The sequence below is a fragment of the Zophobas morio genome, unplaced genomic scaffold (genome assembly GCF_036711695.1).
Source record: "Zophobas morio isolate AGI-343-1 ecotype UQ-CSIRO unplaced genomic scaffold, CSIRO_AGI_Zmor_V1 ptg000023l, whole genome shotgun sequence".
Lineage (NCBI taxonomy): Eukaryota > Metazoa > Arthropoda > Insecta > Coleoptera > Tenebrionidae > Zophobas > Zophobas morio.
Genome location: NW_026972128.1, coordinates 4766810 through 4881517, shown reverse-complemented (window position 1 = coordinate 4881517; position 114708 = coordinate 4766810). Strand labels below are relative to the sequence as shown.

Sequence of the window (114708 nt, the reverse complement as noted above, 5' to 3'; positions counted from 1 at the left end):
CGTTCTTGCTCCTCATCTTTTATGGAGGTGCATCAGGTAGGTCTATATTTGAATTTAAAGATTCTTTAAATTTCGAATAAAATTGCTTCTGTTTTAATTGTTTATAAGATTTTTTTTAATCAAAATTAAAATGTAGATTGGCGATTGTGGTTTATCTGCTTTTTGATTTTTCGAAAATTTCGTTGATATTTAAAAAATGCATTTTAAATTCGTAACTCCGTAGTACATGAAAACAGTATAAGTCTTCTAAATGTTAATAGACATAAAATGTATCTTACTAAATTGTGTCATTAATGCCAACTTTTTGTTTAGTTCTTTTCGTGGAAATTTTTCAGAGATACCTACGCCTTGCACCTGAAAGTTGTTTCAACCGAAGCCACTGAAATCGGTAATTTCGCTGAAACTAATACAGCAAGATTTTTTTTATTAAATTCAGTTCAATTAATTTCAGTATGGAGTGAATTTTTAAAATACTAGCATCATTTTTAAAACATTGACCAAAAAGTATTTGAGATGATATGAAATATTTTAAAAGTCATTGTCAAAAGCATTATTTAAAACTTGTGGACAGAAAACATGAAAAGTTTGGTAAATCTGATTGAAAGATCCAGAACTTTGGTCATTTAACTTCTTTAAATAATTCCTCATCTGAATGTATTTGAAAATGATTATTATGAATCTCATCAACATCAAAAAATAACATCAAGTATCACGTCTGCACTAATATATGTCGTCATAAATTATTTAAACTGTCAGATATTTTTATCTCAACGTAACTTAACTTTAGTAGCAGTATCTTGATCTTTTTTAAGCCACCTTAAATCCTTTAAGGATGATCATCCTGTCATAATATGATTAATTTAACTAAAAAGATATCCCACTTTAAACTGTTTGAAATTCAAAAATGTTACCTCAAATGGTGTAAGGAATTCTATAAATAATACGAAGAATACCACAGCCAAAGGCATAAATACTGATGTAGCACTAAGTATCTATAATAAATTCAAATATTACTTGTTCAGCGCAAAACAGTTATTTTTTTTTGTACTATGAAGTTCTTTTTCTCGGTTTGACTAAGCTTGACACAGTCTTTAAGACCTGCTTATTTTGTGTTGTTCTAATCTGATATACAATGGTGGATCGCTTTGTGGGATAACTTTGCTGCAACCTCCCGGATTTTTAAATTGCAACAACGAATGGATGGCAGGGAAGATTGCGAACATATTTTTCAAAAGTTCCAATTGATTTACCTTAAAATTTTTAGAATATTTATTGAATAATATAGAAAACCATACCTAAAACTAGTCGTTTCATCGCCATAATATATGAAAAATTGATCTAGGTTTACAATTTTTAAGATTATCAAAGTCACGCCACGGTAGAAATTATTTTTCTATTAAATTTTATAATGTTTGTACCTTGTAACCTTGTGTATAAGACGTTAGTAGATTATTTATTAAATAAAGCATTTTATTGTGTATTGATGATATTGTTTCTTTTAATAATGAAAATGTGTTGCAAGAGTAGTTTAAGTAAAACTTTCAAAGTTTTTTAAGAATATCTGTTAATTGACACGAATGCAAAAATATGTTTGCCTTTATAGACATTTACAAAACTGTATCTAGCTGTGATAAAAAGTCTACATTCATGTCTCGTATCGTTTGAGAATCAAAGATCATAACAATCAGTCCAGTAGTTGCGGAGTCTCTTTCTCTTTGTCTGATAAAAAGACCAATAGATGACAGACAACATACATGCAGAGAGGCGACATAGAGATAGAAGCTGGGACATACTTTTCCAAATTCTACGAGTTATGAAAAGTTGAGAAAAGATGAAATTAGTTATTGTCAGAGAACCCTACTACCACACCTCGCTGACGCTAGGGAAATCCTAATTCTCCTACCACCATCAACGAAGAAAATTTACTGTTTCCAGTTTCGCGCCGGCGTTAGTTGTCGACGCAACTACGAGGTGGCTAAAGCAAGAACGAGATAAAACATTGAACGTGAGCGTCCTTTTTTGTTATGTTGATGTGTATCACGTGTATCACTGGTGCGTACATCCCCATTCCTTTACGTGTGTTATGATTGTCTTTTCCATGCCGAACTTAAGTGCTTCTGGACTTTGATTTTTTGTTAAATTAATTAATTGTCTGTGGTAGTGTTTTTTTGTTTTGCTAATTCTTTCGTTTTTGAATTACGGCTTCAGCAAATTTCGGAAATTCCTTGTGGTATTTCCCCTCCTTGAAATTGTTGCGGGCCAAGGTTACACACCTGTTGGGATTACCAATTTGTGTGCATAGCAGTAAGTCACTCGGGTCACTTCTTTAAGTTTATCGCACATTTGGCTGAGTCATCCGTGTCAGAATTTATCGAGCGGTTGTGGTGTTGGGTTTTTTATTTGCAGTTTGGAACAATACTGCGTAATCACTGTCATTTTGCTCCCGGCCGATGTTATTTTGACATTTGAATGCCGTATTTTTGTTGGAGAGATTTGTATGAAACACTTTCGGGAATGATTTTGTGGCGCAACTTGTAGCGATTCACATCTGTTTAAGGCGAGCCCTCGCCTTTAGCTCTTATGGGGTTTTCAATGCAATTTCAGAAAGTGGTATCTCCATTAACTTATTGTTATGAAAATTTAAATATAACCTATCCACAACGTTCTCTATAAAAACTAGGGAAAGTTTTTACCAAAAAGTTTACCATTAGCTTAGAACAGAAGCCGTCTTTTTGTCAACGAAGCTATTTTTACCGTATCTCATTTCAGACGAAAAAGTCGACAATGTGTCTCCAAGGTTTTACAAAGTTTTGTAAGCTGAATATAAAGGTACAAATACCGTTCTATGATTTACATAAATAAATTGAGATATTGATTTTTAAACATACGTCCTGAAGAATTCAACCAGCAGATAATGATTTACAACCTAAATTTCTGCTTCACCATAAACTTATCCGTCGGAGATTTATGATGACAAGCTCACAGTGTAAGGGATGAATAATATTATTAAGCGTAACTTACTATTATTACTACTATTACTATTACTACTACTGTCACCATCTTCTACTATTTGATAATATTGAATGCCATATATCTCACTACTAGATCGAAAATCTTGTACCAAAATAATTGATTGCATACTAGTTAAACTGAAAAATAGAGAAATATGCATGTAGGGCAAAGTATGTAACTGATCAAACATGTGATATGCACGACGTATGGGCAAGAACTTTAATGCATTCTAATAGGTTCTATGAAATTTTTCAATTTTTTGAAAAAAACCGTCTGTTTCTCGAAGTCCGACATTTTTGATTTTTTATTTTTTTCCTAAAAAAAACTTTGATTTTTTTCTAGACATAGCCCCGTATAAACGGAAATGGACCGAATTTGCGTTTTTTTTTTCAATTAAAGAGAAAAATTTTTAACTCGATTTTGACCTTTTTTATTTTAAAAACTCTATTTATAAAGTAAAATGATTTCAAATCTATAATTTTCCAATATTTCATATTTGATTTATTTAGGTTTTCACCAGAAGAGAATTACAATAAAGCTGTAAATGATTTAAGTGAGCGATTTTCAAAAACAAAATCAGTTACTGGAACTCAGCAATTGTACAGTGTAATTCCAGACAGAGATGGGTGTGTTCATGTAAATTTTCAAATTCAGATCAATATAGAATATTATGTAAATTATTTAAGCGCCAATAAAAAACGAAATAAATTGTTCAAGAAGCATTTAAAAAATCAAAAATCAAAAATGTCGAACTTCGAGAAATTGACGCTTTTTCTCAAAAAATTTAAAAATCTTATAGAACCTCACATCAAAAATTTTCAAATTTTTTTCTGGAAAGTACATTTAAACACAAAAATTTTGAAAAAGAAAACGTCCCGATAAACAATTTTTTAACAAATTACGGTTTTTTGAAAAAAGAGCCATTTTTTTGAACAATTCATAACTTATTTTTGGTTGGGTAAAAAAAATTTGAAAACATTCTCAGAAACGTCTTTAGTGGGGTAAAGAAAAAATATAAAAATTTCAGCAAATTTGAAAGGGGTCGGGTTCGAAAGTGGTTGATTAGGCATAGTACAGTTGCGGCCCCCCAAAAGTGCACGATAATTTTCTCTATTGTAAATGTATCTTCAAATCATGGGCGCTCGAATAACAAAATTTGTCAAATTTGACATTTTGTTTATTCAAAAATGCCACGCCACTGGTAATAGCCAGATTTACATTAATTTAAAAATTAAAAAACGAAAAATCGCGCACTTTTCGGGGGCCGCAACTCTATATATACTTTTTAATTATGTTTATTATTGTTAAAGTTTTAAATTTTAAAATAAAATTCTATTTGTTCGCCCTTTTGTATATGTTTGTATTTATTTTATTTATTCATTGATTATTCTAGGACGTCATTTGTTCTTTCTTATAATAAGCGAGTAACCTGATTTCCGACAGTATGATCATTTTGGCTGGAAAAGTCCTACTGCTACAGAAACAAGTGTAAAGTAACCTCATTTGACATACACCTGTTAAAACTTTTATGACTTAAGCGGCTTAAGGCAAACCACCCTTATAAGTCAAACTAGCTATTGTATGACTTAACTCAGTTCACAGCTACATTATGCCAACAATGGACAGTAATAATCTTGCGGTTCGGGTCCACAAAGCATATGTATTTAATCAATGATCAGTAGTATAAATAAAAGTGATATTTGTGTTCAAAAAAATTAACTAAAAAGTGTAGTTACAAAAAAAAATGACCAACAGTCATACATTTTTAAGGATCAATATTACAGCAATTTATATAGAAAATATATATGGTAACACACAATTTTAAAAAAGTTTGGCCAAATGTAAATTTCTTTTCAACCAAAAAGTTGATTTTTGATAAAAAAAATATATCTAAATGTAAAAATATAAACGGTGTTCCATTTAGCACAAGACAACTTTTTTTATGTAAGTACTTTAATTATTAAATGGAACATAATTGTGACTTCAACGAGTTTTATTAATTGGTGGTAGGATTTTTTTTCGTTAGTCCACAATACGCGTTGGGACATCCCCCGTATAAAAATATTATAACAGACAGGAGTATACACTTAGTACAACGTGATTTTAGTACGTACAGAAATCAAAGTTAATACCTGTATTTTCATGTGTATCAATTGTAAAACGATATTCGTATAAATAAAATCGAATGGTACATATTTTAACATTCATTACTCATTTGTCTTTAGATGCCCGCCACACAGTTTGAAATCCAGTAACAACATATGTGGATGATACGGATGATTACATCTATCAAAAAATCGGGACCCAACATTTTTTGCGTAACGAGTTAGACTGAAGAATAAGATGTCGACTAATGGTAAAAACGCAGTTCTTAATGTGCAGAATTTTTTATTTTCATTTTTAGAATTTAGTCGCTCTGGACTATATCGAGATACTCCTCCTCCTCCTTATGAATCTCTACAACCGGTTTTGAACCAGCCATCGCCTCATAGAGGCACATCAAGTAAGTAGATTTCTTTATTAAAAAAATCTTTAAATTTTAAATTAAACTCTAAGCTATAAAAAAATTTTAAATCTTATAGGTACTGTTTTTATGAAATATTTAGTGTTGTTAATATTATTTTTGTCTTTTAGAATTTGAATACATAGATATAAGACTCTAACATATTTTTAGGTTTAGTTTTTTAATTTTTAATTATTTCTATTTATTTTTTTTGAAAATTTTTTGAGATACATCTTGCATTTGAACATTGTTTCCTAAATTTTTGATTAAAACATTTTTTTATTTTCTTTACATTTTCACAACCCTCCAAAAAGCCCGTAACTCAAACAAGCTCTTCAACCAATTACACATGCAGTAAAGTAGTAATTGAAAAAAATCAAACTTTTAATTTCATGTGGTAAGTAACACAAGAACGTAAAAATTAAACGAAGTTTGGAAGAATAACATCTTATTGGGTACGTGGGTTAGGTGGAAATTCTTTTTTTTTTGAAGATTTTTTTGTAAACTTTGGTCCCTTATGGGTTATATGGATAAGCAAGTGTTTTAATTCTATTTCATACCTATAATAAAATCAAATAATATTCTGAACCATTTTTTTTGTTGACCTACGTTTAGGCGTTACAAATACAGCTAGTCCCACGTTCCCTGTTACCTGCCTACCAGGACTTGAAAGCCTTCGTGGAGTCGACCAACTAACTATAGAAAAGGAGCCAGTCGACTGTAAGTATCTAGATCAACTTTGAGCAAAATCATTATAACGTGGACCCAACCCTAATTGTTTTAAAAGTATCGTTCTTTAATCTATGATGTATGGAATAATTTTAGAGGTTTTATTTTCTTAAGACAGGTGCCCAAATTTAAATTACTTTTTTAACTAGGCAATACACAGTTTCAAAATTTAATTATGTAAATCACATACAGCTAATAGTCTTGAAAAACTTCAAGTCATTGGACAAAAACAAAAATGTGCATGCAGCTGTTAAATAAACTACCTAAATGGTCTTGGAGAAATTTCAAACCAAAGTAAGCGTACAAAAATTTTCCGCAATTCAACTTCAGACTTGAAGAGAATAATCTCAATTTTTAAAAATTGCATTCTGTCTCTATACAAATAAATCCATTATAGCGTTAAACCTAACAAGGCGTCTTTTTCCGTATATTAACAATTTTTTGCATTTTAGTTTGTTCTTGTTCGTGTGAACCCTTCTACACATACAACGTGAAAAACAACTTGAATCAACAGCTTTTTTCGATTTCACCAGTGAACGTCGGCTGTGCGTCATACGATATGCAACTTTTCGACAGTTTTGGAAACCCAATAGTCCTCTTCCAACGATGCCTAGAATGTTGCTCTAGCTTAGTATGTATCCAATAACCATAATATTTTTCATAAATTTCATGTTCTAATATTTTATTTTAGAGAATTGAAATCATTCACACGCTTGGTACGATCATAGGTTGCGTCCAGAGGGAAGCCGGATTTTTCAACACCGCTTTCGTTGTTGGAGACGCCCATAACCAAGCTATTTTCAAAGTGAAGAGAACATCATTTGAATTTTTTTCAGGTAATGTTGACTTCGGTATCAAGTCGGCTGGTGGGTCTGTAGAAGTTGGAAAAATTACTAGGGTGTGGACTGGTTGGATGAGTGCGCAACACTTGTACAACATTACTTTTCCAAGGGATTTAGTGGCGGAAATGAAGGTCGCTTTATTGGGCGCTTGGTATATGATTGTGAGTAATTTTTTCGGTTGGGATTGAAGACATAATCATTGATTTACAGGAAGCATCATATCAGGCTAGCCGTCGCAATCATGATAGCTGAACCCAAGTTCCTGGAGCAAACTGATAATGTGATAAATGTGTTTCCGTGCTTCCGTAAACGTAGCTTTGCTTTTAAATTTACTGTGACGAATATATATTTTGATGTAATTAAAATACTCATTTAAACATTTAAAAAAATATTGTGTATATATTTTTAATAAATACTTACGATATCTTAAAACAAAGTTTTTTTATAGTCCACGGTAAGTGCCTACCACAACAAAGATGTTGGGGCGTTTTAATTAAAAATCTAACAAAAATAAAATTTATAACAAAAATTAAGTATATCGTCATGTTTATTAACTGTAAGATGAGATTTTGTTCATACAGATAAAACAGGATTCTACACATTTTATCATTCTTATCTTTTATGATTCATATTTTGAAGTAAGTAACGTATCAGTTGTAGATGATACAGCTGTCGAAAAATTTGAAAGCAACTTTCTTGTTTAACGAGTTGAAAGAATAAAATGTCAACTAATGGTAAAAATAATTTGTTTCCAAGGTGCGGATTTCTATATATTCGTTTTTAGAATTTAGTCGATCTGGAGTATATGAAGACCCTCCTCCTCCTTATGAAACCCTACAACCGGTTTTAAAACAACCAGTGTCTTATGGAGCTACACCAGGTAAGTTGATTTTTGAATTTAAAAATGTTTAAATTTTGTATCAGATTATATTTTGTTTTAATATTTTTTTGTTAAAAATTAAAACATATTATTAGATCAGCAGATTTAAAATGCATAAAAACAATTAGTCTTTTAAATCTTATGGTTACAAAGTGTTCTTCCTAAATTGTATTATTCACTACTAACGTTTGTGTACTTTATGATCATAAGTACTTACATAGATTAAGATTAGATGACGCTCTAGAAATATTGACTAATATTTAAGTTTACAACTGTTTATCTTTTAAAATATTTTGATGTCGGTATCTATCTTCTTTCCTGTCTCTTCAACATTTAGTTGGTACATATACATAGATCTGCACTAAATTTGAATTCTACAAATTAAAAAAAAAATGTTTGGAACTTTCAAAATGTCTTTCTAGATCTGGATGTTTTGAATCCTCCTTTTTTTTGTTTTCTGAATAACAAAAAGTAGAATTATTAAATGTACGAGTGGTGAGTTATGTGAAAATTGACATTTTAGTTACAGTATTTTCTTTGTAAAATTTGGTTATCTATAGTTCCACAAGTGTTTGGTTCTACCTTGATATATATGATAGAAACAGATCACTTTCTGATTTTTTTTTTTTTTTTTGGATGACGCATATTTAGATTTTACAAATGTGGCTACGACCGCGTTCCCTCTTGCCTGTCTGTCAGGACTCGAAAGCCTTCGTGAACTCGACCAACTAAATATAGAAATGGAACCAATCGAATGTAAGTATGCAAGTCCAAACCTAGTTGTTTTTAGAAATATTGTGCACTTTTATGGTAGGTATGTGATCGGTAGAATAATGTTTGAGCTCCCTTTATTCTTAAGACATGTACATACGTCTAAAAGTGTTGTTTAACTAAATAGTATTTAAAAGACAATTTCAATATTTTAATTATTCAAACCATATATTATAGCTATGCGAAGAGTTAAAAATTTTTAAGTGGTTGGGCAACAACAAACCTATGAATAAAGCTGCTATAAATCTCTTTATTTGTAGCTAAAAAGTGTTAGTAAAAATGTCACTGTTCAGGTCGTTGCAAATAGACTACTATGAAGCCATGAGGGTACTTCAGATGCAACAAATCTTGTTTTCCGTTTTGTAAAAGCATTCTATAATTCTTTTATTTTAGATTGTTCGTGTTCGTGTGAATCCTTTTACTCATACAACGTCAAAAACACCTTCGACCAAAACCTTTTCACGATTTCACCAGTGAACTCAACCTGTACGTCATACGACATGCAACTCTTCGATAGTTTTGGAAATCCAGTAGTCCTCTTCCAAAGATGCAGAGAGTGTTGTTCTGGCTTGGTATGTATCCAACAAAAACAGTTTTTCCAAATTTAATTTTCTGTAACGAAAACTTAGAGAATTGAGGTCACTCACATGCATGGCGCGCTGCTAGGCACCGTTCAGCTAGAAGCTGGATTTTTGAAATCTGCTTACATCGTTGAAGACGGCAATGGCCAAACTGTTTTCAAAGTGAAGAGAAGTCGTTTTCAATTTTTTCCAAAGGATGTTGACTTCAGTATTATGTCGGCTGATGGATCGCAAGAAGTTGGAAAAATTACTTGGTTATGGAGCGGATGGATGAGCGCGAGACACCTGTACAAAATTGTTTTTCCAAAAGATTTATTGGTGGAAATGAAGATGGCTTTGTTAGCCGCTTGGTACATGATGGTGAGTATATTTTTCGTTTTGGACTGAAGACATAATCCTTTGTTTATAGGAGGAGGATTATCAAGATAGTCATCGCAATCGTAGTACTTGAAAGTGAGTTCCTGGGACCAAACGACGAGTGATTATGTGTTACCGCTCTTTCTTGAGCCTACTTTTTACATATACTGTTAAGATCTCTTTTACTCAGGAAATTTAAAAAATTATATATATTTATATATTTGTAAAAAATAAAGATATTTTAAATATTTTAAACATTTTTTTAACAGCCTCTACTAGTTATAAATGTCTAATGTTGTCCACCAAGTGCGGAACATTATGAATAAAAATTGGTCTAAAGAGTTTAGACAGTACTTCCCTCGCTGTCGGAAACTTGACGACTGCATGGCTATTGTGTTTTTTTCTCATTACATTTTTGTAGTGGGAATTTAAAAAAAATTGCGATGACGTCATCAACATTTTTGCAAGGACACGTATATCAGTTGGGATAGATGTAGTGTAATACTAAGAATTAAATTATTGTATTCCCAAATTTTCGGGAAAATGAATTGGGTCGTTTTGAATATTGATTTTTTATAATCAATAAAATAACGAAACAATTTACTCACGTATACGGCAAATGAAAATCGTTTATGTATAAACATTCTTAATTTAAGATGACAAACGTAACAGCATACGTGAGAGTCAAACAGAGAAACTGTAAACAAAACGACCATCGGTTTTATTGCTTCGACTTCCGCTTATTATATAAAACATTGGGTTTTATTTTAATTCTTGACGGTGAAATTCACAATTGGTTGATTATAAACATGTCTATTTCACATTCGCGGAACCAAGTGAGCGCATAAAACAAATGCAGGTCTGTAATGTTAAAGTCGATGTAAATAAGCGTGCTACCCTTGTTTCAACCGAGTTTATCCTTTAACAAATTTTGTGTCTACCAAATTGGGTTGCTTGGGGTGTAATACTAATAATAAGTGTTGCCTTTAATTTAATCAATAAAATAAATTGACTTCATTAATTTTTTTGAACCACCTCTTAAGAAAACCTAAAAAATATGAATGGAATGATAAATCACAAGTACAAACTCATCATATTTTTTGCATTTTAGATAGGATTTATTCAGCAAAATTTAAGGGTGACGTCATCAATTTTTTTAGGAGGGATGAACAAATACATTTTGAACAAAAGTTTACCATGCTTATAATAACTTTAAAATATTCCCAAGATTTCAAAGCATTCGGTTTTGTAATTCCTGATTAAATCGATAAAATAAATTCACGCCTTCATTAATTTTTTTGAGTCACCCTGCATATGCAAATCCAAAAATATGAACGGAATGATAAATCACAAGTACAGACTCATCATATTTTGTACATTTTAGATACGATTTATTCGGCAAACTTTTGAACTGACGTCATCAGTTTTTTGTAGAAGATAACCAAATATATTTTGACTAAAAATTTATTATGCTCTTTATAACCTTAAAACATCTGCAAGATTTCAAAGCATTCGGTTTTGTAGTTCCTGATTAAATCAATAAAATAAATGTACGCATTCATTAATTTTTTTGAGTCACCCTGTATATGCAAATCGAAAAAATTTGAATGGAATGATAAATCACAAGAAGAGACTCACCATATTTTGTACATTTTAGATAGGATTTATTCAGCAAAATTTTGTGGTGACGTCATAAATTTTTTAGGGGGGACGACCAAATACGTTTTGATCAAAAATTTACCATGCTTATGATAATTTTAAAATATCTTCAAGATTTCGAAGCATTCGGTTTTGTAGTTCCTGAGTAAATCAGTAAAATAAATTTACGCTTTCATTTATTTTCTTGAATCACCCTGTATATGCAAATCCAAAAAATATGAATGGAGTGATAGATCACAAGTACAGACTGATCATATTTTGTACATTTTAGATATGATTTATTCGGCAAATTTTCGAGCTGACGTCATCAAGTTTTTGGAGGGGATAAGCAAATATATTTTGACTAAACATTTATTATGCTCTTTATAACCTTAAAACATCTGCAAGATTTCAAAGCATTCGGTTTTGTAGTTTCTGAGTAAATCAGTAAAATAAATTTACGCATTCATTAATTTTTTTGAGTCACCCTGTATATGCAAATCCAAAAAATATGAATGGAGTGATAGATCACAAGTACAGACTCATCATATTTTGTACATTTTAGATATGATTTATTCCACAAACTTTTGAGCTGACGTCATCAAGTTTTTGGAGGGGATAAGCAAATATTTTTTGACTAAAGATTTATGATGCTCTTTATAGCTTTAAAACATCTGCAACATTTCAAAGCATTCTGGTTAGCAGATTAAAAATTAAATTTCAAAATGTTGTTTTATAATTTTGATTTTTTTTCCAAAAATCTGGACGTTTCGGGTGTAAAGTCGATTCAGAGTTGTTAACTACATGTGTAGGACTATGTTATTTTATACAATTGAAAACCCATTTACTATGTACAATTTTGAAGTGACGTCATCGCATTAGTGGTGGGGATGATTAGACAAGTTTTGGTTAGCGTTTTACCATCTACATGATATTCTTAATATAAGTACAAAATTTCACAACAATCGGTCGAGTACTTTCGGAGATTATCTGTCTAATAAAAATCCGGGACGGCAGACGGACAGACGGACGGACAGACGGACAGACGGACAGACGGACAGACAGACGGAAATGGGAGACCTATTTCTTCGTCTTCTAGGGGTCATGAAAGCTCGAGAAAACGTAAAAGTAGAGAGTCGGCCGACGGACTCGATTACAATACTTCCTTTGCTTACGCTCGGGAAGTAAAAATCCAACGAATATAAAATTAATATCCGATTTATAAATTTACATATGTATTATAAAACAAAAATAAATATTTATACAAAAAATAAATACCTCTAAAGAATTTCTAATCTGAATGGTTAGACCCCATATGAAAAACTGTAGGCTGCAGTTTCCACCTTGTTTGGTATCGTCACTACAGCAGTGATTATCTAGCACTCCAAAGTATTTGCTGTAAGTAGGGTAATATTGAGATATAAAAAATTTTGGTGGTGAGTCAGTGGGTTAGATTTTTGTTGCAAACCTTTGTATACTTAAGGCCAGTCGCTACGTTTTCGTAAATATCTCCATTATTAACAGACTTATGGTTTTGAAATTTTAAATATATGTTGTCCATAACTTTATACATATAACGTAAGGGCAATTTTGTTAAAAACAATTTGTGATCATACTTTTCTTTCAATTTTAGTGAAATTTTTGGATAACATATATAACATAAATTCAATATCTCAATTATTAAAGAAAATTTCAGAACACAGTTTTCAACAATGTTTTCAGTTTACCAAACTCCAGAAATCGATTTTTTTTGTTAGAAACAATCCACATAAAAAAAGCTTGTGTCGTAAAAGTTGCTAACTTTGATTGTTACTATATCTCAGGCCCAACAAATAAAATAAAAAATATACATAGTACGATTTCTAATGTTTTGCAAGCTGAAAATGCCGTTTCCGTTTCCCCGTTTCCGTCCCGCCCCTCGTCCCGTTATAGAATTGCGACAAACATCCCACCCAGTGAGTCAATACCGAAATCTGTTATACCTCACTAAAAAAAAACGTTGGACCGCTTCGTAACAACTCCACTGTCATGTTTATTTTCTATAAAATGATATACATACAGCAGGATATTATATATTTTATAACCCTTATCTTTTATGACTCATTTCTCTTTTAGATACGTATCAAATAGTTTGAATGTCAGATGTGGATAATATCGATCATCACAATTGTCTAAAAATTCGAACCAAACACTTCTTGTTTAATGAGCTCAATTGAAGATAATAAAATAAATAAATAAAATGTCAATTACTAGTAAAACAAAATAGTTTTTAGTGTGTGCATTTTTATTATACCTACTTTATTTTTTAGAGGTTAGTCATTCTGGAGTATATGAAGATCCTCCTCCTCCTTATGAATCTTTACAAGCAGTTTTAAATCAACCAATGCCTTATGGAAGTGCACCAGGTCAGTCGATTTCCTCATTAAAATTCTTTAGATTTTCTACTTTCATTTTTTTTGATACCTCGAAAATTTTTTTGTTCAAATTTAAAATGTAGATCAACAGTTTTTTTGTCCGAAATTTGCTTTTTCGAAAATTTTGTCGAAATATCAAAAATGCATTTTTAACTTATCAGCTCCACACTATATAAAAATAGAAATAAGAAAATCGTCTAAATCCTATGGACATAGCTTATCTTATTAAATTGTTAATCCTAAAAGTATTAATCCTAATTCCTTTGTTCGTTAGGTTCTTAAATACATAAATTAAGATAAGATATCGCTTTAAAAATTTTTATATACTTATTTTTAGGTATACAATTGCATTTAAGTATTTATTATTTAGTTTCTTTTTTCATGGGAAATTTTCTTATATACGCCTTGCATCTCAAAATTGTTAATTAAATTTTGGATTAAACAATTTTTTTGATGTTGATATCTCCTTTCTTTCATTTTTTTTCATTCCTTTTTGTTGAACATTTTTCGTAGTTATTAAATTGTTTTCATTTCATGTATGAAATTACACAAGAGTGTAAAAATTTGGTGAATAATTTTATTAAGATTTTTGTGCGTATTTTCTTCATTTTGAATGTTTGGAATTCCGAAAATATATTTCTCAAAGTTGATGTAAAATTTTATGATAAGTTTTAAAATGTTGATCTAAAGTTGTTTCTCACGAAATTAAATTCCTAACAGTTTTCGATATTTTGTAGCGTCCATCTGTTTTGTTATTTTAACATGCTTCTTAATTAATACTTTCAATATTTTCGAAATTGCATAAAGTAGAATTATTGGCCACTTTATTGTTATAGAAGTAGATAACATTTTTATTTTTGTTTACGCATATTTAGATTTTACAAATCTGGCGACTCCCTCTTTTGTCGTTGCCTGTCCACCAGGACTCGAAAATCTTCGTGAACTCGACCAACTCACTATCGAAAATGAACCAACCGATTGTAAGTATCAGGTCCATTTTAAAGAAAAACGTTATTATATCAACCAAGCCTTAATTATTTTAACAATATCGTGCCTTTTATTATTTGATATATATGTAAGTATATAAAAAAAATTAACGTACTTTTTTCTTAAGGCAGGAAAGTAAACTATTATTAATCTCATAGCCGGTGTGATCAGGCGAAATTTGAAACCACAGTTCATTAAAATAAATGTTCTTTTTAACATAAAAGTTGCTTTCATAGTATATTTTTTACGCTTTAGATATGTGAACAAATGTTAGTAAAAATGTCATTGCTGAGATGTTTAAATACAAGTAAACCTACTATGGAGCCTTGCTTGAAATGCAACAAAAACTCATTTTTCCGTTCTGCCAAAAAAGCATATTATTTATCTTTCTTCTTTATATTTTAGTTTTTTGTTGTTGTTCGGATGAACCCTTCTTCACATACAGCGTAATAAACAACTTCGACCAAATCCTTTTTTCGATCTCACCAGTGAACAGAACTTGTACGTCTTACGACATACAACTCTTCGATAGTTTTGGAAACCCAGTAGTCCTCTTCCAAAGATGCAGAGAGTGTTGTTCTGGCTTAGTACGTATCCAACAGGAACAATTTTCCCAAATTTAATTTTCTAAACTGAAAACTTAGAGATTTGAAGTCATCCATACGCTTGGTACGCTAATAGGTACCGTAGAGCTGGGAGGCGGAATTTTTAGCAGTGTTTACATCGTTGGAGATGCCAATGACCAAACTGTTTTCAAGGTGAAAAGAATCACGACGGCCGAATTTTCTCCAAATGGCATTGAATTCAGAATTAAATCGGCTGCTGAATCTGTAGAAGTTGGAAAAATTATTAGGGTGTGGACTGGTCGGTGGAGTGCTCACCATCTGTACAAAATTATTTTTCCACGGGATTTAGCAGCGGAAATGAAGGTGGCTTTGTTGGCCGCTTGGTACATGATTGTGGGTATGTTTGTCGTTTTAAATTGGAGATGTAATTATTTGTTTATAGGAAGAAATATACCAGCAGTATCAGGAGAGGGAGCACCGACGACGCCGATACCGACGTCACTAAGACAGAGTTCCCAGGACTAAAGGATGTGTGATATTAATGTGTTACCGTGCTTCTTTGAATGTATTTTTTTATATTCACTGAATTTTATATATAGATAAATAACTCAAAAATTAAATAATATATTCTGTATAGTACATACATGTATTTTTAATAAAGGTATCTTAAATCAAATAATTTTTACAAATTGTTCACCATGTGTAGAAACATTTGAATCTTGTTTAATATTTTGTATTTTCTGTCAAAATAAAATAAAAATAAAGTTTGTGCAAAATTCCAAAAATTATGGAGCTATGAATGACAATTTTTTTCAACAAAAACAAAAATATCTTGAACATTGTTCCTTTAAAAAATGCAAGCGTTGAACCACCAACTGAGTTCTATCATACTGCGTAACAGACTTTTTTAAATAGTCCATGATAAATGCATAATCTTCGGCAAGAAGAAATATAACAAATATAAAATAAATATCACGTACGAGTATTTTACAGTCAATAGCAAAATACATAGGAATTTACACTAGTTCGGGAAAGTATGCTTCCCGCATGAACGCTTGATTATAGGGAGTGCCGCATTTACGTGAATGCGGGAAGTACGCTTCGTATTGTGAACAATATTTTTTGCAAAGAATACATTTGTAAAATAAAAGATTAATTCTGAGTCACAACGCTTCCAAGCTACTTTAAGGTTACCATGGCAATAGAAATTAAAAGCACGCGTGCGGGAAATTTAACCTTCCGCACTCTGGTAAGTGCGCGAAACTCATGAAAAAGGTCATGAGCGCAAAAAAACACATTTTACTTGTATGCGTAGAATAGGTACATATTTTTACCACTCTTATCTTTTATGACTCAAATGTTTTTAAATATGTGTCAGATATCCTGAAAGCTTATAACAACAGATGTGGATGATAATCACTAATCAGTAATCACATTTACCGAAAAATCCGTACCAAACATTTATTGTTTAACGAGCTCAATTAAAGAACAAAATGTCAACAGATGGTAAAAAAGAAAAAGTTTTTAAGCTGCGCAAGTTTATATTTTCAGTTTTAGGATTTAGTCGATCTGGATTTATTGGAGATGCTCCGCCTGCGTATGAAACCGTACAACCGGTTTTGAATCAGCCACGTAAGTAGGTAATTTAAAAAATTAAGCTACTTTTGTTTGAATAGCTTGTAGGATTTTTTATACAAAATTAAAATGTAGAGTGTAGAGCAACACATTTTTTGTGAGATTTTTGGAAATTTCTAAAATGCATTTTTAACTCATTAATCCAAACCATAAAAAATGCAAATTAGCCTTTTAAATCGTATAGGCATAGAGTATATCTTGTTATAATTATTATTAATTCAAACTTTTTTTGTTTTAGAATTATAAATACATATATTAAGATAAAATAACCCTCTAAATATAGACATATTTTTAAGCAAAAATTATTATTTTTTTTTATTATTAAAACATTGAACTCAATAAAAACTTTGTAGTTTATTCTACCGGTACCTAGTGGATTTTTTTGACGATTTCGTACCTACTTACTCAGTTTCATGCAAGAACGGCAAAATTTGGTGAATTATTTTATTAAGACTGTTCACATTTTTGTTAATTTTGAATGTTTAGAATTCTTAAAAAAGAACGTGTAAAGTTTTCTGCAAAGTATTGACTGATACGAATGTTTCTTACAAAATTAAAGGGATTTGTTGGATTTAGAAGTATAAAATCTATTCTAATCTGTTTCGCATGGATTTTTTCCTATATTTTGTAGCTTCCATCTTCTAATATATGTTCTATATTTTCGAAATTACACAAACCATAATTAGGTAGGAGGGGTGAGAGGATTCGCCAAAATGAAATTTTCTTGCATATTTTATTATTATTTTTTTTAGTTAGAAGATTTTGTTTGTAAAGTTTGATCCCTTTATCATTAAACAAGTGTTTTAGTTCGACTTCATATTATATGTATATATATAAAAGGAACAAATAACATTTTGGACATTTTTTTGATGACGTACATTTAGGTTTTCAAAATTTGGCTACTTCCACATTCCTGTGACCTGTTTATCAGGACTTGAAAGTCTTCGTGAAGTTGGTCAACTAAGTATAGAAAAGGAGCCAGTGGACTGTAAGTATCTAAATTCATTTTAAACAAAATCATAATTATGCAAACCAAAACCTATAGTTGTTTTAAAATCTTAAAAATTATGTAACCAAGCAAGAGTTTCAAAATTTAGATATTTAAGGCATATATTTTTAAGTAAAGGTTTGAAAAGTCCTTAGGCAAAAACAATACTTTGATCAGGGATGCTACGTGTGAGTAATAAATACTTCTATATTGCATAAAAATGGACAGATTATGGATTCTTGGACCATCTGTGAGGAATACAGTTGCTTGTGACATTTCTAGTCTATTTAAAGTAAAATTTGTAACTAACGTATACGTGTAAACTCTAAAATAACTAAAGTTACAAAAAAATAAAAGATGTTTTTGATGCATAAAGTTGCTTTTATGAGTGCAATTTGACTGTTTTTAGATACAGCTTGGCCAATATTTTTTCCTTTGTACCAATAAATGTTGGTATACCTAAAGAACAAGTCGTTAAACAGATCCAGTATGAAACTTTGATTTTTGTCAAATATTTATTTTGTTTTATAATTTTTTGCATTTTAGGTTGTTCTTGTTCATGTGAATTCTCCTCCACATACAACGTAAAAAACAATTACGACCAAAAGCTTTTTTCGATTTCACCAGTGAACGTCAGCTGTATGTCATACGATATGCAACTCTTCGACAATTTTGGAAATCCAGTAGTCCTCTTCCAACGATGCAGAGAATGTTGCTCTGGCTTGGTATGAATCCAGTCAACAACATTTATCCGAAATTTCATTTTCAAATATTAAATTGTAGAAAATCGAAGCCATTCACTCGCAAGGTACGCTCATAGGCACCGTCCAGAGGGAAGTTGGATTTTTGAACTCTGCCTACATCGTTGGAGACGCCAACGGCCAAACTGTTTTCGAAGTGAAAAGAAGTGCGATTAAATTTTTTCCAAAGAATGTTGACTTCAGTATTAAGTTGGCTGCTGGGTCTATAGAAATCGGAAAAATTACTTGGATACGGACGGGTTTGATGAGTGGACGACGCCTTTACAAAATTATATTTCCGAAAGATTTAGCACCAGAAATGAAGGTGGCTTAATGGCCGCTTGGTACAAGATTCTGAGTATATTTTTCGTTTTGGATTTAAGACATAATCAATGGTTTACAGGAAATATTATATAAGACTAAACGCCGACGCCGCAATCAAATTAGCTAAGAAAAAATTGGTCTAAAGAGTTTAGACAGTACTTCCCTCACTGTCGGAAACGGGACGACGGCATACCTATTCCTATTACGTTTTTTAACATAATACATTACATCGGAAGAATGTCACGTAGACATTTGTTTGATTTGAATGAGTTTATCGCCCCAAAACAAATGACTAAAATTATTCATAGACCTCCACTAAACAAAATATTCTGAATGTTGTTATTCTTACCTTATCATTATTTTATTGTGATAAAGACGAGCGTATTCTCACATTTTCCAGAAAATGCGGTGGCTCGTTCTTAATTTGATCAATAATAAATTGACTAATTCATTAATTTTTTTGAGTCACCCGTTTCAGCAAACCTAAAAATATGAATGCAATGATTAAAAGTCTGTTCATATTTTGCACATTTGCGACAGAATTTATTCGATAAAATTTTGAGATGCCGTAATCAATTTTTTGGGCATACAGATACATTTTCATTAAAAATTATTACAAAAATCACAATTATAGAGTCATCATACTTCACACAATGCACATTTAAGATAGCATTTTTTTCGGAAAAATTTTACGGTGACGTGATCAATTTTTTAAGGGGGGATGAGCAAATATATTTTGATCAAAAATTTACCATGCCTATGATAAATGTAAAACATCTCCAAGATTTCAAAACATTCGGTTTTGTAGTTCCTGATTAAATAAATAAAATATATCCACGCATTCATTAATTTTACATACTAGAAAACCCATAGGCGTCGTACTAGAGCAGCGTATGGGTTTATTTCGTAATAATACTTCAGTTGACAGAACGCTCTAAATATTAAAGCATTCGTAGATTTACTATTGCTTTTTTTTTACTTAAAATTAATATTCTTTGCAAAATTCTCGTTTTGGATCATTTTCGTTTATTGCAACTTTTAGTTTTTGTAAATCTGAATTGCGTTTGAATTGTGCATATTCCAGAAAGGATTTTTTTCCGAAAAACCAGTTAAAAAAATATGCAACCTGTTCCACTGCCAGTAAACATTTTTATGAAGGACTTTTTCAAATTTCGTGTGTCTAAAGAATTACACAAGAGCGTAACAATTAAATTCCTAGAGATTTGTTACATTAATTAAGCACAAATATTTAATATTTTCAAAATTGCACAAAACATAATTACTGTATGTAAAAGTGGTGACAGAATTCGCCGAAATTAAATTTTGTTCGTTTTTTTATTGCAATTTTTAAATAGTAGCATTTTACGTGGGTTACGTGGAATTATTATTTTTTTAAGTTAGAACAGTTTTTGTTCAGTTTGGTTCCGTTTGGTTCCTTTATTATTAAACAAGTGTTTTAGTTCGACTTCATACGTTTATATAACACAATCAGATGACATTCTGAACCAATTTTTTTTATTGACCTATATTTAGGTTTTGCAAATGTGGCTACGTCCAGGTTCCCTATTATCTGTCTACCAGGATTCGAAAGTCTTCGTGAAGTCGACCAACTAAGTATAGAAAGGAACCATTCAACTGTAAGTATCTACACCCACTTACTTACTTGTTTTAAATAAGTATTTCTTTTTTGAATATATGCTGAATGAGCAGACACTTTTTGAGTTACTTTTTTTCTTAAGGTAGGCACCTAGATCTAAAAGAGTTGTTTAGCTAAGCAATAGACAATTTCGAAATTTAATTATTCAAGTCATATATTTAGTTAAAAGAGAAAGATTGAAAAACTTCTTTTATAAATGTCACTTATAAACATGTTATATAACTTGGGACGCATTATGGAGCCTTGGGCCTTCTATGAGTAGTACAATTATTTCGCCAGGCTATTTATAATGTATAAAAAAAGATGTTCTTTGCGCACACAATTTGCTTTGATAAGTAAAATGCGATTTTTTAAATACTACTTGGCCAATATTTTATCCTTTAGATAAATCAATGTTGAAAAATGTCACCGCCCACGTCTTTAATTACAATAAACCCAGTATGGAATCATGAGGTACATACATCAAATGCAACAAAAATTTATTTTCTCGTTTTGCAACAAGCGTGTTATAATTCTTTACATTTTAGACTGTTCTTGTTCGGGTGAACCCTTCTACACATACAACGTAAAAAACAACTTGAATCAAAACCTTTTTTCGATTTCACCCATGAACGTTGCCTGGGCTTAGTACGACATGCAACTCTTCGATAATTCTGGAAGTCCTGTAGTCCTTTTCCAACGGCACCAAGAGTGTTGCTATGGCTTAGTATGTATCTCCAAGAGACAAAATTTTCTCAAACTTTATTATTATGTTACCCAAACTTAGAGAATTGAAGTCTTTCACACCTGCGGTACTCTCATAGGTACCGTAGAACTGGACGGCGCATCTTTTCAGTATGCTTACAGCGTTGGAATGGCCAAACTGTTTTCAATGTGAAGAGAAGTACTTTTGAACTTTTTCCAAAGGATGTTGACTTCACTATTAATTCGACTGATGAATCTCGAGAGGCTGGAAAAATTACTAGGGTGTGGACAGGTTGGATGAGTGAGCAACATTTGTACAAAATTATTTTTCCGAGAGATTTAGTGGCCGAAATGAAGGTAACTTTGTTGGCCGCTTGGTACATGATTGTAAAAATATTCTTCTTTTTCGATTGAAGATGTCACCATTTGTTTACAGGAAGAAGTATATCAGCGTAACCGGCGCAAATGAGTGAACTGACACAGTGTTGCTAGGATTATGTTTCCGTTCACTCTTGAACCTACACTGAGTTGTATTTTTATATTTTACATAAATAAAGAATTCAGTGGTCGTCTACTTTTTTGTCAAAAATTTATAGTTAGTTACATTTTAAAAAGTGTTTTAAAAAAGAAGACCTTATTTTGATTGTTCCAGGTAATTCTAAATCAGAGTATTATCCTATCTTATCTTTAGTAAATACTGTGGTCTATTAATACATTTACCACATATATCAAAAACCATATTTTAGGAAATGAATTCTTTGATCAGTAAGGTTTATCGTTCACGCGAGAAGGTTACTACCAATGGAAAATCTAGAATTCGGTATGTAACTAATCGAATATCAAACAGTGAACAGATATATTTAAAAATGTATTGAGTGGTTAGCACTTCAAACATATACTTTATTAAAATCATTCTAAAACACTATTTTAAAAAACACAGCGATTTACAAGAAATATCAAACTACATTTTCTTGTCTTTGAATGCGAAATTGATGCAATTGTTGAAATAATAAGCATCTATGTTTCAGGTCATTTCATTTTCAGTCGAACTAATAAACAGACAGTGAAGATAATTTGTGTTCGCCATTTTGTTCCTTGAAAATTCTGTAGGTAATTGTTTTTAATTTCAAAACGATTTTTTCGTCGAAGTTACCGAAACAGGTAATTTTGCTGCAATCACTGCTGGAAGATTTTTTATTAGCAAAATATTCCGTTAAGTCAATTATCGAATGAATTTTTAAAATATCATAAACTAGGGACAGAGGTGATCTGAAAATAGCAAAAATTTTAACAATACTAGAGACTATACTTCAGGTTTGAACTATATATAACAAAAAGAAGTTTTAACACTAAATTATCATTTATATTCTGGTTAGATTAAACCTGAGAGTATCTTTCGGTTGTACAGAAAGAAGTCTTTCCAACCATGGTAAGATGATAAGAGATTTTTTCTTAATGGATATACCAGGACAATTTTAATCTAAGTATTATGAAATACCAACAGCGCAACACAAACCCTCGACTAAAGAACCTCTCGAAGGGACTTTATTTCGCAAACATGAATGGCAAAGCGAATACGTAAAAGCTGCAGTCAGAAAATGGAATAAAGTGTACACAGTATTACGAAACTCTCAAATTTTCTTCTACCCTGATTCTAAAACAGCGCACTCCAAACCAGAAAAAACTTTCCAAGGGGAGGATCCTTTAAGCCTGAACGACGCCACTGCATCTGAAGATAAATTCTACAAGAAGAAAAAGCATGTTTTCAGGCTTGTGTATGTTTACATTTGGTACTAACAAGCAAAAATTTGGAAATAATTTACAGGTTGAAAAACAAGATGGAATATTTGTTTCAAGCGAAAGATGAAGAAGAAATGAACACGTGGATTTCGAGGATTAATTCACTTGAAAAAAGCTGTTCTCACTTTGATCAAGTTTCGAAGAATGCGTCGACAACCAGGCGTTGCAGTTTTTAAGAAGTAATGATCAAATTTAATAAACTGGTATCCAATTTTATGTTTAATAGAATTATCTATTTTTCAAGAGTTGTTTGATGTTAGATCATCATCATCATTAACTTTTTTTATCTGAAGTGAGTCTGTTATCTCACTCCTATGATGACCAGTCACTGTGGAAAAATAAAAAAAATAAGTCTAAAACCCCGAAATATGATTTTTATGATTATTTTCATAACCGTTAAAAATATTGTTGTTTGTTATTATCAAAAGACACGGTAAGTAGAGTTTACGGTTGCAATAATTGACCCTAAGTAAAAAATATTATTCTGTCTTTTGTTGTCATGTACATCTTAATACACTTTAAATTAACATTTAAAAACAAAAAGATTAGAAGACCAAAATTTAGGTTCAAAAATGATTTTACAAATACAGGGGTCTCGGTGGACCAAGAGCTTAAATTATTTTAAAGTTGTTAAAAATGCTATCAAAAACAATAAAAAATGATGAATATTTTTTACGATTAGTCCAAACTTCATTTTGGTACCACCTGACGCAAACACTACTCTTGACGTTATCACCATCGAGTGTATCATGAAATCAGTATTTTATCATTTCATTATCTTTCATAACGCATTCAATGCGTCAAATATATTAACACTTGATGAAGATGAAATGATTAACAAGTCTATTTAAACGTTAAAGTGCAATAAAAAGTTAGCAACAAGAAATACCAAGAGTGAAGATGAATAAAGAAGGTAAAAACTTAAAAAGAAAAGAAAAAAAGTTTAATAATAAATTTTGGATTTTAGTTCAGAACCAATCTGGGAATCTGGAAGGGTATTCAGCATCGGTGCCTCCAGGACTTCCACAACCGCCCCCTCCTTACACAGTTTCAACAATTGATCCAGTTGTTGCTCAGCCTCGTGCAGCTGATCAAAATGCAGGTAGGAGAAAATAATATTTTGATGTTGTTGCTAAAAGCGGAAACATCGAAGTTTGGCTAGGGTTCAAGGTGTGATATTTTTAGTTTCCACAGATTTTTTTTTCCACAATTCGACTGTACTTAATAGAAATATTATCACAAAATCACTTGACTTGACAGTGTGTTTTATTGCAACATTGCAGTTCGTAGAAGTCGAAAATACAGATTTTTCGTTTCAGTTCTTTTGTGTGTTTATTTGTTATTATAAGTTATAACATACATAAAGGGGACTTAGAAATTGACTAACAAATCTGGTGTCTTAAAAATAAATATGGACTGTCTTAGTAAAAATGAAAAAATAATAATAAATTACTATTTTATATGGTAAATATATAATTCAGATATTTCAAGTTTTCTTAGCCGAGCTGTGATGATAGTGTTTTGCAAAATCAGTTTCAGATAATACCTTACTCCCTTTTAAACTTTCAGTATTGATTCCAGCATGCGTTTGTTTGTTACCTACCACGCATGAAAATGGACACAACCATATACCTACGCAAGCGCACCCTCACATAATGTACACTGGAAAACACATAAGGCTATTTAAGAGTAATAATTAACGCTCAAATAAAGTACATATTATATTCACCGAATATAAAAAATAATAAAAAAAAACATGTGTAAGTATGTTAAAAAATAATACTAATAAAAGTTTCTATTGTGAGGCGTAGCCGAGATGAAAACCCTTCGCGAGTTTCAAAAACCTTTTTTGTATCTACGTTTTGATAATAAGATAATCAGCAACGTAAAAACGTGAATTTTGACGAACTCATATGAAAGATCGACGCTGCCTGGATGTTTAATATCTAAATCTAAATAATTCATTACTGAAAAATTCTATGACGCAGATTGATACAATTATAATTTCAAATTATTTTCAAATATATAGGATGTTTTGCTTAGAAAATCACACACCATAGATACATTTTTTCTAAACATAACACTTGTGTAATATTTTGAACTGATACAAAATGATATCAGACACAAAGTTTTATACATAATGTTAAAATTTGTTTATAGTTTTACCAGGAAGTTGGGGACCTGTGCCTCCAACTGTGCCAACATCTGCCTCTATACCCATACCTCTAGTACCAGTACCTCCTACAAACAGCCCCCAAGGCCTACAGTACCTCTCTTTAGTCGACCAGCTGCTAGTCCACCAACAAGTCGAACTTCTCGAAGGTACTAAAAACCTTCCCAAAAACAACCCTAATTTCGCCATTTTCTAGTCATCACGGGCTTTGAAACCGAAAACAAATACCAAATCAAAAACAGTTTAGGCCAACAGGTATATTTCGCCGCCGAAGATTCCGATTTCTGCACCAGAAACTGTTGCGGCCCTTTGCGTCCCTTCGACATGAAAATTTTCGACAATTACAAAAACGAAGTGATCCATTTCTACCGACCTCTAGCTTGTCAGGCCTGTTGTTACCCGTGCTGTTTACAGGTACACTGACTGTCGCAAAAAAGTTACTTTTCTAGCTTGCCACAATTTTAGACCATTGAAGTCTCTGCGCCTCCAGGGAACCCAATCGGGTCGGTTGAGCAAGAATGGAGTATTTTTTATCCAACTTTTGCTGTCAAAAACGCGAATGGGGATACAGTGTTGAGAATCGAAGGACCCTTTTTCACTTGTAGCTGTGGCAATGATGTTAATTTTAGAATTACGTCTGGTGATGGTAGTGAAGAAATTGGGAAAATTACGAAGCAGTGGTCTGGATGGGTGAGGGAAGCGTTTACTGACGCTGATTTTTTTGGAATTACTTTTCCCATGGATTTGGATGTGAAGATGAAGACCGTGCTTCTGGGCGGTTTGTTTTTAATTGTAAGTGGGTTGTGGTTTGTGATGAGCTTTGTTTTATTTATGGTGCGATTTCAGGATATGATGTTTTATGAGACGAAACAGAATAATAATCGCAGAAGATAAAATTACTGTGTTTAACTGTATACCAACCATCATGTGTTTAATAAAATGTTCTTGTATTTTTATTTTTTCATGTCTTTTGTTTAATTTAGTTGCATTCAGATGATGTCAAAAAGAACAGTGAACTCTGAAACCGAAAATGTTTATCTCACTTTTCCATCGGAGAACTAAAAAAAAAACGAAACAATGGTTCTATTTTTTTGTAATTTCTGATGCAAAGATCGTTCCTGACATTATCATCATGGAGTACCTATATTACAGTGGCGGCTCGTGAACTTTTCTTCAGAGGAGGCTCAAATTTGAAAAGCACTACTTTTTATATCTTTTATTATCTGAATAATTTTTTTCGTCATGCCCACGAAAAGAACACTCTTGCGTTGACAGATAAATTATATTGCATCGATTAGTCTTTTCAAAATTGCCCAATTTTCACCAACTTTCTCGTAATAGTTCTCCCTTTTATGAGCCGAATCTAAATTATTGGCAATGTTTTGCTTACCAAGCATTTCTAATTTAATCTAAGAAAATATGTGTTCCTGTGATTTTTCATGTCTTTCTATAGCTCGTGACAAATTTTGTAAATTATTATAGCCTGTTTTACCCCAAGCGGAAGATTTATCACTAGTACACAATTCCAACAGTATAATTTGTTTCTTAAAACTGAAGCCGTTAACTATTTAGTTTTATTATAATTATTTTCATGAAATGCTCTGTTTTGTTTCTAATTGTAACTGTCAATACCATTAATGGGAGTGATGGTGTTGGTCTTCCCTTTTATACCCTTACCTACGTAAAGCCTAAACACCACCACCACTGAACAGGGAGCTCGCGAAACCACCTCAATGTTTTTCCTACTTACACCCGATTGCTGCAACTAATAAGAAAGAGATAAAGTTATCTGTACGACTTGATCTGAAAAGAGATGAACTAGCCGGAGGCTAGCGGCTTGGAGCGGCGGTGCGATGAACGTTTTAGCCAATGCAATACACACTGACGATGCGTCAAGGTCACGGTCTCATTGTTCAGATGCATCGTCGTTCGGAGGCTAGCGGCTAGCAAGCCTCTGCCGCTGAAACCAAACGCGGAGTGGTGTGAATGTGAATTATGATTGTGAGGGCACAAATATAAATTTTTCCGACATTTTAACCTGATATATGATGAAAGTAAATGAAATCCAAGAAAATATTCTGAAAAATGACAAATGTCTACAAAAATATAAATTCTTTCATCGAAAAAAATTAGAGGAAGCTCAGCTCCAAAAATAGAGGAGGCTCAGCCTCCCCTGCCTCCTCTGAGGAGCCGCCACTGCTATATTACAAAGTCGACACTATTTTATCTCGTTATCTCTTAACATGTCTATCATCTGTTGTCAAATGCTATGTACTTCAGAGAATTTAAAATGAACAGCGTTAATCATACTCACGTAAAGATGGACAATAAAGAAAAATAAACAGTGAGAAATTTCGTGATACGCTTGCATTGCAAAATTTAGAAACTAGTGAAACATAAATTTTCATACAGGTATAGCGTCGGAGTTATCATGAAGACCCAACCGCACCCCCATGCCGTCAGTTTTTACAGAGACCTCCACTTCCATACACAGCGTTTACTGATGCTGATTTTTTTGAGATTGCTTTGTCGATGGATGTGGATGTGAAGACGAAAGTTTTAATTTATCTATCGCTAGCTGTCTGATGTAATTTTTTCGAAATTTTGATGGTGTAATTATGCCTGGTGGAAAAATGCCTCTTTCTGTCTGTCGTTTCTAAGACATGGTTTTTTATCTGTAACTTGATAGTAGACCCCATCCGCTTTATCGTTAAAAAATATGTCATAATAATAATTCATAAAATTTGTAAAAAGAAAGCTCACTTCAAAAAATGTGCCACGGGTATTTTAATATATAATATATTTGTTTTAAACATCTATTTTCCTTTATTTATTATGCTCATTCAGCTGTATACATAAAATCCTGCAATAACAATATAAAATACAGGAAACAAAAAACTTACTGAGCAGATTTTATTGTCATCTCAGTATACACAAGTGTTATCTAATTTTATCAGATGCTCGATAACATAAATAAATATATACCTACTTAACAAATTACCTAATTTACAATAAAAAATGTTTTGAATATGCTAGTATATTACATTTTGGAACGAGTTGAGAGACACAAATTTCAGATTAAATAAATTCAACATGTATCTGGAAAAAATCTGCTTTTAGAACAAGCCTACATTTAACCATCTTAAAATAGACAGTACAGGCACGTTTAGCAGACTGTTTATACCATTAAACGTGGTGTCTGGGGTTTTATTAATTGATTAAAGCTTGTTTATTCAAGTTAATTTAAAATGTTTTCATTACCTAAAAATTCTGAAACGTCCTGTACCAAACAAGATGACGTACGTTAAAAACTATCTTCACAAAACGTTTAAAAGTTACCATCAAAATGTGGGGAGAAAATTTGGAACTGTTATCACTTGTGTTACAAACATACGACCAAAGAGAAAATAATGCAGGTTAGTACAAGATAAAAATCACAATTAAGTTTATTTTTTTTCCTCAATGAGTTGACCTATGGTACAACATAAACAAGACAGAGAAAGTTTAACAGAATCCGTCGTTCATTTGCCCCCTAGGTCTGGAAATTTTAACAAGATGTGATGAGCTGCTGGTCCACAGAAAAAAAGGTAAAAAATCGCTCATATTGTTTCAGCCAATTGCTTTTCTTCTGTTTTAGACTTCATGCAGTGTCGGATTGAGGACCAACTAGGCCGCAAATTATACTACGTAGACGAAAATGAAAGCCTCAAGAGAATCTGCTGCGAATCCACATTTCCTTACGATACTTACATTTTTGATAATTTTGACAACCAAGTTATATATCTATATCATCCACCGGCATGTAATTTCTGTTGTTGGTCCTTTTGTTCGCAAGTAACACAGTGATGATTTTACGAAAACGGGACCAGCGTAAATATGATTTTTAGACCATGGAAGTGTCGTCACCTCCTGGAACTCCCGTAGCAACTGTTGAAAAAGTATGGGAAATTTTTGGGGCAACTTTTACGATTAAAAATCCAAGTGGACAGATTGTCTTATTTATTAAAGGTCCGCGCTGTCCTAGTGGATACAGTTCTAGAAATGTCGAATTTTTAATTTTGTTGTCTGATGGCATTACTCAGCTGGGAAATGTTACGAAATTGTGGGTTGGAGTTGAAGAAATGGATGATCATTATAGAATTACATTTCCGGTGTTGTTGGACGTGAAATTAAAAGCTGCTTTGTTGGGCGCTTGCTTTTTGATTGTAAGTATGTATAATTTACGTAGAAATTTTAAAATTTGCTTTGTAAATTTTCGAGAAATTTTGGTTTTTTAACTTGTTGTCGATGTTACTCTATATTAATAAATAATGAGAATGTAAAATATACTTTGTTCCATTTTGTTTTATTTTTTAGGACAGTTTATACTACGAACACTCCAGGGCCGAAAGATGATAAAGTACTTGTTGTTTTTTTTTTGTAAAATAATCCAAAAATAAATGTTATTGTGAAGTACTAACTTTTCTTTATAATATTTTTAAAAGAACTAGACATAGTGATAACGCAGCGGTCGACTATGAGCAAGTTTATGACTATACACTAAAATCTTTTTTTTTTCTAAATTTTCCCAAGAACAAATTTGATGTCCTCAGAATATCCCATTTTATACTGTCAAATAAAAGAGAAACCTAGAATACAAATAGTCACTTGCCTTATCCATTACAGTAACACCACTATGTTGTAATTTTCCTAAACTTAGATTTACTTCTGGAGCTTTCTTTTACACATCTAAAATTTTCAGCAGTTTTTATATGCTCAAACTAGTATAACATTCAATATCAAATAGGGGTAGTACGTAAGTAAGCTATAAAGACCAAGTCCTCGTGTACCTAATAAAAACAAAGAATTGTATATTTTTTAGAAAAATTAATATCTAATTATAATAAATATTGAATTTATTAAGGTTTCGTTAAACCTGAAAGGTAATTTTTTTAACTTGTCACACGATCAATTAGTCCCATGATCATGTTAAAAATAGATTCAATGAAATATGTATTGCAGAAGCTTCCTTTAATGCGTTCTTATCTAACAGACTATAAGTGATTTTTGTCTAAAACAATTCATAATACAAAAGCATTTTTTCGTCATAATTCACAACAGACGCATGTTCATGTTTAATCCCTAAACTTGGTAGCATTAAGTATTTTAAAATAGACAATATTCGAAATGCGCATTAAATTAAAAGCGAATGGATGAGCCTTTAATGATAAAACAAACCCTTACAAAATAATTAATACTCAAACATTTTTAAAGTACTACGTAGTGAAATTAAAAAAACAGGACTGTCATACAGGACAGACGGACACCGTTGAGAATTAGCATGTATTTAAATAAATACTCTTCCTAATAATTTTTCGTCTTTTTTCTACTTTTCATTGCTGGTTTATTCCTTGTATCTGAGAACACTTTCAGTCACTTAATTTCACAATATAAAGCTCCCTTATAAATTAGGGCCTGTTTTTAGCGTCGTCGTGGTTTTCTTTTTGAATGGTTTTAAACAGAAATTTAATAATTTCTTACGTTTTTAAACAATACATTTTTTAATTTTGCGAACACTTCCTTTTGAATAAACTTCTGACGCAAATATTATTACGCCATAACCGTCAAATGTTCTATTACGTATATCCTTTTTTTTAATTTTATCTTTCAAATTGAATCCTTAACATCATATCTATATATCTCCTTTGGAATGCAGTAATACGTCATTTGTGTTGGAATACTTAAGGAGAGAGAATAGCAGATCTCTGATAAGTACATAAATATGGAAAACAAAGAAGTGTCAACAGCAAAAGATAACAATAATGGCGGTAAGAACACAAAACTACCAGACAAAATTAATTCAATTTTGATTTCTAGATAATCATAGTTCAGAAAGCCACCAAGAAAATCTGCCAGTAGTATCAATTCTTCAACGTCCTCTGGTCTATACTTTGCCAATACCTAGGCCAGTTGATGCTCAACCTCGACATGCAAATCAAAATCTAGGTAAATAATTTGTCATATTTCTTTCTAGTTTATACATCACTACTTTCGTTTATTTCTTTCCAATGTTAGTGTTACGCAAGTTATTACTGAAATAAAATTTTTGATATGTAAATTTTTGGTGACTTCATATTATCTTACAAGCTAATAATGTGGAAGCGGAATTGTGCGTCAAACAGCTTATTCATATTTGCGATAGATAATATTTAAAAAATGTTATCTCATTAATAAATGTTACAATAGTGCTGCGTTCTATATTTGTTACGAAATTTTTTAAAAAGAATTAATAACTTTATCATCTGTATTTTTCTTGATAGTTAACGGTAAATCGTCTAAATTTAGCACATCCGTATATTTACCAAAAAACGTGCTACAGTCTAAATGTAGTTTCAGATAACTGGATGCCCATGACTGGATTCATGCCCCCACCCATGATCTTACCTCCTGGTCAAGCACCGCCCCCAAACTGCCCTCCTGGACTAGAATATATCGCACTAGTCGATCAACTATTAATTCATCAACAAATCGAAATTTTAGAAAGTAATGAACAATCTACGCTCCCAAAAACCATCCCAGTTTAATTTTTATCATCTCTCGTAGTTTTGACTGGATACGAAACCAAAAACAAATACCAAATAAAAAACACTTTAGGCCAAATGGTATTCTACGCCGCAGAAGACTCCGCCTGCTGTGACAGAATGTGTTGTGGCTCCGCGCGTCCATTCGGAATGCAAATTTTTGATAATTTCCAAAACGAAGTGATCCATCTGAACCGATCTATAGCCTGTCAGTCTTGGTGTTGTCCGTGTTGTTTACAGGTACACCAACTACTTATTAAAAAATGATGTCTTATTGACTGTTAAAATTTTAGAGCATAGAAGTGTCCTCACCGCCAGGGAATGTAATTGGATCGGTCCACCAGCAGTGGAATCTTTTCTATCCGACTTTCGCTGTCAAAAATGCTAATGGTTACAACAGTGTTGAGAATCAAAGGGCCGTTTTTCACTTGTAGCTGTGGTAGTGATGTAAATTTCAAAATTACGAAGGCTGATACGAGCGAAGAAGTTGGTAAAATTACAAAACAATAATGGTTTGGCTGGTTTAGAGAAATGTACACTGATGCTGATAATTTTTCCAATGGATTTGGATGTACGGATGAAAGTTGTTCTCCTTGGTGGTTTGTTTTTGATCGTAAGTGGTTTGTATTTTAAGTTGACTTTTTTATACGTTATATAAATTATAGGATATGATGTACTATGAAAACACTAACAATAATCAACGTTGATGATAGTAAAGCCATCGTCGTATTGAATCTTCCCGAATACTTCTAGACCACACAACAGTAAAACATAACTTGAAAAATGTCTGTGTTTTACAGACATTGTTCACTCTCTGCCACAAAAATGAAAGTGTTAAATGCGGTGGCTAGGCCAAGCAGCAGCACTGAGCAAAACCGGACGTAAAACCGTGCAAAGACTTTATAGACTTTCTAACATAAAATTCATCTAAGCACCGAAAAATCGGAAGTCTTTTAGTTCACATTTTTCTAACATAAATTTCATTTTTAATGTTGTAGTCTTATTAAGTATCATGTTGACAATATTATAATGTTCTTTAACAAATAACATACAAGTGTTTTAAATTTTAATTGTTCATTTTAAAACCAAAAAAGTCCAAAGAAAAATAGTGAGTGTTACAGACAAAAACTAAAAAAAGTAAAATGATTCAGAAATTTAAAAAAAAAATTGTAATTTGATTAGAAATGTTTACACTTTTGAAAACAGACTCCTGTGTTTATTTTCGAATATAGAGACTTCTCTATCTCCCAGTAGATCCTTCATTATTTTTTTTTAATTTTTCATCGTTTTCTATTTGGAATTTAAGTTTCTTGTTTAAGAGATACATCATTTTTTTTTCCTTTTCCTTCCTTACATTTTCTAAGAATTTATTGTCATCACCAAGGATACTTTTAATGATTAAAATTACTTGCTACTTATAATTTAGATTTGCAAAAAGTAAACGAAAACAAAATAGTTTTCACTTTTTATTAAAACATGTATGCAGTTTGGCGTTAAAAATTGTAACAATAAATAAATATAAATTAAATTACAACATATGCAGTATTAAACAACTTTCTTCTCTAAATCTCAAATGGTTTTCGACATTGGCGATTTTCCATGTGTTGGCTTTTACTTTTGTCAAAATGTTCACGTGCAATGTCTGATCTTTTGTCTCCGAAAAACCAAGTTTTTAGATTTTCTCTGTGTTGTGGGCCATTAATGTTAAAAGAAGTTTCTGGATCTATTGTAGATGTTTCACGGGAGTCAAGTTTTCACCCAAACGTTAGAATTTTTAAAACGTTTAGCTTCTTTTGAAAATTGCCACCGCTTTTGTGGCCTTTCTTCGAAAGTAAATTTTGGTTCAGTCGGATTTTCTTTGGATGTCTGAGGAGTATCTTCATTTACACCAGACTTAAACTCGATTTTTCTTTTCCTGTTCTAGAACCTTCTTTATTCGCATTCTCTTCCATGGAGGATCTTCTTGGAGTTTGCGATAGATTTTCTGTTCTTCTAGACATACCCCTAGAATCTGAATCAAAGTCGAGAGACCTTTCTCCATTCTTCATATTTTCAATTTCTGGTATTCTTCTCAATTGTGTCGAAAATTCGGCCCACTGAGGAAAACCTCGCCTATTCTCAATTTTTTGTGATTTTTCTTTTAAAACAAATTCTGGTACAGTTCTGGTTTCTACTTTCGGGTTTTGCGATTGATCCGCCGTTGTCCTGTGAAATCTAGGATCAGAGTCAGGGCTAGCAAATTTTTCTACGTTTTCTAAATTTTCACTTGGCAATGTTCTCCCAAAAGATTTCTGAATTCGGATTTCTGTGTTCTTTTTGTCGCCGATCTTCCACATCTCTTCCTCTAATATTGAACATCGAACTTGGATATATTAGTTCGCTTAGATGGAACTTTACAGAAAGTCGTTCATTATTGTCATCTCTTCTACCTACTGTCCTAAAATTGTCATCTTTTCTGAATTTTCCATGAAAATCTTCGTTATTTTGTTGTCTTTGTTTGGACTCCAGGTCTTCTACTTTTTCAGATCTTTCTTTGTCCTGCTCTGACCACGGATACTTTGGCGTTTTGCTATGTTCATTTTGTGTTGTTCTACATCCAAAGTGCGCAGCCCAATCACAAATATTAAATTCAGAAACATGCTGTGACAATTCTGGACAATCTATAATAAATGTAGACCCATCAGAATTAGAGCACATTATTTCTGAAACAAAAAACGAAAATTACATTATAAACTTACAACATAAATAATACAAAATAAATTACTTACCTTCAGAATTTACGCCAAACAAAAACGATAGGCAAAGAAAATAGACCTTCAGAATCTTCATTATTGTCTTCAAATTTTGCCGCGCACCAATATCGATTATTATCTGTATTAATAACAAATCTGAATTGTTATGATACTGTTGTATTATGAGCCTATGAGCAAATCAATCACTTTTATATCAATCGAAGTCAAAATTTCAAGTGCAGATAAAGATATTCGATATATTAGGTATAGCGAATAAAATGCGATTTCGTGGTTTTTGTTTTAGATCTGTCGTCGTGGCTTTTCTGATTTTTATTATTATTTGTAAAGAATAATGATGCAACATTTGCGAAAACGTTTACAATTAATGGTGCAATTGCACGAACATTTTTGAAAATAAATAAATTTGACAACATTTTTTAAAATATCTTTATAATATGATTCAATACACTTTTTTAAGAACAACAATTTTAGGCATATCTCCATATTACAGTCAAAACATTTTGGAAAAAGGGTTACTTAGTGACAAACTTATCCAAGAGAAAAAATCCATTTGGGTTGTAGTGGTAAAAAACGACAGCTATTTTAAATTAAAAATATCACATACACCATAGTAGATCGTTCAAAATTATACAGATTATGCAACCATTTTAACTCCACAACCACCCTTTCCAGATATTTATTTGGTAGCACTGATACACAGTCACGTGGTACTTTACCCAAATTTGTGAAACAACGCAGATGCAGCGTTGGTAGCATTTTTAGTGTAACGAAACATAAATAATTTAAATCAAATCCAACGTGTATTGCCAATTTCTCTTCAGCTTTGAACAACTTGGGGTTGGCAAAGGTGAGATTCAGATTGTATTTAGTGGCAGTGGCTATTATTCGAATACCAAAACAAAATGGCCAGTAAAAGTGCAGAACCGGAAGAAACAAAGAGTAAGAAAAAACGAGTTCATTTGGCATGGACGTTAAGTAGTTGTCTTATAAACAGATGGAGATCAAACTGGTGATCAAATAAGAATGGTACCACTTCAGGGTTATCCTAGTGGCCCACCTGGACCCATTATTCAGAGTCAGCCTAACAGTTTTGTTAGTCCCAGTGTTTACCAAGGTAAGCTAATTGTATTTGATGTAAATATGGATGAAGTGAAGTAAGAATCAAAATGATGGTGATGATAAAAAAGCTGCTATGAATTTTACTAACATTAAGTATTTACATAGATAATGGAAACTGAATTTTGATTTGTTAGTAGCAAATGATCTGCCGTTAACAATGTGTGAACCATAATTTTCTAATACTTATTTGTGGTTTTTAAATTATACTAGTTTTAAGTGGCGCGAGATCTGCCTGTTAACGTCATTGTGATATTCAAATGGTGGGGAATATGAGAACTAGAATTTTATAAAATGGTCTCAAGTAGGTTCCTGTAGTCTCCTTGTCTTCTGAAGCATAATGAATACCCGATCCATGTAAGGAGTATTTTTTTTCACAGACGACATTTTGAAAACTATTATATTAATTTTTTTTGCGTAGCTACTCTGTAAATAATTACAAGAAATTACAAAATATATCAGTTAAATAGAAACAAACATTTTGTAATAAACATCAAATTTCTGAAAGGAATAAATAGATAAATTATTTATAATTATAATGTTATCAGGTTGGACAACTATACCATTACCAGTAAGAGCTTTCAACTATCCCACTGGTTTAGACTACCTCACCACTATCGACCAGCTACTAGTCCAACAACAAGTTTTAATAGAAGGTAATACAAAGCTTGATCACCTGAAAACTAAACCAACTAAACAAAAAAATCACAGGTTGCAAAGATTTCCAATCTACAAACCGATTCCAAATCAAAAATACCTTTAATCAAATAATTTTCTTCGCGAGTGAAGACTCAACCTACCTGTCAAGAATTTGTTGTTACACGACGCATCCCTTCGTCATGAAACTTTCGGACAATTTTGGAAACGAAATTCTTCATTTCCATCGAGTGTGTGCTTGCGATTGCTGCTGCTTTTTCTTTTGCTCACAAGTAACTTCGTTTCCCGCTTGGAGACCATCCACTAATTTCCTGTTTTAGAAACTGGAAGTTCTATCTCCTTCAGGAACATTGCTGGCTGTAGTACAGCAAGAATCTACTTTCCTTTATCCAAAATTTACTATCAAGGACTCCAGTGGACAGATTATTTTGAGGGTAGAAGGTCCTGGTTGTCGAATGCGGTGTGGCCCTGTTCGTTTTAAGATCACCTCACATGTTGGCTTGGTGGAAGTGGGAGCTATTACTAGGCAGTGGTTGGGTTTTTGTAGGGAGTGTACCTCTGACGCGAACAATTTCAAGATTACTTTTCCCCAAAATTTGGATGTGAAAATGAAAGCTGCGGTTCTAGGAGCTTGCTTTTTAATCGTAAGTAGCTGTATATTGCCAGTTGTTATTGTAAACGTGATGTTTTGCAGGATGTGCTGTTTTTTGAATGTTGAATTTTTAGTGGACGATTTTTCGTATTATAATTGGTAACTTTTGTATGTTTATTACTTACTTTTATTTCGTTCTATGCAAGTACGTTTTGTTTTACATTTTTACTTTTTTGTTTATTTTGTTAAATGTTCCAATATATTTTAATTTTGCTGCTTTTATTGTATTTTTTGACAAACCTGATTTTAAAATAGTATTCTGTGTTTGTTCATGACTCATAAAGAATGAAAAAATTGGTGTTCGTTGCCGTCTGTCTCTCTGCTGTTGCTTTTACTAGACATATTGTGCCCATTAACAATTCGATGATATCGTTTCAAAATTTTTCAGAGTAATTTCTACTTAAATTTTATAAAATAACATGCTTCTGTACTTGTGGTTAATCTGCCTTGCGGTTTTTTACCATATAGATGTCTAGATTTTTGGGAAAAAAAATCAAAATTGTATATAAAACAATTTAACTGATTAAACGGTTGTTGTACATAAGGATGGTAAATCGTTAGTCAAAAACTTGATGATGTCATTTCAAAATTTTTCTGGATAAATACTCTCTATCATGGTACCCTGGGATGTAGTAAATAAAGAACTTATTTTTTTTAGAGAAGGAATTTTCGCCGTAACCTATCCTATACTATAGAGGCGCTGCCTGTCCCCAGTATCTAAGCGTGGAACAGTGACTGATTTTTCAACATCGTTATGAATCACAAGCTAATGTATGCTGACCTATCTCGTTTGTGACCGGATCCAACCCAATTGTTGCAAAAATGACAACTCACAGCGCCATAAACATCAAAGTGTCCAAAAATGATAACATTTTAAAAAATATAAACGAAAAAATTCACTTAAATACCAAAAATTGGACAGAGTACATAAAATCGTTGAAAAATGTACAGAAAAATGTTAACACGTACCTAACCGAACTTGTAGAAGAAGAGAAGAATGCAGGAGGTTGAGGTTATGTTCATTTCAATTCCAAATTTAACAAATGCTTTTTTAGAATACGTAAATGTAGACGAAGAAAAAGAAGAAGAATGTGATGAGAGTGATGAAGATGATGAAAATGCAGAAAGGGCCAAAAGAAAATTGGAAATAAACGAGACTGATGGGAGCCACAAAAAAACTAAAGCGTAATAGAAAATTACGACAAACAGTATAATTATGATTGCGTGTTAATAGTGTATTTTTAAGAGTATTCTTGTTTTGTAATAAAGAGCTTCGTTTAAAATTTTACATTTCAAAATGTTCCTTTTAATTTTGAAGCTTAGTGGCGCCCTCTGTACGTTTCAAATTACAACAATGACAATGGTCCGCCATATTGTTTTAATAGTCAAAGGACATTGGATTGGACAAGACATGTAAATAGTGATTGGTTATTTGAGGCGGTTGATTTAGCTTTAAATACAACTCAAAGACCACTCAAAAATCAACTAAAATGTCCGTATATTACATAAATTCGTAAGTAAACCCCCTTGATTCCCTATCATTTCTCACTCTTGTCCCTCAGTTCAGAGACCACCGAAGACAAAACAGAAGCACAATGTGTAGAAGACCAAGTCCAAACGCAAAGCGAAGCGCAGAACGTCTTAAACCAATTCTGGCCCAAAGCCCTTGAAGACATCCGGGCAATCCGAAACGTAACTAAACTCCCCACAAACCCCACGATCTAACAACTCGTTTTTAGATGGACCTCAAACAGCAAGTCCTTCCCCTCGCCCGAATAAAAAAAATCATGAAACTCGATGAAGACGTGAAAATGATTTCCGCCGAAGCTCCCTTACTTTTCGCCAAAGCCGCTGAAATCTTCATTCAGGAACTGACGTTGCGAGCGTGGATACACACCGAGGACAACAAGCGCCGGACGCTCCAGCGCAACGACATCGCCATGGCTATCTCCAAATACGACCAGTTCGATTTTCTGATTGACATAGTGCCTCGAGACGACATGAAGCCAACTAAACCTAGAGATGAAGCGAACAGGACGTCGAGCTCTGATCAGGTGTACTATTTCCAGCTGGCGCAGCAACACCACGCGAACTTGCAGCAGAACACGGCCACGGCGGCGGCGACGTCGCCGACCACCGTGGCACAGACACAGGGGGCGATTCAGATTGTGCAGCCGCAGCAGGTGCAAACGGTACAGGTGAACACGATAGACCAGAATGCGGCTAGTTCGTCGCCCCCGAATACGTCGGCGGCGCAGACGCCGGTGCTGATACAAACGGGACAGGCGATAGCCCAGAATCAGCCAGGGAATGTGCAAATCGTGCAGCAGATTGTTACGCCGAATGGGGAGATACAGCAGATTCCGGTTGGTTGGAAAGGTGGTTGTGTTGTTGGTTTATGTGGTGTTTGGTTTTAGATCAATTTGACGCCGCAGCAGTTGCAGATGATTAAGATGCAGTTGCAAGGGAACACTTCACAGCCGGTGATTATTCAGACGGCGCCGCATTTGATACAGGTATTTTAAAAAATTTTATTTTTATTAATTAGTATAAGGTACAAAAAAATAAGAAATAACAATGGAAAAACAAAGAAAACTACAACAACCCGTGGGACTAACTACACAAAGAAGTGTCACAAAAAAGAATTTCGTGTTAAAGATAAAGCTCTAAATTACGTTGTTTGTTTTCACCTATAATTTTAAAAAGTGGCGACAATGAGTATCTCGTTTTTTATTGGTTGGCAATATACCATCTATCAATAGTGTTACAAAAAAAAATAATACATTCTAATTATTGTCATTGAATATTGAATAATTTATTAGTCACAATATTGTTAAAAAATTTGTTTATATTGCAGTGTTTTCTACACATACATGTTCTATTGAAATACCACTTCTTGATTTTGCATCAAATTTAGCAATTTATAGCAACTTTCGCTTGCTTGAGAACGGATTTAGTCATAAAATTGTCTAATTATGAACGTTATAAAATTTACATGTTTGTTGTTTCAATAGAAATGGCAATGTTTGGGTTTTTTTTTTGTGAGGTTGGTAACATTTTAAAATTTTATGGTGCACACCGGATCTCAAATTGAAATTTTGGGCACCCAGTCAGCAGAGCTGCAATCTTATTAGTTGTTTTTTAGGCACGCACAACTGACATTGGTGCCATTAATTCAGAACTGACAACCAAAAAAATTGCATTAATCATTAATTAACCCGGTCACCCCAGTACTCATATGTGTAAAGGCAGATATGTGAAATTATTAACTGCTAACTGCTTGATACGGCTTTTAAAACTTTTATTGTGCTTTGATTATAATTTTTTAAGCGAAAAAATTATTTATTTTCAATTTTCGATATACCAAGAGAGCAATAAAAAACAGGATCAAAAACAACCATGTATTCAACTCAAACTTTTAAACTGACGGAAATCTGACAAGAATACATATGTAAAATTTTGGTAAAGAGAAATCTTCAAAATTCCATAAGTGTATTTGATCGTGTTTTTTTACTGCGCTCTCGGTAATATTTGTATCACGGATTTGTATGTATAATTTTCAAACACGTTTTCACATTTCTATGGTTGGTGGCTTTTATTAATTGGCATACATGTTTCAAATTTTTGTGACCTCGACACCCTGTTTTTTGCGGAATTTTTGAAATATAAGAAGATTGAAATCCAAATAATTCCTAACACTTAAATTTTGTTCATAATAGCTCAAAATTTTATTTAAACGTTATAATTGATTTTCTACTTTAAATGTCAAATTTTACCATTTTACACTATTCAACTTATAATCTAATTGAGTTTTTACTACATATCAATGTCGCAAATAATAAGACACCTCACAACTTCAGATTTGGATTAAATTCTCTTTTTATTGTTCGATGGCTCGGCTTTTTTTCTTTGCTCATTTTTTCGATGGTTCTATTTTTTTTCTACTTATCTTTCCACTTGCCAAGTGTAAGCTAAGAAAGTATTGTAATAGGGTCCATCGGGCGACTGCCTATTTTCATGTTTTGTCGACATTTCATGATCTCTTAGAGTATGAAAAAGTAAGTCTGTCTAACTGTTGTCTGCCATCTGTGTCGATTTTTATTACACAGGTAATTTTCGAATCTACCGGACCGATTATTGTAAAATTTTATATTTATGTTGTAAAATCGCGGAGAGGGTAAAACGCTAACCAAAATTCGGCTATCATCCTGATCAACAATTTGATCATGGCCCTTGAGATTTTTTTAGTAAACGCCGTTAAATTTTGTAATATACAGAGTCATCAAAATTGATTGAGAGAATTGGTACTCCCTGTTTTTGCCGTGAAGTTTGTCAACCTTATGACAGATTTGTTTAAGGTTATATGGTAATGAATTCAGTGGCGTGACAAGAGAACTGGGGGTTGATTGTCGAACTCCCTGAATCAGTTGTGAATACGAAAGTTACCTTCTTGCAAAGTTGCGAACGGTTTTGAAGTTTGTACGAATCGCTTTGTTCGATGCGACCTTATTGCTCCTCGCATCTTTGCGAACAAATTCCAAAAATGAACGAATCTAAAATTCGAAACTTCAAATCTGACAACTAATATTTTTTACAAAAAAAAAGAGACGCCACTGAGTTTTGAAATTTGAAACTTCAAATCTGACAGCTAATATTTGTATACAACTTAATAAACCAAATTATTCTAGTTCAGGTTTACCAACTCTCTCAATCAATTTTGATGACTCTGTACTCCTATATTTGTGGTTTATGAATCCGCCTTGATTCTCTAACCAAAGCAAATTGTACGACGACGATTCTCTGTCTGGCACAACGGTTGAATCATGGGTTTTTGTTTTTACTTCCCGAACATAAGCTAAGAAAGTATAGTAATCGAGTCCATCGGACGAATGGCCACTTTTATATTTTCTCGACTTTTCATGACATCAAGTACGAAAAAAGTAATCTCGCGTTTCCGTCTGTCTGGCGTATGTGTCGATTTTTATTAGATATGTAATGTCCGAAACTACTGGACCGATTGATGTCAAATTTTGTATGTGTATTAGGAATATCATGTTATAGATGGTAAAACGCTAATCAAAGTTTGGTTAGTCATCCCAACCAATAAGTTGATGACGTCATTTCAAATAATTTTATTTTAACATTATTTAAATGTTATTCATTAGCATACTCCTATACTTGTGGTGTACGAATTCGTTTGGACTTTCTTCCCTCAACGGCCAAATGTTCACAAAACAATTAACATAGTATACTGACATTTCACCAGTAACTTAAGTTATAACCGTTATTGGCCATACGCTTCAGGCGTCGGACTGACGCTTGTTTTTTCTCTTTTTCTCTCACATTGCGTGTTATCAATGTTTATGAGGTTATAACAACTTTTTTATTGGTCAAATTAAGAACGAGTCATCCTATTTTATCGAAAAGGTGAGAATACGCACGCCCTTAAGAATGATAATAATAATATTCAGAGTATTCTATTCGACTGTGGTTTAATTAATAATTTTAGCTCTGTTTTGAGGAGACAAACTCATTCAAATCAAGCAAATTTCTACGTGACATTCTTCCGATGTAAACACCTTGAAGTTAAAGCTTGTTATTAATGCTGGGAGGCCATTTTTTCCAGTTGGTTATCTGATTTAAATATATTTGACATTGTCTGTACTTGTGTAATTTGCACAATCCCTTCCGTTGGCCCTGTTCTTCAGTGGTTCTATTTTTCTGCGATGGCTCTTTTCCATAGTGCTTTTTGTCGATGTTTTAATTTTTTTCGGCGTGCCCTTTTTTGCGACGACCCCCTTTTGATATTTATGATCTTGTAATATTTTTTTCATGAAGATATTTTCATTTTACGTGTGAATTTTGCATTACCTCAATTTATTCCCTGAGAAACTAAATCGGCACATACATACAGGGTGTTATTGAAAGGTACGTACAACAAAATGGACAGTTCTTCGCGAAGTCTAAGAAGTCTGAAACACTTATTTTGTGTTATCAAAATTATAAGGGGAAAATTAACCCTTATCCAACCTTTTTAGACGCTACTGAAGGATAAATAGGTAAAATTAATTTATTTTCAAACGTCATATAACTGACACTTATATGACGTTCTTACCGGGGTTTAAGTGTCATTTCTATGACACCGTGTTTGAGCGGCGCATAAGTACTATTTATACTCCGCCGGCGTATAAATAACACATTTATACTCCACCGGAGTATAAATATGTAAAAATCATAGTGGTTGTCAACCATAGTAACCATGGTAACTGAAATCAAGGCAATTCCTTAATGAAGCAAAAAGATAGGAAATAATCATTTCAAAAGAAGATAATCGTTTGAAAATAAAATATTGTATTTCATTCGGAGTTTAAGTGACTTCATGTGACTCGTATGGACTTAATTCGCCTCGCTATCGCTCGGCGTTTAATCGTCCATACTCGACACATAAAGTATCACTTAAACTCCTAATAAAATAAATCTATCTAATCTAATACTATTAAACGAGCAAAGTTTGTATATATTTATATATATATATAATGGGTTTCTCGAAAACGGCTCTAACGATTTCGATGAAATTTACAGGTTAGGGGTTTTTTGGGTCAAAAAATCGATTCATCATAGTTTTAACTTCTTAAAATTACAGCTTCATACATTTTCAGCAATTTTCAGGCAGTGAATTATTTTTGTTGCTAGGCAACATCAGATGACACTACACGAACACGAGACTGTTTTATAAGAGAAGTTTGGGTGACAGTTTGACAGTACGTTTGACGTACCTTTTTATCTTCAATTGTACGTACCGAAACATACTCCACTGTATAGAGGACGTGAAAATTCACCTTCTGAGGTGAGAAAATTTACGGAAAACTAAACAGTGAGCGGATAAAAGGCACACGAAAGAGCGTTGAATTGAGGTTATTGTCAAGCATTCATTTCAGAGGTTCCACGGTCGGAGTCAAAATGTGATCATTTTCCGGGATGGGACCGTGTTATTTGAGTTTTTGGGCTCAACGTTTCGCACACTTTCGTAAATGGCATCTTCGGGAGCAGGGCTGAGATTGAGAAATTAGGAATAACGCAAAAGAGCACGGTAACTCAGTATGTTAACCACACCAGAGGCGAAACTCTTCTGGCAGTAAGAATGTGGTTGTGACATTTTTCTAGAGTCGATAGAGAGAACTAGGAGAAAGAAAAAAACGACATAGAGAGAACTTAGGTAGAGCAGCTTTCAACACAAAAGGGTACAGGTGGTGGGAGTGCGCAGAACATTGTTTTGGTTTGGCCTTACAAATATCGTGCAAGCAGTGGCAGCGGCGATGAATATTTCGATTTTGAAATATTAAAATATTATTGCGGTTAATAAAAATATCACTTTTCTATTTTATTAGCGTTGACATTATAGAAAAAGAATTTAAACAATTACACTGGTCAACAGCTAAACTCTAACTTTTATTATAACAGCCAATTATTATTTAATTCACAATTTTAAATGATATTATAAACGGCTAAATCCAAACTTAGCTCTCATTTAAAAGTAATCTTCAATATTATCCTTTGAAAAATACAAAAATCGTACTATTAAGTAATAGGAAACTTTCTATAAGGTGTATTTTTTTGTGATCAAATTGCTACAAACTTCTTGGGAAACAATAAGAAAACTACGTTTAGTAAGTAGAAAACATATTATCATCATATAAAAAATTTAAAATTAACATATTCTTAAAAGTGCATTTTATGTATTCGCATCTTGATTTTTTCCCCAAAAATTATGACGACGTGAGTGACGGACGTAGAGAACGCTTCCATCTGGGCATTTTGTGGATACAAAAACGTTACCAAGATCGATGGAACACCTAAATGCTCGCAGAATACTGCGGGACCATCAAGCGAGAGATCTCCAATGAAATCTATAGGAGGCAACCGAAAAAACGTCGATCTTAGCTGTTTCTTTTGTTTTTTTCGTTTTTTAAACTACAATCGTTGTTTTTTTCTTAATTATGGTTGTTCTTTTGTTAATACATCACTTTTTGCCGTTAAATATACAAAAATTAAATTGTTTTACCTGCTTTTTTGTTTTTAACATCAAATATGCATTTTTATTTTTAATTGAGCTAAGTTGTAAGGTTTATGCCCTTTGTTACAAACACAGAGACAAATTAAACGGAAACATTACAATTATGTCAAAGTTACAGAGAAAAAATTGAATTTTGTTGACCAGTGTTATTAGTGCTGTATTTGATGTATGAGTTGAATAAAAAAGTAAGTAAAAGAAGTAAAAAGGTAATTTTTAGTGAGCAATAATTACTGTTAAATTACGGTACAGTCGATACTTCAATGTTAAAGACAGAAAACGTTACGCCTTATTATAATCCGACTTTACGGTATCGATAAATTGTGCCAGAAAATTAAAAACCATATAATTATAGTCATAGGTTGCTTATTCTCAGAGTTTTAAGCCCGCTTTTATCTAAAGATTTAACTGTTGCTTTAAGACTAGTCGACTATAAAATAGTATATGATACTGGTTTATAATGAGGGATTCGTGAAATTTTTTACTCATGCTATAATCCCTCACATTATAAACTCGTTTAATAATTAAAAATACCAAATTTTGTGTGATAGATTATCATAATTTATTGTTACGTAAGTCTATTTTTTTACCAAACAAATAAATTTATTTTTATTAAATGGTTGTCTGTATTCTTTTGTGGAAATTGCTCTATTTTTAATTGTTTTTGAAAGAAATGTAACTCAGCCGAAACTCCCTTCTCAATACATCGATGTTGCGCCACTGCTAGCCCGACTACAAGTCGCGCATTTTAAGCCACGCCCCTGTACCTTTTTGTGTTGAAAGCTGCTCTAACAAATGAGATTTTAATAATTGTCAAACAATAATTCCAGTTTTCTATTCTTTAATCTCTACATGTCACTCATCAGTATTTAAAGCAAAGACTGCTTATGGAATTTCTTTTTTAATGTGTATTTTTAAGTAGCGCGTGTACTTCAAAATGCATACTATACGCATATTTATCTGTCCTAATCTGATCGAATACTACCAAACGAGCCGAGTGAAGCTCGGTTAACCAGATATTATCTATTATTTTAGTAAACCCTAGCAACGGTAACAATAAAACTTTTGTCAAGACTAAATGATGATCTTTTTATCAGAGGCGTACAATGAATTTGGACATAAATTTTAATAATTTTTATCTCTAAAAGGAGAACACTTTTACCTGAACTTTTTTAACTTTTAGCATCCATACTTCGAGATCAATTCCCGATTTTATTTTGTACGTACCTTTCAATAACACGCTGTATATTGATTTTATTCTCATATTCAGATAATTGGTCTTATTTATTACTCTCTTTAAATTATTGTAATTGTAGTTCAATTTCAGATTTCTGTGGAACATTCTGCAAATTCTGATGATTTTCGATTGTAAACTTTTACTGAAATTATTTATATTTTTGTATATATTTTGTGAGAAGTGTAACTTTTTCTTATAATTGCAAAGATTATTATAGTGTTCAAATTTTTATTACGTATAGGTTTTAAAAAATATTCGACGCAGTTTAGAGCGTCTGGGGTGTTTCAAATTTTATTACTTCTTTTAGTATAATTTTTGACGTTTTAAGGGTTACAGTGTTCAGTCTAAGAAGAGTAGCACACCAAAATTTGAGGTGAATTTGAACAAAATCAGAGCTTTCTAGTATTTGTGGTTTTTTGAACTACATATTCCTGAAGATCCATGTATGTCTGACGTCACAACGAGATTCGATCAATTCGCGATGTGACTCAAAATTCGACGAAAAAAAACGCCGGCCGTTAAAAGATTTAGTTACCTGAAATCTGTTTGTCCTAACCCCAACATAAATAAAAAAATTACATTCTTATGTCCTGTTGATATAGTGGAAGATTTAATGAATCCTTTTCTCGTTCTAGGTGCCGCAACAGAGCTCGGCCCCGCAGCAGGTCTTCTTGACACAAAGCAACGGAAACACGGAGAGTGAATGAATACGTTGTACGTTTTTTAATAAAATAAGCCAAACGATTTTGAACTTTTATTAGAAAAAAAAAAACAACACTTATAAATACTTTACAGTCATCTATATTACAATATTTGCAAATATAATACAAAATATATCATAATTTGAAATTGTTCCCTCAAAATAACATCTTAGGCATATAGATATTTTTTCACACATATATCGCAGAGCTTCGAATATCACTCATGACAACAAAACTTGCCCTTTGCTAGTGTAAAAACGGCATCTAACGCGATCAGCAAGTGTACGCAAACTCCGCCCCCCGCATTTTCAACCAAATCATAAGTACACGTGCGAAGACGGCAAGACCCAACAGATTTGAAGGAAAACAACTTTAAACCTCTCGTCAAACAACAATAAAATTTGAAGCGTCAACAGTAATAAATCTTATGTACATTTAAGGCAATATTAGACACCGATTATTACAGTTGAAATTTCTCTTGGCACAGTCGGCAGTTTCAAGGCAAATTCTGCAGCACGTGCCATTGTAATACTTGGAAACGATAATTTCTTCGCAATACTGCTTCGCAACATTACGTACAACCCTCTAGCGAATATCACATTTTTCAATACTGAGCTAGAAAAATAATAGTGAGAGCAACTCTGTTAGTAACTTGTGCAAGTCAAACCGCACACTGTAGGTACAAAAACGAAAGTCCGCGTGTAAGGCAGCCCTTACACGAACGTCACGGATCAGGAGTGCGACCTGACGTCGTACGATTTACTGTAACCCGGCTTGTCGATGTCGAGCATCCCCGGATCTGACGCGTCGGGGATTTTACTGCGATAGGTCCGCGACGGGTGGCAGTACTGGTAGTAGATCAGGAGGAACGCGATGCCGAGGAGGAAGGCCACGAGCTGCGCCCCCGCCGCTCCGTAGTAGAGGAAAGGGTTCTCGGCCGAATTGTTCGTAACACACCTGTAACAAAAGTTCGAATTAGACCGACGAATTGGTTAGTGACATCTTTTTGACTACTATACTTAAGGTGCAGCAGATTCGCGCACAACTAGCTGTGTCTCTGCATCATAAAACTTACCACACGACTAAAGCTGCTGTGTTTTCCATAAAGCACACTAGATAATAGGCCAAATATATGTATCGAGTGGGGCCATCCCTCGGCGATATGAAGGCCAGGACGTACGCTAGGCCTAAGCTTATTGATAGAAACAGTTCTTCGCAACGGCTACTGCAAGCAGACGGGTGGTGTTGACTCAGGGTTAGCCATATTGACATGACTATCCAATGGACGACGCAGACGCAACCCATCCATGCTGGGAATATCGCGGCTAATAAGCTGAGGGCTAATACTCGGGACACTGAAAAAGAAAAATTAGAATTGTGATTTGAAAATTTTCAGGTCATCAAGGCGCGCTTTCTGTGGACGTTATTTCCATTAAGTGGAATTACTCGTTTCAGTGCGGAGTTGAATCGGGGTAATTGAAATAACTTGATTAACCCGCTGGTTAGTGATAATTGAATTTTTGTGATTCTGTGGTGACAGAACAAGAACAGGATTAGCTCTGGAAAGTAGGGTGTTTCAATTAAAATGGTTCAGCGCACCGAAAAAAAAAATATTGAAATTGGAATATTGAATACAAAGCTCAAATTTCAAACATTTTCAAAATATTACACAATTAATGGGAACATTTTTAAAACGTTGCATCACCTGAGATTTTAGAAATAGAAAAGGCCACGACATGTTTCAAATAAAAGCCACGAAATCTGATTCCATTCGTTATAAACAAAGCTGAGATTAGTATCTAGCTTTAAACACTTCACTTCGATTTATATAAAAGTGGTCGATTTGGTTCCACAATATAACAGTATCATAGTAATCATAAAGATTCACTGATATTATCAATCGAGAACCAATCATATTTGAAGAAAATGAAGATTCTGAAGATATCTCTTTGCCTAGCATTTCTGTTAGGGGCAAACTCTGAAAGTAAGTTAAATTCTACTTACACTAACACATTTGTCTTAGTTCTAGTTTCTAATTTTATTTTTTAATTTCAGAAATATCGTGTTCCTATTCTGATGGATCTACAACGAGTCTAGACTGTCCAGACTTACCGAAACATGTTTCTGAATTTGATATTTGTGATGACGCTGCCCGTTTCGGATGTAGACCAAAATCAATTAAACCGGTTACCCTGGGTTCATACTCGGACCAACAAAGACCTCAAACACCAGAAAATCAAGAGTCAAGATATCGTCTTTCTACAGAACGTTCACGGTCGGGACCTCAAGACAGATCAAAAAGCCACCAAGAATTTGATGGAAGAACTAGAAAATCAGCTGAAAACGTTAGACGAGGCAATGGCAAAGAAAGAGAAGACGATATAAAAGGAGAAAGATTTACTCATTTTGGTCCTGATTCTGCATCCTTTAGAAGAGAAGAAATGGAATTGCAAAATCATGAGCGAGCCTTCATGGAAGAAACAGCAAACAATAGAATTAGAACAGAAAAAGAAGAAACATTCCCAAAACTCAAAGAACAAGGTGCTTGTGGTGGTTCCAATTCTAGGGGACCTCTTGGAAAAGAGGAAAATATATCGTCTTTTGCGGAAGAGAGAGAAAATAATCAAGATTCTAGAAGACCCACTGACTCAAGATTTGACTCAAACATACGACTTCCTCACAGGCCTAGAGAACAAACATCGTTCCAAAATTCCCATGACAAAATAGATTTCCCAACAAACGAGAAAAGAACACCACGAAGCCCAGAAATGGAAGCAAAACGGTCACCACGTTCTGGTCCGAATTCTAGACAACCCTCTGAGCGACAGGAAAATGTATCGCAAACCGGACGAAGATCTCCCACGGAAGAGAAAGCAAATAAGGAAGATCGAAAAAGACAAGAAGGATCATCTCAGAGGCTTGGTCGAAGTGAAGATAGTCCTCGAAAATCCAGAGAAGACACGGCACGAAAATTTATTCCTGAAGAACAAACACAACGATTTGGACTTGACGGAAGACGTTTTTCCCGAAAGCACGATACTTCAAGAAAGGAGGAAGACATACGGCGTGGAAAAATATCCACAGATGAGCAGCGATTTGGAACCGTTGAAGATAGAATAGGACATTTGCCACGTAATAAAGGATCACGAAGCAGAGAGGGTATAAGAACAGGGTTGTCAGCGGACAGAAGACCAGAAAATCCACGTGAAAGACTGGGTAGAAATGAACATGAACGATCAGAAAGGAACGACAATCAAGAAAGGGTCCTTGGAGAGCGTCCAGAACGATCCCAAAAACGTAGTAGATTCTCCAGCTTTCAGGATAATGACGGATGACCTGAATTAGATGAATTAATATTAGAGAAGATGTTGAATATATTACTAAATTGTTGACTTTATTTATTATTACTGTTATTCTAATCCAAGCAGCATGTATGTTTAATAAAAAGTGAGAATAATTTGTCGTTTTTTCTTGATGAAAATCAAGTATAAATTGTTAAAAAAATCGCAAAAGCAAATACAACAAACGACGATCTCGAAATCTATTAAAAAAAAAGAATTGGGAACAGTTGTTACCTATTAGTACCATGGGACAATATTGTCAAAACGCAAAAAACAAATTTTACATAACAAAAATCGACCTTGTTCAGTTAGTAAATAAGAAGCTATTAACGTAGCAAAAGTTAAAATAACAATACCTCTCAAAATTTAAAATTCAAATGAAAGATATTCGAAATAGTTACAACTCATACTGTTCACACAAACCTTATTTCTGGCGCTTTTAATTTATGCCAGATGAATAAAACTTACGTAACTTCGTGTAAGACGTTGTGGAACGACATCATCAAGGTTGACACATTTATTTGCGTATTCATTACAAACAGACGAATAAATCCCAGAACAGGAAACTTTCATCTCAATCCCTCGGCTTATTATCAACGCCAACGCCATTTCCAATACAATGATTAAAAAGTTAAAATCAATCCTTAAAATAGCCCGACAAAAATCAGAGCAAGAATTAAGTTACCGCAACCCTCAATTTAATAACTGAGGCGTACGTGCTAAGCAAGATAAAAGAAATCACTTTGATGTAACCGGAGAGCATTACTTTGCCCGCTTTTAGCGTCTAATGTGCACACAAGGTCGGATTACTGCATTCTTTATGGCAAAAAATCATCCATCACATAACCATTTTTAGCTACATACGATTTCTTCTTACTTCTTTAAATAGCTGTTACGCCTGTGTGATCAACAAAATGACAAATATGGAAAAAACACACAACAAAGTTTATTTTCGTAACGAATTTATAATTTTTTTTTTAATATTGCAACAAAGTAGAACGTAATTCAAAGCTGTTTATTTATTATGTTATTACAAAAACAATATTATGTTGGTTTCTAACTAGGAGGCCATCTATATTTCAGAAGGTAAATGACAACAGTCATTTCCCGCGCACCTGATTGGTACCTCACACAATTTAAAATTCAATGAACGTTAGTCGGAATATTTACATAAACTCGCATGTATAATGCAAACTTTATTTTTGGTATTTTTAACTTTCAGCAAAAACAAGACTTGCATAACTCGATGTTGGACACTGCAGAACGACCTCATCAAGGCTGATGCATTTATTTACGTATTCATGAAAAACAAAGAAATTAATCCCAAGGGGAAAAAGCTTTCGTCTTCAGTTCCTGCGCTCATCAACGACATCAATATTTAAAACAAAATCATCAAAACTTCAAATGAATTCTAAAAATAAACTCCGTAAAATTCAGAGCAAGAGCAACTTACCACAATCTACAGCCTTCAATTTAATAACTCAAGCGTACCCGTTAAGTGAGATAAAATAAATCACTTTGAGAGAGCCCGAGAGTATTTTAGCCACCTCCAGGATCTAATGTTCCGGTGCAGTCAGTATTTATAGTAAAAAAAAAACATGCGTCACGTAACGACTTTGACTAAATAATTGATCTACTTATCTGAGTTATAGATCGACAAGTGTGAAAATAAACACTAGAAACGGATACCTTGTTTCATGAGAAACACGAGCTCCACTAAAATGTACAAGTGTCCACGAGATTCTAGATTTTATAATCGAAATAGAATCAAATTAGAATTACTCGTGAACTTTTGCCACTTCAGGCATATTTGTCGAGTTTGTCTCTGTCACAAAAGGAGAGAGAGAGTAAAGCAAATACATCCTACCAAATTAAGCCTTTTAATTTAAAAAAAAAAATTTTTTTTTGAATTAAAACGCTGCAATTTTCATATATGTTCCACTAGTAGAAATATTAAAAATCGGAGATTATCTGTGTTCAAACACTTCGTTCCAATTTATACAAAACCGATCGATTTAGCCCGCCAATAGTGACAGTATCACACAGTCACACACAATATTACATTAACCTGAATAATGACAAGTTCAACGATTGTCTAATTCTTTTCTAATTAGAAGACAATGAAGATGTTAACGACGTAATGTGTAAATTTAGAATATGAGTAAATCTCTACTTACACCGACAATTTTGTTTTAGTCCTACATTTTCACTTGTAAGTTTTATTTCATCAAATAATATGCTCGAATTTTGGGGAGTTGTGTTTTCTATTTATTGTAAAAATTCATTAGTTTCTAAATGCTACAAAATTTAATGCAAGTGAATTAAGATCGCCACGTTCTGAGTTCAATTTTAGAAGAAAACAACCAACAGAATAACCAGAACGAGGAAATCGAGATTTTAACCCTCGAAGATCTTTTGAAGAACAAAAGATATGAGAAATATAATCTGATCCTACTTTGGTCGTATAGAAAATGATCTAGAAGAGCAAAAAATGTATTGTGAAATGAAAAGAATCTTCTATGGACGAGGCAGCAAACGATGATTTTAGAAGGCAAAAATTAGAAGTACTTAAAGCGACCTCTTCGTTTAGCTTGCTTTTACTAGATCCTTTAGACGAAAATAAAACATCGTAATATCTTCGAAGTCAAACAGAATCGTTCCAAAGATTTAGTTTTAATGGCGAAACTAGTTTTAGACGGGTTCAGGATAGAAGAATTTCTCAATTCAGTAAACAGAGAATAACAATTTCTTCTAGATTGACGTTTGAACTAGAAACTTATTTACACGTATAGAACACTGGTGACACAATACAAGGCCAGAACGCATAGAACATTTATGAACTCAGCTTTAAAAAATTAAAGATCAAAACTTACACGTGATAGAGGCATTCATCGATCATAAAATATTAAAAACCAAGAGAGAACGATCAGTATCATACCAACATCATTTTTTGAGATTTGCAGATATAATGAGGGAAAACCGAAATCAGAAATTCCAAAGAGCCAAGACTCAGAACATCATAGTGTTTGTTACGAAGTGAAAGTGCTGTTTTTTCCTTCAAGTCAGTGAATATAAATGGTATCTGGAAAAAGTAGATCTTTTTAGCCACTTTAATTCGTATGCGAAAATTTGTTCCTGCTTGATGGTACATACCTGCAGGGTACTTTTCGAAATTTAAAATTCAAATGATTGCAATTCGCGGCATTTACATAAAAGTCACGCGTGTACTATGCAGACCTTATTTTTGGCACTTAACATTACATATAAGACCAGCGCCTTACGTAACGTTATTGCGCGGCGTGACACAATCGAAGCCGAAACATTCAATAAACAATCAATTATAAACAGATGCACTGATCTTGTATTCATCAACGTTAACATGACTGACTAGCCCACAACCCAACCTCTTAAAATTCAAGTAAACCTAAAAATAACTGCAAAAATTAGGGCAAGAATTAGTTCCCATAACCTTCAATTTAATAACGAAAGATAAAAGAAGCCACTTTGAAGAAAACCGAGAATATTTTCCACCTAATGCGAATGCAAGGTCGTTTCAGTACATTCTATAAAACAAAAAAAAAACATCCATCACGTAACCATTTTTAGAAGCGGCGATTTCTCCTTCGTTTGTTTAAAAAATCCGCATACCTGTTCGATCGAGAAGTGCGAAAATAAACACGCCGGGAACTCCTGTGAGAAAATTGCAGGCCTGACTAAACTTTACATAAATAGCTACGAAAGTGCAGGATAAAAGTAAATAAGAATTCATTATTTGACACCGCTTTAGTCAGACCCGCCACTACAGAACACTAATGTTAATATGTACTCACATGCACTCATCAGGTGCCAACAAAAAGCCACCAGAGTCGCCCCCCATTTGATTTTATCTTTATCATCTCGGGCGTAACGAACTGATCTGTGATAAGACGTCAACGACCAGGCGATGGACATCAAGGCGGCTACCACAGTCCATGATTGTATCACAATTACATCTGCAACATCGTGTTCGCGTTAGCTCCTACTTTGGCTGGTCGTTTTTCCGTTTACCTATATTTAAAGGTACTTTTTCTGGATGGGTCACGTGGATGAGTATTATCATGAGCTGGATGACCGCCTGTGGGGCTGCATGTAGGAAACAATGGTACAGTCGCAGTAACGCGCTGTTGGTGTCTTCATCCAGCATGCGACGGTACAGAAACGAAGAACCCAGGATTTTACTCTGGATGCCATAAATCAAGGTGTCTATATACCGCAGCAACGGCGAGAGTTGCAGCAGCAGGAACACTATGCGCACCACCCAGTGGACAAGGCGCGTTTTTCCCACGGAGGGGTCGTCGTGGTCGATGATGTACCTGGAAAAAATTATTCCACAAATTTAATTTTGGACTTTTTTGAAATTTTTATTTTAACATATGCGAAGCTTAGGACTTATTGCTTTGAATGTGCTTCAAGGGCCAAGAAAGTTCTGTCTAAATAACTTTACACTCATTCATCTGAAAAAATTTAAACCGCAAGTATATATTTTGTACATTATTTATAATTAGAGTTGCTCAACAACATTTTGAGATGACATCATCAATTTTTTGGAAGGGACAACTAACTATACATTCTGAGCGATTTGCCATGTTCACGACAAATTTAAATTGTTGACTTTACTGACTTGTTCTATGAAAATAATATATGTACCTATGTCTATTAATCTACGATTAAAATATTGTTACTTCGATACTGGATGTGGCAGATATTGTCACAACAAATATATTTAGAAACGCCCGCAATCTGACTTTCGTTTTATAATAATATTATTGTTATCTCGCCGCCGTTCCATTTATTTCAAAACTTCATCAAACTGACCCCTTTTCCCATTTTTTAAAATCGCAATTTATCATGGTTATGTATGAAGTTTTTATGAGTTGAAACGCGGCGTGCCTATAAAAATAACCTTGATTTACTTTGATTCCAAGATATTTTATAAATGGATGCAATAAATTTCCGCGACAAATGCATAATTAATTTATCAAACTTCAAAACGAAATCCGCAGAACTGATATTCACAGACGAATATTATTTTCAACCGTACTTCAACTCCCATAAAAATGAAACTTAATTACACAATACTGCACCAAGCCTGTGTCATAAATTTCAATTTTTTAAGACATTTGCCTTAATCGATACCATTTTAAATGTCTAAAAGGTCACGGGTGTTTTAGCTTGTTTAAATGCAGTCGTAATGGCAACGTAAACGTAAAATAATCAACTCGATTTTTCTGTATTTACTCTTCATTTAGTCGAGTGTTTGTTTGACCTGTTTCTTCTGCAAACTCCTTTCCGACTAATTTTGAAAAAGCTGCAGAACCCATCAACAAAGTTCTGAGAATCGAGGTAACAAGCTCAGCAATTACAGTAGAATAAATGTAATTACCATTGGCATTAATATTTACAATTCTTGGGTTTTCATTAGAAAGGTCATCGCACTGCTCAAGACCGTTCGTGATTATTTTACATTAATTTCAAGATGAAAATAGCAATGCCTTATGACTTTGCATTTTTCCACTTCTAGTTTGTCCGGTTCCAGTGGCGCATTATTTATTATTATACAATTTGCGAACACTACGTGACATGAAGCATAGCGTCGTTTTTCTACGTCGCAGCAACGTTCTAAATTACGTTCAAAACAAAAAAAGTTACAAAGTCGTCTTACATAATTTCGCAAATCCTCCATCACGCGCACGAAAATAAATATCGAATTAGAATATTTTTTACAGCGAAATTCGCCGCAGGTATTTTAATACTCTGAACTTGAAATATAATATTTGAGGAATTTTTATTTTACTGTGGCGAATTCCGCGAGTTTGCGGTTTTTATCGTCGCGAATAACTCCAGGCAGTGGAAAATTTTTGTATTCGAGTTGAGTAACTCGATGAGTGCAGGAAATTAGAGATTTTGGGTTTGTTTTTTGTTTTGATTGCACAATGGTTTGAAGTTGAAATAAATTTAATGATGGTGGGAAATCGGTGGTGCAATTGTTGCTTACGATAATTATGCTCGCACAGGATGTAAAAAATTGGTAATCGTACGTCGTATATCGTTAATCATCACGCAAATTGTTAGGTGATTATAATTCGCTACTGCTACGATTTTTGAAATATAACAAATTCCTTTTAAGTTTTAAAAATGTAAAAATGTTCTATTATTATTAGCAACTGTTTCCACATGACATCGCATTTCAGATCAGCAAGGGCGAAAAGAGAGGAGGGCTTTCAATGTAGTGATTGTTCTTATAAATTTACAAAATCCCTTTGTAATTTTAAAATAACAGCTTTTAGAAAATGTCAAAATTGTTAAAACTGAAAATCTACATTGAAAGTGGAAGATCAAACGAGCAAAACTTGTACGAATTTTGGAATTCGCCAGCTTATGTTTTTCGAAATTTAGACTTTTATTTTCTCAAGATTTTTAGTTGAATAACAATTAATACTATATTCTACAACTCTGATTTTTGGATTAATTGTTACTTCCCGAGGATAAGTTATTTTTCTGAAACTGCCTTATCGATTATTATCAAATTTTATGTATTCTAGGAATGTCGTCTATAGGGTAAACGCTAACTAAAATTTGTCTAACCATCCCCACCCACACCGTGACGAAGCCTCGCTGATGTTAATTCTAGGCATCCAGAGTTTTGCAAAAAAAAAAAAAAAAATCAAATTCTACAACAAACTTTTATACTTATATAGAAGCATCGTAGTGAAACGGTTGAAAATAGTTTAGTTGGTTTGAGCAAGTGTTTATCGCGACCACTTAATTTTTTTCTTACATTGTGACTGACGTTATCTATTTTTTTTTAAACGCTGGATTCGTTGTGGGGGAAATACTGATAACGTAAGATCAAATTTTATAAATACACTTTCTGCTTAAATTTATAAATGTTCTGAGAAATTATGAAATGATGAGACATTGCCAAATTTTATAAAAAAATTAATACGACAGATTTTAGAATATTTTGGCTATTATATAAAATTGGACAACAATCGGTCCAGTATTTTCGGAGATTATCTATAAGTAAAATCGACAAATTTTATACAGTAATATACTCCCATACTTGTAGTTTATGAACCCGCCTTGAGTAAAAAACACAATTGCTTTACAAAAATGTTTGTGCAATAATTGCCGCGTGTTTCATGTAACCGATATTCCGTGCACGTGAAAGACAAGTGGGTCGGAAGATGGTTTTCGAAAATCTCACTCCATTTTTGAATTTGTCGCTTCCTTATTCCATCAAACAATTTATTACATTTATTACAAACTAAAAATAACAAATAAAAGGACTGGTAACTATCACATACTACAACCAATGTTCAAAGTGGTCCCCATTTTGGTCCAAACACATTTCTTGATCAACACTAGCACAGCAATTTGTGATTCGTAACACTAACTGATCTAAATGTTCCCTCCTTTGTTTGAAAACGTTGTCTTTGAAAAATGGAATAATCTAGAGGGGTTAAATCGGGTGACCGAGGAAGCGAAGGGATATTTGTCGTTCTGCTTACAATTCGACGTCAAAATATACTTGAGAGCTATTGGCTTTAAGGGCAGTATGAGCTGTAGCCCCATTCTGCTGGAAATATAATTTTTTACCATGCAGCTGATTAATGAACATATCCAAAATCTATTTCTTATATATTCGAGCATTAACCGCAATTATACGCCGACGAGATAGCAAACCACATTCCCAGTTCATCGTATTTTCTGTCTAGCTTATTACTGTTTGCTGACGACAGTTCGACTTTAATAAATTGCAGTCAGTTTATTATCTCTCTCAACGCGTAAATTATCTCGCAGTCTTGAAAAAGACTTTTTAGTAACAATAAAATGGCGAAGATACAAAAACTGTGGGTCTGAAAAGCAACCATTCTAGTAAATACCAAATTACACCAGATCTACAAATAATGAAACACCAAATGTTCGAAAACTAAATCTTTGTGAAAATCCACACTGTTTTAACACTAAAATTGACCTTTTTTTTTTCGTCTACATTTCCATATACAAAATACTCGTGTGACACGCACTACTTCGTAAAAAATGGGAAACATTATTAAGACTGGAAAATTACACTACAATTAACAAACACCGTGATTCCTTCCATTGGGAATTTCACTCTTCAGTTCTACTGATGCATTTAACTTATCCTTTCTCGTTTCTGAAAGTTTCCACGTTCAAGGTAGCACTTCATTCGGAGAATGAAAGCGATTGCCTACGTAAATAAAGTGAGTCAAAAATACAATACAAATAACAGACAAGTAAAATTATAAGGAACAAAAAGGAATTTCCACTTTTATCTCTCATAGTACCAAATTCATCATAGAACAATCTAAACTATTTGCTCTAGATAAAAAACAGAAGTAAGATTATCGAAATTAATCCGAACGATTGTGACATCACAGCACAATTTGTCAATGTAAATGTATTTTCACCTTGTGGTTGCTATCAGTGTCAGTCAGTGCAAATGGCGCAATACGTAGTGTATGGATAAGTACTTAACGATTTATAGTGTACTTGATAACTGTCATAAATATTTATGATTCCATTGGCACCTACTCCGCAACGTATTTAGCGCAATTTTTCCGAGACTGTTTTGTATATTTTTAGTAAATACATACACGAGTGAATTTTTAAAAAGATCACGTTTTTATGACTCACTTATTGTTTAATTGTTCATTAAACAAATAATATTTTTTGTTTCTACGCAGGTTTACGAAACGTTTTCCAAGGATTGTATCGCCAGTGGCCATTAATTTGGAATGAAAAATTCCTTTTCGTGGGAGCTCTTATTAATGTGTAGCTGGATTGGTAATAGGCACAATTAACACACCTTTTACGCAATCGACTAAAAATAACAATTCCGTTGTTGGTTTCATTAGCTGCAATCTTCGAACCAAACAAATGTCATTAACGTCTGGAGAATAATAAGTAGGTGGGGTAGATGTAGAATTTATAATGAAGTGTGAACGGTACGATATTTTTAGCTGTGTGTTTATTAATCTTGGACCTAGTATTGGAAAGAAGGTAAAAATAATCTAATTATGACCGGAAATTCCGGAATCAATAATTAGCGTTAATGGGGACAATAATTTATTCGGTGATCTGTGGGGATAGCCCACGCTTATTCATTCCGTGAATTAAAAAGCTGCTGAACCGGTCGATTGGATTGGCTTTTCCGATATTAATATCTTCGGAAAATACGGTCTTTATATTTTAAATACAAGTATTTTATTTCATAGCTTGAAAAAAAAAATGAATCAGAGTTGGATATGTGTAACAGTTCTGATGGTAATTCTGCTTTATCACTGTCTTGTCCTCTCGTGCTGTTGACACATTTTAAAGTGAAAATTAATTATCACCGTGACATATCGCCACGATTACTTACGTAAAACATTATCTTTACAATTTCAGGACTCGCTGATGACACAGTCAACTCAAATTTTCTATTATTAACACAAAAACATCACACTTGAAAGTGAAAGCTCGCATTTTGTAAACAAAAATATGTCGTGGTAATGTTTCCACTATTTGTTTTGGGAAGCCATATTGATGCGACTTGCTAAACGTAGGCCTTGACTCTCTCATAAATCAGAAACGACACATTAATCCAAATATAACTTTAGGTACTATAAAAACAGCTCAAAAATACTTTTAAACGAGAAAGCCAAGTGCAAAAAATGAATAATGGCGCACATCAGCAACACTATTTTTTACGATATTACCCATCTAATTTTGCTGCTACTCGAATAAATAAGACGTACCATAAAAACTTTGGCAAGAAATTAAATACACAAATAACTTTATGTTTGTTCAATGCCAAGAACATGACTCCAAATTTATGACTGCAATTGTTATGTAGTCTACCACGTATTTTTCCTGCGACTTTTTAATCAGATAAAAGGGCTTATACTGTGCAGATTATCCACGCTTTTTTCAGTTACGTCATAAATATAAATAAATAATCGCGACCTTAAAAAAATTCACTTGAAATATGTTATTACGAGAACTAAACACCCACCATGTGTGTAACCATGATTAAATATGGAAAAATTCTTCAATGAGCACAAACAAAAACATTACTGCTTAACAAAATATTTAAATGTTGTTCTAAAAGTAAAGTTTTACGACTCTATTTACCTCCCTTCAAATAAATTTTATTTTCACCCAGTTAAACAAATACAAGCATGATTGATGAACGCAAACAGGCTACCTATTTTCATAATAAACTTAACGAAACAATGTGTATTTTTAAACAGGGAAAGTTTCCGTAAACCACCTGTCGGTTTATTTTTTATGAGAGACTTAACCTCAAAAGGCCGCACGGAAATATGGATTTTTACGACAGGAAGTCCACCTTGGTGGATTGAGTGCAGAGAAACAAGGAAACATTAATGTTGTGTTTTGAAATGTTGATACAGTGCGCCATTTTTTTTTTGTCATAAAATAGTTGGCAGTTTTTCGTTGCTTATTTAAAAATAAACGTCAGAAACTTGTACTTCGAAAACTGAAATTTTTAGCACATATTGCTATTAAAATTAAGTTCAACAAACAAGAGATTAATTTCAATATTTACAACTTAACACACCAATGACGACACCTCTGTCTTCTATTACATTACCAAAGCACACACACACTAAATACTTTTGACAATTTTGAGACATGTAATTTTTTTTCAATATTCACATTCTTCTTTTTTGTTTACAATTTACACAATATTAAGAATACTAATCACGTATTTCACAACAATGCTGAATATAGTTTGTGAAAAATTCTTCAGTCTGAACTTCAACAGCCACCCAACATATGAATCAAATTTTACCTTCACCGCGCGAAAACGACTTTGAAGAAACAATTCTTTCCCATTAAACCTTCAACAATTGTGCCTTTATATATATTATTACCGTCGTACCCACCGTGAAATAGCTAATAAATTTTTTTATCAATATAATCGCACTTCAACGAAACTTTAAACCTAACAATGCCACAAATTAGCAATTACATTAGTTCTCTTTGTGGCTTGAAAAGAAAGTATGCATAAGATTAACTGTTCACTTTAAATTTAATATCCCGTGATTTTACACGCTTTAAATGCACAATGCACCGACAAATAACGTCTGTACAGTCAGTACGCCGTTGCTTACCGTTGCACATTAGTGGTCAGAAAAATACTTAAGTTTTTAAAACCACAGGCACATCACAAAGTGATCAAAATAACACAAATTTAACTTCTTAGCACAGGTTTATTACAACCACAAAATCAACAATTTTCTTTTTTCACTTTTCTATCGGTAAACAAAGCAATCACTTTCCCATAAAAATCATTTGCATTTCACGGGAAAAATAATTTTCTGGAATAAATTTAAAAATAAACCTGACACGTTTTCCATTAATAAAGGGTAAAACTTCGTTTTCATGTTATAGCCTATTTGACTGTTATGGAGGGATGTGATTATTATGGCTATATAAAGCTATTTCTAATTTGGAACGGGATATTTCGAATGATTCCTTGAGAACTGAAGGAATTGAAATGACGTCGATGCGATTTGGGTCACAATAATACGATAATTTAGTTGTGCCCTCGAACAGAGGCGTTCGTTATTATTTCTTTTATTATGTAATAACACTGAAAACGTATGTACTAGGGGAAAATGAAATGAAACAAAGTATTTATCGATGCATGTTATGCTATTCGCCTCAATTTTGCATTTCCAATTTGTATCATCCTGTTTTAATATGGCAGATCCATTAAAAAAAAGTACAATCATAATTTTCCGCACTGGTGAACTTTATACAATAATTCATTGATACGATACATGTGGGCGGGTTAATATTATGCAATCTCAAACAGGTATACGTACTGCTGTGTACTGTGTAAATAACAAAAATAGAACAGAAAATTTAATTTTATTGTCACATGTGTAAATACCGTATGAAAATGCATCCACAACTGTAACACCTGTCAATTTAGGTTTGGCAAAATATTACTCTATAAATATACCAAAAATTTGGCAGTCAGTCCAGTAGTTTTAGAGAATATTTGTCTCTTAAAAATCGATACAGACGACAGAAACAGGGACCAATTTTTCCATACTTTCATGAAACGTCGAGAAAACATGAAGGTAGCCGTTCGTCGGATGGACCCTAAATTACATTCGGGAAGTAAAAAAATTCGCGAGTGCATGGCAACAACACAAAACTCTTTTTATTGAACCCTTTGTTACTCACAACCCCTTTATGTATTTGGCACGCCTCCAAAAGCATGGTGAATGTTGGCAATGACAACACCTGGGTCCAAAATTTGAAGGGTGGGTAAAAACCGAACAAAATAAAAAGTGTCTCGTTCCGTTGTAACTTTACATAAATTTAAAGTCGCGGTGCTTTCTAAAACTGAAAGCAAATACTAAGTTATTCAATATGATATTTTTCTTTAATTTAAACACAACAAACTGGCCAACCCCTATAATTTATATTAAACTTTCACAAAGTACGCAAGAATTTTTAGGTTCATATTTCTAATTGCGTACACCTCATTTCATTTTATAGGTTCTAGTTTCGCTTGTTTAAACCACAATACTGTGCACAAAAAACGTACGTTGACCTACTACTATCGTAATTTAATCTTTTGGTTCTTACGGAAGCTTTGTAAAATCACGCATTTTCCCACAACCTCTTTTATTGCTCACCACTTGCATGTCAAAACCGGAAAAATTAAAAAATAAATTTCAAACTTTCCGAGATTCCTACTCAATTATCTAATTTATAGAATTTGCAGACATTTGATTCGAAATTTTAATTTGTTTTTCAAAAGAAAAAAATATATATAGACCAGTCAGTTGCCCATTACGACGCTCTAATCAACCTAATGAGCGGTTGCTCGGCGTTCCACACACAATTTTGATTTTTTTTTACGAACATCTGGAAACCTAGGATAAAAAAAATCAAGGTGGATTTATAAACTACAAGTACGGGAGTACGTTATTTTATTAAATTCAAATAGTATTACTATGCAAAATTTTGGGGGAAGATCATCAGAATGTTGGTAGGGAGATGAAACAAACTTTATTTAACATTTTACGATCTACACAGTATTCTTAAAATACAATTTGACAACGATCAGGAAAGTAGTTTCGGAGATTATCTGATTAACAAAAATCGACACTGACGACAGACACACATACTACCGAGCATACGCTTAGGAAGTAAAAATTCTATTTTTTGTAACCTACATTATTTATTTTAAATGTTTAAAATTTATTAAATTATGATAAAAGCGCACGCCACACAGCACATTTAAGATGCGATTTTTCTTGAAATATTCTAGAATAACGTCACCAATTTTTTTTAAGCCCAGGAATGAAAGAAATTCGGTTAGTGTTTAAAGTTAGTAAAAAATAATCCTCTATCAGAAACCCTACCCAAAAAAAAAAAAAATAATTACCTACCCATCCATTATATATTTGACGAAACAGTAAAAATTACAGTATAAAAATAACTTTTTTTTTTATTTCCCAGTCCTAACACACTATGAAACAAGCGTTTGAGAAAAAAAATATGTGTTGATGCAAAATAATTTAACTATGGATTAAATCGTCACCTAAAACAAACAACTTAGCATTATGATAATGATAATTTACAGTCCTGATCCCCTCTACCATTGCTTGCCTGAAAGGAACAAAGGTTCTATGAATCAGATGTGCTTGAACACATTTTACGTCAAGGATGTCCGATTCGGACAAGCAATTCAGAAACAGGCAAATCATCAACATTAAGCAGTTTATTGGGAGCTGTCAATAAACACTTTGGAAACAGAAAGTCAATATTCACTACTAAGTGGGCTCTACTTTAAAACATATACATGCCATTTTTTTCTTTCTTTCAAAAGCAAATTTTCCATTCTCATTATTTTCAAGGAGTCGATTTAATATGACTTGATTAACAACATTTAATAGCGGCAAAACATTAATTTTAATAGTAAGGGCTTGAGAAAAGGTATGTGGCGCATAGCGTGTGGTGAATATTTAATATATTTAGCAACCGTGTGCTGACTAAATAATGAAAATCTTTCTGATATAAAGAAAGTCACCCGTTTTCATTTGGAAGTTTTCGATATTTGGAAACGTTTGAATAAGAAAAACTTTACAGGAAGTCAGTATTTGCATCAACGAATGACATTACACCCCAGAGTAACTTTTCATTTTCGCCATTTCTGCTTCACGACAGTAGATAAATAAAAGCCGTCCCTGATTGCAGACTTAGCTATACCACTTCCGGTTAAACCGGAAGTGAAAAAACTCAAGAAAAAGTAAATCCCACACCCCAACAAAAAAAAACATCCTATTTATCCTGATCTCAATCGATACAGTAGGCTGCGGTTTTACACCTCAAACTAGAACCAAAGCCTACTACAACAAAACCAGTGGAACCTCCCCACAACAAATCAATTCTACGCCACTGACTCATTCTTAAAAAGCGAAACCGCATTTTCTCCACGTTACCCTGTAACTCTGCCAAGAAATGACAGGTGCCATCCCACAACACCCACCAACGTCTTAACAAGTGGACGTCGGTGTTTACGTCTTTCGTTAATAAAACGATTTCCGAAATAAACTGCCGTGTCAACGGGGCCCCAATAACACTATAAGATTAAAGCACTTACCATCTAAGACTAACCGTCGTCACGAACAACGCAGGCACAAGAATAAAAGTCAAAGTCAACGCGAAATAAAGGCCGTAGCTGTACAACGAATAATAATACAACAAAACACATGTCAGAACCAAATCCAACACATAGGTTATAATCGATAAGGCAATACAGATCACGTAGAAGACGTCGAAATTCTGGCCACTCTCCGAGAACTTATCCGGCGACTCCGGTTGGGGCTTCATGTGTTCGATGTTGGCCAGAGAGGGGTCCCTTGAGAAGTGCACAACCACTGGATACTCCTCTGCCATTGTACATTGTCGAAGTTACGAAGACATTCCTCAAGAATGGACGCCTCGCATTCCTACCAACTGTTACACGTCGCGCGTTACAAAACCGACTAATTTCTTGCGGTTTGTGCGGCGGGTGTTGATGTGTGCATTTTCTTTCGAATTTTTAACTACGTCACCATGAACACCGCTCCCAAGTCCCCTCCATCATGCGTAAAAAAGAGATACAACCAGCGACTGACAGTTCATTTCGTTGATCTAGAGAATTTGATGCCGGCAGGTGGCAGTACTGCGTCTGCGCGTTACAGACAGGGCCGGCTCAACGATGTTCGGGCCCGTTTGCCTTTGAGTGTTTTTTTATTGTTTTACACTCGGTTATCACTTTTGATTGATGAAGAATGTGCTGATGGTGGCGTTTTTTAATGGAGAGAATAACTGTAGTTGATGTTTAGCACTCATTTGACCTCTCATTGACCTGACAATTTATTCTTTTGTGTCATTCGTATCAGAGTAATGATCGAATCAATCATTTGAATAAATTAAGGAAATGTTCGTGAATGTCTGACGTAAATGTCTCGTTATAAGCGGGGTTTTTATATGGGGTGAACGGTCGGATTATTTATGAAAATTTTACTACTTCGTTACTACTTTTTTTTTTTGTTTAAGGGTAGGGTAATATGTAGGGTTTCTACAATAATAGTTTAGTGCATTCGAGGGTTACACATTTGTGGCATTTATTATGGACTTTGGGGTCCTGTCTCTCATACATCTCCATGTTTTATTTAATTATTGAAAAAATGTGGATTTTTCGCAAATATCAGTTTTGGTTAGCCATTTAAATTTTGACATAATTTCAAAGGATTTACTTTTATCTTCCCGAGATCTCAAATGATGTGCAAAATTTCAGAACAATGGGTGCAATAATTTTTAGGATAAATTGTAAAATTTCATGTTACCATTTTGGGTTTTTTTTAGTCTGCCTCTGGGTGTTGTGTATGTCCTGTTCCCCTGTAATTGTGCCTCTGGCCTGTTGGGGAACATAATAGAATAAAATAAAATAAGGTTAAAAATATGACTCAGTGCGCTAATAAACTACTACAGTTTTTAAAAATTTGGAAAAATCTCATGGGATCCTTTGTAAACATGTTGGTTTTGAAAATATTTGAAAAAGTGCCGGTTCGCCTAGTGTTTTTTTTTTGAAAGAGTTTGAATCTTAACACGTTAACCGCCAACACAAATTTCTGAAATTTTCGTGTTGGGCCAAGTTTTGTTTTAATGATTTTGAAACTTTTTTTGGTTTTTACTGTTAAAAATAGCATTGGAAAATATTCGAATGACTTTTTTTAATTCAAAATTAGACAAAAAATACAGCGGTCCCTAGGGACCTCTGCGGCCCCGCGGCATTTTCATATTTTCCAAGCACGAGCGGTCCATGCGGCGGTCCTGTTTGAACTTGCATTTTGAATTCCCTTTCTTTCATTTCACTTGCTCTTACGCATTCATTTATTACTTCTTCAGAAGTTGGCAAGTTCTTTTATCGTTTTTGCAACGATAGTCGTTGTTTATAAGTAAAAAATGTCTAAGGCAGTCAGTGAATGAACAAGAAGAATTCTACAACTTACCCAACCTCCGGAGAGCGATGATGAAGGTACACATTTTAGTAATTTTTTGGACGTTTTGAAAAACATATTTAATTTTAGAATTTACTGATGAAGACCTTGAAGACCCGTATTCCTCCGATTCGTTGGCAGATCCTGACTATAGTGTGGATTCAATGCAAATTAGTTAAGTTTTGTTTTGTGTGGAAATATGTTTTTTAATTTTTTTCTACCAAAGAATGTTAAATTTGTTTTATTCCAAAATAAAAATTACAATTTACATGTTCAACAATTTTATTCCATGGCTACCATATACTAACATTTATTAAAAAAAAATAATTGAAAATTATTATGATCAGTCAAGTTTAGTGGACCAAGCGGTCCATCCTATGCGACTGTATGCTCCAAATGAGCGGTCCGTTGGCCTGCAGTTGAGAAAAAGTAAATTTGAAGGTAGCGGTCCCTGGGAACCGCCGCGGCCCCAAGGACATGGCGCATAGCGGTCGCTAGGGACCGACATGGCGTTAAACGTGTTGGACCATTACTCTTTTTTTTTAATTTCTAGTTTGAAAAAATTTTGGGGGAGGCTAGTGTTTTTTTTATTATTAAGTGTCGCCCTTCTTTTGCTTTCAAAAAGTCTACGAATCTTCGGCTTATTTTTGATGAAATTTTAAAAAACTTTGAAGACCCCTGGTGTTTTATGTAACGTTTTGTTTAAATAACTTTAAATCAATATTTTAAGTTTAAAAATTTGAACTTTGAATCACAAGTTCAAATTACAACTGCGCCCAAATTGGTGCGATCTCATATTTCAGGAAAATGTGACCTCTGAGGTCAACTAAAGTTTGAATTTTTAGGTGTAGTTCAATTAACGTTAGTTTGTTTATATTTTTAAATCACACTAACGCACTTACGTATAGATGTCATGCTGTATTTTCCAGAATGTTGGGAACTACCACCTATATCGTTAAAAAATTACCAACTGAAAAAGTTAAACAACTGAGTGAAAAGCTGTAGATTACAGACTAGCAACCGTATGTATAGCTTTTTCACATTTTATGAAAATATGACCCATGTAAGAAAATTATTTACGACATCTGTATACTAACTTTTGTCAAATTTGAGTTTTCCTTTTTACCACTATATTTTGAATAATAAAAACAAATTCTCAATAATAAACTTATACCACCCGACTATTATTTTTCTGTATTCCACAAATATCTAGCAATAATTCTTTTAGTCACAAATAAAATAACTACGATCAAAGAAAATTAAAAATACCGCTTTTCAACACAAATAATTATTGTTGAAATATTTATATCCCCCAAAACATTACCGTTACATCCGTCAACAACCTTGTTAACTACAAAATAAATGGCACTTCATTCCTTTTCAACACAACCATCAATTGTACAAAAAAAAAATATATTATTTACCTGGCCCAATCTTATTCACAAAAACAAAACTAATCCACTCCTGAAAAAGTTACATAAGCAATGGGGACAGTTCTATGATAAACACAGTCAAGTAACCTTGACTTTACGGTAATTTAGCTTTTTACCTGTTTTGGAATAATAATGACAAAGCACGATTTGAGACATTTACAAACAATAGGTAGCACATTTATTTAGAAGACGATGTAAAATATCAACTACATATTAACACCAGCATAGTAATAACTCAAAAATAAATTACATTAAAACAAAACTACAGGCACTTCAAACTGTTCCTGTCATTATGTTTTTCACATTCACATCAAATGACCTGAAAATATATACACAAAATAAAAATGTTTGTGTTTAGGGCAAGCCAGTACTTACTTTGAACATATAGCGTCTCCGGGAATGTAAAAAGGATTGCACACAATATCTGCATACTCAGAATGGAGTTTCCTAAACATCTACAAAAACAATTTTTGAAGTGATAACCAATAGCAGTTAAGTTAACTGCGCACGTGACACTATTCGAACAGTTCCGACTTACCGATCTAATTTCATTATCACGTAATGCCATATTTGTAGAATCCACAACTATTATAAATTTAATTTTGGTGTTCGTGACATACCCGTATCTGAAATGACCTTTTTTAATACTTCTGCGACTCTAGTAAGTAAAACATCATGTACATTTTATGTGTCTCCAGAGAATATAACATCCCTAAATACAATTCCCTGAGATCATTCGTTCCTTTATTCGTCGTGTTCAACTTTTCCTCAACGACATCTAACGACGACAAGACCTTGTACTGAAAACCCAGCTCCTCGTCCGGATTTAAACAACAAAAATATTTCGGCGAATTCTGCAACACGACAGCACTACTTTATTGCGCGGTGCATCTATGAGGCGTTGTTGTTGCGTTTGACACTCGACAAACAGGTTGATTTAGAAGGATTTTGTTGTAATAAAATGACAATTTCACCAAAACAAACAGTGTGAGAGATACAATTTGCTACTCGTGGGAGTGTAAAGGTAAGAAATAATTTTCCATTGTGTAAATAAACTTACATCTTTCCCAATTATTGCCACGCAGACCGCCATGTTTATTCACGTCATTTGAAGAAAGAGTGTACCAGCATGATAAAGTAGTCATTGCCTCGTAGACGAAAGCACCCTCTAACTCAGGATGGCGGAAAGAATTGAGGAGATCCGATCTGTTCGCAACACAGATAAAGCCTATGTACGTTTTGTGAATTGCACACAACGTACTGTAGAATTAATTTGGGCTAATTTTACTGGGAAAAATATTGTTTATCAGGTGCTGGAGCAAGGACAGTTCGTTGATGTGAATACATTTAAGAAGCATCCGTGGATAGTTTTGGATAAAGTTACTAAAGACAGATTACATATCGAAGGACAGTTTGTTTATTATCCTAAAACTGCTAAGGAATATTTACACGAAAGGTTCCCTACTCGACAATTTCCACCGGACTTCAACGTCAGAGTTCAAGCCACCATAACACTACCAGTGTATAGTTTGAAATACAGATGTATGCTTGCAATTAGAAATAGATGCAAACTACCAAAAGACGTAGAACGGTTGGAATTACCAATAGGAATAATTGAGGATCTCAAGAGGTCCATTGCGTACAGAAATGGTCAAATGTTACAACCAATAATAAGGATAGTCTGATTAGTAGTTAGTGGTGATTATATTATTTTTATTTCTCTCTGTTTGTTTATACCTATATATGTATCTATATATACTATAAGAGTAAATCTAAAAAGACACAATTAAAAAAATATGTTTTATTTTCGTCACAGATTGTATAAATATGTTACATACAATATGTTCCCTTCTAACTAAAACGAATAAATCACTGGTTTTATAAATGCTCTGTGTAAATATTCATAATATGCAACTAAAACAAATGCATCATTGTTTATGGAACCCGTTCGGGTTTTGCTTCTGCCACCGCCACGTGTCGACACACATCTCGTCTAAGCCTCGCGTAGCGACCCATTGAAGTTCTTTTTTTGCCAGACTTGGGTCTGCGTAGCTACTGGCAATATCGCCCTCTCTTCTAGGTGCAAATTCGTACTTAATTTTGCCTCCACAAGCTTTGCTAAATGCGTTGACTAAGTCTAATACTGAGTAACCCTGGCCTGTGCCTAGGTTATATGCTTTCCAGCCCTTAAAGTCCTTTTGGTTCATTTTTTCAATGGCTTTTAAATGTCCCACTGCCAAGTCCGTGATGTGGATGTAATCGCGGACTCCTGTTCCATCTTTGGTTTCGTAATCGTTGCCGAAAACGGAGAGTTTTTCTCTACGCCCTACAGCTACCTGAAAAAAAGACGATATTGAAAAAATGGTAATAATACCACTGCAAATTTTGACATCCTCATTTCGTATCAATTTGACTTGACATTTAATAAAAAAATTTAAATTACGACAAACAGCTTGTCGTGCATGGTCAACATTGACTAATTTCTTTTTCGATCTCGAGGTATGAAAATCGCCACTGGAGTTTTTTTTTTTTTGTTAGCAACTGAAATCAACAAGTGGTGTTTTTTTAATTTTAGTAAAAACTATATAGGCAACCCACATTGACACTAATTTGATATTCTATTTCATAATAAAGAAAAATTTCCAACCCAACTTCTACGTTAACTCCTCAATCCACAAACAATGATTACAAAACGCAATCGATGACATCCCTGAATCCTTGATAGACAAATTAAAATAATAATTTGATAAAATTCAATCACGTCGGTAAAGTCACTTCCTACAATGACAACTTTGACATTATCCAATCTAACCTCACTTGCGCCCCACAACTGGCACGTTCAATGGAAGACAGCAAACGCGACATCAACAAAACAAAACGCTCTCGCACCGACCACGTCAAGAACATCGTCCACTCGTACCTCCAGAAACGTAACTACGCCTCCATCGGTCTCCAGGAGAACTCGCAAATCGACCAACAACTAACCTACTCTCTCGTTGAGAGCGAAATCAGCCGGCCCAACTCCATCCTCTACAGCTGCTACAACAGCGACCCGATAGTCATCGACCACAACTTCACCAAGTTTCTCTCCTGGGTAAAAGACCTGGTCAAAAACAGGAATATCTGCCACGACATTGAACACCTAATCGCCCCGCTTTTCTGCCACTTGTACTTGGACATTTTGAAAGGGGGCCACTCCGAGCGCGCCGCCACCTTCCTCAAGGCCCATCTACCAGCCATAGATAAGTCAAAATGCGACGAGTTCGTGAAAGATTTGATAAATTTGTTCGCTAACGACTGTGACGCGACTTGCATGATTGAGCAGTTTAGGGGAAACAAATACTTTTTGGAGTTGTCGCCGCAGACGCTGAATTTATTGAAGAAGTTCGTTGTGGAGAACTGCCACGTGGTGTTCTTGCACGTGCTACAAACGTGGTTCGAGTTGCAGCAAAGAGACGAGAAGGAAAATGAGATTGAGGAGAAGATGGAGGAGAAGGGGGCGACGAATGGAGTGTGCGTCGATGATAAGTTCCAGAAGATGTTTGAAGTGATTCAAGAGTTGGAAAAGGAGCCAAAACAAATTTTTGTGATCAATATAGCATACACTAATGAGGTGATAAATTGTGGGTTGATTAGACGGGCTTGTGGGTTGGTTGTGTACAACCAGAACAACGTTATCCATTTGAGGCCCATCCATGCCTATGATCCCATCATGGGAGTTAGTGATTGCAAAGAAATTAAGTTAACTGAGCATTCAAAACGAGTTTATTCTATAACTATATCGCCAGACCATACTCGGCTGGTCACCACATCAGAAGATTCCACCTTGTGCATTTATGATTTAAGCGAAATGAGTTTGATTAAGACTTGCACAGGCCACTTAGGTCCAATTTATTGTAGTGCTATTAGCAGTAATAGTGTGTATGTGGCATCAGGCTCTCACGATAATACAGGACGTTTATGGAACATAGACACTGGACAGACCCTACGGGTGCTTGTAGGGCACACCCAAGCCGTTACCTGTGTGGATTTTCATCCCAACTGTTTGTACATAGCTACGGGTTCTGCGGATCGGAACGTGCGTCTTTGGAGTGTTGATAATGGGAGCCCGCTCCGGTTATTTCACGGTTGTAAAGGAGTAGTGTATAGCCTCGTTTTCAGTCCTTTAGGAGATGTAATAGCCACTGTGAGTGACGATAAGAAGATAAGAATTTGGGACATTTTGTCATCAAAGGTGAATAGTGAGATAAAACATAAAGGGGACCCCGTGACGAGGCTAGCTTGGAGTAAAGATGGTAAACAGTTATGCACGGGTTCAATCGATGGTGTTATCAGGGTGTGGGATTTTGACCCAAATCAAGATTCTGATAAGAATCAAGAACCCAGTTTGAATTTCAACGTCAATGGAAAAATCCTTGCTCTAGAGTACTCTTTTGACACATTTGCTTGTATAACCACTCCAGATAAAACTGTTTGAGTTGCACTTATCATTATTTTTCTTTGAATTAATACCCACCTGAGAAATATATGGCATCAAGTTATTAGGAATCCCAGATGGGTCTTCGCCAATTTGGCCTGAACTGTGGGCACCGACCGGGTTGAAATAGCGTAATAAAATCACCTTCCATTCCTGAAATATAAAAAAAAATTGATGTCAAATCATGCACTAAACGCATGATAACTTTTTACATTTTTTAAATAGTTCAAGATTAAAACAAACACTTACAGGATCTGACGTACACACGTCCTTCAAAATTTCTTCCACAAAATATTTAGTTTTCCCATATGGGTTCGTGCAATTTTGTCCTGTGGGATGCTCTTCAGTGATGGGCAAGAACTGAGGAATCCCATATACAGTAGCAGACGACGAAAAAACGACTTTCTTTACCCCATTGCTTTGCATTACCTCAAAAAGTGTACTAGATCCAGCAATATTATTCTGATAGTAAGCTAAAGGAATCTGTACTGACTCTCCCACAGCTTTCAAGGCGGCGAAATGAATGACTGCATCAATTTTATGCTACAACGAAAATAAGCAAATTGTGGTTAAAAAACAGTACTAGTACATACGCTTTTAAAAATCTTATCCAAAGCGTCCCTATTCCTAATATCCACATCATGAAAAACGATCGTTTTTTTCGTAATCTGCTCAACCCGTTTCAAAGATTCCGGCTTCTGGTTCTTCTCAGCGTAACAATTGACCAAATTATCGATAGCAATAACTGAATAATTATTTTGAAGTAATTCAACTACTGTATGAGATCCGACGTAACCGGCGCCTCCAGTTACAAGAATAGTGCCATTAGGGGCCATAATTTCATTTGTCAACCACCACCTACAAGCAGAAAATTAGTTTTTGTTAAAAACATGTCATTTTGAGGTTAGGACCCACCTTACTTTGTCACGAAGCCAATGGGTATTATCACGTAATAAACAGCCACGCTGAAATATATGGGTATAAGGCGATTTCGTAATAAAGATAGCATTGTTATCAATATTGTTATCACTAATTGGCAATTTTTAAATGATAATGTCAAATTTGACGTTTAGAGGTGACGTCGACGGCGCGTAGGCGGCCGTGACACATCCACTACATCGAATTCTTGATTCAAATAAAAAATAAAGGACGCTCCAAATCGGGAAATGTGAGTCAAAAAAGTCTCAAGTGAGGACATAGTAATCATGGGGCTAAATTTATTGTTGTTTAAAAATACAAAAAAATTCGTCTCAGTATTCGATGAAAATAGTGACAGTTCTAAAATGTAAACATTAAACATCTACATCCTACATCTGTTCACAGATTACTCTTACTTTGTTTCATGTCGTACAGTTGTTACGTCACTTTTTATTTACTTCTCAAGCATAATTTAAGTTAAGTAAATATTACTCATTTGACGAAAGATTAATTATAGGTTTCCTCGCCGATTAGAGAATTCCTTTCATTGATTAAATCAAGAATGGTTTTTCTATTTTTCTTTTGGAAATTCTGCGTACATAACACTGCTGTTATATGTATTAGTGATACATACTGTGATAACCCAAACTTCCCGCCTTAAAATTTTGACCTTGAAACAGTTTGAAAGGCCCGCGAAAAATTTAAAAATTCAAAGTTTGGCCTTGGCTGTGATCGTCTAACAAATGAGAACCTACGTTGTGTGTTTTTTTTTTTGTGGTTTTGAAAAATGGCGGGAAGAAGTTCTTTCATACAAGTGCATACACTGTCGAGAGCGCAAGAAATAATTAACAGAAATTGTTTTGGAGGGGGGGAAACGGCACCACCCTCACAGGGGGAAATACGCTGCGAAGATTTACCCCTCAGCGCAAAAACCCCCTTGGTTTTATTCCCGGACGACATTTTATTACATTTCAAAACCCTTAAGATATGTGAAAGAAAAACACTCGCGAATTGACAGACCTACACATATGAAAACCGAACAAACACAAGACCTACACATATGTAAATTGGATGGCAGAAACCGAATCATTATGAGAGTGTGGCGATCGAACAAACATAGAACAAAATATAACAATTTCATTTATGAGCACAGCAAAATACCCAGAGGGGGCGTCGTAGCGTGAGCGAAGTTTGGAGCTCCCGGTCTGGGCTGGTTTCCCCCGCGACGGTGATTCTATCTACACCAAGCCTGCCAGACAGCACCCCTCCATGACGAACATGCTGTCCAAGCAGGCCGTTTCGGCCTAAAACTAGCGGTGAAGTCTGGTCAACTACTACCTCGTCGTCAAGACCGTTCCCACTGAAATCTAGTTCAAAGCCTGCACATATGTGCAGAGAGCGCGACACATTCCGCTACCTCAACTAGGAACTGCGCCCATCGCCGACACTACATGTTATTGTGTTATATACCCTCAATTCTATTTAAATGTTCAATCTCTATGACTCTAATATGAAATTACAACCGAACAAATGTTAAAGTTTCAACAAAGAGCAATCAACAACATTTAAATTCGCCACACACTCTTACGGAAATTCAACAACAAATAATTCTTAATTGAGATTAAATTTGGACATCAGACAATTTACATGATAGAAATATTCATCAACAAAATATTTACATGACCAAACTTAGCAAAGATTTATAAAACAAAGATCAGGGGGTCTACTCTCGACTTGGGTGACATTTGTCACTGATGACAAAACTCATCATTTTCAAAGTCACTCATTTCCTTAATTGACGTACTCTCGACAATCGGTGAGATGACAAAATGCACTGACGCTTTTTCTCACCGAAACGATATGGCAACTGTGCAACAACTGTCAAATTAATTTGACAAGTTCTCATTTAAGTTTAAATACCCAAGCATAAACTGAAAAATGAAAGTGAGTGAAGACCAAAAAAGCTGTTTAATCGAGTTTATGCAGCGTAATGCCAAATTGCTGTCGGGAAAATTTTCCTCTGAATTCACAAAAGTGGACGCACGGAATTTGTGGATGAAATTGGCAGAGGAATTAAACAGCTTGCCGGGTCCAGGACGTGACTGGAAATCTTGGCGAAAGGTGTGAATAACACTAAAACAAAATATTGGTTGGTATATTTTATTTGTATTTTAGACGTGGCAAGATCTGCGCATGCGGACGAAACAAAAAGCTGCAAAAAATTTAAAAGAAACAAAAAAAACTGGGGGCGGTACTGCAGATATCCAACCGTTAAATCGTTTGGAAAAAGATATTGCCACTTTAATATCACCCATGGCTATCAGGGGCCTTAATGTGCCACAGCCAGTAGTGACGTGGGGGTCGACAGAGACACCGTCTCACGAAATTTCAAGTAATGAGCCTTCAACATCTGCTGATGTACGTTTTCACGTATCGCCACCAATTAGCCCTTCGTCTGTTAATAGTTGTGATGGCTTTAGAACAGAAAATTCCTACTCGCCTCCTACTAGCCATCGCAAATTGCCCTCGAAGTCCCAAACAGCACCAACACCGGTGACTAATGTCCCTGTTGTTTCTAAAAGGCAGAAACGTTTACGGGCAAGCCACGACGAGTATGCTAGCTATCTCAAAAAAAAGCTTGAAATTAAAGAAGGTTATTATAAAGAAAAGTTGGAGGTTTTAAGAAACCAATCAAAGGAGGTACAAAGTATCGCTGCAGCACTGAATAATATTGCAAATGCATTACTTACTTTGAAACCGTAATTTTTGTTTACTTGTTGAAGAATAGAATTTTGTTGTTATTATCAATAATAATTTGAAAATTAAGTATAATGAATTAGTTTTTGGGGTTTATTGAAATCTAGCTCGAATCAAACGAGCACGGGTATTCCTTCCCGCCACTAATTCTGGATTAATGCGTCCTTGTGCTCTTTCGTTTTCTTCCAATGGTGGAGCTTGAATTAAACCTAAACAAATTCTTGTTAGTTCCCACTGATCAACGAATATTCCCTGCTTCACCGTCATTCACATCTATTACTTCTTCATCCTCGGGTACAGGCATGTGGTGGTCTGTGCACAAATTGTGAAGAACAGCACATGCGTTTATTATTTTACACGCCATTTCTGGCTTGTAGTGCAGCACTCGATCTTTAAGGCAACATCTAAATCTGGCCTTCAGTATCCCATTACATCTTTCAATTATACTCCTAACACTTTTGTGAGCCACGTTGTACCTGTATTCAGGTGTATCAGGAGCTGGCTCATAATTAAATGATGTTAGTAGCCATGGTCGGAGAGGATAACCTGAATCACCTACAACATAGAATTAAGTACTTTAATTAAAATGGATCATTTTTACTAGCTGAGTTACACACCTAACAAATAATAATTTGATCGTCCCTCACCGTGGATTTGCCTCATCACCCTTTCGACCTCACAATTGGTCCAAATGAAAGAATCATGCGTATTGCCGGCATGAGCTGCTACAATATTCAAAATTTTTGCATTCGAGTCACAAATCTAAAAATATTTCTGAGATGATTTCATTTCTACCATAAAATATTGCTTTACCAATTGTACGTTAATAGAATGGTATCCTTTTCTGTTTACGAAAGCCCTTTCTGGCATTTCAGGATTATTACCTGGAGGAGGTACTATTGCAACGTGAGTGCAATCTATGCATCCTACCACTCCAGGAAAACCAAATTTTTCGTAAAATCTATAGGAATGCCGGTAATGGGTTGGTTGGGAAGAAATATTACCTACTACAATACTTTCGTCTGCAACTATTCAATTCTTGAATATCTTGAGGAAATTTGATAAATCTATTCAGAATCTGTGGTCTGTTCAAAGCATCTGTAACTTCTTTTATAGAACGACTGACGCTTTGTTGAGATATGGAGACAAACTTATTGACACCAATATCCGTTTGATAACTCCCTCCGGCATAAAACCGTAAAGCAGCCAACACCTAAAATAATAGTACCATATTTATACTGATTTCATATGAATTTAGATTATATTCTTAGATGTTGTAAATAGTTAAAATTTTTAGTTACACGCGTGTTTATAGCCAAATCTTTACCACGATTTTGAGGACGCATAAATGGAGCAAGTAACCCCACAATAAATCTAAATAAAATTTTTGACACCCTAAAGATTTTAACAAATTGATTTTCCGGTAATGTCTCCAACGGATCAATTGTAACCCGTAAAGCTGGAACAATTGCATTATCTTCTTCAGCATCTTCCAGTTCTTCTAAAATATCGGCCATGTGAAGTTCATCCATTTTATATTGGGTAAATGGTTTTTTAAAAGAAAAAAAATCCATTTAGAAAAATAGAAGAAACATATGTAAAAAATGTTTATAAATGTGGGTACTTTTTATTTGCTGCCGCCTTGAGATGTACTTCTGAAAATGTTTTGATTTACAAGAATACTAAAATTTATAAATTAGAAAATAATTCAATCAAAAAATTTTAGTAAACCTACCTCCCATTTACACTATTAACACATGTATAAAAGCTTTGGTACAAAAGTCACCACTGTTTTTCTGATCGTTGCCACTCACTGATTTGTGAACGGCTTTTATCGTGTGTGACAAATTTCTCACTTGTCAGGAGTACGTCAGTCATAAAAATAAGTCACTTGATGATAGAACTCACACACGTTTTTTCTCACGTATCAAGAGTACGATGTCACTAAAACTCGGTGACATATGTCACGAAGTGACAAAACTCATCGGTGAGTTTTGTCAGGAGTAAGGTCCCTGGTGTGAAATAAACTTGTGCAAATAAAATATCCTGTTAGGTCAAAATTGCAGAGCATGGAAATTTACGTTCAATTCAAATTATACAACAAGGAAAATTACTGAGGCTAAAATTGTGAGATAAAGACAAATTGCATGAGGTGAAAGATTGTAAAGTTAACAGATTTACATGTGATTAATATTAATTCGTGTCCAGTCAAGTTATTGGTTAAAATTCAAACGTGAAATTATTTAGCTGCATTGTGGGCCATTATTACACATACATTTCCCCAAACAAAACACATAAACAAACATGGCAGACAATCTGCAGTTGCAAAATGGCGTTGGACGAATTCGTCATTCCAAATAATAGGCGTCGAAAATATGCGATGCAAAAATACGATGAATCCTGTGGCGTTGTATAAACGATGGGCTAAATAAAAGGAATAAAAGGCACGTCCCCCCATGACCCACAATGTTGTTAATTTTGTTCAATAGATTCAGTTAAAACATGTGCTCGTTTAAAAGAAAGAAAATGGACGCTTCAAAATGGCTGCTGCCTGAACAAAGAACGGTGAAAATAACAACTCGTTTGCCGCCATCCAAAATACAGATTTCACAAATATAGCTAAATAAAGCATGGCCCGAACTAGAAATCACTTCCTGTAAAGCCCTACTGCGATGGATTTTTAAATGAAAGGTAAAAAAACGAGATTAGTGGAAAAAGGCGCACGCGTCGCTGTGTCACGAGGTCAGAAGCATCGTCGGGGCTTGAAACTCGCCGCGAAACGGGTCCCGGTCGAAAACGTGTTCAAAACATACCTCTCCAAAGATGCGAAGATTTCGACACGGCTTACCGCCAACAGGAACACAAAAACCTCGTCGTAAGAACGATGAGAAATCAGGAACACCCAATGGCTCAACGGGGGCTGCTAGGTTTTCCAATGGAACTGGAAACGCAAAAACAACAGCAAAAGGCACAGGATAATTCACAATTAAAAATACAACCTGTTGCTCGAAGCGCTCGAAAAGAAGTCGACCGTTCTCTCCAAGCGATCAAAGCGAAGTGGCCGGTTTTACCCGAGACAAAACCACCCGCTTTGCGCACGCCTGTTTCCTTGGGGTGGTTGGTTGCCAACCTCTCCTTCTTCTCACTAACCGTTTCTTGTGCGCGCGGAATTCATTTGAAATTTAAAAATTCGAATTGGATCCTTACAATACATCTACCTATTTATTAAAATTGACACATTTGCTTCCAATAACAAGTTGATGACGTTATCATAAAATTTTTAATAAGAAAATCTCACTTAAAAAAGGCATTTTTATTTTAATACAGGAAGTATAAAAAAAATTAATACATATAGAAAATTAGCTAAAATTGTTTAATGGATTCTCTTTCAGGGACGCGAGTACTTTTCTTTAAATAATTCTAGATCATTTCTTATATATGCTCGGCAAAATATTGACCCAAGTTAAGTTCTTTCGCACACTAGCATCTTCAAAATATTTCTAATTGCTACATTGTGAATTGTACTGTTGATTGACTAACAGCCACCTTAATAGCAAAGTCACAGATTACGGATACCAGATAGTTCACTCAGCTGTCGGCACTTTGAAGTCGGTGTCCCGAGATTTCAAGCGGTATTCACGCTACTACGCACGCTCTACCAAAATTGGTTCGCAAGCTTTGAATTTAAAAGCGCGGCGGTCAGAGAAAAATTACAGCGATGATGCAAGGGATGAGGTTCTAAGTGAAGAAAAAACGAACAAAATACTTATTTGCCTTACACAAAATGATTTATGATTATTACAAATGCTTAATATTTCACAATTTCCTCTGAAAAGAATTGCGGACACATGCATCGGCATTAAAAAATTTTAGAGCGTAAAAAACACGTATTCTCGAATATAGTGCTAACAAGAAAGTGGTGTTAAAATTTTTGCATGGTGAATAAACGTAACCTCTTTAACTATACGGCTTAAAGGGTTACCGAAAGTTAGACGAATTGGAGGGAATAGTTAATGAAATTTGCTGCGCTTGCCTTTCTGAACTTTGTTGTTACAGTTTTCTAATCTACTCGTCTTTATAGTGATTTTCGATTTTTGGTGGTTATTTAAGACTGAAACGAGTTTAAAGGAAAAGAAGGGAAAATGTTTTATTCTCTTATTCATTTACAAAATCAGGGATTATACTTAGACAAGATATATTTACTAAACGATACTATAATACAGTTTAATGCAGGTAGGTATTTATTTAACTAATTTTCTGATTATTTTAAAACTTTTAAAAAATCCCTTCGTAACCAAAAAACGTAGAAATTAATCCTTGTAATGTTATTTATTCCCTGAATTATTACCTAAACTTTTATTCTTATATCTGCTTCATTGTAAATATTATTTTGCGTGTTAATCTGTCGAACCAGTTTCAAAGAGATTTAAAAGTGCTGAACCAATTTTAGTGTCATGCGCACGGAAAATTTGCGGACAGTTACGCCCACAAGTGAACCATCTGGTATCCGTAATCTGTGGCAAAGTGTAAGTAATTAATTTTGTTGCACCAAATTTCTTCAATTTTAATTGAGTTTTTATTATAAAAGAGTACGGTATTTTCAACAACAAACTAACTAACTAAAAATTTCAGTGATTCCAAACAAACCACCATTATGAACATGTTAAGATTTTAGTGTGTTTTGATATTTTTTGATTCTTATTTTTAAAACGTTTTCAAATCAGATATCAGTATTTGGTATGCAATCAACTATACACGTACAGTTGAAAAAAGTGACAGCAGTTTATGGACATGTTTCTTTCCTCAAGTGGTTAAATCTGGAATCCATTGGTAATAATTTGTGCTAAATCTTCGATAAAAACTAAAGATGCAGTACAGAAAGTATAGAATAACCTAGAAAAGTTATAGATAATGGATCTAAAACCATATTATTTATCAAAAAATCGATGAAAGTTAAATGGAGCGCTCGATGTTCTTCGTTGACGTTTCTCCTTTTGACAGTTTGTTTGACATATGCTTTTGGTACCTATTTGCCATTTTTCTCGATTATTTATAAATTGCGCAACGAAAAACAAAGGTAAACAGTATTAACGAATTACACGTGCGGTTAAGTACCTTGCAATTGTATTTTTAGAAAATGACACGGTTTACTTTGTCAATAAGTGTGCCATTTTTAATTGCTTGCAGATGCCTCCGCGGAAAGGTCGCGTTAAGAAGGAGGGCCCCGAGTCGGGGGAAGATTCTGACGAGTACAGGAAGAAACGAGACCGGAACAATCTGGTAAACGCGTATTTGTTGCTTTACGCTTGTTAACAGTTGTTTGCAGGCGGTGAAGCGGAGTCGAGTCAAGTCGAAGCAAAAAACGCAGGAGACCCTCAATAGGGTCACGATGTTGAGGAACGAGAACACGGTTCTGGAGGAGAAGGTGAAGACGTTGACTAAGGAGTTGGGATTTTTGAAGGAGTTGTTTATTGCCCATGCGGCTAATAACGTGGATTCATCAAAGTTCGAAGGGGTTGATTTGCAGAGGCTGTTAGAGGAAGATACAAGTGCAGAGACTAGTGGTGATAATAAGTAAGGGAGGGGCTGTTTGTTTGTATTAAGGGGAACAAAGTACAATTTTTGTTGAGAGCTTACTGAAATTTATTTTGTAAGGTAGTAGTACTTTTTATCGTTTGTTTTTTTTTTTATATGTATTGAGGAAGTTTCAAAGGATTTTATCAGTTAGATTGAAACTTTGAAGTGTTAATATTTTAACAAATGGGTGCATTATATTTGGATTTTAAGTTATTAAAATTGTCCACATTTTGGTGGACCATTGTATTATGATGTGTGATTATTCTCTATTGTATAATGAAAATAAAATTATTTTAATAACTGAAAAATAATTTTTTGTTGACGAAATATTGGATAGATTCTGTGTTTAAAATCTATGGAATGTAGAGCTGACTGTGACTAATGCACAGTATGCTATTGGTACATAGATGTTAAATTAAGTTAAGTAGAGTATAAGGTTAAAATCTATGTATTGGTATAACTGGGCTGCTGTCAAAATAACATGACATTCTGTGCGATTCTGTTTGTACTTTGTTATTACTTAACGATCTTTATTGTAACAATTTGTTGTTGTATAACGATTTTGAAAAAAGATGTTATTCTGTTTGCCAAAATTTAAGGATATGAAATGTCACTTTAACAAACGTCTGTGAATTATTATCGTTAAGTCAACTCTTGTTAAAAGGTTCCCTTAAAGTCATAACGATTGATATTTTGCCAAAAATTTTTTGAAAGTTATTGAATTGGACACAGTTCTTTGAAAATAAATCTTTATGGAATGTACTTCCATCTAAATTTTGGCGACAATCTAAGAAACATTGTGAATCATTAAGTAATTTCATAAGGAAATTCGGTTTCTAATAACCTTCTTATTCATAGAAGCCATGAACATTTGAGATATAGACGCATCCGGGATTGATTACCAAAATCTGTTCGAGATACCAACAGATAGATTTTTACGATTGTTTTGTTTACAAAAACTTGAAGCATAATTTTTAATTGAGGCTTTAAATGAATCTGATAATAACGAAGGAGTAAGACGAGACAAAATTCATTTTTATCTGCAAGTTTTCATATCATTACATTTTTTGGACAAGGCAGTTTTCAAACTGGAATTGTCACAGGTATGAATCTTGAAGTGAGTCAATCAATAAATTATAATAGTAAATAATTAACTAATAAATTATTAGGAGAATATTTACTGCACATCTTTTCCGCGATATGTAAAATATTGCTCCATTCTCAACCGCATTTAAGTTTGTTTTGAAAAATTCCATTTTTCGTCCACCTTTCTTACATCATTAGGATTAATTTTCGGGGAAGTCATAATTTGTTGTAATGACAAGTACAACTCATCATATTATGCACATTTTGGGTAGAATTTATTCGGCAAAATTTTGAGATGACATCATCAGTTTGGGGGGGGGGGGGGATAAACAGATATATTTTGATTATCAATTTACCATGCTTACAATAACTTTTAAGTGTCTGCAAGATTTTAAAGTATTCAGTTTTGCGATTCTTGATTTATTCAATAAAACAAATTGACTGATTTATTTATTTTTTTGAGTCACCGTGTATAAGTGAATCTAAAAATTATGAATGCAATGATATAATTACAGTATAGACTGATTATATTTTGCACATGTTAGATAAGATTTTTCAGCAAAATTGTGAGGTGACGTCATCAATTTTTTAGGGGGAATGAGCAAATACATTTTGATCAAAAAATCACCAAAAGCAAATTCAAAAAATATAAATGGAATGATAAATCACAAGTACAGACTCATCATATTTTATACATTTAAGATAGGATTTATTCGGTAAAATTTTGAGCTGACGCCATCAATTTTGTGGAGAGGATAAGATTAAAAATGTATCATGCTTATCATAACTTTAAAGCATCTGCAAGATTTCAAAGCATTTGGTTTTGCAGATTCAAAATTAAATTGCAAAATGTTGTTTTATAATTTTAATTTTTTTCCAAAAATCTGGACGTTTCGGGTAAAAATTCAACACGGAGTCATAAACTAAATGTTTAGGACTATGTTATTTTATACAATTTAAAATCCATTTACTATGTACAATTTTGAAGTAACGTCATCACATTATTGGTGGGGATGATTAGACAAATTTTGATTAGCGTTTCACCATCTACATGATATCCCTATAATATAAATACAAAATTTGACAACAATCGGCCCAATACTTTTGGAGATTCTGTCTAATAAAAATCGGGACGGCAGACCGACGGACAGACAGACGGAAACAGGAAACCTATTTCTTCGTACTCTAAGGGTCATGAAAGGTCGAGAAAACTTAAAAGTAGAAAGTCGGCCAACGGACTCGATTACAATACTTCCCTCGCTTACGCTCGGGAAGTAGTAATATTATGAATTATGAATAAATAATATTAACGAATTTTTAAACTTTTTTATGTCATTTTTATACTTATGATGATATCTTAAATCGCTTATTGTTGCTTTACAGATGTCGTAATAACCGCTAACATGTAAAATAACTAAAAATAATCTATTATCTTGAAAAAGTGTGGAAAATTACCTGTGCCTGGAATTGGAAAGACAGGAACTTAACCTATGTGCTAGACGAGGATACTTACTACAAGAATTGGAATTTCTTTAACGTATGCTTGGTACCAATGACGAAACTGTAAAAAAAATGCAGCTTAATGACAAGTATACAGGATTCCCATAGTCGCAACAAAAAGTACTTGCTGGTATGGTAAAACCCCGGAAAGCAAGGAAGACACAGATACATTTCTGTTTAAAAAATTTACTAAATGCCACACATGTATAAGATCCATTCACATTACATATTGTTATGGGCTGATGCAATTTTAATATCGTTTGCATTTTTTATCAATGAAGAAAATAGATATATCAAAGTATTGTAAGTAAGAACTGACTATGATTGCACATGAAGATCCAGAAATAATCCAGAACTTAGTATATGTATAGTTTTTCACTGGAGCAATTTACAATATTAAACTAGTTATCACAAATCAGACTATTGTGACAACATTAATTAAGAAATTATGTAAGAATAAGATATTTATTACCATCAGTTTCTTTGAAATAGAACGGTTTACGTAAACCGACCATGTTCGACACCCTTGACACTACCATTAACACGAAGACTCCACGGTTTCCGCATTTACCAACAACTCATCCCATTTACAATCTTTTCTGCAGTGTTACCAATTTCGGCTTCGGCACGTAATAAAGTATAAATATTTATCGGTTTCTTGTTCTTCCTGCTTGCAGCTACAAAATCGGTTTATGCCTTTGGAGCTTTCGTGGCTTGCATAATCGATGTTCCGATCTCAAAATATAAACACGAAATACTTTCCGACTGTCACGCAGCTGGTGTTTAATTAAATCATATCATAATCATTGTTTAGGATACCCAAGGGAACCGGTTACATTGGTGCTAATGGGTGGAAGAATTTGGCGAAATGAGTGCAATTTTCGTAAGAATTATAATTATTGTAGTGAAATAGTAAGTAATTGACGATGGTTCCCACTAAAACAGATTCGTATTCTGAATGATTGAAGTGTGGTCTCATAAGAACTTGCAAAATGTGGTGAAGGTGTTGAGCAAACTGGAAAATGGGTTCTAGAGTTAAAGTTAAATTCGAAGTAAAGTGGGTATTAATTTTAGTTTATGTTTGGTGAAACATTCTGTATAATTCTTATAGGGTGTCTCACCTGTCTGATAATGTAGTTTATGGACGACGTGCGTTCGAGGTAGAATTTATTTAAATATATAAATTAAAATTCATTTCCTCTATAATGGTGTTCTAGTTAAGTTATGGGATATTTCTCCGCCATTAGTACCATGAGTAAAAATATATATCATAAACAAAAATAAACTTATAATATTTTGTACAATAAAAAATAATTTGATATTGTGTTTTTCAGTAAGATTTTTTATAAAGTCTTTTCCCCAATGACAATTTTCACCGCTTGGTTTGTAATATATAAAAGCTGCCTTTTCATGCTCTGGAAGAATATTGCTTCTGATTAAAAATCATGATCTATGACAACATAATGACGGGGCATTTTGTTATAATGAATTGATCTGCATATTGATAGTGATCTTAGCTATTGGTACAATGGATTGCATGCACTCTACACTTTGTTATAACATTTAAGTGGTGCATACGATGGCTACAGGTAACAGTCGTGATGACTGACCCATCATATTTAAAGTAGGTATTCAGGAATATCAGTTATTTGCATACAACTTTTTAAATTATGATTGCGTTAGTAAATCAGAGTATGAGGATAACTAATATAGATGTTTTTGGTTAAATATAGTTTTTTAAACTCGTCACTGGAGGATTACTTAGTTGGGGAGTGGAGCAGGAAATGAAATAGATGTGGATTTATCCACCTTTTTCGTACATAAATGTTGGTAACTTTTATGAAAGGAATTGTTTTATGTCGCTAGGATGGCATTCTGACCCATTTTGGCGTAGCGAGTAAAGGTGTCGGTCGACCTAGGAGTTGGAATCCGAAAATAGTTGCGCGAATGCGAAAACTGTCGCAGGTTCGATTCCGCCTTATGAGCCTTTCTTTTCTTCTTACGCTGTTATTGCTATTACCTCTATATATCTTTATGTATAGAAGTTATCGCAGATAAAATGTAACAAAACCAAATTGTAAAATTTTTAAAGAAGCGGTTTTTGTTGAATTGTACTGACGGAGCAAGAGAAGTTCTGTCGACTAATTTTTTTAAGCGCAGTAAGTATTGACGGGTCAGCTAAAATTCTTTAGGAATAAGTTAACCATCCTTTTCCGCACTAAGTAAGGGAAGTAAAATATAGGTAAGTAAATTTCAAAGATTTATTAATTAATGATTACAACTATGTATATTAAAGGTAAAAGAACAATTTATATAGTTATTTTTTCTCATTGTTTTCGTTTCGATCTTTGTCTTCTGTGGTCTTCATCTCAAACACTTTGCTAACATTTGCTTCCTCCTCTTCTGGATTGTTCAGGTCCAACTTTTTTCTTTTTCGTTAAAATACCTAGGCCAATACAACTACTTCTAAAACTTTCTTTACTTGGTTCTCATTGCACCATTCCCAAAATTCCTTATAAGCCTTCTCATATCGGTTCTTGGATTTTGTGCATATTAAGTCTTGAATTGCAGTCTCTGCTTCAACAATTATATCTGAAGGAACATAATCGCTGGAGGAATCTTTGTTTTCCATCTTCAGTGGAACACACAGAACACAACACGATTAGGTATTACTGACAAATATTTTGCGAAAAACTTGTTTGTGTTTAAACAATTGCGTTTGAACTTGACTACTCAACGGTTAGACAATAGATTTTCGAATGTGCTGCAATTTATACAAATCATGACGGAAATCTTAATCGCTGAAAGACCTGAAAAATGTCGTTAGGAAAAAGGTTGTTCCTAACGCGCATAAAAAATGTGTTTCCGAAACTCGTGCAGGTGCAAGTATCGAAACTCGCTACGGTTCTTTCGGTAACACCTGCACTCGTTTCGGAATCGTTGACTTTCCGCTCTTGTTAGGAAAATAACTATTCCCACATTATGATATTATAATAATAATAATCGGTTTATTTCCAACAGGTGATATGCACCTAATTACAGAAAATAACAAAAAATTACATAAATGTAGGTACAACTTAATAATATGGTTTATTTAAGTAGGATACAATAATAAAAATAAAAAAAATAAAAAGAACTAAAAATTAAGAAATTCTGTAATTCTGTAAAAAAAAAGATCAGTCATATTTCAATAAATTGCAGCACACAATTTATGTTATTAGCTAGACATTACCCAGGCAACATGATGTAGTATTTTTCACGTGAATAAATGATCATCAATTACGTCATAGTGACCAAAGATTTCACGTGATATTGACGTACCAATGACGGTCAAATGTCTTGTCCAGATGACGTCATTTTCTAACGAACTATTGACGTGATGTACTAACGTCTTAGAGTCGTCATTTTGTAACAAACTATTGACGTGATGTACTGACGTCTTAGAGACGGCATTTATTGTCCATTTTAAGACGTTTTTTATATTTTGATTTTTGGAAAAAAATATGCACTAAATAAAACGCTGAAATAATTTTATATTTTTATATTGTTTAGCTTCAATAAAATATTATAATTCGTTATAATCACCAGGTAAATCCCAAAACAAAATATATATTAATTAAAGTTAAAACAAATTAGTGTAAAAAAATTAAATTTACTACAATTCTGTACAACCAATAACGAACTTCATTAAACAAATAAAAAAATATATGTCAATTAAACAAATTAAAGATAAACTACTCCTGAACACAAACAAATCTACATACAGGTAATTACGAGTATAATTAATATAAACAAAAAAAAAGGATAATATACAATATATAATCAAAAATAAACGTTGCAATAAAATATGCTATTTAAAGAAAAATCAGCTTTAAAAACACAAAGAAATTTATTTAGTTACAAAGAATATTAAAAGAAAACTATAATAAACTATAAATCAGTCTTAAACACAAACAAATCTATTTACAAAAAAAAAAAAAAACTAGAATAAAAGGAAAAGACAATTGAATCGCATTGTTGAAGTTACTTGATTTGAAAATGCACTGTAAAACTTTCTAATTCACGACGACTTGACTGTCCCCAACACACAAAAAAGTCCCGTAAAAAATTAATTCTGTTTTAACAATCATATTAGTAACCTAAGTTTTTTAAGTTTGCCTCAATTTATTGCACTGAAGAGAAAAACTCGTTAGGGTGCATGGATTAATGGAAATGCAATCATTTTTTCGTCTATGGGCAATAGCAAGCATTTGGCTATTATTAAATTTAAGGGATTACAGCTTAAAGTAGAAGACAAATTAATAGATAATTGTAAAATAGTAGCATTGACAAAAACGTATAGCCTATCAGGAAAATCTCGTTGTCAATACTTTTTACAATGAAGCGAAATGTGCCATGTAGGATAGTAAGTTACCAAAAAGTATCGTAGTATTACAGGCATCTACCTGTATATAATATCCAATATTATGTTATAATGTATATATGAATTCACTGTATTTTTTTAACTTACAAAGAAATCTGCTTGTTCTAATATGCAAACATAATCTTGTAATTCGTCAAAATTTGTTTAGGTGTGGTCTTGACGGCATAACTTCTATTTTTGTTTTCTTTTTCAGTTGTCAGATTTGATGACGTTTCCATGTTGGATATTTTTTCACTCGTTTCCTTCAGCATTTCTTTCGTTTCGCACATGTGTTTTGTATTTGTTTCAAATCTAGAATAAAATTATGTTCATTAGCATTAATTCATAAAAAATTGCAGTAACATACCTTTACAATATTTTATGGCGTCTCATTTTCAAAAACAATCACCGTAAGTTCTTCATAATCAGTGGGAGTATCTTCAGTGATTAATGGTGGTCTTTCCAGCTTATCTGAAAAAACTGCGTTTGTTATCTACGTACAGTTATCAAAAATAACAGAAACGCGTAAAAATTAAAATGATTACTTTATTAGATATTAACTTACCTAGTGTAAATAAGTACAACCCACACTGAATGGCAGAAATTTTCACAAAACTGCGTCAAAAATGAAGTGAGTAACAGATACATGAGAAAGTTTCGGTGGTTGAGAACCAACTGGAAATATTGGAATGCTTCACTGTGAAGTGCAATAAACATAAATACCGAAAAAAGGGAAAGTCCGAATGCACGCCTCAAACATCTGATGTATTGTATAGTAAATACGGAGGTTGAGGATTATTTTTTCATTGGATGAAAAAAATTTAATAAAACTAAATATTATATCACTCTCTAATTTCTCTGGTAGCCATCATCACTTTATAAACATCTTTATAAAATCAAAATTCGACGAAGGAATTCTTCAAAACCTTGTCCCGCTTTAGGGACAATGGACAAAGAATTTGTATAACTTTGTTTGTGTCGTAGGGTCTTTTCACTATAATACGCTCAACCCCGGATGTTCTATTTATAATTTGCCAGCAGGTACTTACAAAATAACACTTCCAGAATAAACAAGTTTTCAGAAATAATTATTTTATTAGAAACTATTAGAATGAAAAAACTTGTCTTTGGTGTATTTCTAATAAAGCCGTTGTATTTTTTGCTCTAAATAGTTATAATTAAGCATTATGAAGGCCACTTTTTAAAGAATACGACGACCCACATTTAATTGATCATCTAATCTATAAAAAATGACGAAGGAAAGACGGCCTTTTGACGTTATTATTTGACGTCAGAAGTAAGTCATAAAAATCTCGTCATTATCACGTGATTTTTTGGGCGAATGACGTCGCCGACGAGTTATGACCAAAAATTGATGTGAATTAGACGACAGTCTGCTGCTGGGGTAGTTCTTTTAGAGATACAATAAAACACATTCGAATTTCTTGAGTTTAAATGAGGAACCAAAAAGTTTAATTTATACAGAAGATACGGGCAGTCGATCCGAAAATGAACTAGGTTATACAAAAAACGAAGAACGCTAACAACACGCCCAGTATGCAGCGTGGTTAGATTGAATCTTGCTAACAGAGCATTGTAATCAAAGCCTCTAGGAGGATAAGCACTGTCAATCAAGTAAGATATGAATAATGTTACATTTGGACATATTTAGTGTTAAACGATTTTCCTTGCACCATTCCAATAATTGATCTAAATCACTTTGCAGAGCTAAACAGTTACCAACTGGTATTATTTCAAAGAAGAGTTTCATATCATCAGCATACAATAACTTTTCACAATGAATTTCGTCAACTATGTCATTAATAAATAAAGGGAACAAAAGCGGACCTAGGTTAGACCCTTGGGGCACACCGGAGGTAGGAGAGAAATTTGAAGAGTGAAAATTGCGGTATTTAACAAACTGGACTCTGTTAAATAAATCAGATTCCAGAAGCGACAACAAGGACTGAGTGAAACCAAAATGATGTAACTTGTTTAAGAGAATGAAGTGGTCAATTTGGTCAAAAGCTTTTTGAGAATCGGTATAAATTACGTCCACTTGGCTTTTACGATCTACAAAACCGTGTTGTTCAGGGGATATTAAACTTTTGACTTGAAAATAAATATGCTTATGTATTATGCACTCTAAGATTTTGGAAAAATTGCAAAGCAGAGCAATAGGTCTATAGTTCTGGACTAACTTTGGATCAGCTTTTTTTAAAGACAGGAGTGAGGCTAGCCTGCTTCCAGACATCTGGGAATTGAGATTTTTTTTATAATTAAGTTAAATAATAAGAGTAAAGGTTTAACAAAAGTGTAAGCACAATCCTTCAAAATGAAACTTGGGAAACCATCAATGCCGGCTGTGAATGAGTCTTTGGATCGTGTTAAGGCATACAACATTTCATCGTCAGTTAAAGGTGTAAGGGAAATTGGAGTACTAGAAAGACTGGTAGTTACCGATTGCATCTTACTAGGACAGGACAAGATATTTGTGGAGCTAAAAAAGTCGTTGAAAGCATTGACAATTTCATATGGAGTAGACAAATCGGTATCATTGTAACTCATATCTCTAGGAATTCTACTGTGTACTTTTTTATTACGAATACATGTCTAAAGTTTCTTTGGATCTGCAGATATAGTGTTTTGCGCTGTATTTAACTATTGCCTATAGGCCGATTTAATTTGACATTTACAGAGTGATCTAAAATGTTTGAAATAGTAAGATTTTAATTTTAAATTATTTATTATCTAGAGACTGAACCATGAAGGATATCTGTGACTAGTGTTAGCGTTGGCCGCAAATTTTGGAATAGCTGCATCGAAAATGGCATTGAAAGTGTTATAAAAAAAGAGCATGCATCATTGACATCCTTAAAGTTATGTAGGAGAGACCCCTCTTGAGAAGAAAGTAGCTCGTACAGTAACGGATAGTTGGATCTTTTAAAGTTAAACTGCTGTGTATTAACATTCGTGCTAAAATTGACGTATGGCATTCTTAAGAGATCAAAATTTATATCCAGACTAGGATGATGATCGTCTTCATCAACGAGTGAATTCTCAGATCGCTCCACCGTACAGTCAAAACTGGAAAAAACTAAATCTAAGATATAGCCTAATTTGTTAGGGACATTACTGTATTGTGTAAGGTTGTGAAACTGACTAAAATTACGTAACGATATGCAGATGCTATAGTTGGTCTTGAGAAAATTGGGGGCGTTAAAATCGCCTAAGATAATTACTCTGTCACTCAGCGTTCCTTCACTAGTGCTAAATATGTTGAGAAATGCATGGTAATCACTAACAGGGGTAGAGGGAAGTACCTATAAAATAAATATGAGCAAACTATCATTCGGATTGATGGAAATTTTCACACCAACAATGTCAATAGAGGGTAAGGTGTTAGTAATAAGCAAACGGTCTAATTGACAGCATATAAATTTGTTATCAATGGCAAGAAGTACTCCGCCACATTTAGAAACATTTAAACATTGAAAATTTCTGTCTTTTCTAAAAACAAAAAAAATGAAGGGAAAGAGTTCGTTGCTTTGAATGTCATTGCAAAGCCAGCTTTCAGATAGAGCAATAAAGTCATAATCACAACTACAGATATTATTATAAAAGGAACCAGTCTTTGAGCGTAATCCTCGAACATTTTGATAAAATCAAACAAGTTGATCGAAGTAATTAGGTGACGCAATTACATAGTTTAAACTGACGATTTTTGGAGTTCCATTAAAATAGCTGATCTTTAAATTAGATTCTCCATTGGCCAAACCATCATTTAATTGACCCTTAAGTTGTTTATATACTTCTTGTTGTCTCGGTGTCCTATCAAACGATATCCTAATATTCTTAAACTGCGAATCTTGTATGAGGTTTTTGGCGCCGCGAATTATACTTAAAACATCAGATTCATCCTTGAAAGATACCTTAATGGGACGAATGCGTGATTCATTAACTCGCCCTAATCTAACGACATTATAAGATTGGCGAAAGTATTAGTTGGATTGGTGATGTTAAAAACATTGTTAAGAACAAGAGTGTCTTTATCTTTACTACCTTGTCTTGTATCAGTATTGGGTTCTTCAGGAAGATTGAAAATAATGAGATTTTTGCTTCGTCTTTGGCGTTCCAGAATCTCTTGAGCAACTTCTTCTAACGCAGGTACAGCCTGTTGTTGGTGAGGCGCTTGCGAAAATAAAATATAATTATTAAGAGCGATAAGCTAATTGCTCGGCTTATCCATTAGAAAAAATTGGTCTAAAGAGTTTAGACAGTACTTCCCTCGCTGTCGGAAACTTGACGACTGCATGCCTATTGTGTTTTTACTTCCCGAGCGTAAGCAAAGGAAGTATTGTAATCGAGTCCGTCGGGCGACTCTCTACTTTTACGTTTTCTCGATCTTTCATGACCCCTAGAAGACGAAGAAATAGGTCTCCCATTTCCGTCTGTCTGTCCGTCTGTCCGTCCGTCTGTCCGTCCGTCTGTCCGTCTGTCCGTCTGCCGTCCCGGATTTTTATTAGACAGATAATCTCCGAAAGTACTCGACCGATTGTTGTGAAATTTTGTACTTATATTAAGAATATCATGTAGATGGTAAAACGCTAACCAAAATTTGTCTAATCATCCCCACCACTAATGCGATGACGTCACTTCAAAATTGTACATACTAAATGGGTTTTCAATTGTATAAAATAACATAGTCCTACACATGTAGTTTACAATTCTGAATCGACTTTTCACCCGAAACGTCCAGATTTTTGGAAAAAAAAATCAAAATTATAAAACAACATTTTGAAATTTAATTTTTAATCTGCTAACCAGAATGCTTTGAAATGTTGCAGATGTTTTAAGGCTATAAAGAGCATCATAAATCTTTAGTCAAAAAATATTTGCTTATCCCCTCCAAAAACTTGATGACGTCAGCTCAAAAGTTTGTGGAATAAATCATATCTAAAATGTACAAAATATGATGAGTCTGTACTTGTGATCTATCACTCCATTCATATTTTTTGGATTTGCCTATACAGGGTGACTCAAAAAAATTAATGAATGCGTAAATTTATTTTACTGATTTACTCAGAAACTACAAAACCGAATGCTTTAAAATCTTGCAGATGTTTTAAGGTTATAAAGAGCATAATAATTGTTTAGTCAAAATATATTTGCTTATCCCCTCCAAAAAATTGATGACGTCAGCTCGAAAGTTTGCCGAATAAATCCTATCTAAACTGTAAAATTATGATGAGTCTGTACTTGTAATTTATCACTCCATTCATATTTTTTGGATTTGCATATACAGGGTGACTCAAAAAAATTAATGAATGCGTAAATATATTTTATTGATTTAATCAGGAACTACAAAACTGAATGCACTGAAATCTTGCAGATGTTTTAAAGTCATAAAGAGCATAATAAATGTTTAGTCAAAATATATTTGCTTATCCCCTCCAAAAACTTGATGACGTCAGCTCGAAAGTTTGCCGAATAAATCATATCTAAAATGTACAAAATATGATGAGTCTGTACTTGTCATTTATCACTCCATTCATATTTTTTGGATTTGCATATACAGAGTGACTCAAAAAAATTAATGAATGCGTAAATATATTTTATTGATTTAATCAGGAACTACAAAACGGAATGCTCTGACATCTTGCAGATGTTTTAAGGTTATAAAGAGCATAATAAATGTTTAGTCAAAATATATTTGCTTATCCCCTCCAAAAACTTGATGACGTCAGCTCGAAAATTTGCCGAATAAATCATATCTAAAGTGTACAAAATATGATCAGTCTGTACTTGTGATCTATCACTCCATTCATATTTTTTGGATTTGCATATACAGGGTGATTCATGAAAATAAATGAAAGCGTAAATTTATTTTACTGATTTACTCAGGAACTACAAAACCGAATGCTTCGAAATCTTGAAGATATTTTAAAATTATCATAAGCATGGTAAATTTTTGATCAAAATGTATTTGGTCGTCCCCCCTAAAAAATTTATGACGTCACCACAAAATTTTGCTGAATAAATCCTATCTAAAATGTACAAAATATGGTGAGTCTGTACTTGTGATTTATCATTCCATTCATATTTTTGGATTTGCATATGCAGGGTGACTCAAAAAAATTAATGAAGGCGTGAATTTATTTTATTGATTAAATTAAAGGCAACACTTTTATTAGTATTACACCCCAACCAACCAACCCAATTTGGTAGACACAAAATTTGTTAAAGGAAAAACTCGATTGAAACATAAGGGTAGCACGCTTATTTACATCGACTTTAACATTACAGACCTGCATTTGTTTTATGCGCTCACTTGGTTCCGCGAATGTGAAATAGACATGTTTATAATCAACCAATTGTGAATTTCACCGTCAAGAATTAAAATAAAACCCAATGTTTTATATAATGAGCGGAAGTCGAAGCAATAAAACCGATGGTCGTTTTGTTTACAGTTTCTCTGTTTGACTCTCACGTATGCTGTTACGTTTGTCATCTTAAATTAAGAATGTTTATACATAAACGATTTTCAGTTGCCTTTCATATTACTAGACAGCGGATTTTTGTCGGGCTACGTCACGATTATAGGTGGGGACGCGCTGGATCGCCAGGACACAGTAGCGGGTGATAGATAATCACTGAATTTAATCAGTACTAATTCCATAAATATAACTAACGATTTATTAATCAAACGGCTAAGTAAATGAGAACGGGAATTAACAGCAGAGTGCAACGAAACAGCGTTATTCTAATCTCAAATAAACGAAGTGCAGTCCGCAACCGCAATGAATTGACCAGTAAAGTAAGGTTAGAATTTAGAATGCGCGGCAGTTCATAATTCAAAAATTCTACTATGGGTTTCTTATGGGAGCTTGATTTTACAGACAAAATACACCGCACAGGTAGAAATCTTAACTAGTTCATGCTACAAGCGATAAAGACTGTACAATTATCTTCCTGTTACTAAAGGTTCAACTATATAAAAAGCTTGTGTTAAAGAAATATCGCAAATTAAAAACAACGTTGTTCATCAAAGTAACGTACATCGTTTCTAATGCCTTGCGCATGAGTGAAACGGAAAATCCAGAAACACGCCGAACAGAAAAGGAATGCGAATATTTTGGAGGGCTAGTAACATTTAGATCGTGAAAATCCCCAAAATATGACAGTTGTTTTCGTATTTTCATCACAACAAACAATCATAATTACAATTTTTGGATGATATATTAGTACTGTGATATTGGTTCACATTAGGTTGTATATGTCTGTGGACTGGTTTTATTGTATTTGTTATTAATAATGACAGAAAGACATGTGTTAACAATAGGGGCAATTACCAGTTTTTTTTTTTGTTGACGATCGGAAATGCATTGTGAACGGAGAAAATTCTTTGCAGTCAAATAATGCAGTGAAAGTCACTTAGTATACTGAATTAAATGTGCTTGAAGAGTTTATTCCAGCTAGAATGCGAAATAGCCAATGGTAAGTTAATGTATATTGATAAATTCTGTATCAAGTACAATTATGAGGTATTTTGTTTTATTTTGCATAGAATGATATTCCGTAAGAGAGGCAACATGTGAAACCACAAGAGGTGCATTTGTATGTCACCATATGGTTACACCTGCCCTACACGGGCGTTATAATGTATTTTGGACCAATAATTTGCGTTCTTGGGACGTATATCTGAAGAAAAGTGAATCAGCCGAGGTCAGAGCTGTGATCTCTGAAAATTCTTTTAATCCCCAAGTCAACCTAAAAACAGCTAATGTTGAGGTACAACTTTATGAAAGCTTACGACAAACTGATGGGAGCGAAGCACTGCTTTGCCTATTGGGCCCTGAACCAGAAAGATCTGAAGAAAATCTACTTCAGAATGACGAAGAAGTATTAGTGTCCGAGGACTATTTAAATGGCCCATCAATATAACAGTTTGTGGGTCAGTTTTCCACCAAAAGTGAATCAGATTTTGCATTAGGCGGTGTAATTTTTTATTGTAGAATATATTTTTTTTGTTTTGAAATAAATTGGTCCTTAAATTGTGATTTTTTTTAAATTGGTGTTTCAGACCCAATTCGTACTAAAATGAAAGTGATTTTTACTTGGACACGAAAGGTTTAATCACGAATGCTAAGTTTTTAATTTTCTACCAAAAAGTGTGAAAAGAAAAAAGCTTGGGATTGATGATGATTCTTAAATCAAAATTTGGCAATTGATTGAAAACATTTGCAAATATGAGATCTCCTTTATGTATTATTTTAAATTCACAGCCGTATCTCTAGCATGTGAAAATCAAAGCCATTTATGTGGAGGGGGAAGTCAATGGCAGTATGAACCACTGTGCGACATACGTTCGAGGCAAATGTAGTCGTAAAAGTTGAATTCAAATAATAATTATTAAATACCACCGGTTCCGTTCGTGTTTGGTATCAAGATCAACAGTAAAAATATCAGTCTTAATGGTACAAGTAGTGGTATATATAAGAAAATTACTTTAATGGTAGAATTTAAGCGTTAAAATGACGCCTCGATTTCACCCATAAGGATTACACGGGGAACTGAAATTCGGGTCTCGTGTTATGAACTGAGTTCAAATTTCGCGCGTCATTCACTTTACTGGTCAATTCGCATCCCGTATGAGCCGTACCGAGTTTGGCCTTGCCTAGCCCGACAGAAATCCGCTCTCTAGATATTACACACCGGCGCCGTATACGTGAGTAAATTGTTTCGTTATTTTATTGATTATAAGAAATCAATATTCAAAACGACCCAATTCATTTTCCTGAAAATTTGGGAATACAATAATTTTATTCTTAGTATTACACTACATCTATCCCAACTGATATACGTGTCCTTGCAAAAATGTTGATGACGTCATAACAATTTTTTTTAAATTCCCACTACAAAAATGTAATGAGAAAAAAAAACACAATAGGCATGCAGTCGTCAAGTTTCCGACAGCGAGGGAAGTACTGTCTAAACTCTTTAGACCAATTTTTTTATATACTATTTTAATTGTAATAAAAAAAAGCCGACCGATCGGCTGTTTAGCCGACCAGTCGCCGACTGCCAGCCGAAGATGAAAAACGGCCGAATAGTCGGCTTATCCGACCGGTCGGCCACTAGTCGGTACATCCCTAGTTATAACTAATTTTACCCATAAAAGAGTTCCTGTGTCAGGAAAATGTAAGCTATGCTGTACTTTCCAAGAAAATGATTGTGACTTAGAATTTTGTGTAGTAAGAGATGAATGTCCTACTATATTAGGTCTTAATTCGTGCATACAACACCCGACGAGAGCCGAGCAGCCGAGAACTCCGGGTGGTACCACACATGACTTCCCCTCTTGAAGGTGCGTCCTTCAACATATTATGACTGGCTGACCTAGAAGGGTGGCCTGGAAAATGGAAAATTGTACCAAATGTCTAAAGGGGAAAACACCTATAATAATAGCCACTTCGCATCATAAGTAATGTCAATTGATCGCGCACTAATTTGTGTCTACGGGTAAAACGCACACTTTACGTAAGGCGCGTTGGGTGAGTCCATGAACAGTTTTAATTGTTACCACTCACACTATACCGTCTTCCCCTGGATGAATTTCCGTGATCCGTCCAGTTTTCCATATGAGAGGTGGTACATTTTCTTCTATAATGAGCACGAGTGACCCAACTAGCGCGTCTGGGGTGTCTTGGTGTTTCTGCCATTTGGATCTTGATTGCACTTGTGTTAGGTACTCGCGACTCTAGCTTTGCCAAAAATGCGTGCGAATTTTTTCCACCAATTGCAATTATTAATTGGCACCTCCGTCGCATCGTATTCTGGAAAGGAAGTTAATGGCTCTCCGATGAGGAAGTGATCGGGTGTTAAGATGCTCAGGTCGTTGGGATCGGAAGATAAGGGGGTCAAAGGTCTTGAATTTTAAACATGCTTCAAAGCGTATTAAAAGTGTGGATATTTCACTAAAAGTCAGATGGACCTCGCGCACTGTTTTTCTCAAATGAGTTTTTACTACCTTTACATTAATTTCCCATAATCCTCCCATGTGCGGCGATTTGGGAGGTAAGAAATGCCATTTAATACCCATTTGGGCGGCCTGATTAGCTATAATACTTTTGTTTGTGTTGTTAAAGAAATTAAATAATTCTTTCAGTACGTTTCGTGCCCCTACGAAGTTAGTCCCGTTGTCAGTATAGATATCGCGAGGGTGTCCGCGTCGACCAATGAATCGGCGAAGAGCGGCCAGAAATTCGTTAGTTGTTAAGTCCGGAACAAAATCAATATGAATAGCCTTTGTGGAGAAACACACAGCTATTATATTTCCTAATCCACATCGAACCGTCATAATCTATTCCTACTGATAAAAACGGTCTGCCAAATTTGACCCTGTCTTTTGACAGTTTAATCAGTTATAGAACTCATCAAAATCAACAACTTTTTTTAATAGGGTTTTGTCCGAAACTTTTCAATTATATAAAGTTAAAAATTGTTAAAGTTTTATCCCAATTAAGGTTACCCGCCCATCGATCCTCAATCACCCATGGACACTAATAATTATTATAATTAATAATTTATGGTCAAAAACAGTTACTAGGACACGTACTTTTCTAATCATGTCAACATGACAAACAGTTAGGGAGAAATTGAAAGTGCTGATCCCTAATGGCGTACGGAATTTCATCGGCCCAAATGTGGGTGTTGATTACACCTTCCTCGTGTATCCGGCCCCATCAATTGATGGTACAAGAGATACAAAATTTGCTTGTTCGTTTATTTTTCTATTAACCCATTCACAAAAGTTTTGCCTGCGTGGTAAGTCTGTTGCTTTCAATAACTGAATTTTCTGGTCCTGAAAGGGGTACAGTTGTTCTCTGGGTATCCTACAAAAGTACTACTCTCCGATACATCACACTAGACAGTGGTGCGTGCTAGTGCCCGGTAGAGCTTTGACACTCTCCAAAACAGCCTCTTCAATATTAGCAATTCTATTACTACGTAACCTATCCCGATCCTGAGCTGCAAGTTTAAAAGATTCGTACTCTCGAAGATGATGCAGACGACGATTTGGGAGCGCCGTTTCCCCGAGCCTCACCGTAGGTTAAAACCATATCGGTGTATTCAAGATTTGAAAACAAAGCCATTTCAACACATTTCTTCTATAACTTAGAAATCTGTGCCAAACAAACTTTAAAGAGACGACGTTTAATAACACACACTCGACATAAAAATCTTTGTCAGTGTCAAATCGGGTGGGGGTGCTAGGGTACCTTCTTTATTGTTGTAGTGTTGCTATTCTTGAAGTTATCATTTAAGGTGAGCATAGACGGCTCGTGAATATATTGGTGGGAAAATTCTGAATTCGACTTGAGTTTTCGAAAACATGCTATATAAAAAAATTGTTCCGTTTCACGAGTCCTGTCACTGGTTAAAATTAATATACTTATTTCTGAGACACCCTGTATACAGGGTGACTGCGAAATATGTGCAAATATTTTAACCACGGCATCCCCCACCCTAGTAGAGCCGAAATATAGAAAAAACAAATTAAAAATCGAATGGGGCAAAACCCCCATGAACCACCCTCGATACGAAGGCACTGAACCACCTTGTCAACAGAGTTGGAAAAACGTTCGAATAAAAACGACCTAAACACTTTCAGTTTCAATTAAAAGTAAAACCGACTTTTTGCTGCTTATCATTCGTTCATTCATTTACTCATTCATCGTTAAAAGTCAGTGTGAAAGTTTTTTGGTAATTTTGATTCTGACGGATGTTTGGTCCTTGCCACAACGATTTTACATTGTTTATTGGAACAGAAATAAGAGCAACTTAGAATGCTACTACCTTTTTGCAAGAAATGTTGAAAATGTTGTCCTTGACTAGCAATACAGGCGTCAGAGCGTCGCAAGAGGTTTGTTGATAGGTAAAAAAACACCGGAGTAGCGGCTGCCACTTTCACTTGTTGAAGCTCTTCGATTATTTCTGGACACTGTTGATTTCCACAAACGAATTGTTTCATCCAACCAATACACATTTCTCGAAAACCGTCTCTTGAAATCGTACTCGTTGACGAGTATGTGGAGTTCCATCGGACAAAAAGTGAGTTACACAACGTGGACAATCAGCGGGCTCCAAACCGTGCACTTTGTCAACATGGTATGGATGTGACCGTGTTCTTTTAATGTAGGATGCACTACAAGCTGCGAAAATCCAAATTCTTCTTTCTGTCCCATCACGACCACGATCGTGAGTTTGAGGTTGAAGGTACCATGATCTCGGAGATGCTGTGCCACTGATGCAAATGTTCGCGCACACAAATTACCACATCGATACGCTCTGCATTGGAAAACTCTACCATACACCGATTTCAACGACCGCTCGATAATCACTGGCCCTTTTCGTGTTTTCACGTTGCGATTAAAAAAGTGCCTGATAAAGTTACTTTTTTGGTTCTTAAACCGAATCGCCTGCCATTCATTGCAGTAATTATGTAGGTCACGAAACATTACCAGCGGCGCGTATAACAATTTACATTTAATTTCAAATAATTTTTTCTAGACACTGCTACCACTTAGGACCGTGAATTTTTGCCAGTGACATAATCATATTGTGACCTATTCCCCATTTTTTTTTTGCATGTATTTCGCAGTCAGCCTGTATATCGACGGGTACTGATTCATCCCAACCCAGTTTCAGCGTCCATAAACGTTGTAAAATTAATTTAGCATGCATTATGATGGGTCCCAGCAACCCTAACGGATCAAATATATGCGCCGTTACCGAAAGTATGGTACGTTTGGTTACTTTATTAGGTATATTTTTCAGTATAATCTCGTAGCTTAAATCATCGACGGTAGGGTTCCAACACAAACCTAAAATTTTTGTATAATATGTATTTATACGTTCGAATCATGCAAATTATCATTATTAGATACAACACTTGGTTCGTTTGACTGAAATTTTCGCAGTTCAAATTAACCCTGGTTCAATATGGCCGTTACATCATTTTTTATTTGAGTTAAATCTTCGATCGAGTTCGCCTCGGCTAAAAGGTCGTCCATATAGAAATCTCGATGAATGATTTCGCTCGTGACAGGTTACCTTGTTTGGTTTTGATCAGCCAATTCCTTCAAACACCAGTAGCAATAAAACTGGCCGGTTTAGCACCATATGTTAGTGTCAAAAAACGATACGTATTTAGGGGTTCGGATGGATGATTCCGCCAAAGAACTAATTTACTAATTGATAATTCGCATCGTTGGGATGTGTATCTAACGATACATTTTCGCTATGTCGACGTTTAACACGTACTGAAATGTTCTAAAGCGTACTAAGTATTATTGAAAATAGGTCTTGTTGTAATACCGCCCCAGCCAGCAAATTATCATTTAGACTTTGTTTATTTGAAGTTTTTGCCGACACGTCAAATACAACTCTTAACTTTGTTGTCGTACTAGACTCCTTTTACACCGCGTGGTAAGGAAAAGAACGCAATTGTTGTCGTTGGGTGTTTGGCTTAAATATTGCATATGATTTAAATTTTGGTACTCTAACATGAAATCTACATAATTTGTTTTAACGTGTGGGTTTTTGATGAAATTCCTTTAAAAACTAAAAAAGCGTTTGAGAGCTGCATTTCGTGAATTACTAACATTTATTTTGTTATTTTTGATGGGCAACCGTACAATAAATCGCCCGTCATGGTTTCGTTGGACCGTTTCCCGGAAGTGGGTTTCACAAAGAATTTCTTCTTCGTTAGACGCATTCTTATCGTAATCCGCCGTAATTACTAGTTTTTCCAATTCCCAAATCTTTCTTGCCTGTATTTCTAAGCCGGGGTCGGGTCTGGATATAGAAACACTGCATGTTGTAAAATTTGTCGATAAGTTTATGGTGCCGAGAGGTCCTCCCCCAATAAACCCTAAATGTGTTTTTTAAAATATTAACCCACTACCCGGCGAGGACAATTGGCCTATGCAAAGTAAATTTCAAAAAAGGCCGGCTCCTATCAAAAGATCTATTGTACCCGATTCGAAGAACTTGGGATCTGCTAATTTTATGGTTATGGGAATTTTCAAGGATGAGGGGTTGATAGACACTAAGGGTACGTGTCAACTGGAGAGCAACTCTGACGAGAATTCTGATTTTGATTTTATACGATCTTTAATTTTAAGTTGTTATTTCAAATTTCACAGGTCTGTTATTGCAATGAATTCAGTTATTACGAAAAAAATACACGTAAAACGACTTATCGAAGATCACTGTCGCACTTTGAACTGCGCTGGTATTGTGAGTGTCGCTCAGAAACTCGGAGAAAGCAGGTAAAAACGATAATCTTACCCAGTTGAGGGCAGGCCCGAGCATGGCTTTACGGGATGATTTTGGAATTATTTCTCGCAAGCGCCCTCTCAAGTGGACACGTACCTTAACGGAAGATTTTCGGTTATTTTGTTTACCAGGACACAATTTATTTTTGTTGAGTACGCATTATAAATAGATTTTATACCCACGTCTAGGACTTGTTTTTGAGAAGAACTTGTCGGTCCATTTAAACCCTTAATTTAAGTATTTATTTGTTCCGTGTTCAATTTTAGTTTTTTAATCATCGCTTCAGTTATGTAATTGGACATAGAACCTGGATCAAACAAAGCTCTACAAGTTTCATATTCATTTTTAGCATTTTTAATAAGAACTGTAGCCGTTGATAGTGAAACGGAATCTGAAAATTTTAATAAATTAGAAGAACGATTACTTAAAGTTACTGAACTATTTTCATCGGCGTCAGCTTCGTCTGTGTGTATTATAGTTATTAAGGTATTTAGGGCGTTATGAAATAAATAACGCATGAGGTCGACAGTGTACTTCCGAGGGCGTCCCGCCCGAGGGAAAGTACGTCGGCCGAGGATGTTATGTTCATAACCCCCGTGGTGCCTTCAACATTTTATGTCATCCTTACCAGCAAAAGTTTATAAATAAACACAAAATTCCAAAAAAAAAAGCTTATTCCCGTAATTTAATGGAAAAATCGACCTACCTTGGCCACTAGCCACGGCGTTATTTACCAAATGAAAAATTGTGCGACAGGTGCAATATTACAAAATGTGCGACGAAAACTTGCCGGAACGTGTTTTGGCAAGTGCTGCAAAAGCTGTGGAAGGAATAATTCCAGTGAAATCGAAATCTGTTTACGAAAAAGAATATTCCCGCTTCATTCAATGAACAAACGACAATTCAGTAAAGACCGTAAATGAAACCGTTCTGCTTGCTTATTTTCAAGAACTAACTGCGGATTTTTCTCCGAATTCGCTGTGGACTAAATTTTCTATGTTAAGGAAAGAATTAATGGTTAAAAAAGTGGTGAATAGTGCTAAAAAGTTTTCCCAATTGGAGGCCTATTTAAAGCAACGCTCAAAAGGCTACCAACCAAAAAAATCAAAGGTACTAACACGGGAACAGGTCTTAACGTTCCTTAAAAACGCTTCAGATGAATCTTTTCTGATGATTAAAGTCGCTTTGGTGATGGGTGTGTTTGGAGCGTGTAGAAGCTTATAAAAATGAAGCGCAGCGATGTTCGTGATATGGGTGAACACATACTCGTCAATATACCAGCTTCGAAAAATGATAAACCAAGAAGCTTCATGGTCATTGAGGACAACGAAATGGATGCTTTGCGGTTGATTCGCAGCTACATATCTCGTCGACCATTACACGAGACAAATGACAGATTTTTTTTATGCCTACGTGGGGGTCGATGTACTGCACAACCTGTGGGTAAGAATACTATAGGGGCTATACCATCCAAGATCGCCACATTTTTGGGTTTGCCTGATGCTAAAAGCTATATTGGTCATTGCCTGCGACGAACTGCTGCGACATTACATGCCGATGCTGGAGGAAGCGTATTAAATTTGAAGCAACTAGGAGGTTGAAAAAGTTCCACAGTGGCAGAAGGATACGTGGATGATAGCGAATGTTCCAAACGGAAGAATGCTCGTTTAGTTTCTGCCGTAAACAAGTCAGTTGACATCAAAACGTCAAGTCAATTTTCAAGTGTTACAGATTCCAAAGGTGTTAATTTTTCAGGTCACTTTACTAATTGTACTTTTGAAATAAAGCAAAAAGAATAAAAAAAAAAGTACGTTATTGTTCCATTTTTATCATTACTCTTACTATAATTTCTGAATATTGAAAAATAACGCCCTAGGGCCTATTAATTTCAAAAATAACGCCCTAGACCGTTATTTACATTGTAATGCGTATTAAATGAAGGTTGTTATTGAAAAATAATAATAAAGGATGACATAAACCTATTATGCTTTTTGTTGCAAGTTTGACATTTATGACTGGTACGACATGTAGCAACCTGATGATTTTCTCTAAGACAATTGATGCATAATTTAAGATATTTAACTTGCGCTATACGCTCGGGAATTGATATTTTCAAAAAATCTATACACTGAGAAATTAGATGAGATGATTTTTTACACATTGCACAAGATGCTTGTTTTTTTTATGAGTGAAAAATAGTCTTTGATTTGTTGAAATAATATTGTGTTTATGATAAACCTTTCCTTCATTTGATGCCTTATTATTCGACATATAACTTAATGATTCCAACATTAAACAACGTTTTTCTAAAAAGTCAATAAACTGTTTGTAAGTCGGTACATCTTTATCTAGGGAAAGTTGCCATTCATGTTTGGTACTATAATCCAACTTTTCTACAATAACAGGAATAAGTAATGCATCCCATTTGTCCACCGTTATTCCTAAAGATCGTATCGACAAGAGATCGCAGTAAGGATGATGATTGCTTATTTATACTAGAAGCATTTAAAATGGACATTAGGTGATCTTGCATTATTAAACGAGTATTTTTGAACCGATTAGCTAATAATCTCCATGCCTCTTTATAACTTTCATCGTTAATAACTAAAGATTCAATGGTACGCAAGGCTTCGTCGCGCAAGGAAGACTTTAAATACTGAAATCGCTGACGGTTATTTAACGCCTTATTCTCATCTATCACCGATTTGAACGAATTTTCAAAATTTAACCATTCCTTGTAATCGCCACTAAATGATCTGATATTTAAAAAGAACCGGTAGATTCAACTGCATGGTGTCATTAGAGTCTCGTGGATTTTTACCGTCCGTAGGGTTAAGCAATAAAGAAGTTGATGGAACTGGAACCGCGAGAGTTTTTTCTATAATATCGTTTATAAGACACACAACATCGCAATAACGAATTTCAAATTCCGCAGCCTTCATAGGCTTTTGCGGCTCCCTTTTCAAGTTGCTCTATCTGGTACTGAGTTTCGTCAAAATTGTTTCTAACTGCGTCAAAAAGTGATAATCCTGCTTTTAATTGATTGATACTGACCGCAGGACTATATGACTGTATATAATCCTCTACTCGTTTCAATTTATCATCAATGGTTTTCAATTTGCGTTTTTGCTGATCTAATTTAGACATATTTCTGATTAATAAATGAACCTTGATCTAGCCAATTAAAAATATATAGATACACAAATACGTGTTGAAGCTAGCCGTACGAATATGGTAAAAAAAGGGGAATTTTAGGAAAAAAGAGCCACTAACCTTTCTCCTCTCAATGGTTTACACTCATCCACGATAAGAGTGTAGCTGAACATGTGCTGACTCCCTCTTGTCGAAGCCCTGGTTCTGAAGTTGAAGATTTTTGCACGATGGTGATTCCTCTCCGGAGATGCTGCCCACTGCTGCCGCGAAAATCGTTGGATGAAGATCTCTTCCACGGGGTGGCTTTTCCTCGTCGGAGATGCTGCCCACTGCTGCCGCGAAAGTCACTGAATGACGACTTCTTCCACGGAGAGGCGTTTGCTCGTCGGAGATGCTGCCCACTGCTGCCGCAGAAATCGCTGAATGAACCTCTTCCACGGGGTGATGTTTCCTTTGTCGGAAATGCTGCCCACTGTTGTCGCGGAAATCTCTGAACGAAGACCTCTTCCACGGGGTGGTGTTTCTTTTGTCGGAAATGCTACCCACTGCTGCCACGGAATTTGTTAGATGAAAACTTTTTCCATGGGGTGATGTTTCCTTTCTCAGAAATGCTGCCCACTGCTTCCACGGAATGTCACTATCACGCGTCGCGTTTCAGTTCGGAATAATACAGTCGCGGTATTAATATCCGGCTCGAAGGACCAATGTGGAAACTGTAGCGATTATTGTTAATTGTAGAAAGACGTGCACTTTTATCACATGATTTATTGATATTATGTATCGCGTTGTCTTGAAGATTTTTTCTAACGCTAATCCGATATTATCAAGAATACAAATTTCTTTTAAATAATTACGTTTTCGGTTCAATTTTATTTGAGGCGTGATAGATGTCTATGGATGATTACTGCGGTAATAATGCATGAACAGATTGTGAAAAATTACAAAAAAATTTACAATGTTTGCGAATACGAGTATTTCGTCTGAAATTATTAAAAAAGACCAAGAACTGCGACAAAAATTGTTGCCTGCTAAATCCCAAGGCATTTACGAGAAAACCTACTTTAATTTTCAACAGTGGAAAAACGAAGAAAGGATTGAGGAAGTCACAGAGGATGTTCTCCTGACTTATCTTGATATGTGGGTATGTTATGTAGCAAAATATCCGAGAAAATGTTTTTGAAAAGCTAAATTTTTTGTCTTTTTATTGTGTTACATTTATTTTCTGTTTTAGGGGCTGACATTACCACTCTTAAGCGGCACGGTGGATGGGAATCTACAAAAGTAGCAGAATCATACATCGATAGGGTTACCATATTCTAAAAGTTAATTCTAGGGCATAAAATTTTAAAAATCCGGACAAAACCGGACACTTTGATACAAAAAAGTTACGAGTACTCATAAAAAAATTTATTGCAGAAAAAACAACATAAAATTCTTTAGTTAAAAGTATCACCATTTAAATCTAGTTGTCGAAGTAACCCGGACAGAAATATAAAAATCCGGCCGGACCTCCCCGGACAGTCGAAAAACCAGAACATGTCCGGGAAAATCCGAACGTATGGTAACCTTATACATCGAGGAGTCTTTTGCACAGAAGAAAAGATAGCTGTGAAGATTTTCGGTCAAGGGAAACAAAGATAAGAGAAAAGCATGAAAGCAGTGAAGGAGCAAAAGCTACGGAGAATCGTTGTTCAATAATAATAAAAGGAGATTTACATTTTTCAAATTGCTATTTTAATTTTTGTAGTAATAATTGTAAAAATGTTGAATAAATTAGTTACTAAATTATGCAGTAGCGTACTTTATGAAGCCATAAAATACATTGCAACTGGCAACGTACTTTATAGAGAAACTCGTTTTTATAACAAACATAACGAGTGAATTCATATGGCCGTGGAAACATAACCGTGTTACTATTCCATCTGACTGATGGTGCAACGGCGTAGTCCGTGTCTTTCGTATGCCTAGTACTTCAGTAACCCTTTGGAATAGGTTTGACTCGAAGTTTCTGCCTTGTTCCGAATGTATTTCCATTGGGACCCCAAACCTGCTGATCCAATTGTCAATCAGCATTTTTGTGACCGTCGTGGCTTCGTGGTTCTGTATGGCATAAGCTTCGGGCCATTTGCTGAAGTAATAGATGACGACCATTATGTACTTATTCCCGTCCTCGGTCACCGGGAAAGGACCTGCTATGTCCACTGCAATGCAATTCTTTCGAAAGGCGAACCGAGGTCAGGGCCGCCGCTAGAACTTTTGGCGCCCGAGTGCAAGTTTGAATTTAGCGCCCCTCTTCAATACAGATAATATTTTTTTAAGTAAAAATTGTATTAAAATCAGTGGAAAATTAAGGGCCAGTCTTTAAAACGTTAAAATTAAAATTTATTTCGTATAAAATAAACAAACAAATACCTTTATCGAACACAAATCTATTTTGCTAATGAAAAACATAAATACATATGTATCCATATAATATGACTGAATACAAAAAAAAAGAAACGAAAAAACCTAAAGCATACAAATAATATAATTAAATATTTTTTACTAAACTAAATGAATGTTTCTAGATTTCATACTGGGAAATTCTGCAACTATTTTTTTATGTCCAAATTGTCTAACAGTTCATGTTCAATTGCAACAATAGATAAGTTACTTAGCCTCCTTGACTCATGGTTGATCTGAGACAATTTTTTATTATTTTCAATTTTGAAAAGGATCGCTGGCCAGATGCAACCGAAGCTGGTGGTGTAAGCAAAGTTCTTAATGCTATTGATGTATCGGAAAAGTTGAGATTAAATTGTTTTCACACCAATACGTAAAATTTGGTGGGGATCTTCTAACGGTATAGCTGAAGAGTGCAGAGTTAAAGCATTAATCTTATTAAATACGGAAATGTCGACCTCACCAAGGGAATCAACTGCAAGTTTTAAATGTAAATCTTTACAGTTTTTTAACATGTCTTCTTCTGAGGACTTGAAACACATTATTGAAAAACCCAAATACATTATCATATGTGTTTAGTTCCTCAAATCTATTATTTAAAAAAGACAAAGTTTGGTTCAGAATTCGGTAAACAAAAATTATTTTAAAATTAATTTTTGGATCTACAACTTCGTAATTCTGCTCGTGATCAAAATGTTTCGGTTTTCTTCTTGGACGCACGGTTTGGATTGGCGGAAAAAATGGTTCAACATTAATTTCATAGGCAAGTTTGTCTGTTTCGGGTATAATTTTTGGAAAACTTTCATCTGAACAATATTTGGTAAAGTAACCTATTACATCTTTAAGTAAATTGATATATACTTTGATGTTGATATTAGGATTCTGCATCATTTTAGTTAAGATGTTGATTTTATTTAGAATACTTATCAAATCAAATTATCGTTGAACAAATAACTACCATGAAGAAGTATCTTCGGATATTTCCAGCAAATCATCAAAGATTTTGCAAATGTGATACGTATAAATAAAATAAATTTATCGTCCAAACTACAAGTGTAAATAACAACTTTGTTGCATTGGCCAGCTCGGACACCAACCAATTTTTGGAGCAATATTCTTTAACACCTTTCTGTGAATTACTAAAATAATTTAATTTATTGCTAACATCCCCCTTGACGTTCCGACAAACAACACCCGCAATTCTGGAAACTTATTTCTTTATGCTTTACCGATCTACAAGTTTGTTCACCATGCACTATAAAAAACAGATGTTTATTGATTTTTCGATGACTGAATGACCTAAGCAATATTTCTTTCTTTGCTTTCTCCCAAAGTCTCAATAAACCCTTTTTTCGAGTTGTACATTTTTTTATATTATTTTGGGAATTTTGAAAAATGCTGCTTTGCGTGCCAATTTGCCGCCCCCCTTTGGCAGCGCCCGCGTGCGGTGCACGCCTTGCACCCCCGCTTACGGCGGCCCTGACCGACGTTGTACTGTTGCATCGGCCCTCTCCATATAGTCCTCGGTCCCTTGACCGCCGCACAGATCGTACATCTCTTGCACCCGCTCTCGACGTCTTTTCGGCAACGGACCCAGTAAAATCTCTCCCTAACTTTAGAAAGCGTCTTCTTGATTCCAAAATGACCACCAGAACCCCCATTGTGTATCTCTGGAAGTACTTCCCTGATTCTGGTGGCCAGAAACACCAACTGCGTGGTGGTATGTTTCCCATCTGGATTCTTCCAAGCTCGCTTAAGCAATCCGTTCTCGACACGCAGGGAGTCCCACTGAGCCCATAACGCCTTGAAACTGGGTGATTCGTGTGATATTTCCAATCAACCTGGCCGTTCCACCTCATCTTCTTCCTATTTGAGCAACGGTCTGATATCCACGTCCTCCTCGTGATCTTTTCTAAGCCGGGGCGTAGTCCATTCTTCATCATCCATAACTGATGTCCTCCCACAGTTGAACAACGTTTCACGCTGCTCGATCTTGTCCCAGTGTTTGCAATTCTTACACTCTCGACAAGCAGTCCGCATTATTGTGGAGCTTACCAGCCCTGTGTCGAATTTTGGAATGATATGGTTGCAGTCGTTCAAGGCATCTAACCACTTGTCCTTCGGGATTTTTCATCTGAAGGGCTGCGTGATCGGTTCTAATTAGAAATTCGCGTCCATAGAGATCATCATGGAAGTGTTCAACAGCTCCTTCCCTGTAGCACAGTAGTTCTTCTCGGGTTTCGAAAGTACGCTGCTGAAATACTCGATAACTTTTTCTTCCTTGCCCTACACCTGTGACAATGCAGCACCTATTCCGATGTCGTTTGCGTCCGTGTCCAAGATGAACATTCCCGGTGACTGAGGATAGGACACAATAGGACTATAGAGCATAGTGCATTCTTCAATCTTTTGAACGCTGCCTCACATTCAGCAGTCGAATTGAACTAAGACTTCAAATCCGTCAACCTGTGCAGAGGACCAGCAATATCAGCAAACCCGTTGAAAATCTTGAGAAACTTCGGACTTCGTGCTTATCTCTTGGTCTTGGCCAATCGCGAATTGCACTGATCTTCGTTTCTGTAGTTTTGATGCCAGTTGCCAAAATAGTATGCCCAAGAAATTCTACATCTTTTTGGAAGAGGAGGCATTTTTTCGGATTCAGCTTTAAGTTTGCCTTCTTCATTCGACTGAATACTTTTTTTAGGTTGGTCAAGTGCGCCTCAAATGTTTTTCTCATTACCATGATATCGTCTAAATAAACCAAACATGTTGTCCATGTTAGCCCTACCAATACCATCTCCATTAGTCTCTCAAAAGTAGCCGGAGCATTACACAGTTCAAAAGGCATTACGGTAAATTGATACAAGCCACTCCCGGCAGAAAAAGCGGTCTTTTCCTTACCTTGTGGGTGAATACCAACTTGCCAATAGCCGCTTTTGAGATCCAACGTGGAAAACCAGGCGGATCCTGATAATGTTGTGAGCGTGTCGTCAATTCGTGGAAGCTGGTGACTCTCCTTCTTTGTTACCTCGTTCAGTTTCCTGCAGTCTACGCAGAATCGTGTCGACCCGTCCTTTTTGGTGACTAATACTACACGCGAAGACCAAAAAGACTTTCGTTATGATGAACTATCTTCGTGACTGGTACACAGACGGCAAGAACCTTGGGAAAAACATTTGCGACGCGTACAGGTATGTCATTCTCGGTATTGATTAAAGCACTAGGTATCATGAGATTCTTCTTGGGGGTGTGCGGTGGTTCAATAATGCCGAGAGCAAATTCGGGTTTGATTTCTGCTCTAACTGGAACAATCGTTTTTGCATTCCCTCTGACTTTTACATTTTGGCACGCGATTAGTCTCAGGTTTCGATTTAGTGCAACGCTGATTCAGGTTGAACTCTTCATTGCCAAGACGTAGGACTTTCTCCACTGGATCGAACCGCCAATCCATTGCGGCTAATCAGATCGATTCCCAAAATGAAGTCACCTTTGATGTCAGCCATGAAAGCGCGATGTCTTATCTTCAGCTGACCAATGAAGATTTTTATTTCTGCTTGGTCCATGATTGGCGCCGACTCCCCAGTCACTGTCTTGGATTTTTTTGTTTCGGATGAAGTCGCTAGGTCTTTAGCTCTCACGAGTCCTCGACGTATAATTTATACCTCAGCGCCAGTATCGATCGTGATTGCTGCGGAAGTTCTATTAATATTCCCCGGTATAGTTCGACTACTGCCTCTGATGAAACTTCCAATCTTCACTTCCTTGGAGGCCTTTTTCATACCAGCCAGTACATCCCCCAAAATAGTGGCTGTTTTTAGTTTTCCTACATATTCCGTTGAGGAGATCTCTGTTGTGTGTTTCTCCTCGAAGCTGGTGATCGAGCGCGACAATCGCGTTTAAGATGTCCCTCGCGTCCACACCTCTAGCATTCTAGGCTCTTTTTTACGAGGTTACCATTCTCTAATCCTTGAGATACACCATCCATTTGTTATGGCAGCCTTTCCAGTATCATTTTTATCCCGTCGTTTTCTTCCATCTCTAGATCTGCCACTCCGACTTTGTAGCAGGTTCTTAAAGAATTGTGCGTCGCCTCCACTTCCAGCGCACGAATCAATGCCTCAGATGATTTCTGATACCTTGATAGTTGTAGACCCTTCTTAATTTCAACGTCGCGAATGCCATTTACGGAGGTTTCTGTCGGGAAAGTGGGTGGTGCGTCGGAGTATGCAAAACGTAACAGTCTTTTGCCATCTGCTTCAAATTCTTGAAGGGACTCTCCAACTTTCTAGGTTCTTCTCTTCACTTGGACTGCAAAAACCTGTCTCAGATGTTCATCCCCAAATCGAAGTTCCAGAGCAGCAGTTAGGGGTTTGGAGTGTCTCTAGCGCTGCGCCCCGCAACGCTATCACCAAAGCTGTAGCTCTTTGTTCTTCTTCCCAGAGGTTTGTCGTCGCTCCTGCTTCGAACTACTTTTTGTAGGATGACCAAGGTGTCTGACCATCATAAGTAGGTGGTTGAATCGTTCTGGGGGCCGACGTCACATAACATGAACCAGTGGTTGCTGCATTTTTATTGTCTTTTCAAATCTCTTCATTTGATCTTCTATAGTTTTCATTCGATCTTCCACGCATTCCTACACTGATTTCACTAACTCAGTTTTTGACTCATGCTCGACTTCTTCTTTTACTTTTTCGTCCATTGAGATAATATTTCGTCCGACAATATTTTCTATAACTTTCAATTGTTCTTTAATTTCTTCTATTTCATTCTTGTTTACTTGTACGTCTATTTGGAATTTTTCAGTTAGGCTGGTGATTATGTCATCTTTTTGCTTGTCAATTTTTGGGTCCATTGTTTCCATTCATTAATTTTCTCATCTCTTGCGTCCATTGTTTCGTTCATTTCTTCTATTGTTGCATTCATTTTTTCATCTCGTTCATTCTTTCCATTCTTGTGTCCATTTTCTCGTTCTTTTCCTTGTTTCTTGCATCCATTTTTTCCATTCTTGCGCCCATTTCCTCTTTTACTTCTTCATTTCTTGCGTCCATCTGTGTAAGCATAGCCATGATCTTTTCCTCTATTGCTGAAGTCCGAATTCTAGTCGCGATAGGCATAAATCTTCAGAATTCTTGTCCAAACTGTCCGGAAATTGTCGTAAAACCAGTTATTAATTTCAGATGTCACTTCCGACACCAGTGTTACGTTGTACGGGCTATTAAAATCGACGTGGGTAAAACTCAACAATTTATTTCTTAATAACTTGAATTACACTACTGATTATTATTACACAGCGATTATGTAAAAATAATTCCGCCGCAACTTGACTGTACTCTCATGGACTCGATTGACTGAACAATAATCCTCGTTTCCGAAGATGGCCTCTATTCAAACTAATACTTCTGCGATCGAGGTCTTTCTCGAATATCCATCGCTACTTCCGCTTCCAGGCTTTCCGAACGCCGCTCAGCCGCGTCATTGACGATGAGTCATCATCGGCGTACAGACCAGAAAGTTCTCGTCGGCCTGTAGGCGTCGTATCGGGGCGGCGTATGGGTTTACTTCGTAACAGTATTCAGAAATATCAATTATTTGCATACAGTTTTTTAAATTATGATTGCGGTAGTAAATAAGAGTATGAGAATAACTAATAAAGATGTTTTTGGTTAAA

General features: G+C 34.5%; 18 protein-coding genes, 1 long non-coding RNA gene and 1 pseudogene across 25 annotated transcripts; 15 read left to right on the top strand and 5 right to left on the bottom strand.

The window, feature by feature from the left end:
• Positions 1 to 1941: 1941 nt before the first annotated feature.
• LOC135134155 (phospholipid scramblase 1-like) lies at positions 1942 to 7522 on the top strand. Of its 4 annotated transcripts, none has more exons than XM_064062775.1 (7): positions 1942 to 2005; positions 5238 to 5368; positions 5417 to 5515; positions 6131 to 6235; positions 6697 to 6875; positions 6936 to 7247; positions 7297 to 7522. In XM_064062775.1, exons 2-7 carry the CDS (start codon positions 5356 to 5358, stop codon positions 7336 to 7338), a joined length of 750 nt encoding a protein of 249 aa, XP_063918845.1. In that variant the 5' UTR covers positions 1942 to 2005; positions 5238 to 5355; the 3' UTR covers positions 7339 to 7522. The 4 variants fall into 4 exon arrangements, with proteins under 4 accessions (XP_063918845.1, XP_063918843.1, XP_063918844.1 ...); XM_064062773.1 differs by having other exon boundaries at positions 1947 to 2052; XM_064062774.1 differs by lacking the exon at positions 1942 to 2005 and adding an exon at positions 2059 to 2304.
• A 187-nt stretch (positions 7523 to 7709) lies between these two features.
• On the top strand, positions 7710 to 9923 carry LOC135134156 (phospholipid scramblase 1-like). The gene is made up of 6 exons (XM_064062777.1): positions 7710 to 7820; positions 7871 to 7966; positions 8618 to 8722; positions 9131 to 9309; positions 9367 to 9678; positions 9728 to 9923. Exons 1-6 carry the CDS (start codon positions 7808 to 7810, stop codon positions 9767 to 9769), a joined length of 747 nt encoding a protein of 248 aa, XP_063918847.1. The 5' UTR covers positions 7710 to 7807; the 3' UTR covers positions 9770 to 9923.
• Positions 9924 to 13448: 3525 nt separating this feature from the next.
• On the top strand, positions 13449 to 15959 carry LOC135134113 (uncharacterized). Its single transcript, XM_064062720.1, has 5 exons — positions 13449 to 13565; positions 13623 to 13718; positions 14603 to 14707; positions 15120 to 15301; positions 15359 to 15959. The coding sequence occupies exons 1-5, from the start codon at positions 13553 to 13555 to the stop codon at positions 15803 to 15805; spliced, it is 843 nt and encodes a 280-aa protein (XP_063918790.1). The 5' UTR covers positions 13449 to 13552; the 3' UTR covers positions 15806 to 15959.
• Positions 15960 to 16696: 737 nt separating this feature from the next.
• Positions 16697 to 19214, top strand: LOC135134431 (uncharacterized). Its single transcript, XM_064063111.1, has 5 exons — positions 16697 to 16786; positions 16838 to 16916; positions 17800 to 17903; positions 18450 to 18628; positions 18687 to 19214. The coding sequence occupies exons 1-5, from the start codon at positions 16774 to 16776 to the stop codon at positions 18975 to 18977; spliced, it is 666 nt and encodes a 221-aa protein (XP_063919181.1). The 5' UTR covers positions 16697 to 16773; the 3' UTR covers positions 18978 to 19214.
• A 1133-nt stretch (positions 19215 to 20347) lies between these two features.
• On the top strand, positions 20348 to 21836 carry LOC135134445 (uncharacterized). 2 transcript variants are annotated; one of them, XR_010281310.1, is made up of 3 exons: positions 20348 to 20604; positions 21152 to 21695; positions 21745 to 21836. It is a non-coding gene; the product is annotated as an uncharacterized LOC135134445 (long non-coding RNA). The 2 variants fall into 2 exon arrangements; XR_010281309.1 differs by having other exon boundaries at positions 21152 to 21330; positions 21391 to 21830.
• A 254-nt stretch (positions 21837 to 22090) lies between these two features.
• Positions 22091 to 23351, top strand: LOC135134689 (spectrin beta chain, non-erythrocytic 1-like). The gene is made up of 3 exons (XM_064063457.1): positions 22091 to 22128; positions 22813 to 23083; positions 23134 to 23351. The coding sequence occupies exons 1-3, from the start codon at positions 22110 to 22112 to the stop codon at positions 23282 to 23284; spliced, it is 441 nt and encodes a 146-aa protein (XP_063919527.1). The 5' UTR covers positions 22091 to 22109; the 3' UTR covers positions 23285 to 23351.
• Positions 23352 to 23904: 553 nt separating this feature from the next.
• Positions 23905 to 26245, top strand: LOC135134138 (phospholipid scramblase 1-like). Its single transcript, XM_064062754.1, has 6 exons — positions 23905 to 24021; positions 24076 to 24210; positions 25269 to 25430; positions 25478 to 25695; positions 25747 to 26073; positions 26128 to 26245. The coding sequence occupies exons 1-6, from the start codon at positions 24009 to 24011 to the stop codon at positions 26173 to 26175; spliced, it is 903 nt and encodes a 300-aa protein (XP_063918824.1). The 5' UTR covers positions 23905 to 24008; the 3' UTR covers positions 26176 to 26245.
• Positions 26246 to 28426: 2181 nt separating this feature from the next.
• Positions 28427 to 29733, top strand: LOC135134139 (phospholipid scramblase 2-like). Its single transcript, XM_064062755.1, has 5 exons — positions 28427 to 28697; positions 28818 to 28868; positions 28919 to 29115; positions 29169 to 29486; positions 29638 to 29733. Exons 1-5 carry the CDS (start codon positions 28628 to 28630, stop codon positions 29674 to 29676), a joined length of 675 nt encoding a protein of 224 aa, XP_063918825.1. The 5' UTR covers positions 28427 to 28627; the 3' UTR covers positions 29677 to 29733.
• A 1306-nt stretch (positions 29734 to 31039) lies between these two features.
• LOC135134480 (phospholipid scramblase 1-like) lies at positions 31040 to 32791 on the top strand (annotated as a pseudogene).
• Positions 32792 to 33324: 533 nt separating this feature from the next.
• LOC135134471 (uncharacterized) lies at positions 33325 to 34734 on the bottom strand. Its single transcript, XM_064063156.1, has 2 exons — positions 34610 to 34734; positions 33325 to 34543 (listed from the first exon to the last, which is right to left on the bottom strand). Exons 1-2 carry the CDS (start codon positions 34668 to 34670, stop codon positions 34104 to 34106), a joined length of 501 nt encoding a protein of 166 aa, XP_063919226.1. The 5' UTR covers positions 34671 to 34734; the 3' UTR covers positions 33325 to 34103.
• Positions 34735 to 35139: 405 nt separating this feature from the next.
• On the top strand, positions 35140 to 37117 carry LOC135134384 (phospholipid scramblase 2-like). Its single transcript, XM_064063047.1, has 6 exons — positions 35140 to 35533; positions 35589 to 35708; positions 36259 to 36366; positions 36422 to 36639; positions 36688 to 37011; positions 37062 to 37117. The coding sequence occupies exons 1-6, from the start codon at positions 35497 to 35499 to the stop codon at positions 37083 to 37085; spliced, it is 831 nt and encodes a 276-aa protein (XP_063919117.1). The 5' UTR covers positions 35140 to 35496; the 3' UTR covers positions 37086 to 37117.
• A 1257-nt stretch (positions 37118 to 38374) lies between these two features.
• LOC135134633 (nuclear transcription factor Y subunit gamma-like) lies at positions 38375 to 47071 on the top strand. Its single transcript, XM_064063359.1, has 5 exons — positions 38375 to 38532; positions 38582 to 38711; positions 38759 to 39385; positions 39437 to 39535; positions 46963 to 47071. Exons 1-5 carry the CDS (start codon positions 38510 to 38512, stop codon positions 47032 to 47034), a joined length of 951 nt encoding a protein of 316 aa, XP_063919429.1. The 5' UTR covers positions 38375 to 38509; the 3' UTR covers positions 47035 to 47071.
• On the bottom strand, positions 47069 to 65516 carry LOC135134632 (XK-related protein 7-like). Its single transcript, XM_064063358.1, has 5 exons — positions 65068 to 65516; positions 54417 to 54721; positions 54200 to 54361; positions 48104 to 48383; positions 47069 to 47985 (listed from the first exon to the last, which is right to left on the bottom strand). Exons 1-5 carry the CDS (start codon positions 65361 to 65363, stop codon positions 47760 to 47762), a joined length of 1269 nt encoding a protein of 422 aa, XP_063919428.1. The 5' UTR covers positions 65364 to 65516; the 3' UTR covers positions 47069 to 47759.
• Positions 48870 to 50485, top strand: LOC135134631 (trichohyalin-like). Its single transcript, XM_064063357.1, has 2 exons — positions 48870 to 49012; positions 49084 to 50485. The coding sequence occupies exons 1-2, from the start codon at positions 48955 to 48957 to the stop codon at positions 50361 to 50363; spliced, it is 1338 nt and encodes a 445-aa protein (XP_063919427.1). The 5' UTR covers positions 48870 to 48954; the 3' UTR covers positions 50364 to 50485.
• A 3015-nt stretch (positions 65517 to 68531) lies between the features above and the next one.
• On the bottom strand, positions 68532 to 69550 carry LOC135133903 (trafficking protein particle complex subunit 2-like protein). Its single transcript, XM_064062445.1, has 5 exons — positions 69446 to 69550; positions 69067 to 69239; positions 68924 to 69011; positions 68761 to 68840; positions 68532 to 68704 (listed from the first exon to the last, which is right to left on the bottom strand). The coding sequence occupies exons 1-5, from the start codon at positions 69476 to 69478 to the stop codon at positions 68659 to 68661; spliced, it is 420 nt and encodes a 139-aa protein (XP_063918515.1). The 5' UTR covers positions 69479 to 69550; the 3' UTR covers positions 68532 to 68658.
• Positions 69238 to 70180, top strand: LOC135133902 (von Hippel-Lindau disease tumor suppressor). The gene is made up of 3 exons (XM_064062444.1): positions 69238 to 69409; positions 69471 to 69617; positions 69696 to 70180. Exons 2-3 carry the CDS (start codon positions 69564 to 69566, stop codon positions 70068 to 70070), a joined length of 429 nt encoding a protein of 142 aa, XP_063918514.1. The 5' UTR covers positions 69238 to 69409; positions 69471 to 69563; the 3' UTR covers positions 70071 to 70180.
• On the bottom strand, positions 70172 to 73946 carry LOC135133900 (UDP-glucose 4-epimerase). Of its 2 annotated transcripts, none has more exons than XM_064062442.1 (5): positions 73783 to 73946; positions 73456 to 73720; positions 73112 to 73405; positions 72902 to 73015; positions 70172 to 70721 (listed from the first exon to the last, which is right to left on the bottom strand). In XM_064062442.1, exons 1-5 carry the CDS (start codon positions 73869 to 73871, stop codon positions 70314 to 70316), a joined length of 1170 nt encoding a protein of 389 aa, XP_063918512.1. In that variant the 5' UTR covers positions 73872 to 73946; the 3' UTR covers positions 70172 to 70313. The 2 variants fall into 2 exon arrangements, with proteins under 2 accessions (XP_063918512.1, XP_063918513.1); XM_064062443.1 differs by having other exon boundaries at positions 73778 to 73860.
• Positions 71169 to 72868, top strand: LOC135133899 (TAF5-like RNA polymerase II p300/CBP-associated factor-associated factor 65 kDa subunit 5L). Its single transcript, XM_064062441.1, has one exon. It carries the CDS (start codon positions 71228 to 71230, stop codon positions 72860 to 72862), a length of 1635 nt encoding a protein of 544 aa, XP_063918511.1. The 5' UTR covers positions 71169 to 71227; the 3' UTR covers positions 72863 to 72868.
• Positions 73947 to 75983: 2037 nt separating the features above from the next.
• On the bottom strand, positions 75984 to 78083 carry LOC135134275 (putative nuclease HARBI1). Of its 2 annotated transcripts, XR_010281267.1 has the most exons (7): positions 77689 to 78083; positions 77554 to 77635; positions 77351 to 77498; positions 77155 to 77299; positions 76799 to 77092; positions 76531 to 76746; positions 75984 to 76355 (listed from the first exon to the last, which is right to left on the bottom strand). XR_010281267.1 is itself a non-coding variant. In XM_064062898.1 (6 exons), the coding sequence occupies exons 1-6, from the start codon at positions 77726 to 77728 to the stop codon at positions 76631 to 76633; spliced, it is 825 nt and encodes a 274-aa protein (XP_063918968.1). In that variant the 5' UTR covers positions 77729 to 78083; the 3' UTR covers positions 75984 to 76630. The 2 variants fall into 2 exon arrangements, 1 of the variants encoding a protein (XP_063918968.1); XM_064062898.1 differs by having other exon boundaries at positions 75984 to 76746.
• Positions 78084 to 81502: 3419 nt separating this feature from the next.
• LOC135134197 (CCAAT/enhancer-binding protein gamma) lies at positions 81503 to 82425 on the top strand. The gene is made up of 3 exons (XM_064062823.1): positions 81503 to 81614; positions 81725 to 81817; positions 81864 to 82425. The coding sequence occupies exons 2-3, from the start codon at positions 81725 to 81727 to the stop codon at positions 82113 to 82115; spliced, it is 345 nt and encodes a 114-aa protein (XP_063918893.1). The 5' UTR covers positions 81503 to 81614; the 3' UTR covers positions 82116 to 82425.
• Positions 82426 to 114708: the final 32283 nt, after the last annotated feature.

What these genes read in the sequence shown, in the direction of transcription:
- LOC135134155 (XM_064062775.1), top strand. An exon ending in TAGAATGTTGCTCTAGCTTA is followed by an intron (nt 6,876 to 6,935) that starts GTATGTATCCAA and finishes ATTTTATTTTAG; the next exon opens with AGAATTGAAATCATTCACAC. An exon ending in TGGGCGCTTGGTATATGATT is followed by an intron (nt 7,248 to 7,296) that starts GTGAGTAATTTT and finishes ATTGATTTACAG; the next exon opens with GAAGCATCATATCAGGCTAG.
- LOC135134156 (XM_064062777.1), top strand. An exon ending in GAGAGTGTTGTTCTGGCTTG is followed by an intron (nt 9,310 to 9,366) that starts GTATGTATCCAA and finishes ACGAAAACTTAG; the next exon opens with AGAATTGAGGTCACTCACAT. An exon ending in TAGCCGCTTGGTACATGATG is followed by an intron (nt 9,679 to 9,727) that starts GTGAGTATATTT and finishes CTTTGTTTATAG; the next exon opens with GAGGAGGATTATCAAGATAG.
- LOC135134113 (XM_064062720.1), top strand. An exon ending in GCCTTATGGAAGTGCACCAG is followed by an intron (nt 13,719 to 14,602) that starts GTCAGTCGATTT and finishes ACGCATATTTAG; the next exon opens with ATTTTACAAATCTGGCGACT. An exon ending in CGAAAATGAACCAACCGATT is followed by an intron (nt 14,708 to 15,119) that starts GTAAGTATCAGG and finishes TTTATATTTTAG; the next exon opens with TTTTTTGTTGTTGTTCGGAT.
- LOC135134431 (XM_064063111.1), top strand. An exon ending in GTTTTGAATCAGCCACGTAA is followed by an intron (nt 16,917 to 17,799) that starts GTAGGTAATTTA and finishes ACGTACATTTAG; the next exon opens with GTTTTCAAAATTTGGCTACT. An exon ending in AGAAAAGGAGCCAGTGGACT is followed by an intron (nt 17,904 to 18,449) that starts GTAAGTATCTAA and finishes TTTGCATTTTAG; the next exon opens with GTTGTTCTTGTTCATGTGAA.
- LOC135134689 (XM_064063457.1), top strand. An exon ending in AAGCATGTTTTCAGGCTTGT is followed by an intron (nt 23,084 to 23,133) that starts GTATGTTTACAT and finishes AATAATTTACAG; the next exon opens with GTTGAAAAACAAGATGGAAT.
- LOC135134138 (XM_064062754.1), top strand. An exon ending in ACAAGTCGAACTTCTCGAAG is followed by an intron (nt 25,431 to 25,477) that starts GTACTAAAAACC and finishes GCCATTTTCTAG; the next exon opens with TCATCACGGGCTTTGAAACC. An exon ending in GTTACCCGTGCTGTTTACAG is followed by an intron (nt 25,696 to 25,746) that starts GTACACTGACTG and finishes CCACAATTTTAG; the next exon opens with ACCATTGAAGTCTCTGCGCC.
- LOC135134139 (XM_064062755.1), top strand. Translation starts at nt 28,628, where the DNA reads ATGTGGGGAGAAAATTTGGAACTGTTATCACTTGTGTTACAAACATAC. An exon ending in CCAAAGAGAAAATAATGCAG is followed by an intron (nt 28,698 to 28,817) that starts GTTAGTACAAGA and finishes TTTGCCCCCTAG; the next exon opens with GTCTGGAAATTTTAACAAGA. An exon ending in GCTGGTCCACAGAAAAAAAG is followed by an intron (nt 28,869 to 28,918) that starts GTAAAAAATCGC and finishes CTTCTGTTTTAG; the next exon opens with ACTTCATGCAGTGTCGGATT.
- LOC135134471 (XM_064063156.1), bottom strand. Translation starts at nt 34,670, where the DNA reads ATGAAGATTCTGAAGGTCTATTTTCTTTGCCTATCGTTTTTGTTTGGC. An exon ending in GTTTGGCGTAAATTCTGAAG is followed by an intron (nt 34,544 to 34,609) that starts GTAAGTAATTTA and finishes TTTTTGTTTCAG; the next exon opens with AAATAATGTGCTCTAATTCT.
- LOC135134384 (XM_064063047.1), top strand. Translation starts at nt 35,497, where the DNA reads ATGGCCAGTAAAAGTGCAGAACCGGAAGAAACAAAGA. An exon ending in AGAACCGGAAGAAACAAAGA is followed by an intron (nt 35,534 to 35,588) that starts GTAAGAAAAAAC and finishes TCTTATAAACAG; the next exon opens with ATGGAGATCAAACTGGTGAT. An exon ending in TAGGAGCTTGCTTTTTAATC is followed by an intron (nt 37,012 to 37,061) that starts GTAAGTAGCTGT and finishes GATGTTTTGCAG; the next exon opens with GATGTGCTGTTTTTTGAATG.
- LOC135134633 (XM_064063359.1), top strand. Translation starts at nt 38,510, where the DNA reads ATGTCCGTATATTACATAAATTC. An exon ending in TCCGTATATTACATAAATTC is followed by an intron (nt 38,533 to 38,581) that starts GTAAGTAAACCC and finishes CTTGTCCCTCAG; the next exon opens with TTCAGAGACCACCGAAGACA. An exon ending in ACATCCGGGCAATCCGAAAC is followed by an intron (nt 38,712 to 38,758) that starts GTAACTAAACTC and finishes ACTCGTTTTTAG; the next exon opens with ATGGACCTCAAACAGCAAGT.
- LOC135134631 (XM_064063357.1), top strand. Translation starts at nt 48,955, where the DNA reads ATGAAGATTCTGAAGATATCTCTTTGCCTAGCATTTCTGTTAGGGGCA. An exon ending in GTTAGGGGCAAACTCTGAAA is followed by an intron (nt 49,013 to 49,083) that starts GTAAGTTAAATT and finishes TTTTAATTTCAG; the next exon opens with AAATATCGTGTTCCTATTCT.
- LOC135134632 (XM_064063358.1), bottom strand. Translation starts at nt 65,363, where the DNA reads ATGGCAGAGGAGTATCCAGTGGTTGTGCACTTCTCAAGGGACCCCTCT. An exon ending in ACGACGGTTAGTCTTAGATG is followed by an intron (nt 54,722 to 65,067) that starts GTAAGTGCTTTA and finishes AATTTTTTCCAG; the next exon opens with GTACATCATCGACCACGACG. An exon ending in ACAGCAGCTTTAGTCGTGTG is followed by an intron (nt 47,986 to 48,103) that starts GTAAGTTTTATG and finishes CTTTTGTTACAG; the next exon opens with GTGTGTTACGAACAATTCGG.
- LOC135133903 (XM_064062445.1), bottom strand. Translation starts at nt 69,478, where the DNA reads ATGGCGGTCTGCGTGGCAATAATTGGGAAAGAT. An exon ending in TCTCTGGAGACACATAAAAT is followed by an intron (nt 69,012 to 69,066) that starts GTACATGATGTT and finishes AGGTCATTTCAG; the next exon opens with ATACGGGTATGTCACGAACA. An exon ending in GGAGACGCTATATGTTCAAA is followed by an intron (nt 68,705 to 68,760) that starts GTAAGTACTGGC and finishes ATATATTTTCAG; the next exon opens with GTCATTTGATGTGAATGTGA.
- LOC135133902 (XM_064062444.1), top strand. Translation starts at nt 69,564, where the DNA reads ATGGCGGAAAGAATTGAGGAGATCCGATCTGTTCGCAACACAGATAAA. An exon ending in GCAACACAGATAAAGCCTAT is followed by an intron (nt 69,618 to 69,695) that starts GTACGTTTTGTG and finishes ATTGTTTATCAG; the next exon opens with GTGCTGGAGCAAGGACAGTT.
- LOC135133899 (XM_064062441.1), top strand. Translation starts at nt 71,228, where the DNA reads ATGGAAGACAGCAAACGCGACATCAACAAAACAAAACGCTCTCGCACC.
- LOC135133900 (XM_064062442.1), bottom strand. Translation starts at nt 73,871, where the DNA reads ATGCTATCTTTATTACGAAATCGCCTTATACCCATATATTTCAGCGTG. An exon ending in TGGATAAGATTTTTAAAAGC is followed by an intron (nt 73,406 to 73,455) that starts GTATGTACTAGT and finishes TTTTCGTTGTAG; the next exon opens with CATAAAATTGATGCAGTCAT. An exon ending in TGATGCCATATATTTCTCAG is followed by an intron (nt 70,722 to 72,901) that starts GTGGGTATTAAT and finishes TCTTTTTTTCAG; the next exon opens with GTAGCTGTAGGGCGTAGAGA.
- LOC135134275 (XM_064062898.1), bottom strand. Translation starts at nt 77,728, where the DNA reads ATGCCGGAGGGAGTTATCAAACGGATATTGGTGTCAATAA. An exon ending in TTGAATAGTTGCAGACGAAA is followed by an intron (nt 77,499 to 77,553) that starts GTATTGTAGTAG and finishes GCATTCCTATAG; the next exon opens with ATTTTACGAAAAATTTGGTT. An exon ending in ATTCTATTAACGTACAATTG is followed by an intron (nt 77,300 to 77,350) that starts GTAAAGCAATAT and finishes AAATATTTTTAG; the next exon opens with ATTTGTGACTCGAATGCAAA.
- LOC135134197 (XM_064062823.1), top strand. Translation starts at nt 81,725, where the DNA reads ATGCCTCCGCGGAAAGGTCGCGTTAAGAAGGAGGGCCCCGAGTCGGGG. An exon ending in AACGAGACCGGAACAATCTG is followed by an intron (nt 81,818 to 81,863) that starts GTAAACGCGTAT and finishes AGTTGTTTGCAG; the next exon opens with GCGGTGAAGCGGAGTCGAGT.